At 37.6% G+C, this 144,179-nt stretch overlaps 2 protein-coding genes across 2 annotated transcripts; both read left to right on the forward strand.

Annotated features, from left to right (window-relative positions):
• Positions 1-936: 936 nt before the first annotated feature.
• Positions 937-65,803, forward strand: Shc (SHC-adaptor protein). The gene is made up of 11 exons (XM_083130931.1): positions 937-1,490; positions 18,794-19,935; positions 35,322-35,392; positions 40,315-40,375; positions 41,820-41,993; positions 42,576-42,748; positions 45,743-46,023; positions 50,383-50,541; positions 54,480-54,625; positions 56,336-56,446; positions 59,004-65,803. The coding sequence occupies exons 1-11, from the start codon at positions 1,394-1,396 to the stop codon at positions 59,139-59,141; spliced, it is 2,553 nt and encodes an 850-aa protein (XP_082987057.1). The 5' UTR covers positions 937-1,393; the 3' UTR covers positions 59,142-65,803.
• Positions 65,804-89,446: 23,643 nt separating this feature from the next.
• On the forward strand, positions 89,447-108,518 carry LOC145994726 (ARL14 effector protein). Its single transcript, XM_083130930.1, has 4 exons — positions 89,447-89,507; positions 104,094-104,212; positions 106,286-106,429; positions 107,024-108,518. Exons 2-4 carry the CDS (start codon positions 104,133-104,135, stop codon positions 107,100-107,102), a joined length of 303 nt encoding a protein of 100 aa, XP_082987056.1. The 5' UTR covers positions 89,447-89,507; positions 104,094-104,132; the 3' UTR covers positions 107,103-108,518.
• The last annotated feature ends 35,661 nt before the right edge of the window (positions 108,519-144,179 follow it).

Here is a 144,179-nt window from a genome sequence, read left to right on the forward strand (position 1 = left end):
TGCGCTAAACTACTCCGGGTAGCGAGAGAGAAAGGGAGAACATGAGGATACATGCTCGAAATGTTTATTGATCAATGAGTCCATTCGGATTGTTACTTGTAGATATACTTGTCATGGAATGATGGCCCATCGGAACGTTGGCGAAAAATGTCAGAAGCGTTAGTTCAACATTAAATACTCTTGAATGGGGGAATGAGATCCCTGTACGCCCCCTTAGTGCCGAAACCAAACCCGCAGGAAACCTTAGCAGCTTACGCTGATTTAATGAATAGTTTATTTCCTTCCACTCGGGGTTTAGTACCGTCGGTTAGCATGCAATGTTCTAATTTTGGTGTAAGAAACATTTCTCAAAGAAGGGATTAGTATTTGTTGTTACTGTAAAAATTGGGTTAACTCGTCGCGTGCACTTCTTGCCAGCACTGTCGGGTTGTAAATCCCGGTGAAAGTATATTCATTCATGGATATGACGGAAGTGAGTGGGATCTTTTATCTCTCGGCTGCATTTGGCTGTGTATTCACGGGGGTGTTATTCGGAAGAAGAAAAAAAATAAGCGTGTTCCTTTTCACCAATCCCTCCCCTTCCTGCCTCGCATCTGGCTGCGTTACCACCTGGCAACTTGCATTTCTGAATGCCCACGTACTTATCTGAACCAGGCCTGGACCGGAAGATTGATTTTGATGAATTGTGCGTCAGTTATCGCGTTTGTGATCTGCGCAGCTCCACGTTCATTCATCCGCTCCGCAACTATTTTTGGTCCGTGTGGCGGGCGGGTCGCGGGGCGAGAGCTGTGGCGGAAATGCGGAGGACGGAAACACAGCAGCTCCTGCACGGCGTGCTTGTTTTTCTCGGACAGGAAATCCTCATCGCGCGAGTCGGGAAACAAACGATAGATCGCGTTTCCTGCCCTCATAGGAGGAAGTAGGCAAGCGGCGGGGACGAGCGAGTTTTAGTTTGGTGACAGGATGTGTGCAGATTAGGAGGAGTGCCTCAGAGCGCCTGCTTGGCCCGGACAGCGCCCACAGCTGTGCTGTGTCTCTGGAAAAACGCAGCATCTCATCTGGTTAGGGGTCACATGGACCGTTGATCCAACATCTACGCGTCAATTTCAGTTTTGTGGTGCTCGTCGGTTACCTCGCGAGTGGTGTGCGACGATGCAAATGGGTCGTGGGTTCCTTTGAATGAATCGGTGAACGAAGGGATGCACGGATGACGGATCAATAATTCAGTTATTCCGTGCAAGTGGAGTGGTGTTTGTGTATTATTTTTTTCCTCTGTCGCGCGGACTGTGAGTTGCCTCGTGATGAAGTCCGTTTATAGATAGAAGGTTATACTAAAAAAAAAAAAAAGCTATAATCTTTACCGATCGAAGTGTGTTTACTCATTCGTGCTGCCATGACGTCTGAATTGGGGAAGATGCTCAAGTGCTTGAAGACGAGAACTTACCGTTCTCTACAGGAAGATAACTATTCGCCAGTGAGCGTTGGTCTCAGTAAGTACATATTCCCTCCTATTCTCAATTTTCTTTCTGTCAGGATGATGTGCATGTGAGCAGTAGTGTGCCCAAGGAGGTGGGGTCATGCCCCCCCCCCTTTTGGCCCTGTATTTATAAATAAACGACAGGAAAATATGGCAAAATGAGAGCTGACTACTGACTGACCCATCCTTTGGAAAATCCTTGGCACGCCACTGCACATGAGAGGTATTAAAATCTTATTTTTCCACAAACACAAATGGAGACTGGATATTTGATTTTAGGCAAGGGCTTCCAAAGCGATGAATAATTGCAGATCGTAAATTAACATCACACCTAAAAGAGCGGAAGCGAAAATCCAAAGGCTGTAGAGCAGTGGCTCGATCTATGCTCGAGTTTTAGTCCATTTTCGCTTAAATACAGCATGTTGTTTCTGAATTAATTGTAGCGATTTCCTCTCCTTACAGGCGTGTGTGTGCGAGTTGTAGTGGGTTCGATCTAACATTGTAACTATTGACATTTCTCTTAATTTGTATACAAGGTACACTATTGACCTCTCCTGACATTCCGCATAAAACTTTCGTCTCTATTGTGAGAAAATGGGCGGAAACGTCTTTGCGCTTTAAAATGATCGCTATTTCATGAAAGTTGATGCTGTCCCGTTGCCCGGGACATTGAGTTTAGCTCGTTCAGAACCCCTGTAAACGACGGTAGCTGTCGAAAGCTAAGAACACCTCTCCAGAATTCATTTAGACGATAACCAGAAAATAAATATTTTTTTATCATTTGTCACCACGTGTGTTTAAATGACCAGTTTTAAACATGATTGCTTAAAGCTTTAATCGTGGATGCAAAATCTGAAGTTCTGTCTAAAAAGTATGCAATTCGCGAACGTGATGTCTCAGTGGTATTGATTTCCGATTACATACAAAGGGAAAAGATTTAGGATGTGTTAAAATTCTGATTTTTTAAAAAAATAATTCATGCGTCAGCCCATTTTTCTCAGGAGCCAGTTTTTTTTCTCTTCAAATACGGGCTAAGAAAGTTACAAATCCAACCAGGATAAACTACCAAATGTGATTTTAAAACATTTAATTTATTAATTAATACAAGGTTGGATTATAAGTAATCAATTCTTGCACCGGAATGGCCTCCCTAAAGAAGGCTCAACTGGTAACAGCATGAATAACTATGCAATACATTCCCCCATATCGCTACAGATTTCAAAATTCGGCTAACAGTGCAAGAAATTATAATGGCATGTTTATTATACTGATTTAATGATAACACGAGATAAAGAAACTCGCAATCACTAAAAAAATACTGTACTCGTCATTAAAAAAACGTAATAGGTATTTCCGTAAGCGAACTCGAAATATTAAAAAAAAAAAAAATCGAACAATTTAAAACTTCAGGCGCAATGTATTATTCTACCACTTACATCAACCATCAGCATCACATTAACCCACTAATTTGCGTAATTTATATATTACCTTTTGGAGTACTAATCAGCAAAAATTGAGAAGAGTAGTGCCCGTCCGTTCGTATCAATTGTCGATATCTCAGGAACTGTTAAATTCTTTTTAAAATGTGATTTTTAGAACCTAGTAAGCCAATCGAAATGGACGCCCTCAGAATTTTTTTCCCAGCGAGGGCAAGAAAGGCATTTTCCAAGGGGCGCATGCAAGGAATGTTTGCACCCAACACAGCGCTTATCCCGCTGAAAACATTGATTCAAGTTGAAATTATCGCATTTCTACGACGGATCATGCCAGTCTTGTTGGTAATTAGCTATAACTGTAACTGAAATTAAATTACACATATAAAACATAGGCTGACTCCTTTTGCCCTCACCTTCCGGACGACCATGGCTAGCAATGTTAAATTTGATAAATTAAAAGTTCTGCGAAATACCAATTTCATGCGCTTCACAGATGCTTGATTGTCCCTTTGATTGTTGTAGTCGAACCAGTCGATACTTAAACAATTAGGGATGGGATACACGACAGTGAAATCTATAAAGTATTAATTTATTACGATATAGCTTCTTGTCATTAATTAGTTCGTTAAACTATAACCAATATAATTTTGTACCAGGTTCTTATTAGTTGGACCTTATCACAGTTACACACAAATGAGAGCTCGAACTAATTTTGAAACTTATCAAGTTGCAAATGTGAAATTTATTGAGTAAATAAAATTAATTTTGAACTTTATATAGAGTGGGATGCACAACTATTGCCCGGCAAATTATCCATTACTACCTTCATTAACTTTTCTCATGCAGCTTATGATTATCATTCATCTTATGTGTTTTTAAGGATTTATTTCTTACGTATGCTGGTGCAGAAGTCGTCAGCGGCTTGTTTTAAGTTTTATTTTAATTCTGGAAGCTCTCATTGCGTAAAACAAAGATAACAAAACATGATTTTTTTTGGTAATACTTATGCACCCCACCAGACACGTTTTCGGTTCATCCGTCCAATTTTCTGTTCGAACCAACAATCGATATCTGAGACAATACTGAACATAGAAAGATAAAATGCAGTGGACTGAAACGGATTTATCCAAACTTTTCCAGGGATGGGGTGCAGAGGGAGTTTTAGAGCCAAAATGGGTCTTTGTGGGGGTGAAAATGTTAAGAAGTGTTGTGGCGTGTGGATAAATCTCCGAGATGAAAGACCTACGTGGTGCCATTATTACTGCGACGTAAATAGCAGCGATCGGCACACCCGTCTATTTCTGGGAGCCAAACTATAAAAAATTCAACGGTCTATATATATTTAAACTTCGATATCTCGTAAACAACTGAAGCTAGAAATGTACAATTCTTGAAGACCTTCAGATTACCAAATTCATCGATACAAATATATCGATTACTCGGAAAATATTGCAGATACAAAGATAACTTTTAGTATATCGACTGACTATCATATAAGATAGAAGTCTGACAGTTTCGGACCGTAACAAGTTAGATCGTGACCCAACTTCATCAATCCTATGGAATGTGTGAGTCTCGTCTCATTATAAACCTTACAAAGAAAGAACCTCGATAAATGTCATTTTGCAGGTTGAGTTGTTAGAGACCGGGAGGGGGAGATGGTGCTATTTATTTTAATAATAATACCGAAAGGAGCAAATTTTCTACACCTTGGGCCAAGGATACTACCTAAGGACAGTTTCCACACAAATAACTGTTTGAACCATGGGCGTAACTTTTAATTTAACTTTCGCGGGGGGGGGGGAATCGAACCTTGGGGATTGCCAATTAACTGGTACATTTCCGAAATCACAAAATTACTCCTTATTACTTTGCTCCTTAGGTCCCGGGAAGTTAACAAGAGTACCCTCAACTTTTAAGTTTTAGTACATCTGGATATTTGGAGGGTTCAAGTGCACCTTCTTGCCGCCTTTGTCCGGAATATTCACTTTTCTACCGCTGGTTTTATGGAATTTTCAGATTTTTGCGAGATGTTGCATTTTCAAGCATGCAAATGTGTCAATTTCTCGTTCTACAACCAATTTAAGATGTTTTTATGCAGTGCATGTTCAAATGTAATTGCTTTTTAAATTTTTTTACGTAAGAATCTGCCACGTATATTTCAATTTTGCTTTCATTTTCTCTGTCATAAAATAAAATACTGGACAAATAAGAACCCTTGAGTAATGAATGATTTCTTCGATTACTGTGTCATTAATGTTACACATTAATTTTCTGGAATTTTGAATGCTCTTTTAGATTATGAAACAAAGGTTCCTGAAAAGCCAGCCGCCTTCATCCCCGTACAGGGGGATCTGCGAGGTGTGTATTGCCTCCACTGAACACAAGCTTACAAAATATCACCTTCTTCCCCAAACATCAGGTTTCTTCTCTAACTGATGTCGAGTCTGTCAGTCACAGAATCGCTTAGGATTAATGGATATATATAGGAGAATCCACTTCAACGCAGAAGAGTTGCTAGAAAATTTAGATTGTACCTGTAGTACTTTTAACAGACAGTGTATTTTTATCTAAATATACAGTGCAAGAAAATAAGCAAAATGTAATTTAAGATATTCTGTGTATAGGAATATCCTTTACTGCAACTTTTGACATCGAGGCTGACAACTTATCTTTGTAACTGCTTTGTCGAGTCCTCATTTCGAGCCATCAAAAATGACGTTTCCTACCCTGAATGTATGCAATCCCATGGTTGCCACTGGCATTTACGTTCACACACATTAAATTCTACAAGCAATAATATGCTGTGGAAACAATATTATGCCAATGAAGGAGCTTTCAATGACCTTAACCTTTTCGTTCGGATAATGCATTTATCACCATTAAGAATTCGTAACACTCCACAGGATGCTTCGATTTCTTCTTCGATTTCCTATCCGTATCGTATTACAAACGTCGCTTTCCCTTGCAACCGTTGATCTTTGTCACGTGCAAATGCGGGGTTGCATATATATAGTATAGAAATCCCCCCCCCCCGAGAATTCGTAACATTGAAATAAGCAATACAGAAGTCAAAATTTGTTTGACAAAGTTTGTATTAAGTCGACTTTATGGCCGGATATGCTGATCAGGACTGGACCTACAGTTTAAAGTGGAATCTGTACCACCAAGCAATGTGCCTTCACGTGGGATCGAACCTGGTACCCGTTGATTACAAGGCAACAGCGTTACTACTACACCATTAGGGAAAATATTCCCAGTAAAGCCAAAAATACGCACAACAGTACTTTCGAATTTCTATGGGATGTCAGTATCTTCCATTGAAGATCGACCAGGGTGGGGTATTAAATGAAGTCAGAATCCCTTGAACCGAAGGATATATTGGGAAAATACTGAAAATATCGTGAGCTTCACTGCGGTTATCCTGCTTCATTTACTACTGGGTGAGTGTTAAAAGAGGTCCGGTGGAAAATGTGCTCCTTGCATGTAGGCAACCCGGGTTCACCTAATAGAAGAGCTGGGTAGAGAACAGTCAAGGATATCGGTGCAAAGCAGTTTAGACAATATGACATAGAGGGGGATTAAAAAGAAAGTGTCCAGTAGTGACCTTGAGGCAGGCGGCGTGCAGGTCAGTTGAGTGCAGTTGAGCGGCGAGGAAAGTTGTGAGTGTGGTTCGGTGGGTCAGCATGGTGTTAAAGGTGCAACAGCGTATCTTTGTTGTCGAGACGTATGCACGCCTCGGTTCTTGGAAACAGTGTGCAGATTTGTTTACGACGGAGTTCGCGGTGAATGTAGTTCCAGCGAAGACCCCAACCAAATCAGTAATGCCAAAACTGATTGCAAAATGGCGGGAAACCGGATCCGTGCTGAATAGGCCAAAAGTGCGTCCAAAGACTGTCCGCACTGAAGCAAAGGTGGGCGACGCAGCGCAGCTAATGATACGCAGTCCACGAAAATCATCTCGGCGTTTTGCACAACAGTTGCAGGTGTCCCACACGTGTTCATGGATGTTCCACTGCACGGCCAGAAACTCGGTGTCTGGTATGCCGTGTCGTCACGCCGCATCATCCGCGTGTTCTTCCATGAGACTGTGAACTCGGCTCGTTACATCAGTAACATATTCAACGTGTTTGTTGGAACAACTGACTGAGGATGAGCGAAGGAACGCTTACTTTCAGCAGGATGGAGCCACGGCGCATACTGCATGTGCAACGATCACGCGCATTGAGTCAGTGTTCCCGCCTGATCGCCATCAGCCGTGGCACGAACCAACCTTGGCCACCTCGTTCTCCAGATTTATCACCCTGTGATTTCTTATGGGGAGCTCTGAAGGGACAGGTGTATAGCATGAACCCTCACACAATCGAAGAACTTCATCCCGCAGGATGTGCTCGCCCGTGCTTTTCAGAACATGTGGTATCTTCTGCACACGTGCCTCGAGGTCAACGGAGGACATTTCCATCACCTCCTCTAAGTAGGTTGTTGTCACTGTACTGTATTTACAGAAGATATGTTTAATTAAATTACGTTTATGTCAAGTTGTCTAAACTGCTTGACACCGATATCCTGGACTGTTCTCTATCCCGCTCTTCTCTTCAGTATACCAGGGTTGCCTACATGCAAGGAACACGTTTTCCACGGGGCCTCTTTTAACAGACAGCCGGTATTATACGCATGCCAGATTTACATCTTTGTGAAACTAAAGCATAATTGGCAGCTCGGTTCAGCTCTGGTAAATCTAAGCAATCAGTACACAAACACAACTTTTTAGACAGATTTTAACTATATAGAATCTGAAAAACAGCCTAACTTTTGACTGATTGTTGTGAGAAGCGGAAAAAAAGGTAAAGAACAATTAAAACTTGTTTACGCTGATTATCTTGTCTGCACAACAATGACATATCATTTTTTGCTCAATAATGTTCGATCGACTATAAATTGCCGGTGTGATAATTGTTCTGTACTAGTTTGTAAGAAAATACGACATCTGATTTTAATTTCTTTTTCCGTAATTTTCTTATCCTGCCTTCGACAATATAAACTATCCGTTGCACTAAATATTAAGAGTGTGCGGGATCCCGAAAAGGCGGGACCGGGATCGGGGAAAAAAATTCCTGTCCCGATCCCGACTTCGGGAAATGAATTCCCGACTTTTCGGGATCCCGAACAGTCGGGAAATACCGAATGGTCATTTTTAAGAGTCGTTAATTCTCGACGTTTTCTGCATTGTAAATGTCTGGAACTTATCGAAAATTGTTAGTTTTTGTACCAGAAATGCGAAAACAATCACTTAAAGTGAAAATGACGTGTAGAATTCGAGATTTCCAGAGCTTCGGAAAATTTTGAACTAGTCGGGAAATTGCGAATTTTTCCCGTCCCGAATGTAGGGATTTCAAAAATTTCCCATCGGGATCCTGTCCCAACCCAAAAAATTCTGTCCTGCACACCCCTCAGGCCTGTAGCCAGGAATTCTTTGTAGGCGGCGAAGTCAATCCTAGAGGGGGCAAATTTTTAATATATTGTGTCGCATTGGCAGATATAGCAGGGTACACAGAGGCACTTGCCCCCTCCTCCAAAAGAGATAAGTAACATAAACTGCAACAACAACAAGAAAAAACTTCGAGCAACATCAAATAGCAATATTTCGTTAATAACCTTTCCAGATTGCCAAAGAATATAAAGTTTAACATAAATAGGCTAATAGGGACTGTATCTACTTGATATTTACGGGTCGATAATGTTAATAGACGATTAATATGTACCAACAGCTTTGGGCCTCTCTGCAGAACTGATTAAGGGAGTCCTTTACAATTCATGCTTCATAATGATTCCCTCTTAGTTTCCAGTATGCAAGATTTTTACGCACAAATGAATCTAACGAGAATCCAACACCATTGTGTTGTGTTATGGAAGAGAAATCGAATTAATTAAATAATAATGGTTACATATTATCTACACTTTGATGACTTGTGTAAAAATTTGTAATACATTTTTTTGTACTTGCTAAGATGACTTATGTAAAAATCTGTAATACATTTTTTTGTACTTGCTAAAACATGGGTCCCTTAGTCCCCCACAGACTCCATTTCCTTCAGAGGGGAGAGGCTTGCATCACTACAGACAATGTTTGCCTACTGGTTACTTTAACCATTTTGCAAAATATTGTGTGAATTGTATTATATTATAGTTGAAATACATGTTTCGATGCCTGACAAACAAATAGGAATCTCTTGATTGATCAATTACTACTTGGATTGTAGTGTCATCATTAGTATTTCATATTAAGTTTCATAGAAATAAATTGTTTTAATAGGTCGCAAATAATTTTACAGGGCGCCATGGCATTCTCTTTAACATTTTTTTTTTCATGTAGATTGTTTGACTCCCAGGGTCTAAACCCGCCGCTCCATAGGTATGGCTCTGAACTTGGACTATAAGAATAGCAGAGATTGCAAGCGAAGCAAGCAAGAAATTTATACGAAATGTATTTTTATTTGTATAAAATTTGAAATGTGTGTGTGTGGGGGGGGGGCAATTGCCCCTCTGTGCCCCATGCAAGTGCCATTGGCCATCTGGAAGATAAATGCAAGGAATGCATAGAAACTAATTCCATCAGGAGTACGCAATTGTCCTAGTCTTTTTTTTTTAACTGCAGTGTTTTCCCCCCTTGAATGGACTTCCGCTGAAGGTTGGGGGGGGGGGGGCGACAATACCCTCTTCCCCCTGTGGTTGGGGCGTTTATGAGTGTCTCTTCATCAATTTCACGTCATCACTCATTGTTGCGATTAGCTAGAAGTGACAGAAAAGCAATGCTAAGTAATAAAAATCGAATTTCCACTCCCTGTTTCTGCCACATGAATCATTATTATCAAAAGGTGGACTTGGAAACAAAAATTTAAGCAGTTCGAAGTTCATAACAACAGATCCAAGAGAAACATCCAAACAAATTAGGCACCTTTAATACAAGACTACTCAAAATGTCACATTGGTTCTAGATACTGAAAATTGCAAAATCATTTCTCGAAGTCTGAATCTGGATGGGAATTTTTCCTCCCAATCCTGATAAGACATTATACGGAATCCTAATAAATCACAAAATCAATAAGTGTCTTTGTTATGTTGCTAGAGTAACACATGATATAGTTGTAAAGATTAGTGTGAATTCTAGGTAGGAATGTGTACTGTATTTTTCACAGGGTGACAAAGCAGGTTCTCAGGGGAGGGAGGGTAATTGCCCCCCCTGCCCCCCCTAGCTATGGGGCCTGACACCCCTACAGAGAGCAAATTATAAAATAACCGATTATACGCAAGACAATTACGAAATCATACAGAAAAATGTCTTATTACAAGCAATATGTTGTAAAAACGCGAAATTTGTAAAACATATCGAAATCTTATCAAGTTAGTCTATTTCGGCTGATTTTCATCAGATACATAAAGATCCCTCCCACCCCTTCGATCCAATGGCAAATAAAAAAAATATGTTATAACTAGACCTCGGATTTATAGGTTCTGAAAAGTGTGCTTTTAGGTTTCTAAAATAGGTTCTAAAAATCTATTATGCATTGGACACAACCACGGTGCCAGAAATAAGTGATAGAAGGGGAAGAGAAATTTCCAGTGAGGCAGACACATTTGTCACATTAAAAATGTATTGACATTTTTTATCTTGTTAATAGGAGATATAAGGGGTGCACCCTTCTGGTACCGATGTCCAATACCATAGTACGGCATTGTGTGAATATTCTGAAGGAACATTGAAACGAATGAAGGCTTTTATCCAAACTGAATTTTTTTGTCGTATGCCATGGAACTACATTTGATCCGCCAAATATTTATACTCCATTAATGCATGCAATTTTTGTTGGATAAATCTGACTAATGAAAGGATTCTCTCTGGCTATTGACCAGGTGAGTTTGGAATCTTTTCCACAACTCACCTGGTCGATAGCATGAGAGAATCATTTCATCAATCGTCACCAGGTAATCTTCAAGACTTACTTAAATCTGACTAATATCGAATTGCAACAAAATGTCTCACTACGGCATAAAAATGCATGCATGGCACTCTTATCCGTTTTTTTTTTTGTCTGATGTAGTACGACATTTCGTCAGACAAACTTTCAGGTTCTCAATCCTAAAAACATATCATTTTCGTCAGTAATCAATTTTCCTCTGCCAGTTCTACTGAATTTTCACTTTTTGTCTACTCTTATTGAATTTAACAGGCTGAAGCTTTATCCGAGGACTGTCCAGAATGTACATTCCAATTAGCCCTAAATTGAAACTCAAAATTCGGTAATAATTGACATTTTATTGTCTTAATTACAGTGACCCATATGTTACATTTCAACATATTCACCACCGTTCTTCAGGTGGTAAATTTTGTTGCCCATTTCATGTGTCTGCCTCCAAAAATCGGAACGGTCTGTACAGCAGTGTTACTGTCAAAACTGTCCTGCCAGAAACTGCTTCAGCTGAAGGAAGAGATGGAAGTCGTAGTGTGTGACATCCACTGAAAGTGATGCAAAAGAGCCCACTTGTGGTCAGGTGTGTTGGCTCGTGCATGATGGATCTGCCTTCCATGAATTGTCTGACCATACTGTCACTTATGGTATCCAGTCCTTACACCTCTGACAAGTTCTGGTGGATCGCTGCCGGCATCCGCTTCTGAGCATGCAAAAATCTGTTTACAGTACGCAGTGTGTAGATGAGAACTGCCATCTTTCTCATAGAGTTGAGCCAAGCTAATCTGCCGGTCCCCATGGCAGAGTGGTGAACACATCACACTACAACACCAGAGGTCCCGGGTTCGAATCCCAGCCTGGGCATGGATGTTTGTGAGTGTCCATTCATCAATTTCATCATGTCATCACTCATCCCCATCTTTGCAAATTAGCCAAAAGTGGCACAAAAAGCAAATTAAAATAAAGCAAATCAATCAATCAATCGACCAATCTAACTCCTGGCGCAGGACCCGTCTTTATGGCAGTGACCCGCTGTTGCCACTTTTGCCTATGAAGAAACTTGCAGCCAAACAGCCAATTAGGCCTACCACGGCCTCCCCTCTTTGATCAACAATCGGCAACATTAGAATCACTCCTCCTTGCAGCAGCCAGTAGGGAAACAGGATTTTGCCAAAATAACCGTTGTGGGCTTGGAAAACAGACAGGAGATTACTTGGCCCTGGTACACTGTTCTTAAATCTACTCCCTTCACAACACTGTGACTGTACCACAGATGCATATCTTTGCACTCATCAACCTTATTCTTTATCTCTTCAACAGATGCAGTGTATTCATCATTTTCTTTATTCATTTCACTTTCAATTTCTTCACATATATCATTTGCCTTCATCTGTCCCTACATTAAATTGAGGTTGCCAATGCATTCTTTTCTCTCCATTTCGTTGTTTACAGTTTCCATAGGAACATCTAGTCTTTCTTCTTCCAATGACTCTAGATTTAATCGCCTATCTTTGATATAAATATGACCATCATATTTTTCCAAAAATAGTATTCTTAATATTATATCACTTCTTAGACCTTTTACTACGAGGAATCTGACAGGAAAATTTAACCCTTGAATGTTCATCATTACGCCAACGGTTCCTTGTATTTTATATTCTTCTTTCCCTGCTGCCATGACCAATCTTATTTTATCCCTTTCTGATGCATCTAGACGAGCATGTGGAGATTTTCCTTTTATCCTTTTCCAACAATCATAACTCATTACTTCTACCACACTACCACAATCTATTAGGCACTTTACTTCTAATTCTATAATTTTTGCCTTTACATAAAAAGTTCTCCCTGGCTTCAGATCATTGAAATTGGGCTCTTCTATTAAATATAACTCTAAGACTTTCCCTTTCATTGTACATTTCTATTTACAATTTCTCCCTGCCTTTCATTTCCCTCTGTTTTTGCTCTCACACCTGGGATATGCTGCAAGAGCCTTACATGTTTGACCCTCTATTCTCTTCTGCATTCCTTGGATCTTCATCTGCTCTAATTCCCTCTTGGAATCTTCGTGCGTCATTACAATAATTTCTGGCTAATTCTATGGCTTCGTCTCTTTCTACATCCGGAAGTGCATTTCTTCTTTCCATTTCTTCATTGGGCACACTTACTCGGTTTCTCTTTCGTTCTGTTCATATATGTTCCTTCATCGCTGATTTCCTCCTCTTCCGTATCTTCGGAAATTATTTCGGCTTGTAAAGTTTCTCCAATTTCCTCGACGTCTATCATCGTTTCTTTCTCTTTCTTCCACAGAGTCTATGTTTCTTTCATATCTTCCATTGTTTCTTCCTACGTCTCTTCTTTCTGCACTTGGTTTCTGGTTTCTAACTTCTATTCTTCTTACATCAAATTCCTATCTTCTGAACTTTGGTTTTGAGCACCCTTCTTCTTCTGAATGTTGGCTCTTTCCATAGAAACTTCCTTCCTTATCGTTCCAGGAATTCTGAGTTTTTGTTAGCACATCTTCGGTTCTTAGATATTCAATCAAATCATCCACTGCTTTTATCTTAACTGCTACTATAGCTCTCTGTATTCTTAACGGCAATGTTTGGACAACTTGTTTGACCAGCTCTTCTTCACTGCATCCTTCCTTCAGATTTTTGAAATTTCTAAGGGTCTCCCACGTATATTCTTCTAGGCTGTCGACTTTGGACCAATCTACATATCTTCTCTTCAATGCTTCTAGCTGCCTTTCTTTTATATCTTCACTGCAATAGTAATTTAAGAATTTTCGGCTGAATTCTTTAAAATTTCTGAATTTGTGCTGATTCAGTTGATGCCATCCTACTGCCGACTGTTCATGACTGTTCATCCTACTGCCGACTCTCTATGAGGTTCAAAATCATTCCTTCGGGGATCCTCATAAGTCTGACATTTGTTGTTAGTTCCCTTAAAAACTTTCTGGGACATTTATCAGATATGATCCCATTGAATTTTGGAAGATGCTGCAATTCTAGTGGCCTCGGTATCCTGGTCCTATAGTTCTCGTCTCTCGGGAATTCATTTTCCAATATGTCTGTGAGCCTTTCATTATTACTTCCCTCTTCGCTACTCTTTCTTTTCCTTTTCTTGTGACGTCTACTATTCTATATCTCTTATGCTTCTCTTCTTCCTCCGTCGTCGATTCATCGCTTGAACTCTCTTCTCTCAGCTCTTTCTTAACATTCGTTTCTTCACTTTCTCGAAACCTAGGTTTTATGTTTCCTTCTTTGACGAGTAGCTTTCCTAACTTCCTTTCCACTTCTTCTACTTTCTTTTCTGTCTTCTCTATCCTTGACAGTGCTCCATTTAATTTTCTGTCTAATTCCTTTCCCTTCTTATCTGCTTCATTAATTTTATTTCAATTTTCCGCAATGTCCTTCTCCATACTGCTAGTTTTTTCATACTGCTTCTATCTCCGATTTATTTTCAACAATTTTTCTTTCCATACTGTAGGTTCTGTGTATATTTTCTTCTCTAAGTTTTGAAACTTCTACCTTGATTCTCCTATTTATATCCATGCTTTTGTTCTCAATTAGCAGTGTTGTTTCTTCTATTTTTTTCCAATGATCTTCTATTTTCTTCACATGACTCAGTTATTTTTTCGTACATTTCCTTGCTTTCATTTCTTACTGCTTCTAATTTTCTACTATTTTCATCGAGCCTTTCTTTCACTTCCTTGTTGTTTTCTTCTAACTTCTTTTTGAGCTCTCTGTTATTTTCTTCTAACTTCTCTTTCAACTCTGCTTTTTTTTTTTATTTTTTTTATACCCTTTTGGCGTTGGCTTCCAGTTGTATTGACATTTTTGGAAACAATTCTAATATATTTATTTCTTCTGTCTTCTTTTGTTTTCTTTCAGCTTTTCTTTCTTCCATTTCTTACATATGTAACCTTCTTCCCTTTCGCTTCCTTACATGTGGTACAAACAATAATTTCTTTCTTGTTTCCTTCCTCTCCACAACAACTGAAAGTTTCCCTTTTCTCTCCGTTGTCCTTCATTGTAGCTTCTGCATTCTCATTTCCATCTTTATCCTTTTTCTCCATTTTCAATTATTCTTTTTCTCTTCGCTGTCTGGTTCCTAATTCTCTAGCCCCAAAAGTTGGTCGCCATTTATTTATGCTACCTCCATTTGGTACAAAAGTGCATGAATCTTAATCTTAAACCTCAGCTAGAATATCTACAGAGTAGGGTTCTTTGTAGACAACGAAACCAGACAGGATGCCTTCCAATGGAGATGTTTAAACGAATATATTATATAAACAAGGATACATGGAAATAGAATATTTACATGATGAGCTACTTTTCTCTATAATTCTCATCTACAGTCAAGTTTTATCTCAATTTGTTTTTTATTATTTATTTTCTTCAATTTGTATATTCTTCTATCTGGACTTCCTTCGTAATGGACGGTCTGGATCTGGACTTCCTTCTTAATGGATGGTCTGGACTTCCTACGTGAGCTTCCTTCTTAATGGACAGGTCTGGACTTCCTTCTGGATTTCCTACGTGAGCTTCCTTCGCAATGGACGGTCTGGATCTGGACTTCCTTATCTTCTTTGTGAACTTCCCTCTGGATTTCCATTTATTTATGTTTTTGACGATTTAATGAATTCCTTTATCCAGATTTTTCCCTTAAACTTTGGGAAATATACTAATCTCCTCCCTTGCGGCTGCGATTGGAATTTGCCAACACTAACTGGGTACAACAGAGTGTATACTTGGTGCCAAACAATTGAGATGCAGATCAAAGTAGGTGCTACAGTTGAAACACACAACCCAAAGTGCTGTGGGTTGTCGACTGGAACGCACCGCCACTGATGTAAACAACATGCAAATTTGTATCAGTGCTTTGACTTCTTTACATATGATCACTGGTTTAATTTATCGCTTATATACATTAATTTATATATTTTATATTTATTCTTTATCTTCTTATAGTAGATTCTATTGTTCTTCATCTTTCCAATTTGCTTTGTTCTTATTTATAAGGTTATTCACATATATTATGCTAATTCTTAGTCTTGCACGCCTGGTGCTGCCATCTCTATTCCTCTTTGGCAAACTATTTACGTTACGTTACTTGGTCCTATTGGGTACGTAACACACGGCAACTGCAAGTGCATAAATGCTGCTTCTCTGTTTCCCATTCACTCCTTCCTACCCAGCATCTAGCTGATTACACGGTGCAACACTGAGGTGTCTAGTTCGTTGATTTGGAGTCAAGTAGTGTATTTGGTGTTTGCACAACATTCTGGGTCGGTGTATGTGTGGTCACGTAGTGAGTGCTAACTAATGAAATGAATGTTTAAAGCAGCAGACAGGCATTTGTTGAATCTTCTGAACTTGAACACCACTTTCCGTCTACTTGGTTGAACGTCATTTCCTTGCACCACTCTGGCACTGGAGTACATCTGCACTACAACGAGTGTCAAAAAGTGAAGCGAACTAGACGGGGCTATTGCCTTGATTTTCCTACAGGTCTGTTTTCTCTTGCCATCAGTTTTCACAATTAGAACCACATAAATTTTTCCGTTCTCTCCCACACATACTACATGGTCTGCTCAATGACGTCTTCTTGATTTTATTATTTCAATTATATCATCACCCATTGTATCATCTCTTCTAGGTTTAAATATTTTCCGTAAGAATTTTGTTTCAAAATCACTCAATTTATTATCCTTTTTTAGTGTAAGCGATCATGTTTCACATCCACACAAAACTATAGGCATAATTACTGTTTTCTTTGAGTTAAATTGTTGTTTTAAGTCAACTTTATGCACATATAGGCTAATCGTGACTGGACCTACAGTTTAAAGTGGAATCTGAACCACTGTGAAATGTGCCTCCACCAGGTATCGAAGCTGGGACTCCTTGATTACACTGTGACGACGTTACCACTAAGCCATCTGGGAGGCCCTAATTACTGTTTTGTATATTTTAACCTTTAGATTCTTTGATATTAATGAAGAGGATACATTTTCATCATTACCTGAATTAAGTCTGTTTTTAATTTCCTCTGTAATATCATTTTCATTTGTTAATATTATTCCTTAGTATTTTAATGTAGGAGTTGATTTAAATGAATTGTTACCTATAATTAGGTTTTATTATTACCTAACACTTGATTTTGTCCTGTAGGCATGTGTTTAGTTTTGTCTTTGTTAACTTCCAAATCTATCTCGTCTTTCCTGCTTTTAAAAAGTAGTTTAGTAATATTCTTAACTGTATTTACATCATTCAATTTACGAGTTACATCATTTAATTTTAGTCTGTTAGTTCCTTCTAGCTCCCTATCCATTAAAGGGAATAAAACATCTCCCTGTTTTAACCCTCATGAATTTTAAATTTATCAGACATGGATTTTAATTTCTCTTACATTAAGGCTTACTCTTACTATACTAACAAGTTTGTTTTGGTATTGTAGAATCAACTTATATATAATTTCTACCATTTAACAGATTATGAAATTTTCAAGTGAATAAATAGTTGGTGGACATTGTGCCAGGAGCCTATGATTGTAAATATTCAAATTGCTTTTATTTAAAATGGGTGTTTTTTTGGTTGTACTTTGAAGTTTTTTATTTTTTTTGGCCTCTATTACACAGTCTTGCTTAAAGTGGCCTTTTATCTTGCTTACTCCCAGTTTCTATCGCTACTTCAGCTTTCTCCACAGTACTCTGTAGAAGATAATCACGTGACTGTTGAACTGAAGACTTTTATTTACTACATTTCAGAATCAGGGCTGGGCATGTGCTGGCAGGCACCCACCTGATTTCCACCCGAACAAATTCTGGAAATACATATTTGGGGCATTCCACAAAAAGTGGTCCTACTCCATTTAAATAACAAATGAATTAATGTGGAAATTATTATTGTTTTTAATTGCATTAAGAGTTAGATGTTTGTCAATGCATATAATTTGCATATTTCACCAATGAAAGTTACTAGCATCTGAAGCCAATATACTTCACAGAAAAATGAAGTAAAAATTTGCTACATTTTTAAAGCATCTCACAGGTAACACACTTTTCTTAATACTTTTCATGCATTCAGCCTGTGAAATCATAATCAAGTTTCTTTTTTCATTTGTTACCAGACCATAAAGTACATCATAATTCCATAAAATCAGTTAATTATGAATATTTTAATTCAATCTCATGTCTAGAACATTAAATTTTGCATGTAAAATGTTGCACACGTAATGCTGGAATGCCCCATTTAGGAAAATTCAAGTTATGGTTTATAGTTCACACTTCCCATGGCTAGAAATAGAAAGTTTCCTATCTACCATAGAAAAAATTACCTGCTTATCTCTTTCCACTTTAGGCAAATAACTTTATAGTCACCCTTCATATACTGAACAACATATATAAGAACCTTTTGTTCAGCTCAAGAGAATTATAGTTATGTTTAACTACCTGATGAAAAAGATAATACAATATATGACTAGAAAACTTCTTACGTCACGTGCCGGCAACATATTTGTTAAAACACTAAAATAACACACAAACACCATGATGAAACACTTAGGAGTTCTTCCAAGCTTTCGACTCCTTCACGGAGTCATCTTCAGGGCTGGTCGAGAAAAAAACGGAGTGGACACGGTTGTCGTAACGCGTCCACTCCGTTTTTTTCTCGACCAGCCCTGAAGATGACTCCGTGAAGGAGTCGAAAGCTTGGAAGAACTCCTAAGTGTTTCATCATGGTGTTTGTGTGTTATTTTAGTGTTTTAACAAATAATACAATATGTTTGCCATAAAATGCTAGCAGGTAGCCAGAAATGACTTTATTAGGTGCTTATATTCTTCAACTTACAGTTTTTATTGTTCTGCAGTTTCTTGATGCATACACTACATGATTTTTCTTTTTCTTCCTTAGAATCTGGGAAAGAAGACAACAAAGCAAATGACAAGAGTCACTCCGAACCTCCGTCTGTTTTGGGAAGCCCACAGAAGACAAGTGGTGGGGGGTTTCAGAGTTTGAAAGCAGCATTTGGATTGAAACTAAAAACTGCAGCTCGTTGCTTGGAAAAGAAACAAGAAACTATTGTAGTCAATTGTAGTTGCCAAGATGACGAGAATCGTTACACTCGATTCCCTGGTTCCTTTAGGAGCTCAAGCAATGGCCATTCAAATAAATCTGATGCGGCTCAAGTTCATTTGACCACCAATCCAAGAACTTTTGGACTTCCACACAAAGGTGTGGTGTATCCTTCCAGTGCAAAATTAAATCCAAAGAATAGTGCTAGTATCAGCCATAAAACCTCCAGTACATTATCCATACCTAAGTGTTTAAAGAGGCATAAGGAGACTAAACATTTGAGGGAAAAGTCAAAATCTGATAACAATCTTCAAAGGTTATCAGTTAATCCTTCTAAATCTGACCCGTTACTTCATAAGCTATTTAAAAACGAGTCGGAGCATCATATTTTTAATCCTGTCGTAAACAGTGTCCTTCTAGACTCAGAGCATACCAGATATGACTCACAACCCCGGAAACCATGTCTAGCAAGAAGATCACGTTCTCTGGAACGAACTGTGAATTTTAAAGTTTATCCTGTAAGTTTAGATGGTTCTCGCTCTTTGGAAAGAAATCACAAATTCCAAATTTGCCATGAAGATACAAGCAAGAAACGTGTAAGAAGATCACCAAGTGTACCCTTGACATCAGTATTAACAGTACAAGATTCATCTTTGAACCATCACGATTCATCAGACTCTCATTTGTTTCAAGAGTTCCATGCTTTTCCACACTGTGAATCCTGTCCATTGTCAGGAAGACATAGGGATTCTCATAGAATAGTTTCTCATAGTGGAGCTGTATTTGTGTGTCAAACTGTGAACACTGCTTCGCATTCCATGAGTCACCCTCAGGATCACAGCATGCCACGTTCAAGGGATGCAGGAAGTTCCAATCCTTCTGATAAGGGACGAAATGGAAGCTTTATTAACAAACCAGCCAGAGGGTGGCTGCACCCCGATCAACTCATAGCGAAAGAAGGCATTAGTTATGCTGTTAGGGTAAGTAGAATCTATAATTGCTTACAAATGGTGTGAAGCGCTTAATATCATGTTATTGTGTTGCTAGGTATGATAAGCATATTTCCTGCATAGCTAAATTAAGTTAAACTTCAGAAGCTAGAATCTAATTTAAGAATGTGTATTTAACTTTTTTCATCAAATAAGAAAATTCAGTTGTGATATAGATCATATATTATTACTCTTGTGACCATCAAAGACAATTTCCCACTGATGACATTAAGTTTACCACTTTAATACCAAAGGACTTAAAAAGTAAATAACCTGTATATATCCTTATTCAGCAAAGTTTTTGCTATAACAGGGAATTCCTTGAATTCTGGGAATTATGTGTGAATTATTGGCTCCAGGAATTCTGCGTGCATTCTGCGTGAATTTTTCTCCGTAGACGTGAAAAATTGTAACTTTATTAATCCAAATCGCATTGAATTTATACATATTTATAAATGCCCATGAGGCCAGTCTTGCACAGTTTAGCATTTATTTGTATCGAGGACGGAGCAGAAAGCTGCGTGGAAAATAAAACAGGATTCAATCCGTTACTTTTTTAGTGTCCTTTGCAGAACAATACATTAGATAGACGGAAGATTATTGCAAGATAATCTTGAAGTTGATTAGTTACATTTGAGTTTGAAATATGAACATTTTTTCGTAGATTAGTATGTTCCGTAAGAATTATGACTTGTGTTTGTAGAGGTATTTCCAGCCTGAATATGTGAAATGGCAAATGTAATGTTACTTAAACACTCTGTACGTTAATTTATATATATATATATATATAATAATATATATATATATATTCTTTCATTCATTGTTTTCTGCCTAATTGGCAGGTTTTTCACTGCAATCTCCAGCTTTCCCTATTCTCTGCCTTACGCTTCGTAATAGCATACGACCCAGTTAATTTAATATCATCCATAAGCTGAGATCTCTTTCTTCCACGCACTTTTCCTCCTTCAACCATTCCCTCCAAGGCGTCCCTTAGCAGGCAGTTCTTTCTTAGACAGTGTCCTAACCAGTTTCTTTTCCTCTTCTTGATGGTCTCCAGTATAGATCTTTTTTCACCAATTCTTTTCAGTACGGCTTCGTTTCTTACCTTGTCCGTCCATTTTACATGCTCAATTTTTTGCCATGCCCACATTTCAAAAGCTTCGAGTCATTTATCTTCATTTCTTCTCAACGTCCAGGTTTCTGCACCATGTAGTGCTACACTCCACACAAAACATTTCTCTAATCTCTTCCTTAGACCTATGGCCATGGGTCCACAAAAAACATTTTTTCTTCTATTGAAAGCTTCTTTTGCTATTGCGATTCTCATTTTCACTTCTTGTTTGCAGCTCATGTCACTGCTTATAGTGCATCCGAGGTACTTGAAGCTATCCACTTGCTGGATTCTTTCACTGTTTGCTCTCTAAAAATTAATATTCCTTGGTTTCCATCCTATAACCATTGCCTTTGTCTTCTTTACATTAATCTTCATCCCATACTGCTCACAGCTGCTGTTTAACTCGTCTAACGTACTCTTTATGGTTATTTCATCCTCGGCGAATAATGCCATGTCATCAGCAAATCTTATGCAGTTTATTCTTCTTCCTCCCAATTTAACACCTCCTGTGCCCTGGAAACATTTTTTCACTATATCTTCTAAATAGATATTAAACAAAGTAGGCGATAGGCAGCATCCTTGTCGTACTCCTCTTCCAATTTCACAGCCTCCTGTCATCTGTCATATATAATATACACACACACACACACAGGAATAGGATGAGAAAAAGTGCCAGAAAGGTGGATAAACCCTTTCTTTTTGTGTGGTAAGTGTTTACTGTCTCCTACTTTATTTGTGTGTGTGTATGTACATATATATATATATATATATATATATATATATATATATATATATATACAGAGCATTCCCTGACATTCGCTAGAGACTCGGCGGAATTTTCTCTCTCTCTCTCTCTCTCTCCCCCCCCCCCCCTGTGCTTAACACCACGCCATGAAGGCGTATAACGGGCGGTAACGCCCCACACTTGCGTGATCCGGTCGTGAGTGGGGGTGATGTGATCAGCACCATGCCTCTGACCGCCTTTACCCCCCAGGGTTTCCCCCAGGTACCCATGTTATTCGATGCTGGGTGGGTGCTGGAGCCGCTTTCACACAGATCCTATAATGTTCTTAATATATATTAATATATTTGTGTGTGGGGGGGCTGAGAGGTGGGAATACCTAAGGCTGGAATAGAGAAAACATCTGCTTGTTGCCTTGAATTTTTGGAAAGTTTGCCTTGAAAACCGGGAATTATAATTGAATTTTATCGTGGTGGCCACCCTGTATAAGTTAAAAACCTTCATATTAAAAACTTTAGTATATAATATTAATCTTTCATTAAAAAGATACATACTTGTGACCAGAAAAAACTCTCTTAACTAGAAGATCAAATTATAATTTACAATACTGTGATTTTTATGGTGATATATTATTGATATTTTTCTAGAAGCAACACCAATTAATCTCATCGTAGGCATAACTCGGAATTTTTCTTGGGGGGAAGGGGGGTCCAAGTTGATCGATGAAAAGCATGCATTGTGTGTATATGTCTGGATATAACATACATACATACATATACAGGGTGTTTCGTAAGTTCGTTTACAACGCTTGGGAGGTGATTGTACAAGTGAAAATAAGGTGGAAAGTTCATGTAACGAAATTCCGGAAACTGCTTTGTTGCCGAGTTATTGACGTTTGAAAACATGGGAAAATGATTTTCCGAAGTGAATAATGGCAAAACGAGTGGAGAGAAGTCGTCGGTGTTGGGTGGTCCACTAAAAAATTGGGTACACTCTTGTCAAAAAATCACGCGGCAGTGTTGTGCAATGTCGGCACAAGGGATTCCCCCAAAGGACACGAACGAAGATGTTGACGGGAGTGGGGTGGGTGTGTGTTCTGCGTGAGCTGGTATCGACGAAAATTGGCATGTGTTGAATGGCACCAAAAAACAAGAACATTTCCTGAGCGAAGGGCACCATAACATAAAAACGAAAAAAATGAACTGTCATAGGTTGCATACCCTGATGGGCACTCAGTATGCTTAATGGAAATGTGAAGGGAATCTCATCACAGACGGTTTTCAAAGTGTCCACCATGTACTTCCAAGCAGAGGCGACAACAGCGAATCAAGGATTGTCTAGTGTGACCCAACAACCCCGGCGTTTCTGCTATCGATACTGCAGCTACATTGATACGGTCATTGAGGTCCTCGGCTGACACGACAGGTGTTTCGTAAACGAGGCGTTTCATCTCTCCCCTAGAGGACGAAATCCAGGGGCGTAATATCAGGCGATTGAGGTGGCCATGGCACAGGCCCTCCCCTGCCAATGCACTGGTTGTGGAATACGGTATTGAGGAAATGCCGCACATTCCGATCGAAATGTGGGGGTGCACCGTCATGTTGAAACCACATTCTTTGTCTCAGTGCCAAGGGCACGTCCTCTAGTAGTTCAGGCAAAACCTCACTGAGAAATGCTTGATAAGTGGGTCCACATAGGCGAACAGGGAGAATGTACGGTCCAATCAAGTGGTCGTGCAGTATCACGCACCACACATTCACTGCAAATCTGTGCTGATGATGTGCCACTAGCAGTGCATGTGGATTTTCATGTTCCCACACATGACTGTTTTTACTATTGAACACACCAGTTTTCGTGAAGATAGCCTCATCAGTCCATAGTACCGTATTCTGAAAATTGGGGATAGTTTCAATTTGATTAAGAAACCATTAGCAAAAGTCCTCACGTGGGCCAAAGTCCCGAGGTAAAAGTTCTTGCACTTTCTTCAATTTGTATGGGTGCATCCCCACTTCTGCCAGGACTCGCCGCACATTCACATGGGAGGTGTTTCTTTCGTGGGCTAGTGTGTGCGTACTGGTGCCTGGATGATCCATCACCACAGTTAGCACATCTTCCACAAACCTTCGTGGTCGTCCTACTTCTCGACGAGGTGGCAACACTGATCCTGTTTCCCGAAGTCGAGTGTCTACAGTTTGAAATAAGGTGTGCAATAGTAACACCCTATTTGGAAAACGTGCCCCATACAGACGCCTTGCAACACGGCTATTACTACCTCCAGCCTCCCCATAAATCAGATGCATGTCCGCCAGCTCTTGGTTTGATTGATTGATTGATTTAGTTTTATTTTACTTCGCGTTTTGTGCCTCTTGGCTAATTTGCGAAGATGGGGATGAGTGATGAAATGGATGAATGGACATTCACAAACAACCAAGCCCGACCAGGATTCGAACCCGGGACACTTGGCATCGCAGCCAGTTCTTGGGACGTTTATGCAGCCATCCCTTACACCGGGCTACAAGTGTTTATGGACGTTAACACTAGTACACTTCACAGAACACGATGGGCTGTGGCTAAGAATTAACATGTAACACTGCTAGGTCAAATGTTTGCCCAACACTACTGTCCAAGAACCTCACGTCTTTCCATTCAACCGTGAATGTTTAACAACCTGCTGCTGGCACAGCACCTGAAGCACGAATGGCACAGACACGTGCACTCCTTCATGAGGAAACCTACACTGTTGGCGCCCCTGTTGGAAATGTGGTACTTAATGTCAGATCACACAGACACCAATCTGCCCTTCAGGGTATGCAACCTATGACAGTTCATTTTGTTTTTACGTCATGGTGCCCTTCGCACAGGAAATTTTCTTTGTTTTTTGGTGCCATTCAACACATGCCAATTTTCGTCGATACCAGCTCACGCAGAATGCACACCCACCCCACTCCCGTCAACATCTTCGTTCGCGTCCTTTGGGGAATCCCTTGCGCCGACATTGCACACATTACACAACATTGCTGCATGATTTTTTTGACAAGAGCATACCCAATTTCTTAGTGGACCGCCCAACACCCGACGGCTTCTCTCGACTCGTTTTGCCATTATTCACTTTGGAAAATCATTTTCCCACGTTTTCAAACGTCAATAACTCGGCAACAAAGCAGTTTCCGGAATTTCGTTACATGAACTTTCCACCTTATTTTCACTCGTACAATCACCTCCCAAGCATTGTAAACGAACTTACGAAACACCCTGTATACAGGGTGATTGGTAATTTGACCTATTCCTGGAAAGGAGTAATACTAGAGCATATTTGCAACAGATTTGACCCTATGCACCGGGGGTCGGAAATCAATGGGTTTCGAGTTATTGCAGTTTGTAGATTTTCGTGAAATATTCCGACTTGCGACCAAAAAACTACTACACCCTGGGCACTTAATTGACACGTTGCTAACAGCTGACGAATGAGTGACTACTGGGAAATAAAATCATGCCCAAAATTCCCATACCCACAGAAAGAAACAGTCATTGGAGCACGCGTCATGAAGAAATTTGGAAATTATCATTTAAATTGAAGAGGATTACTCAAAAAAATGGAAATACACTTAGCGTAAAAATTACGGAAAATTTTCTCGTTTCACAAGCTCTACAAAAGATACAAATGTTGTCAACTGGCACACGGGTTGGGGAAAAAATCTGAATAAAAATGCTAAGTTGCTGACCAAGGCAGTTTATTAAGATAAAAAACACTTAACAGGTAATGTTTCAACCCTGTATCAGGGTCTTCCTCAGACGAAGAACTAAACTAAAATAATGAAATATACTACACACAAAAATATTACATACACATAGCAGGGTCACTAGCCACACAACAACAAATCAAGTTGACAGTCGTTATCTAGGAAGATTTCTCCAAAGGAATTAAACATATCACCTCCCTGACAGTTGTTGACTAATGGGTGCACTACACTGACAGGTGATTGACAGGTGAGGTTAGCAAGAGTCTAGAACCACCTGCTTACCACTCACCCACCATGACGCTGCTGTTGGATGAGCCCCTCGCCACAAAAAGGGGTATGATCTGCCAACATGATGGCTGCCCAGCCCACTCTTTCCGGAGTGTGTGACAGTGGCTGGACGACAATTATCCCATGCGATGGATTGGTCGAGGCAGCCCGACCCTATGGCCGGCGAGGAGTCCAGATTTGACGCCATGCGACGTTTACATTTGGGATCACATGAAAGAGTTAGTCTACAGTACACCAGTGTATTCCCAAGAAGAGTTGAGAGAGAGAATTGTAAGTACACCGCAGACTGCATGCTTGCATACATAACCGGGGAGTCAATTTGAACAAGATTTGTAGTTTTTGTAACAGTTAATTCTAACAACCTGGAATCATGAGAATGGTAAATAACATTATTACTTCACTAATTTTCGTTCGTTTATTTCTCACAACCGACAACTTCTTTTCACTTTACAAAGAGGTTTACAACGTGCCTTCTTTGCTTTTCATTCAGAATTTCCCCCCAATCCATGTGCCAGTTGACAACATTTGTATCTTTTTGGAGAGCTTATGAAACGAAGTTTTTTTTCGTAATTTTTACGCTAGCTGTGTTTCCATTTTTTTGGGTAATCTTCTTCGATTTAAACGATAATTTCCAAATTTCTTCATGACGTGTGCTCCAATGACTGCTTCTTTCTGTGGGTATGGGAATTTTGGGCATGATTTTTTTTCCCCAGTAGTCACTCATTCGTCAGCTATTAGCAACATGTCAATTAAGTGCCCAGGGTGTAGTAGATTTTTCACAATTAGTAGTTTTTTGGTCACAAGTCTGAATATGTAACGAAAATCTACAAACTGCAATAACTCGAAACCCATTGATTTCCGACCCCCGGTGCATAGGGTCAAATGTGTTGCAAATGTGCTCTAGTATTACCCCTTTCCAGGAATAGGTCAAATTACCAATCACCCTGTATACATGTTGGTTGTAAATTTAAAAGTGGCAACACTGTCAGGAAGAGGTGATAACGCTGTGCATGTGAACATTCTCAGTTGGGGCTCATGTCTATGCGTGGAGTACCAAAAGTGGTCAGTGCAGCGAGTACTGTTGTGTATGTGCGAGATTGGATTTTGTTCACTGCCCTAAAACATGTTTGCCAAGAAAAGACTGTGATTGTTGATCGAAACCCAGGAGGCCCGTGCCAAAAATGTATGAGAATGTCATCAAGACATGCATGAAGCCTGTAGCAACCATACCCGTTCATATCTGGTGGTTGCAGAATGGTTAAGTGCATTTCTTGATGAGGTTGGGATGTATCAGTGAGAACAACCTCAACATGAGGAAAACTGCATCATACTGAGCTATCAATGTTGTCACTGGTTCGCCATATTGCAACTGAGCTCGAATTTACCACGTCTTCGATCATTGACTGATAAACAAAAACGTCATCGAGTACATCTACCAATAGAAAAGCAAAACATCGTTGATGTCTTTGAAAATGTCTGACCAATAAGATGCAAGAAAAAGAGTGTGGAAGCAAAAGTGCTATTTTCTTAACTTACACTTCTCCTTAATATTTGCATGCAAATAACAACTCTGGTTCCTTAAGCCCTCCATAAAATATTATATGAATTTTGTCTCTGGTACTTCTCATTCCTCTACAGTAACATCCGTTGTTTCTCAGCTGTAGCAAAGAAAACTTATTGATACAACATCGTCCTTTGATTTCCAAATATGCATTTGGCATTATTTATTCTCTGTTAATTTACTAATTTGCAGTGCGTTACTGTTTCCGCATATCGAGTACAAATATTGCAGAATACAATGTTGACAATAGATCAATAAGAATAATTATTTTGAAGTAGTAATAATAAATATAGATTTGATGTGAGTCTTAAAATGATATACTGCGAGCAAAGCGAGCAAGAAAATTTTTAGAATTATTTCTTTGCAAACTGAAAATACATATTATTAATTAAACAGAGCGCCAACCAATACTTTTATTCTTATTCCACAGTGCCTCGGGATGTTCATCCTTTACAATTTTAATTTGCTCCTTTGGTGTCCCAACTCGAGCTCTCTGTGTATATAATAATTCTAAATGTTCTATGTTGCAAGTGTATTTCTTGTATTCACAAAAATATAGCTGCTTTCATACCGATCATTTGAGATATGTATTTTAGGATTTGAAATCAAGTAAAATGAACACTCTTCGTTGCACATCTTTGCACCTTTTCGTGATAGCACATTTATCCCCTTTTACCCTTTGATGCTTCAGCACCCTTCCTTTTGTTTCATGTTTTGATTGAACAGAGAAATACATTTATATAACTGAAAAGTGATAACTATGAGGTTTAAGGAAGTATTACTTATAATGAGCTCTTGTTTATACTTTTAGTATACAATGACCTGAAGCTTGAAATATTTTTGGAAAGGAGCTGCACCTTAAAATCAGTTCCCTACTTAATATTACAAAAAAGGCAAAAAAGTACGTTCTATGTTAAATTAAAGTAAATGAAAGAAACCCAAAGTGAAAATGGTTTGCCAAATTTCCTAGCTATTGTCTGAATGTTGTACCAGGTTATTGAAATTTTCGAGGAAGGTTCTATTTTCAGAGGGGATTTCCCCCTCTCCCTGGCCACCTCCTGAATTCAACACTACCCCGAATTCCCTAGAGCCTCGTGCCCGTTCAGTACTTGAAGTATAATTCTCTCCACAGCACAAAGTGTATTTTCCTTGTCTGGTCAAGAAAGTCAGGAATAAGTAAAGAAATTAACTAGTAGGTCAAGAAGTCTTTACACATTTTGATAACCTATTCTTGTTTTTCTTAAACTTTATTTATTTAACCCCGACTTAGGTAAAGTTAGAAATTATCAATTAAGAAAATAAGAATTTATTTAATGAAAAACCCCTACCTAAAGGCCAGTTAAGATGAAAAATGAAGCTGTATTTAACAAGAGAATTAGACTTGCTTTATCAATTAATTCATCTTGAACTGCATTTTGCATTTGGAGGCTCTGACGTCTGGACTCACAACCAGTATAATCTTATGTTGGGCTTGGCCTCCCCGATGGCGCAGTGGTAGCGTCGTCGCCTTGTAATCAAGGGATCTCGGGTTCGATACCCGGTGGAGGCACAAGTGGTTCGGATCCCACTTTAAACTGTAGGTCCAGTCCTAATTAGCCTTACTGTGCATAAAATGGACTTAAAACACCAAATCAATCAATTATGTTGGGTTTGTGTTGGTAGGCACTATATATTTGCGATTGTTCCTTCATCTATCTTGTCTTACAACAATTCATCCCCATCTTCGTGATTATCCAAAGGGGAAGAAAAGTAAAGTAAAAATAAACTAAATCAAGATGTCATTGTGATAGCAAAAATTCTGAACCACAAGTAAAATTTATTGATTTCTTCTCGCTGGTTTTGCTACATTATTTTGGGAATTTTTGGGGCATGCAAACAATTACCTTGGAAGTGTCAAAGCAATTTCAAATATTTTTTCATAGAATTAAACACTTAAAAGAAAATGATGTCGTAGACTACGTCATTTTTCTCATTGGATGCAAGGTTAGGTTCAAGAATTTCTAATTAGGAATGGTTCTAAATAACACCATCGAAGCCTGACTGTCGACCAATCAGAGCACATGCTATTGAAATCTCTTTTCACAAAGCGAACTCTAGGTCACAAATGCAGATGCAATGGCGGCAGCGTGAGATGTAAACATTGTATTACTTCACATTATTAAAAGATGATAACTATTCAACTGACAGGAATAACGTTTCATATTAAATGGTTTTAGGTACAGAAGAATGGTGCTGCTTAAATATATACTTTATTAGGTTTACTGTACACATATGGAAGTATATTTTAGTTTTTTCAATTGTAAACACTGTGCACTCACCATAGATGGTGTAACTTGATGTACCTTTCTTGCTGTATGATGTATTATACATTAGAATCATAAAAGCTAACCGAAATCTCTGTGCCAAAATGTGCCATGAAATGCTTTCGTGTAAAGTACCAGGTGGTTATAATTAGTGACGGTGTTCAGAGTGGTATAGCATGGGCTGTAATGAGAGTAGCAGTCTGAAACTTCGTAGATATGCTAATGAAGCAATGCGCTCGCGATTTATGAAAAAAAAGTTCCAATTCTCGCCACCAGGGTAAAAAATGGTGCTGTAAGCAGTGAAAACGTGGAATTTTCCGTAACTCTGACATCAAAGTCGGTGACATTGCCTAACCATTGTATGAGCTCCCTGGTTGTTGTTGGTGACGCTTGTTGCTTTTTTTTCCGTTAGTGATATGAATGTTCGCCGAACATAAAAAGTTTGAATTTTTCCGTGTAAAAAGCATTGGAAGTGGATAACATGGAAATATGACTAGTGAAGTTGTTTTACCAGAATGGGAACAATAGCAATTTCTGCACTGCGGAAATATCGCTAACAGAAAGGGCTGAGAAGAGGGCCCATGTCAATTAATGGGCTGAAGAAGATGATGAAGAAATTCGAGGAAACAGGTGAATTGGGTGTTGCACCAGGGAGAGGAAGGCAGCCCATCCCCGTGGAAGTTGTGGACGAAGTTTCTGTAGCTGTAGCTGACCGTGCAGCACATGCCTCAACTTCTGCAACCAGTGCTAGAGCTGTGGCACGTGAATTGTCACTCCCCTGGTCAACAGTTCGCAAGGTTTTGCGGTGCATTTTACACTGGTATCCCTACAAGATTCAAACTGCGCACCAATTGAAACCCCAAGATATTCCACAACGCCGTGAGTTTGCCCATCGGTTTTTGGCACGCGTGGAAGTGGATGACATGTGGCCGGGGAATATTCTGTGGACTGACGAGGCGCATTTTACTCTGAACGGTGCAGTGAATACTCAGAACTATCACATATGGGGTTCCACTCGTCCACATGTTGTGCAGGAACAACTATTGGACTCAGTTTACGTGACTGCTTGGCTTGGTGTGGGTTCACTAGCTCCTTCATTCTTGGTCCGTTTTTCTTTGAGGAGATGACACCTCGAGGGCCTGTTAGGTGTACAGTGACATCTGCACGTTATAGGGACCTCCTTGTGCAACATGTGATTCCAGCTTTGCAAAAACGGAACTGAACACACCACCACTTTCATGCAAGATGGAGCAACACCACATGTCGCTCGCCATGTGAAAGATATGCTGCGAAAAACTTTCACTAATAACCGCATCATCTCTAGGCAGTTTCCAGATGCATGGCCTTCCAGATCCCCTGACCTTAATCCATGTGACTTCTGTCTGTGGGGATATTTAAAGGATCGTGTCTATCAGGGACATGTCCGGTTTCTGCCTGATCTGAAGGCAAGTATACAATGACATGTCGCTCAGATTTCACCAGAAATGCTGCGAGCAACTGTCGACCATGCCGTGTTACGAATGCAGCATGTTGCTGAATTGGGAGACCATATTGAACAGTTCTTGAAACCATAGTTCTTAATAAACATGCCAGAACCATTGTTCTCATGTGTTTGATCTTTCCTGCCTTTTTCCTGTAACTATACCACGTTTTGACTGCTTACAGTGCCGTTTTTTACCCTGGTGGCGAGAATTGGAACTTTTTTTTTTTTGGCATAATTCGCAAGTGCATTGCTTCATTAGCATATCTGCAAAGTTTCAGACTGCTACTCTCATTACAGCCCATGCTGTACCACTCTGAACACCGTCACTTTAATTATAATCACCTGGTACTATCTGTTATAAGGTTTTTGGAAGCATTTACATAGGATTTTTGCTAGCAAAAATGTTAAAGGAAATGCTTCTGTCTTTGTTACGGCTATTCGCTGGTCTATTTATTTATTTTCATACCTACACACTGCCACAATTTGGTCAGATGTGAACTTGTCCAATTTTTCTTTGATCGTGTACATGTGCAATTTCAGACTATTCAAGATTTGCAATAGGAACGCTGTTCGAAGACTTTCAATTGCATTCAATTCAATGACTTGTTCCTGATTCATTTGATCGTATATAAGGTGCTTTACTCTCCAAAACTTCCTGATGTCACTATTGATTTAAACTTGCTGTTTCCTACACTTTATTTTCTATTATCTCTTATTCTTTCACGCACAAAATATGGTAATCTCCCCAATTCTTTATATCTTTCAACATTTATCATAAGACTCCTTTCTTCTCCATCTCAGGTCTTCTCTTAATCATTTCAGTCTTTATTTTGCACACTCTTATTTATTGGTGAAAATCCCATGCCCGTGATCCCATGTAATTTGCATCCAAATGTGCAATTCTTTCTTCTGCTTTAGTACAGTCTTACACTATAATACAAGAAATCGTATTTTGACAGTTGTTTTTATTCCTGTGGTAACATTCTTATTCACATTCCATTTTCCATTCCAAAGCTAATACCGGAAAAGTTTTAGGGAACAGAAAGTTCTGGGAAAGTGGACTGAAACATTGCCAAAGAAATAAAGAAAGAATCACTGAATTATTGTGTATAATGCAAACAGTGGCTATGTGAACTTCTAAGAACATTCATGTACTCAGGCAGGAGCCTATATTCCAGGCTAGCTAGGCTATCTGTGAAGCCTGAAGCCTAGAAAGTAAAATACTGAAGAATAAGCGATTAGAAATTGTGAATAAATCTGATTTCAATAAGAAGATAATAGCGATTCTGAAATTGGTAACCTGAATTCTTAGGGGTTGGCAACCTGAATTCTTAGGGGTTGGCAACCTGAATTTTTATAAGTTTGCAACCTGACTACCGTTGGGATGGCAACATGGCTTCCTTGAAGACGTCAAGAATGAATCTAGTTTTTCCCTTCCTCCATAGCCTAGGATCAGGTGTCATAGTGAGCTAGTCCAGGTCTTAGGCTCAACATCCGCCACTGTACTCAGTTTTTTTTTTTTTACTCTTTTTACCCACTATTACCACCTTACCATATCAAATCAACTCAAATCTAAATCTATACCTCATCAGCTACTTCATTCATCTTTTCTAATCTTGAGAATGCTCTCACATTTCATGTTTCTGTTTTAAAGTAATTTATCCATGTTGTTGACTGGCCCTGTTTTGTTGTATCTGTCCATGCAAAGTTAATGATCTGTTCCTTTACCTGTCTTTTTTTCTTTCTGAACCATTAAGGACAGGTGTTCTGCCAGAATTTTCTCCCCTAGCTGATTAGTATTCTGATTAAAAATCTGGAATTTGCTTTTCACCATTGCATGATTTTGTCATTTGCCCATACATTCACCCATTTTAGCGCATTAACAAAATGTGGAGTTTGAGAGCCACATAAAGCCTCTTTGTTCTCCATCATATTACCCTGTTTCTTTAAATTGTGAAATTGAAAGGTAATTTAGAGGTGTTGTTCTATATTTAGAAACTGAACAAATAATTATTTTCTGGCTGGGGCATGGAACCATGTGACAATAATATTCCTCTAATTTCCCAAAAACTTCTGTTTTTTCTTTCTTCATTTATATGCACAATGAAGGTATGACATACTCGAAAACCAGTTTTAAAAAATCAGGTTGGATATAAAGTGTGAGCTTTTCAATGTGTACTCGAAATTCATTGATACTGACTGTAGTGTCAGTGCATGACATGGACAAATGAATACATAAGTCAAGTGCTTCTGTGTTTTGGTGCAAAACAATGCTATGCAAATAAATTATCATGGCCAATGTTGGAGGTCATGGTTTCTATGGGAGGTTGGTGTACGAATAGGTAGTGTATGGGAATGCAGCCCTAAGTCGTGCCTACAGAGTTGGAAAGGATAGTGCTGCGAAGGGTGTCAGTCCTGGATGCCCACGAAAGTGCAGCTTCTTGACTGTCTTCCTCAAAGTGCACATTGTGCACTTCTCACCTGTCTGTGCCACAAAATTCAGCAGTGAAGGAAAGGGAAGTGGGTGAAGAATGTGTCTTTTGGATTACAATGCAAGGCCACACACATCAGCACAGACAATGGTGACACTTCATCAACTGGAGTTCACAGTTCTGCGACATCCTCCATATTCATCAGATTTATCCCCCTCTAAATACGCCCTCCTTGACAATATGAAGGAACTGTTGGCAGGCCAGGTGCTGGTACCATGCTGGAGGCTATCCACGAGGGTGTAGCACCCACCACCTCTAAAGATTGGTTCTGGACCTCCCAGATAGCATAGTAGTAACGTCATCACCTTGTAATCAAGGGGTCCCATACTTGATGGAGGCACATGACACAGTGGTTCAGATCCCACTTTAAAATGTAGGTCCAGTCCCGATTAGCCTTTATGTGCATAAAGTGGACTTAAAGACAACAAAATCAATGAAACAAAGATTGGTTCCACCAAACCCTCCTGGACTTCCACCACGATAGTACTGATGCTTTCAGCTACAGGGAGAGTATGTCAACCCCACCTTAAAGTTTCAAGTACAATTATCTCTCTTAAATAAAATTATGCCCAAATCCAATTTTAAATATATTTTACAGTACATATCCAAAAACAACACAATGTAATCCATCTCCCCCCAAAAATATATCAGAAGAACTATTTATCATAAAGAGTTGAAGTTTTATTTTCATTTTTGGGGGGACAAGGAGGAGGAGGTCTAGGTTTCTCAAAAAGTGAAAGTTTGACATCTCGCTTACCAGCAACTGCAATTAGAAGTAAGGGGTCTTCTATGCTAAAGAATGTTGTCTGCAACAAGCCCCTGTGGTCTTCAAAATAAACTAGAGCGAAAAAATGTTCTATAATTCATTGGTGTTTTTTAAGGCACCCAAAATTTATAGACTTAGCATCTGCCAGTCTATACTCCTCTAGCATAGTTGTGTATTAGAGTGCTGCAATGAGCGTTTTTTGCTCGACTGGCAAATAGTTTGCACGGACGACGCTAGATAGTGTTAGGAACTGACAGCTCTTTGATCACCATGACGTCACGAGCAAATTTCGCTCGAACAGGCAAAACGATCAGTATACGCTCGAAACCCAGTAGTTCACGTGTAACCGTAATTTTTCTGTAGTATTGGCCCTTCAAACATGGATCTTGAAGTGAAAGATGCAGTGAAAATGAAACTGAAGTGAACATAGTCATCATTTTCATGTTTAAATGTAATTTAGTCCGTCTTTACAACACATAGCAATATGAAAATGAATAGATGATTATGGGCTGAAACTACCAGGATGGATTTTTACGCATATATTTGTACGATTATTGTCCCATTAAAAGTATATTTGATATTCTATATATTCGAGCGAATTACGCTCTAGCGTGGGAGATTCGATCGAGTATTTTTGAGCAAAAGTGGTCCAATGCAGTACTCTATTGTGTATATTATTTTTTTATCAATCTTGAAAGCACGAATCCATATTTGTGTGCATAACTACAACAGTGTTTGATTAATGTGCATTTGCTTAGAGTATTTTTCTGCTAAATGGAATTATAACAGTATAGAGAGAATTAACATTCCATTTTTTAAGTGTGTGTATTTTGCTTGTGTGTGTGTGCTTCAAACTGACTTTTTTTGACGGTTTTTCTTTTTTTCTAGTATATTGGTTGTCTAGAGGTTAATACATCAATGAAGAGCCTTGACTTTGACACTCGATCACAAATTGCCAAGTAAGTGTGAAAGTAGAAGCTCCTAACTTATATTCCCTTCATAAGTCATGGAATACTTCAGAAACACGTAAGCCCCAAGTCCTCTTTGAAAATTGGGCAAAAATTAATCATAGAAAATATGTAATCATTGCAAATATTTTACGGTGAATGAAGTTACTCTTTTCATTAGATATTAGTAGGGGCATGCATATTTCGTTTTTGACGAAAAAACGAAATTTGAAAAAACACATTGTAGTGTTAATTTTTCATGTTTTTGAAAGGTGTGAGGTGCATTTTGTGACCATATTTTGTCACGAAATAATGCGAAATGAACTGCAAAAAGCGAAATTAACTCTTAAACACGAAATTCAGGGTTTATTCACCGCCGTGACACCTTCCGAGGTCTGAATTATCCTGAGAGTTATGCAATTCCCGGAAAATTGATTAATTCTGCTGTTAATATTGGAGAAGCAAAAATGGACTCCTTTACACAGAAATAAACTTAATACTCTGATGATTACATAAATGTGCTATTAGAAGTGAAATGTTAATTCTGTGGAATAAGTGTAGTTTTTAAATCAAATTTAGGATTATTTTCACAATTTTAAAACCAATATGTCTTTTTATATACCACTTTTCATCCATTTTTTCACCGCTATAACACCGATATTTTATTTTATTTACCGCTTTTGAACCCGAAATTGACTCAGTTTTTGTACCGAAATTTTGCCTTTTTATTTACCAAAAATGTGTGCCTCTAGATATTAGTGAATGCTTCTTTCAGTATTATTCATTAAAAGTAGACCAGTTTTTATCTTATTTATTTCCACTGTCAAGATTTTTGGTTCTAAGTAATGTGATTATATAGTTGAATTTGGAAATTTTTAGCATCATATGCTGGCACAGTCATGTTCAGTTCTCCTTATATAAAAAGTGCACGGACAGTTCAAAATTACTCCCAAGCTTTTGTTTTGACACTGCTGAAGTGTAGCTATCAGGGTCATATGTACAGGTGAGTGAGGAGAGGATGGAGTTCCACCAGATGTCTAACTTTGAATTAATCCACTGGACTATCCAAAACACTGTATATATGAAGATCAAAGAGTTGCGATCATGTACTTTCTATATGAATTGAACATTGATATTGTCAAGTTCATCCAGTCTGGATGTAGCTGTTACATCAAATTACACTGTTCTAGAAATTTTCACTTTTTTTTCTGTTACAGAAAGGAAAGTAACTGTTTCTTACTGAAATTGATCTCCTGAACACAAATATGGACTTCATTTTCTAAGATTTGCTCTTAATTTGAAGTTACAGCATAATTCATGTTACCCATAAGCAATGCATTGGCTCTTATTTTCAAGATAAGCATAATTCATGTTACATAACAATTAATCATAAGCAATGTGGGCATAACGTGATTATATATTAAGAGTGCCTGCAAAAGGAGGCCGGGGGGCACTTGCACCCCCCTCCCCAGAGATATCTGGGAAGAATTAATACAATTCAAATTTGAAATTTATAGCATGAAAACATAGATGAGAGGTGCCGTAAAAGACCGATTAAGGGTCTATGCAAATTAACTTAGTGCTGGTGATGCTTTATGATAATTCTCTTAACTAGGGGAAAGCATAACTCTATGTTTCCTCCACTTCAAACACTGCCGCCATCCTCCCCACAAAAAAACTGTGGGCAGCCTATAAATAAATGGTTACTGAATCCTTGACAAGAATGTTTTTCTGTTGTGCAGAGAAAGTACCCTTTCTTTACTGAAATAGAACCCTTGAACAGTAAAATCCACTAACAGCAAAGCACTAAGAAAAAAAAAAGTAATACTATGAATGTTGAATTCCCATCCAGTCTTCTCTTAAGATATCAGAAGATTCTCCACGAGTTGTTCATAAGTTCTCTGTTCTCTTGTTCCCCAGAAAACTATGACACACTTGCCGAAATGCATTCCATGCAGTTCACTCACCATCACCGAAGAATTTCTTTCATGTTTTCATAAGTTTCCTCAATGTCAACTACATGGACAACAGGAATTGAAGGTAGAACATTACCATTGTGCAGCAAAACTGCTTTAAGAGAGAACCTGAAGGAATAAATAAAAAGTCTCTAGTTCTTGGTCTTATGTGATGTATTCATCGATGCAAGAAGCCTTTGTAATGACACAAAGACAGGTCCCCTTTTGTTTCGAAAAATGGAAGAAATTCTTTGTCCCTAGGGAGTAGTGCCTTCACATCATCTGCCAGGTGATTCCATTATTGCAGCCATAAGTCCAACAATTCAGCTTTATTTTTGGGAAGTTATAAGTCCCTGATTAGGTAATTTAATTCAGCTTGTGTTATCTTGTGGTTTTCAGGATTCTTGTTGGGAAACCTGATGGTAAGAGACCTGTAGGAAGGCCAAGACGAAGATGGAGGGATAACGTTGAGATGGATCTAAAGGAAATCAATATGGATGGAAAAGATTGGATTGATCTTGCCCAGGATAGGGACAGATGGAAGGCTGCAGCCATATACCTTCGGGTTGAAGAAAGCGAGAGAGTTAGTTATCTTGTGGTGTTCGCTAGCAGCCAAAGGTGGTGAAATACTTCCCTGAATACATGGCATGTCAGAATGTTGTTGGGATGCTACATTGCCAAACAGCCACCAGTGTTGCCACATCGCTGTATATACTGCATGTACAAAATCTAACAATACTCTGGAGAGACTGCACAACTGAATGCAAACTGGCCAATGTTGAGGGAATCTGAAACAGCAAAGGATGGCGTGATATACTGGAATGCGATGTGCAAGACAGCCATCAGCATTGTCATATATACTCGAGTTGAGCTGGGTCACTTGATTGTGCCCCCTTTCCCCCACCTCCCTTCTGTTACGCCAAAACAAGAACCAATAGAACTTTTTTAATGTCATTTCAGTGTTCAGCATCCTCAGATTAGCAAAGAATGGGTACTTTCATTTCTGTAACAAAATGTGTGTAGAACAGCGTTATTTGTTCTAAAGGTAAATTGTATGAAGTTAATATTTCTCAACTTCATGCTTGGAAAAATTATACAGTCTAATCAGATGAACAAGCAACTTCTGGATTATAGTCAGACTACGTATACTACACTTTACTTTTTGATACAGATACATGGCACTCATTAGATACATCCATCTTCTTGATAGTATCCCCCTGAGCTGAGTGCATTTGGGTAGAGTTGGATATACTAAAAAAGTAATGTTATAGTTACTGGTAATTTGCTTTCAAAAGTAACACATTACCATTACTTTTTTATACAGTAAGGACAGTCAACTGTTTACACAAGTATTGCTTCTGTTCTCTATAATGCATGTTTTCCCAGTGTAACAAGTTTAAATGAACCCAACAAAGCATGTTTCTACCTGGCAAATAAATCCTCCGATCCTTAATTTATCAAGGTAACTCAAAGTAAAGTAACACACGAAGTAACAAAGTATTGTTATAATCACTCTTGTAATTAAGGGCATGCATATTTTGTTTTTGACAAAAAAAACAAAATGTCAAAAAACACATTGTAGTGTTAATTTTTCATGTTTTTGAAAGTTGTCTGATACATTTTACTACCATGTCTTGTCACGAAATAATGCGAAATGAACTGCAAAATGCGAAATAAACTCTTAAACGTGAAATTTATGGTTTATTTACCAATGCAACACCTCCCGAGGTCTGAATTATCCTGTGAGTTATGCAATTCACAGAGAATTGATTAATTCTGCTGTTAATATTAGAGAAGCAAAAATGGACTCCTTTACACAGAAATAAACTTAATACTCTGATAACTACATAAATGTGCTATTAGAAGTGAAATGTTAATTTTGTGTAGTAAGTAGTTTTTAAATCAAATTCAGGATTATATTCACAATTTTATAACCAAAATGTCATTTTATATCCGATTTTGATAAGATTTTTCACCGCTATAACACCGAAATTTTATTTTATTTACTACTTTTGAATCCGAAATTGACTCAGTTTTTGTACCGAAATTTTGCTTTTTTATTTAGCAAAATTATGTGCCTCTAAATATCGCTAATGCATTACAAACACAAGTAGTAAGGAAGCAACATGTTAATTATTAAAGCAAGAGATGGAAAGGTAACATGCTATTTGCAGACTACGTTTTGTCCAAACTCTGCACTTGAACCACTAATGAGGCAGCATTTCCAGGTCTTCCAGCACCAATGGGTATTGGTGGATTGAGCATATATCACTTGGTGCGAAACACAGAAGGCCTTATTACTGAAGGGAGATGATGTCATGCTGTTTAATTTTGTTGTTGCAATTATTAATAGTTGCCAAATCAATATGAGGTGTAAAACTATGTTTCTGATTGACTTCATACGCAGTAATACTTTATCAGAACATGAAAAATCTGGCTTTTTTCTCTTGTTTTTGAACCAGTGTTTTTTATAAGTCAGTTGTTGAAAAATGTAAATTTTGTTGTGTAACCTAACCTAACCTATGCATCATATGTAAAATAAAAGTTAATGCAAATTTTCTAAAATCAACTCAAAATGAGTTCTGTGCAACCATGAGTAACAAATTGATGCATGATTTTGCAAATCAAATTACATCAAAATTGTGCAATTTTCATAAGATAATGAAATTGTTATTTCAAAAGAAATAAAAACCTGAATTTTTCATGTACTAAACAGGTACTACTATTCTACCAAAATTAAGCCATCAGAAACACAAAAATTTTGAAATAACTCATAATTTCTTTATTTAATATTAAATTATTCTTAATAACTTAATCTCACTCACTTGCAGATTTGTAAGAACAAAATATATATTTAGCAGTGATATCAATGATTATTGTAGATTTGATGGCTATGTTTGATATTTAAAATAGTCTACATCTGCAAGTTAAATTACTTCAAATAGACAAATATGAATTCTAAATATATATATTTTGCAGGGAGTGCATCAACAGGGTTTGTGAGGCTGCTGGTTTAAAAACTGCAGACAAGAAAAGAAAGGTAGGTTTCTATTAAATAGTTCTTGATGCTTTTATAGCAAATGATGAAGAGATTCTCTTATTACATCAGCCAGTCTAGTTCTGAATAGGGTTCTGAGCTTTTGAGAGCTCACATCACTCTCATATTCAGAGATGAAGTGACTTCCTATCACCCTAATGTTCTACCTGGAACTGAAATGACTGATATCCAAGTGAATCTTGTCATCGTACGTTTCTGTTGCTTTAAAAATATTAAGTGATAACTGATCACTGACCAATGGTGATATGTTGGTATTTTAGTAAAATTAACAGACTTTATATTTTATAAATAATTACGAAAATTCTGTTTTTATTATTATTTGAATGTGATTTTTATTTTAACATATGTAAATAGTTAATTCATAAAATATTTTGAAAAATTAAAACGAATTTATATTTTACAAAACTTACATCACTTTTCTAGCTCATTAGATTAATCATGGCAATGATGACGAATGACGAGGTGCAAAGAGAAAGGAAACATCCGTGCCCATGTGATATTTAAAACGATAGCTAAGCTTTGGTTGTGAGATCATGAATTGAATTGATTTATTGTATGTTTTAATTGGACTTTTTATTTCTCAGTCCAGTCTTACAAGATAAGACTTTCTTTATTTTACTTCACCTTTTGTGCCACTTTTGGCTAATTTGCTAAGATGAGGATGAGTGATGTAATGATGAAATTGATGAATGGACACACAAACATCCATGCCCAGGCCAGGATTTTGAACCCGGGACCCCTGGCATCGTAGCAAGATGTGCTAACCATTCTGCCATGGGGACCGGCAAGATACGATGTCTTCTGCTGATAATGTATTGGGTGTTTCTATAATTTTGATGTGTGTGTGTGTTTAGCACCTAGTACAGTGGAACCTTGATAATTCACTCAACATCTCGAATTCCTTGATAAGTCATTTTTTTTTTGTAATTCCCTTGAATTGTCCATAACACTCAATACTAATTTTACCTCAAGAACTCGAATGAAAGCTTGATAAGACAAATTTTTGTACAGTTTATGGGATTCCGTTTGGGCTCAATACTCAAGGGTAGAGTATGAAAAACCTGAGTCGAAGTAAAAATTTAATCACCTCTATAACTCGAAGTTTTAGTGGCATGGACCTCAAAAAGTCGAAGCGTAGGGTGCGTACGTACAATGTCAGGTGATCAACATACATTATAGGCATACGTAGTGCCGACGTTCAGAAGGGTCAGTAAACTTTAGACCTCTATAACTCGAAGTTGGCGATTTTGGTCCTCAATAACTTGAACCTTGGTAAGTCGAAATCCTTGATACCTCGAATTGTTTCTTTTCCCCCCAAGTTCGAGTTATCAAGGTTCCACTGTATTTAGAATGCTTATGTAAATTATTGTGTGTTTGTAGACCATGAATATATAACTTTCATCTCATAATATTTTTTTATGTACAGGTTGACAGAAAAATCCAACGAATTATAGGAGAATATCCAGTAATGGATCATGCAGGAGCTAATGTTAACCTAACAATAACAAGCACGTGTTTGAAATTAACAGTGTTGGAATCAGGAGAAGTTATAGCTGATCATGAAATGCCAAATATTTCCTTTGCATCAGGAGGTGATCCAGTAAGTTCAATTGGTTAATCATACATAGGTCATGAGTTCTGTATTTCAAATTTTGATTTGATTGAATTAATTTGCAGCCAGAAAATTAAGGGTTTAGTTTATGAAGTATTTTATTTCATTTAGTGTTATGCTGAATTGAAAACTTACATGGTTCAATAAATATCAACTTGAATAATGCACACAGTAATTATAGATTCCTAAAATGTTTAGAAAGCTCAAGTGTAATTAAATGGTTCAGAAACTTGTAATAAATTATACACCAGTCATGGTGGCAAATGAGGCAGAGAGAGCATTTTGCATGCTTTAGTTGCCAGGTCCAGTCGCAATTAGCCTATCTGTGCATAGGCAACTTAAAACGAAACTCAAACACGCAAACATTACATGTAAGTCAACGACTTAATTATACTGATTTTTTTTAAAAAATCTTTCATGGACTGTATAATTACCATGTATTTAAAACAGTTTTAGTATGAAGCCATGATAATTTGTACCATTTTTATTCTTTCTTTTTTATTACTATTGTGTGTTTTTATATTATTAGTTTCTTTTGTGTTAATGTATGTTTTTTGCTTTCTTTTGAAGGATACATTGGATTTCATAGCATATGTAGCAAAAGACACCATGTATGGACGTGCCTGTTTTGTTTTGGAATGTGGTGGAGGTTTAGCTCAGGATGTGATAACGACTGTAGGACAAGCATTTGAACTGAGATTTAAGGAGTACCTGAAAAGAACCCCAAAAATTGTGTATGGAAAGTAAGTTTGGCATAAATTATGTACAACAGTATTCATTCCTGAATTATGCAGTATATAAATAATGTTCTTTGCTATGCATTTATTATGTTTGTATTTCCAGTCAACTTTAAAGGTGGAATTTCATTACTTCATAAGTGGCTTCTGGTGATTGCAGCCAACAAAAGACACTACTGTTGTGTTGTGTTTCTTACTTAGACTCAATTGCAAAACTAGCCACTTAATTGAAATGGAAAGTAATAAACAGAAAAGAACATCAAATGACCTCACCAATACCAGTACTCTTTTAATGCATATTTGAATCACTGTTTATATATTGAGGCTACAGAAAGGATAATGCTAGGATTTGAAATCCTCTCACACTCATTTTTTCTCATGGGACATCTCAAAGATTTAAGCTGATCCTTGGAATTTTAATCAGCAATTTGTTACTGCATGCATTCTGCCAATATGTAATGGAGGTTTGAGTAGAATAAATAGTGATGGATTGATTTGAAATTAATCAGTACCAAAAACTGATATTCTACCAATCCAATATAAAATTGTAAATGTTTTTTGAAGAATGTATATGGTTCATAACTTCCTTAATTAATTATGTAATGAGGTGGCTACAGTGGGATTTTTCTCTAAAAAAAACAACAAGAAACCAACTGCACATTTACTTTCAACCATGGCATTTCAATTAATAAAAACAGTAAGAAAATGGCAGATTTTTGCAGTAAATTACAAGCTATTTGTATATCAGATCGCTAAAAATATCAGTAATCTTACTGACATACTTATATCAGCCAATGCCAATAAGAGTACTGATTAATCCCTCCCATACCTAGTAGAAATACTTTTCTGGACTCTATCCTCTATTTTCTGTTGCATGGATTTGTAATTGTCCCATTCCTTAAAACATGTGTGCACCAAAGCATAGTTTATTAGTAGAGCAGTACATAAAGTGGCATTTCGGTGTTAAAATGGTGAATGAAACCCTAAATTTGATTTAAGAACTATGCTTATTGCACAAAATAAACATTTTCCTTCAGTTATCAGAGTACTAGGTTTTTTCTGTGTAGAAGAGTCCATTTTTGCATATCAAATATTTATAGCGAAATTAATCAATTTTCTGTGAATTGCATAACTTGCAGAATAATTCAGATGTCAGTCGTGTTGGTAAATAGACTTTGAATTTCATTTTTAAGGGTTTATTTCAGGTTTTACAGTTCATTTCGCATCATTTCGTGACAAAACATGATAGGAAAATGCACCTCACACCTTTCACCTACCTGAAAAATTAACCTCTATATTAGGAGTGCAGCACAAGGGTCCAAAGGTCTCTTAGGAAGCAATCATATTTCCAGTCAGTGAAGTCTCCCAAGCAGAAACGCATGTGAAATTGTGTCAAATTGTTGAGTAAAAAGAAGTTTAGTCACTACAAAGAAGTATAGTTTTAATTAGTGCTGCATGTATTTATTTTGATCTGTCACACTATTATACTTATAATGTGGCATTTGTTTAAACATATATCTTCTTTGTGAAAAATGTATTGTTGATTACAAACTAAATTGATGTGATGATGGATGAGGTAAACACAGTTTAAGTATTACGCATGTGAAGTTTCATGTTTCGGCATTGCACGATTAATAATACAGAGGGGTCAAAAAAATGTATTCACTGTTTGTAATGCAATGATTTCAAAACAAACAGACTTACACGTACTAATCTCATGTGGACGTGTAGTGTAACTGTTTAGTTTGTCGCGGGTAAGTGGCACTGGCAATTTGCCAGCCGGTCTAGCGTGAGATGCATTCTGAAGGTTGCACAGTGAAAAGTATACATTCCAAGACTGCTACATGCGATCAACGAGGATGATCCGGATCGTAGGGTTGAATACTGAGAATGGTTTGAGCACATGGTTCGCGAGGATAGAGAATTTGCAGGGACAGTTGTGTGGTTTGACGAGGTGCAATTCAAACTTAACGGTACTGTGAACTGCCACAATTGTGTCTACTGGTCTCCCATCGATCCCACGTTTATGTGGTGAAGGCAGGGAATCTACCGTGGCTTAACATGTGGTGTGGTTTGTCATCGCGTGGTTTGATTGGTCCCTTCTTCTTCGAGGGTACCGTAACCGGTGAGGTGTATCTTGAAATGCTTCAGTCAAGAATTTTGCCTGCCATCCGAACCATGTTTGGCAATGAAATGTTTTACCTGCAGCAAGATGGAGCCCTGCCTCACTACCATCGCGATGTCAGGTCATATCTGGATGACACTCTCCCCGGATGGTGGATAGGTTGACGCGGTGCTATTGAGTACCCATCTCGATTCCCTGATTTGATACCACTGGACTTCTACCTGTGGGGGACCATCAAGGATGACATGTATCAACAAAACCAACTACACTCAACGAGCTACGTGAAAAAATAATAGCATCATGTGCTGCCATTACGCCAGATACACTGACAGCCGTAGTATGATCTGCAGTTCGGTGCCATCGAAGTTGTTTAGAAGTTGCTGGTGGTCATTTTGAACATCTAACATAACTCTCTCTCAGTGTCAAAAATTGTACCCACAAGTCAATTTTGTCAGAAGATATGAACTATCAAACAGTGAGTACATTTTTTTGAACCCCCCTGTATAATAATTAGTGCTACGTGGAAACATGAAACTTCACATACGTAATACTTAAACTGTGTTTACCTCATCCATCATCACATCAATTTAGTTTGTAATCAACAATTTGGTCTTGTGAGCCATGTGCATTCTGTTGTGTTTTTATTTTCATCTATTACTTCTAATCATCATTCATCCTCATGACCATAATTAACCTAAATGATGTAAAGGGACTAAAGAACGAAAATGCAAAAAATGAATGAATAAATCTTTTTGAACTTTGAATTAATGAGCTGATCCGATAGATTCAACTCATGTTGAAAATTGTTGAGATAATCTTGTTCCATATCCATGAAGTACTTCACAAATTATATGTATATTTTTTTGTTCTTGCAGAATGGTGTCTGAAACATGCAATGGTGAAGGGGTTACTTGGGGAGATGATCCAGAATATTACAACGACCTTCCAGGCAAGGTTCCTCCAGATGTTGGTCCACCGCCAGTTCCCCCACTACCTAATAATCACTTTCCTGCTGCTGGAGCAGCCGGGAGTGTGGCAGGTTTTAACCAAACAGAGGACAACAATGATGCTGAATGTGCACCTGCCCGCAATGAAAATCTGAGTCTTAATATACCACCTTGCGGAGCAAGTTCAGTGGAGGAGCCAAGCGCTAAAGGTAAGACCTTCTAGAAGACCAGCACTTTTCTCACCTGCAAAGCATTTTTGTATGGGATGTTTTCAAGTATCAGGGTGGCTACCAGTGGCGTAAATAACACTCCGCAACCCCTGTGGGAGTGCAGTAAGAATGAAATTAAGAAAGACCGATAGTTCACAAAAGTTTTCCTTTCGGAGTTAAAATATATTTTCAACCAAACATATTATATTTGTATGCCCTTACACCAGCAGACAGAAAATGTTAATCACTGGAAAAGTAGAATGTGGATTACCAGGTTAGAAGAAAACCTTCATTAGCTGAATAGTTCAAGTCATTGGTTAGTGATTACGTCGCCGAAGGGGTAGAAGACAGGCAAGAAAATACACTGGCAACACTGACTTTCAACCTTGCAACAAGATTTGCAAATAATTTCACATGTAGGCTGAGACAATATCCGATATTACCACTTCCATTTCAAACCTTGCATTTCTACCATTTTCTGTATCGTTGGTTCACTTTCTGTTGGTGTACTGGATGTGTTCCTCCCTTCGTTTTAGAACACATAATATAGTTGGTATTCTGTCATTTTTCACAAAATTTGTGTGTTCCGTGCACTGTTTCACTGCAAAAAATGACCTCACAGATGCGATGTTTGGTTGCCAGCATGCAAGCTACTGTAGTGCTGAAACAACGCACAAACGACAAAAATGTTACCGAGAAAATGTTGTGGTCCTTGGGTGCCATTAAAATGACACCCTTTATAGTATATATATAATTTTTAAGTTTGTCTGTAGTGTTTAGCTTTCGTACCAGTTTTTACATTGATTCAAATTACATGTATGTATTTTCGTATTTGTATATACCTAATACAAATGTAGGCATGTAGAAAGGAGAGCTTTTTCTAAACGAGCAGGGGTGCACAACTGAAAGTTGCGGGGGGGATGCAAACCGTGTTAGTTACGCTACTGGTGGCTACATACCGTGGATTATTGTATCTGGGAATTATGTGTGGCTTCTTCGTGAATTTTTCTCCGAAGATGAGATAAATTGCAACTTTCATTTATCAAAATTTAATTTATACATATTTATGAATGGCCACAGGCATGTTTCTCACAGTTTAACTTTTCATTTTTTCGAGGAAGGAAAAGAAAACTGCATGAGAAATAAAACAGAATTCTCTCAATGTGTTTACTTTCTTAGTATCCTTTGCAGAACAATCTATCTGACAGATGGAAGATTATTGCAAGATAGTATGTATTTATGTTGATTAGGTACCGTTTAATTGAATTGAATTAGCCAAATGTGCCAGTTACTGGGTCACAACAGTAAAGGGAGAGAGCCATTGTCCGAGAAGGCACAAACGTCAGCAGGGATGTGTGGCTCCAGCTCAGTCACACCTGGAATTCACTTCCCTGGAAAAGCACATCATCTGCCAATGAAACCTAGGATCCACACCGAACCAACCACAGGACAAAACATAAACTCATTCACACATATCTAACGTTGCACTTGGTCTCCAATCAGCATTCAACTCTTTGGTTTGGAACCCACTTTAAACTGTAGGTTAAGTCCCAATTATCCTTTCTGTGCATAAAGTGGAGTTAAAAACAAGTTCAACAAGCACCAATCAATTTCCTGATGATGGGAGTAATGCATGTGCTCAAGTTGGAAGTAAACGTCGACTAGATGTAGTTGGTAACCCAACAACTATAAGCATAACTTGGCAGGGACAAGGATTGCCCTCCAAAATGTTTAGATTTATTAAAAATTTTAAGTTAATGATACTTGTGTTAACCACCTAGGACGTGAGAAGTAAAGTAATTTTTATGATTTTGCAAATGCAAAAGTTAATTAGCAAAATAATCCTGGGTGCTATTTTTATGAGATAGAAAACTTGATGATTCTGCCCCCTTTCCTCCCTCTCAATTTACGCTCATGCCAACAACACTTGTTTAAATTGGCATCATGCATAATAAAAAGAGAGTGACACACGATAACACTCCACCTAAAGAAAAATAAAGTCCAGCCTTATTAAAAGCTAACACTCCAAGTAACTTCAGTATTCTCTGTATGCAGCACTGCAAACTTGATGAAGTAGTTGATACACAGGGATAGCTAACCAACCCCTTACCTTCCCATAGTTTCCACAAGTTATATCTCTGTGAGTTTATAATATGCATGCCAGGTGTACTACAGCCTTCTGAATTTGTGTCCAACATAGGTGCATGCGATTCTTTGTGAGTGTCCCTTTGTCAACTTCATCTAATAATGTATTCCCATAATCAAGATAAACTTAGAGACATAAAAATAACATAAAAAGAAAAATACAAATACAGGTAATGTGTAACGTTCTGCTTGCTACAATATATTTTGGAAGCTAAATAAAAAGAGACCGGGATGTTGAATTATTAATTTTGCAGAACATACAAAGTTTTAAGGTGGAGGTTATCGTCACGTTGTTTCGGAACACGTCAAGGTCCTTCATGAACCTCACTGCGTGGGCCGTAATTGTAGGTTGTAACGTATTACAACCATCCACTCAACTATAAAATGGGGGGGGGGGGGAAATTGCCACAATCACAATAATGCCAAAATGCAGTTTAAAAATTTAATGCAGTTTTCCATGATGCTGAACGCAATGTTATGATCTACTAAATAAAGATCTACTTCCCAACACCAAATATCAAATTCCACTTAACACTACCTTTCATGAATTTATTAATATGTAGTTCAGTAATAAGTCACCAATTTGAAGTGTTAACAATAGTATTTTTTTTTAATTCAAAAATTCTTAATTTACCATAAACAACGACGCTATTTCCAAATTGCAAAATACCAATGGTTATGTGCCCAAATCTTAACGTGTGTGTCGCATTTATATTAGCGCACGTTCATTAACATTCTTCCTAAAATAGTCCGTTCTCAAGACAAAGCAATACTCAACAATAATAATAATAACAAATTTAAGATAGAATACAATTATGTCGTACGCTTTTGCAACAATTACTAAATCTTGATACTTCAGTTTAAAACCATATTAGTAATATTATGCATGTTTCGTCCAGCGAAAACCAATACAAAGAATTGTGATTGTTTTGCAACCTTGATCCAAGTATTCTTAGCAATTACGTATACATATCGATTTTCTCCTTTGTAGGTAAATAACAAGAATTAATTTTTTAGATGCTCTTGTAGGTAAAGAGGGATAACATAAGATTAGAACGGAACTGTTTGACTTAGTTCGATTTACGCCTTTAAATTACGTTCTAACGGTTTTTCTTACGTTTATCTTCTTCTTAACGTTCGCAACTGATCAAAATTGGGGACCGCCACAATTTGTAGAATTTAAAATTCCAGACTTTACTTTGTTGTGTCTTTGGACATGCTACGCGTGTCTAATTGCTCATTTATCAGGTGATAGTAATTTTATATTGGAACTTTCCTTATATTTGCATTGTTGCAGTGACTAGACAGCCTAACATCTATAGTCCAATATTCTCTTCTCATTTTTTTTTATCACTGTTCACAAAAGAAAATTGGTAACTTGTCAAAACACACGTCTATCCAATTCACTTGTTAAATAAGTTCACTTCTTATACCTGTTTCATTGATTTTCTTGATGCAGCCTTCCTATTCTCTAGTCCATATATCTGCAGGAAAACATTTCGCAGGTTGTAGGGATGAAAATGCATCTTCTTCCAACATGAAGCAGAAAAGGGGCTGGGGGGATAACGGGACAGCAACTGCCACAAAATTACAAATGGAGTTACATCTTCTGTGCCGTGATCCAAATGACTACTGCAGTTCACCGCTTTCCTCCAAAGGTTGTTCTTGATGTTTCTTCCCATAAGTCGTGTCTAAGAATCACCATGTGAGAAAATGACGGTTTCACAATGCTCCAATCTTCCGCATACTCGTCGTGTTCTTTTTGACTCCTCGTGGACAAACTCGTGCCTCTTGCATGGTGAAGTCCACTGCTGGTTACCACTCATTCCTTGTTCCGCTTACATAATAATCTCAAGTGCATCTGCTACTTGCACTGAAGTGTGTGTGCTACCTTGCGCTGTACGGGTCTGCCGTAATCCGTGAAATGCTGTATTTAGGTTGCCGATGGGGTTTGGTGCTCCCATCTCTAGAGAATTAGGGAAACTACGTAGTCGAGATTACACGAATGTTGGATGTGCATCGCATCACGAGTAAAGCGAAGCAATTGTGAACAATTTTGCGACTAGTTTATTTGAAAAAGAGTTTGCAAAAAATTGTCACAAATGTGATGTAAAAAATAATAATTTTTGTGAAGTTATTGTTTTCAAGGAAAGAATTTCCTTTTGCGTAGGTCACAGGTAATTTTATTGTAAATACTTTCATTATTTTTTCCAGATGGTGGAAACAATTTGATTGATCTCAGCTGTGATGCTCCGGTGCCTGCGAATCGATGGGATCATGAGTATGTCAACGACTGTGTCATTGGAAAATTGGTAGTTAGGGTGAATGGTCCAAGGGAACAAGTGAATCCACTAAGGGATGTTTTTGATATGCGTAAGTAGTGCAAATAGTGTAATTGAACCCTAGCTTTCCTTTACCAGTTTATTTTATTCACATTATGCTTTCTGTGTCTCTTAAAGTAGAATAGCTGACATTATATCAGACAGAATGTGAACCGTTGAACCTGTTCAATGTTATTTAGCTACCTTTAAGCTCAAGATAAAAATATCACACAACTGAGTAACAGAAATGATTAACAAAAGGATTACTGTAATATGGTTGTGCCAGCCAACACACATTCCTTTCTCCTTGTGGAATGAGAATGGCATTTGTACCATCCATATACCGCTTGCTAGGAGTTAATTATGGAGACACATCCTTGAGTAGTGATACAAACTCGTTTCCAATCTGGAGGTATGGAATTATATGATATTAAGTCAAAAGAAGCTCCAAATATGCATTTTATGTGAAAAATGAAACAAAATACAAAATTTGCATTATGATCAAACTGGCCAAATTTACAACATAAATGCTCTTCCATTTACTTACATTCTTTTCAAAATTTACAAGAAAATAATTGCAGTGGAAACCCAGGGTTTACATTCCAAGACTGTACATTTTTCTGTATTATACATTTAATCCTGATGGTGCCAACAGAGCAAAGTGTTAGAAAATTTTAGTCAATTTTACATTTTCCTACACTATATTTTTTCAACTTTGTCCCCTGAAAAATGTAAAATATAAGTTCCAATGTATTTGTGAAATATTTCAATAAAAACATGCACTTGTATTGAAATTCCTAGTCTAATGGCATGTGATGTGTGTATACAGGGAGGCGGCCCCTTCATGCAACAGGTCCCGGCAAATTGCATTGCAGGAAGTCCGTAACAGAAACAGTTTGTTTTGTAATGTTTCCACTTTTCACAATTACAGTTAAAATTACAATTGAAATAAGCACGTACCTTGTTGCAAGGATGCTGGAAAAGGTGTCCTCCCAAATACAAATATTTCTGGCACCTTATTTCTGACATCTAATCTTAGATTAGATATCGCTACTTTATCCTCAGTTGACAGAAAGGGAAGACAGCATCTCGGTGCATAAAGCAAACTGAAAGCGTAAAATGATATTTAAAAGTAATAATAATGTTGATCACTAACCTCCTGTGTTATAAGAGATGTTGAAAATGACCTCCTTCAACAGCAATACAACACGTTTCTTAGGTTCAAGAGATCCTGTCTCTCGTAATTGCCTGACCACTTTTCTGCAAGAATTTGTTTTCACGTAATTATCGTACATAAAAACTCTTTGTTCAAGACTATATTTGTTTAACGGCATAACTAATGAATGAATAACAATTAACACAATAAAGCACTAGCACTGAATAGCACACAAACTCAATAACACAGTATAAACAACACGGGTACTGATAAAAGCAAACAGAAGTGAACATGAGCGTGCACTCACTACATCTGGTAGCCGACAGTGTTGCTAACCATTTTTCGGCAATGTCCCTACAGACGTAGTCAAAATGTCCCTACAACTGACCAAATGTCCCTACGCCAAGTAAAGCAACTAAAAAAAACAATACCTCATGAGCATGCAAAACAGACGATAAAATATATACATTTACTTACCAAATCTTTCTGTTCGGTGCTTCCACAATTAATAAAGGAGCGAATTTACAATACAGGACCCTTCCCCGATTTTTGTAATATTTCGCATACTCACTAATTGAGGCCTCCTAATCATGAATTTGAAGTTAAAATTTGGGGGTCACGTGTAGAAATTGCAAAATAAGTTAAATTGAGTGGTCCACGATCGGCACGATTGCTCATTATTTACTGGAAGATTTTGTGTTTCCAATATATAAAAAACGAAATATACATTCCTGATATTACTACGACCCCAAATTTTAACTATGTTTGCCTATCCTAATCTAACCTAACCTTACCTTACCTGAATGGTTTGTGGGGCTATCCGTCAATGGTTTGTGGGGCTTCCCGTGCATGGTTTTGCGCTAATTGTGATTATGAACCGATAAAAAAATCTTATTTTCGTAGCACTTTAACAGCAAACGTTCATCATCGAAGATGCCATTTTTTGTATCCTGCAATTTTTACGATTGATGGATGCACTGTTGCCAAACTCACCTGTAATCAAATCAGTCCACATTCCACATGTTCTTCTACATCGTGATTGTCACTGTCACATGTAAGCACCTTCTTTGGGCAATATACCGAAATCCATAAGTTTATTAATTAGCCCACGGCCATCCTCCTGCACACTCCACCTAACAATCTTTACAACATTAACAACTTTTTTACTGTTCTCTTCTGCCATTCTTACACAATCCATGCTCTCCAAGTATGAAATCAACAGTGTGGCAACGCTGTAGACAGCGTAACTAATTGGGACCGTCAATTGTTCATATCAACAAATATGGCTACCATACTTGTATATGGAGAATCATTGCGAGAATTGAAAAGCTTATTTTACAACTTGTACACGTTAATGAACAATTTTTTCACCTCACCCCAACATGTTAACTTGAGATAAATCATCACGACTAATTATTTCGTGAGTATAAGACGTAGCATAGAAATTACAAAAGGGTCTGGTATTGTAAACTCTTGCCTTAATGAATAATATGGGTGTGCGGGATGGGAATTTTTTTAAATCCCGACATTTGGGATGGGAAAAATTTGCAATTTCCAGACCAAGTCAGGAAATTTCCGGGACAGGAAATGTTCGTAATTTCCCGAAGCTCTGGAAATCTCAAATTCTACACGTCATTTTCACTTTAAGTGATTGTTTTTGCATTTCTAGAATGAAAACTTACAATTTCCAATAAGTTCCAGAAACTTACAATGCAGAAAACTTCGAGAATTAATGACTTTTTAAAGTGACCATTCGGTATTTCCCGAAAAGTCGGGAAGTCATTTCCTGAACTCGGGATCGGGATGGGAATTTTTTTTCTCGATCCCGTTCCTGACTTTTCGGGATCCCACACACCACTAATGAATAACGTTGAGTCATTTACTGTTGATTATGTTATTTGAAGTCATACATGCTGCTGCTGTGAAGAGATAGATGTTGGTTGGTGATGCTGTATTTCCTGCAGTCTTGGAACAATTCTGGTCCCATTTTATTTCTCTTTTTTGTTTTTGTATCACTTAACATTGAAAATATTATTTCGGTTTCCACGTTAGAATGTGGCAATATTAGCACTATTTTCGCGAGAGTGAAAATGTTTTCAAAAAAGAATTTGCCTTGAAAGTTCTTGGTAACCGATAACATGTTCCAAAATTCTGATTTAGATTTGTTAGTTAGTTCTTTTTTCTCCTCCTTGCTAAAGTATCCAGATAAACTAATCCATTCATTCCAAACCGAGCACAAAGAAAGTGCAACTGACTGGCGAGTAAGCTTTGCACCTTTGCACAATAAAATGTTTTTTTTTTTCCAAGATTGAAAAAAGTTTTCCCTCATTTGGCAAAATTTGTCGCTACGTGGACGAAATATAGTGAAAAATCCCTACGGGTAGGGACATGTCCCTACGGTTGGCATCACTGCCTACAGGTGTCGCATTCGTGCAGTATGAAGCATTCTCTCACGGCTGACAACTCCCCCGATAAGCTGTCGGTGCTCTGCAACAACTGAGGATAAAGTAGCAATGTCTAATCTAAGATTAGATGTCAGAAATAAGGTGCCAGAAATATTTGTATTTGGGAGGACACCTTTTCCAGCATCCTTGCAACAAGGTACGTGCTTATTTCAATTGTAATTGTAACTGTAATTGTGAAAAGTGGAAACATTACAAAACAAGCTGTTTCTGTTACGGACTTCCTGTAACGCAATTTGCCGGGACTTGTTGCATGAAGGGGCCGCCGAGCGGCAGACGCTCTCGTGGTAAATGACTGAAATAACCTCCGTGTATTACTTGTATGTGTCATTTTTGGATTGCAAATGTTGAATGTGGTACATTTTCTTGTAGAGCCATTTAGTGCAACTCTTCCCTCACCTTCATCTTTGCCACCGGGAAAACCATTGCCACAAGCAACGCAGAAGGCCCAGCTACAGAATGAAGTCTGGTTCCATGGCCCCATCAGCAGGAAAGAAGCAGAAACATTGCTGAAGAAGGTACGTGGTCATTGAATTCATCATTGTTTGGCATGAGCTGCGGTGGTCTAATCGGTAGGGCATCTGATAGCCACACTGTAAACCCAGGTTCGTTTCCCAGGGTGGGTGATCTAAGATTGTAATTTTCCTGGCCTTGTTCCTGCATAAAGCATCTCTGGGGGCTCACCCAGCCTTAAATCAATGGGTACCTGAGGGAAACTTGGGGGGCAGGTAAAGGCAGCTGGAGCATGGTGCTGATCACATCACCTCCAAAATAGCCGAGATTGAGAATGTGTAGGGGTTCCTACCCCCACATCCCCTACATGTGCCTTCATGGCATGGTGCTACTTTACCTTTACTCATGGCACTGGACTCACTTCCACATTTAGCTGTAGACATGGGCAGATCTAAATGTTTTTTCTTGGGGGGTTTCATGAGTTGCCCTAGAGAAGGAGTGACAGAGCACTGCATTGCCTTTTATCTTTTTAACCTCAACTTACCTTCCCCATGTTTTAATCCTTGACTACTCTTGTCCATCTCCTGAGGAAGCCACATGATGTGGTGAAAGCTAGGGAGCAAAGTAAGTACATGCCAAAAACTGGACTTCATTAATCAGTAAAATGATGGCATGTGGTGTAAGTTATGCCTTATCAGTAATCACAAATGAGGGTCGGTCATAAAATCTTTATTATTGTAGTGAAAAACAAGACGAAAGCCAATGTTTGTGTTTTTCAGGCAAGCGCACATCCCTCTAGTGTCAGCCCAACTAGCCAGCACCACAGTCCTGCGGAACGCTGCTGGAGAGTCGCTTCCAAGATGGCACCCCCAGTGGAGACAGTGGAAGTTCGCACAGTGATTTGTTTTCTGTTTTTGAAGGGGAATAATGAGTGATCATGATAATTTTTTTCAATGGCTGGTAACCATTGACAAGTGTTGCGTATCACTATGACCTTGAGAAAAAGCAACAAAGCAAACAGTGGAAGCACACAACATCGCCACCTTCAAAAAATGGGAAGGTGCAGAAGTCATTGGGAAAGGTGATGCGGAGCATTTCCTGGGACTGCCAGGGTGTCCGATTACACTCGGAAATGTCAAACGATCACAGGAAGGTACTACCAGGACCTCCTGACCAAGTTATGGGAGGCCATCAAATCGAAGTGCCGAGGAAAACTCTTGAAAGGTGTTCTTCTGCTCCATGACAATGCACCAGCTCATTCTGCACAGAAGACTGACACACACAGCTGCGTTGGGTTTCGAAATTCTGCCCCACCTACCCTATTCACTGGACTTAGGACCCAGTGACTTCTTTCTCTTCTCTCGCATGAAGAGCCCGCTGCATGGAAGGCAATTCCAGGACAAGGACGAGGTGATTGCTTAAGTGGAGCAGTTCTTCGGCAGCCAATGTGGGGACTTCTACAACAAGGACCTCCACCGCTGGGAGAAGTGCATTGCTCTGTGTGGTGCATAAGTAGAGAAGGACTAACCCCACCCCCGGCGTTTATGACACCAGCTCAATTTCATCACCGACAGACCCTCATATTTAAACTATATACTACTTAACACATTTCTCCAATGTGTTTTTCATGCTAACGAGTAAATAAGCATCCTTATGCAGTGTGCTCTTTGAGTATTACTTTATTTTACTAATTATGGTGAAAACTTTCATGTTTATTTATTTTTTAATTTATTGTTTCACAATGTAATCTAAAACAATGCAATATTAATTTTCAGGATGGTGACTTTTTGGTGAGAGAATCCCAAGGTTCTCCTGGGCAGTATGTGTTGACGGGAATGCAAAGTAATGTGAAGAAACATCTCCTACTAGTAGATCCTGAAGGCGTGGTGAGTAAACCAAAGTACAATAGAGTGTAGTATTAATGACTTCAACAATATTCTATTGATTATTAACTTGTATGTTTTAGGAAACAGCCAGGAATTCATGCTTTGTACACAACTACTTACACTTAACAATCAAAGTTCTGTATTGCTTTATAAAAACTGATCTCACCTATCAGTCCAATGACTTTACATTCCTGGATCTGGGAATATTAAATATGGATGTTGTATTTGCAATGTTTATGTATTTATCACATATTTCATGATACAACTGGTATTCGTAAGTAAAAAGGAGCTTGCAACTGGAGCCGTTGCTTCCATGTAGTCATTCAAATTCATGCTGTAAACAAAGTCAATCCTTTCAGTATATATGTGCAGGGAATGTAAACACCATGGGTAACTCACCAATTCAACAGCTTCTTTTTGTTACTGTGTACTGAACCAACCAGATTACACAATATTACTGATACAAATATAGGACTTCTTTCTTTCAGTGCAGAAACAAGTGAAATGAGTCATAATTTGTCAGTTCAGCTTGAGAAAATGAAACTGTTACAATTGTTGTAATAAAAACAGCTAGTTCAGCATAGTCTCGCATATTACCATCAAGATTTTTGCCAGGTGGACAAATTCTCACATTATGGTCCTCAAAACATAACTAAAACACTAATTTCGGTAAAGCATAACTTACATCACATGCCATCATTCACTAAATACTTAATAAATACCATTTGTGGCATGTTCTTGCTTTGTTTTCTAGCTTTCACCATATCATGTGGCTTCCTCAGGAGATAAGACAAGAATCGTGCCAAAATTGTTTTTTTATTACTTAGTAAAATGCTAATGTCTAAATTCAAGCAATAGTGCCATTCCTCATCATACTAGGGACGTTCAATATATAAGTTTCCCTGTGTTATAAAATATTGTATAAAGCAATGCCATTAAAAAGAAGCACATGGTTGACAAGCGCCATCCTTCGTCTACAAGGAACAACAATCGATTCGTTATCAGACGTGAAGGCGCATACGCTCAAGGGCAAAAAGTAAATGCTTGTTCGGAAAACGCGGGCTCGCGTCATAAGGAGTTCAGAAGCATGGATGGTGCACGCGTGTTGTGACAGGGGATGAGACATTTGTCCATCATTACACTCTCGAATTCAAGAGAACATCCATGAAGTGGAAGCACAGTCTCCTGTGAAGAAGTAGTTCAAGACAGATCGATCAGCTGGGAAGGTGCTTGTGACCGTTTTCTGGGATGCTAAGGGTGTTCTGCTTATGGACTTTTTGGAACGTGGAAGAACAATTAATGCTGACCGTTATTGTCAAACATTGGATAAACTGAAAAACGCAATTCGACATAAGCGACCAGGTCTCCTGTCAGCTGGTGTCATTCTTCTTGACGATAACGCTCGCCCCACTCAGCAGTGCAAACACAACACAAATTGAAGAATTGTGGTGGGAATGGCTGCCCCACCCTCCATACAGCCCCGATTTAGCACCGAGTGATTTCCATCTTTTTCCGGTGTTAAAGTCTGAATTGCAAGGTTACCGTTTCGAAACAGATGAAGAAGTGAGCGGAATGTGAGAATAGTGCTCAATAGCCAGAGCCCTGATTTTCTTGCACAGGGTATGGACAAATTGATGCAACGGTGTGACAAATGCCTGAATCTGTATGGGGATTATGTGGAGAAGTGAGGAAGGATCCTCCTACACATGCATGTATAGTTTTCTAATGTATCTTAAAAATATTTTTTTTACAGCATAGGGAAACTTATATATTGAACGACCCACATATAACCTTAAATGAGGAGTTAGGAAAAAAAAAAGCAGGTAAATCAAAGCTCGTCAAACACTATAAAATTAAATTAAATTGCAAGACGTTACTGGACATCCGAATGAAAAGGTACAAAAACATATGATATGACGAATGGAAGTTTCAATGTGTGAAAGAAAGCATGTTGTAAAGTCCAGCACAGCAGGAAATGACACCACTACCTTACTTATGACTGAAAATTGACTGCCTGTTTTTTTTTTTTTTTACCCCCTGACCCTTCAAATTATTTTACATACCTTCATGTAGAATAGGTCCCACACCATGGGCATGTGGTCACAAGCTTTGTGCTCCGGCTGCAGGATGCAGGTAGGTTCGAGACTTCCGGGAAAGTGTAACAACTTTTGCTGAGATTTCAGCCTGTGTATGGGACCGGTGGCCACCTACCGTCGTGATGAAATTGGGGAGCTACGAATGAGTAGCGTAACCCAGGCACAGAAAACCTACAACGATGACTGGGGGTTTGTCATACTGACCACACGCCACCCCGTAAGTGCTTGGATGATCTCCCACCTTTGGTGGTAGTGAGGTCTGCATTCGGTAGGTAGGCACTGGCCCTCTCATGCTGTTATGTCATGGGTTATTATTATATTAATGTACTTACAATAGAATGAGCACTACACTATTATAATAGAGAGGATCCAGTTTGTTCGTATTATCTGAATATTTGTGCTATACTCAACAGTTGAAAATGTCGTTATTTACAAATGTTAATTTTTCTCTCATTTTGCAGGTACGAACAAAGGATAGAATGTTTGAGAGTGTAAGTCATTTGATAAATTACCACTGTGAAAATGGTCTGCCAATCATCTCTGCTGAAAGTGCACTAATTTTGAGGTTCCCGGTTTCCAAACCTAAGCAAAACTCTTGATATGTGAACTTGTCCATTGAAAATGATATCTTCCACGTTGGCTCTGCCTTGGCATAATAAATAAAAAAACTATAACTGTATTTTTAAGAGAAAATTTAACGAAAGAAGATCAGTTTCTTCTGTAATATTGTGTAAATATATGAAAGTGGCCATTTGCAAATGAATACAATGAAGAGAAATTGTACGAAGGACAGTATTGTATCGTTTCTGGTGAATGTTGTACATTCTCTCTCTCTTTTGTAAAGAATGTTATATTGATGAATCAAGATAAGAAAATGTTTTTATGGATCTGCCATGAAACAAGTAATGAATCTGCCAGCCATGATGTAAATAATTCTAGTTTTTACATTAACACAATTCTGGTGCTGAAGGTTCTAGTGTGTAATAGCATTGTGTGTTTGCATGCATAGTTATAATAGGTGCAGTACAGTATGTGTATCTTGTAGCAGGTAGGATTTTGTATAAAACTGATGTTCAGCAGTGAAAGTGAAATTTTCAATATTTCTTCTTTCTGTATATGGATGTATACATGTATGTTTGTATTTTCTGTTTTCTTTTTTTACTGCCTGCCTTGTAGGCATTAAGTAATATTTAAGGCTTCCTTTAAATTTAATGAACCCCTACAATTTCATGCCTTGTGCTTCCAAAAAGAATCACAATGATCTATGAAGTTTAGCAAGTAACTATGGTGCTTGGAAGTTTTCCTCTTCATTTCTTTTTTAACTCCCCCCCCCCCCAAATAGAATGAAATAATATAACTGAGTGATATAGTGTTTGATTTCTTACAACAGAAGTGCATAATTCTAATTGTATGATAAGTCTTGGGTTTTAAAGTTATAAATCTCAATAAATGTGAAATGAATTATTGTTTAGTATACATATTGTAATTATACATGTAGAAAGGCAAAGTATAAATACTTCACTATTTTTTCCTAGCAATTGAGACAGATCAGAAAAATGGACTATTTTGTCATGGAACAAGATAAATGCTAAGGGTATATATATAGAGCTGTGTAATTGTTGCTCAAATTAATATATTGTAATAAAAGTATGCCATAAACGTAAGACTGGTGATGGAACAACTTAATTGTCATACATTTGTCAAGTTCATTTTCTTCTTTTATTATGTGTGACCAGGGTGGTATTTGTAGGGGGTATGGGGGGATTTGCCCCCTCTGGGTACTTGTGTTCCCCCTCTGCTTGATAAATTTTATCCGGAGGGAAATGTTATATGGCATAAAGTCATTATCTCATGTTGTCCCTAGACAGTCAGTAGAATTTCCCCCCCACTGGAAATTTCTTAAATACCACCCTGTATGTGATGCAGCCAAAGCACGTGAGCAGTACACAGATCCTGATTCTTGGCAGATGAGTAGATTGGTTATATGACAAAGTTTCATTCCAATCTTCAGACATCTATCTATTATCATCGAAATTTTGGACATTTGAGTTTTGTTACATACCATCTTCTTCAGACTATGTGCACTTTAGATCATGTTTTGTGAAATTTGCTGTATTTCAGTAAGTGTTGGTCCTATTGCATGAAACTTAGGATTTACTACTAAGATCAATCCAAATCATAATAGGTTTTCTTGCACCATAACACTACCATACTTAATTCAATTTTTACATACTACTATAAATTCCCCAGTATGCATGCCCTTTCACTGGACCAGTAAGAAAAAAATATGTGATAAAAAGTCTGGAATATATTGACAATCGACTAGAAAATTCGGTGGAAGTAAATATGTATATAATTTATCTACAGTATATTATTCACGCTTCATTTGTCTTTTTAGCTGGCTACATTAATATTGAAGTTCTGTTTTTTAATTTTAGTTTTTTTCTGACCTTCAAACCAAAAACTAGCTTTGTGCCTTGTTTTGTTACTTCGTTAGTCTTTCATTACAACATTATGATGATCAGTAATATAATAAAATGATTCACAAACATACTCTAGTTTTTACCTTTGATGACCGCAAATACCAGTTTCACATTTCCCACCAGTTATGCTTAGAACGTTGAGATACTTTTGACCACCAATAGCAAGAACATTATTCGTAAAAGTTGCAGCAGAAGCTCAACTTTACATTACTAGATGTTACATTTTCCTCCATTTTATGATTTACTTTCTTAGTTTCAATAAAGTAATACATAATTTTCGTACATTTAAATTTCTTGGATTATGCATATCCTGGAAAAAGAATGTAATTAAGGTTTCACTGGATAACTGTTTCCTGATAACATTATTATCTTTAAAAATTGATATCAGTCGTGTAGTAGAATATAAGGCAGGAGAAACTTTTTTTAAATAGTTCAAATTATCTGTAGAATTATAATATGTGTTCCTAAATGCACAGGTAGTCAAATTGCTAATTAAACAAAAACAGTATATTTAAAACTGATATTCAAAAGTTAAATTATTATGTTCATGTCTTTAATGAGAAACATACATGAAGTCATGGTTCATGTGTAAAACAAACAAGTGGAAGTTTAAGTCTTTTCCTTTCACATGTGGCTTCCAATACCTAATGATAGAAACACATTGTCACCTTTTATTATACTTTCAAATAGTCTTTTTGTTCTTGCATTAACATGTTACAACTTAAGTACGAAAACATGTCACATTGCACTTGGTATAACACTTCACATTGACCTAAATATTTTTTTATTCTTCTGAAATGCCCATGACCCCACATTTCAATGTTCATATTATGGTTGCACCAATGCCAAGACCACAAATGTGCAAATTTTGAATTTTTCATAGTTCAGTCTCTGACTACTTTTGGTTGATAGATTCCTATGCTAATTTATTTGATCTAATTAACAGCAATAATTAGGTACATATGTATTTTACTGATGACAACATTTATTCAAATGTAAAAACCTGCTTTTTCTGGGACCTTGAATATTAAAATGCTTTTATATCTTGAGGTTTTCGTGTTGGTGTGACAATATGTTGTTGGAATCATTGCACATAAATTATATGCAAATGTTTAATATAGTATGTAATGACTTTTATTAATACAAAATATAGAAGATAATTCATAAACCATTTTTTGCCCCTTTCTCCATCGAACACATCAGCCCAGCTACATACCTGATTGGATCATATTTGTAAATTCACATAATTTTATGAATTATGTTGCACCCTGTAATTACGGTTCCTGCTTTTCTTTGGAGTAAGCAAATACATAATATAAACAAACAGTTTCATGTTATTCACCCTTAAATTTCTGTTGTCATAAGTAAGTCCTTGATATTTTAACAAAGTAACAATCTGTTCGTGCAAAATGCATGTTGTATTGAGGCTAAAGTAAGAATCTGAAGACTATTAGTATTACTTTTCGTCTGGATAAGCACCTTATTCTTTAAATTTTCATAATAGAAATGTGAATCTATGCTGCGCATGTGTAGTATGAGAGTTCATGAAAGTTTCATGTTCCTATTGTCTGAACACATCATAGCATTATAAATTAAAAATGGTTTCATTGGTTTTACACTATTGTAATGTAAGCTCTTCTAAAAGTGCCTGAATTTGTTGTATGTGTAACTGTATTCTTTAAATGTAATGTAGTTTAACAAAAATTGAAATAGGAATATATCACAAGGTATCGTGGAAGCTCATGTAGACTTGTTTGTAACACATTGAAAAGTTAAACATTTTTTCTAAGGTGTTCAAATGCCCTAGTGTAAAACACATTTCATCTGTTTTTTTTTTATTTATTGAAAAACATGACCCTAACCTTGTTTCTATTTACTTGCATGTAAACACATATTTATAAACATCACTAACATAAAAGTGGCTAGAGCATGGTGCTGATCACAATGGCCTAGATTGTGAATGTTTCTGTTGGAGGTTGACGGATGGGCACCACAGTCAATTTAGTTTGAGCAGCAATTGTTATTAACAAATATATTTTAAGTGGAAATTTTGATTAATTTGAATTTTTTTGTGTCTGAAATGGAACATATCAATGAAAATAAGCACTTACCAAATTAATTCAAGGTTATTAGCCAGAGAAAACTAAAATATTGCATTAAATCCAGTCATTGTCAAATAATTTAATCCAAATTTTATATTTGTAAACAAGTCTAGACATAATTGAACTAATACTCTATGATTATGCCATAATTTATTAATATTAAATTTCAACAGTACATATTAATGAATATATCAAGTTAAAAAATGAGATGTTTACGAGTAATATTGTTGGGATTGGAGCATCGACTTTTAAAAAATGAATTTACTAGGCTGAGTGCTCACAAAGGTTTAGAACCAGTGCAATACACTACTGTTGACGCAGAAAATTAATTGAAGTATGGTTGTATACTTTCTTATCATCATTATGGATCCTTTACCATTGAGACACCTGGGCTGCATTTGGTCCCCTGAAAACTGTAAAATCCAGCTCATGAGCATCTGCTTATTTTTATGAATATCACCCATTGACTGCTAATCTCTATATCTACTGAAAAGAGAAGATGTAAATGAAGTTGTTTAGGAACTTTAAAAAATGTAGCCTTTTTGCTTAGTTGCACTTACCTTCCAACCAGAAAGAGCCAACAACTTAAAAATATAACTAATTAACATAAAATAAACTTCAGGTGTCACTGTTCTTTTAGTGGTCATTGTTAGCCAAGGTTTGTGTGCTTATTCTGTACAACTACTCTATTCCTACCTTAATAAACCATTATCCTATTACACACTCCTCATTATCATAATAATGCTGTGTAAATACTGAAAAATCGTTATTGTACCTGAGAACTTTGAAATATTAGCATTTGTGTAACTAGATATACATGAACATTTCACCGATATATTTGTAGAATTTCTGCATACACCCAAAAGGATTGCTATCTAAATGTTTCATTTCTCTTTGAATGTTCTTAATTATCTATACACAAGCTATTGTTCTGATTTTGAACAGTTTCCCACATATGTAAGCAAATGATCTAGCCAGATCTACTTTAATTTTTTATCAAACTGGGATGATGTCTATAGTAGCATGTACAAACATTTTCTACATATCATGTAGTATGAATGTAAGGAGTTTATTTTTGTATATCTACTCATTACAGAATTATTCTAAATGTTTAAAACTTCCATGCAGGGTTTACAAGAAGGGTTTTATGTATATTATTGCCATTGCATGTTAATATAACTTTTTATACTGTTTGGCTTCACATTGAAATGCAGAATAAATAATTTTTGCACATATTTTTCAATAGGACCAGACTAAAATAAGACTAAATTAGTGCATAGTTTTGAATCTTCTTTGTATGCATGTGGTTGAGTGTTTGGTGTTGTTCAAAAGTATCTATCTATGATTTACATGTTCTAAAACAACCTTTTCTTTTCAAGTTCCTTTCTGTTGCAGACATTTAATAAATTGCTATATCTTTCAATATTACTTGCATAAAATTGTTGTTAAATTATACTTTAAACTGGGAATTGCATCATTTCTTTTAATGGAAAACCAATATTTTGATTGTACAACAGAGTTACTTGACATCTTGATGTGTTCAAGTGCATGACTACTGAAAGAATTGTTCATGAGGAGAGAATATGAAAGAAATCCAACAATAGGTAATGATATATGAAATCACCATATTTTCTTTCATAATTTAATGTTGGAAGAGATTAATGAGAATGTGGATGTGTGTGTGTGTGTGTGTGTGTGTGTGCTGCATTTTTTTTACACTGTATGTTTTTGGATGGAATTATATTTGAATAACCAATAATGTACTTGTCATGTGTTCTGTGTGGGTTAGTGCAGTTTCAGTTTAGTTCTTGTGCAAGTTTAAAATTGATTACTATTGTAGTTTTATGTGCAGATATTGAGTAGATATATCTTTTTAAGCATGATACATGACTTACTCATCATATGAAAATAATCTCTCTTGAGATGAATAGCAAGTAAACTGATTAAGGAATTAAAGAAGGAAGTAGAATTTAAAAATAATAAAAACTAAATATTGTTTTTGTCTCTTTACAGTATGAATTATATTTACGAAAACATCAGAATGTTAAGTGATTCACATGCACACATATTTATATATATTTTCCTTAGATACGTTGTCACACATTTAATTTTTTTCACTATGACTGGCATATTAGACTTACTTTGCATTAAGTAGCATTTTTATATTATTGTTCCAAGCAATGAATTGCGGAAGTAAATAGCACTCTATTCTTGCTCCCCTATTATCTATGTCAAATCTGTCAACAGTTGAGACTGATGTAATTGCTCCACAATCTCTGTTGTGCTTTAATTTAAGAGGAATTGTATGCAAGGTTCGGTATGTCTCTTCTTTTTGGAGATTGTTACATGGGAGGCAGTTTCAATTGATTGTTTATGTTTTATGTTGTTCTTAGCAAGTTGCTGACTGACTAGTCTGTATAATTGTGAATTCTTTCCAACTGGGTTTGCAAGTAACGAAGATGCTGTTTGAAAAGCATACATGCATTTATTTTTATATTTTCTTTTTCCGCCAAAATTTTGATTTAATTGTGTATATGTGTGCAAGAATATGTAATGTATGTATGCATAAATTCCTCAGCTACTTTAAAAGCTTATCAAATTCTGTATAATAATTTGTGGGTGTGAATATATATATATATATAGTTAAACTTACTTCACCTTACTAAGTCGTGAATATGTGTGTGTGTGTGTATATATATATATATATATATATATATATATATATATATATATATATATATATATATATACACACACACACACATATTCACGACTTAGTAAGGTGAAGTAAGTTTAACTATTATAGATTTACTGTATTTTATTTCTGCTGCTATTAACAACTCATAGTATTACTGGTGCTAAAGTTCCTTTCGGTAAATACTTTGTTATGTGCCATGTCCATAATTGTAACATGTGTGTTTATGTTTTGCAATACTACATGTTTCGTTCTTATATATATGTGTATAGCATGTGGCTTAATTTTGTAAATGCTATAAGTTATAATTTTACTTATTACATTTAACAAATGTATATCAAAAGGAAATCAGTGTTATAGAAAGTAAATATTTTGTCATATTTATGTAAACATTAATGTTTTCAGTGTTGCATACTTATATATCAACTTAAAGTTATCTTAAGTAATCATACACACTCACATTTCTTTGGTTAATTTAATCATCTTACATATCTTGGATTTCTGTTATTCACTGTTTGATTTGTAGAAAGAACAGTAAAAGAAGAAGTGTCCAAAATCACATTGACATGTTTGTAAATATGTAGTGAGAAATTTGGAATTTTAAAAGGTAAAAACTAATAACATGTGGAACTATGTGTGATGAATTATCTTTTGCATGAATTATGAAGTGATAAATATTGAACATGTGGGAAAATTCTGTCAACTCAGGGATAAAATTTCTACTACAGTGTTGTAATACAATGATACTTGTATAAATGTTACTAATATTTCAAATTACTTTTCTGCAAGTATTTTAATCCTTATTTTCTTTGTAATTAAATAATGTTAACAGTATATCATGTACTGTGTAATTTTCTCACCTCCTTAGAAATAAATGTATTGCTATTATATATGTTTATTTATGTGAATATAACCTTGGTATATTTCCCAAAATAATCATCATGTTATTACACTTATGCTATTTTGCATATTCATGTTTTTTTTGTTTCATAAAATAGTAGTATTCCAGATGACAAGCCATCTGGCTAGGATGATACTGCTTCAGGAAAAAAATCATAAAGAGTACTTGCTTTATTCATCATGGTTGGAAAGGGTGCCCACAGTATTTTTTCTCAAGGGGGCAGAGTAAGATTTCATATCTTGCCCCACAGTCATAGAACTTGTATTTTACCTATTATTATTATTATTATTGAACTAGGGCTAGTCAAAAAAGAATGAGAATGGATTTTATACTTATGAAATACATTAGGCAGGGTCCAGGTTGATGTGGTCTTTTTCGAAGTAGTCCCCATCGAGTTGTATACACTTGGTCCAACGTGTCTGTTAATCCTGAAAGACATGCTGAACCCCGTCTTTTGACATAGTCTTCAGAACCGCCTGTGCCTTCTTCAGAACGACCTTTGATGAGTCGAAATGCTTGCCCCGCAGCTCAGATTTCAGGTGAGGGAACAAAAAAGGGGGTCACAAGGAGCAAGATCCAGCTGTATGGAGGGTGCGGGACACATTCAACATTTTGTTGAAACCATACATTGGGCAACAACATTTGAAACGTGAGGGTGTGCATTATCCTGGGGTAGGCACCAACCAGATTGATGCAGCTCAGGGCATTTTGAACAGATGTGTTCAGCCAAGGTCTTCAAAACTGTCACGTAATACTGCCCAGTAACCGTGGTATGCGGGGCCACTTCATGTTGGTAGGCCATTCCACGGTAGTCGAAGAAGAAAATCACCATTACCTTATTCGCTGACTGAACATTGGGGCTTTCTTTGGCATCGGAGAACTGATTGACTTTCAGACTGCTCCAGGGACGGCGACAGGGGTGGGCACGGGTGGGCAAGCACCCACCCAAAAATTCCTGTGCCCACCCGATTGCCCACCCAATCAAATTCAATAAGCACATATACTTGGAGATAGCTATATGAATGATTCGATAAGTATGTGTATTCTGGTGTTCATAACATGTATATTTTACTTTTGAATATTATCTATGTTAGAAATGTTCTCATATTATCATCCCATAAAAAGCCAATTTTGCCATTAGAAAGTGAAAGTAATTACTAGAACTATTGAAACAAAAATTGTGATCAAATGAATACTTCCATGATTAAAAGCAGCTAGTAGGCATAGGAGGCTCAAAATTATGCAGGGTATGATCAAGAGTAGATCACAATTTAGGTTGAACTTGAGGACTGCAGCTCCAGGCCTCGACATACGTATAAAAATCCCGGCCTGGGTATGGTTAAAATAATCTCTAAATAAAAACATCATCTTAGCGTTACTTCCTCCGGCAACACAATACATTATTTTGACTTTTTAATTATTATTAGAATAATTTAATCAAGAAGACTTAGATGTTAAGAAAAGGAAGTTATGTCACGAAGTATCCAGAAGATGATTTTGTTTGTTTGCTTGTTTGTTTTTAAGCCCACTTTTATGCTCAGATAGACTAATCGGGACTAAGCCTACAGTTTAATGTGTAGTACGAACCAGTGTGCATCGTGCTTCCACCAGAGGAGGGGGGAGTCGAACATAGGACCTCTTCATTTTTAATGCAACAGTGTTATGCCATTGGGGAATAAATATACAGAAAGAACTCGCACCAAACGTATCATCTTATCGCCACAGAAGATGCGTCAATTTTAAGAGGGTGATCGCCTGAGACAAATATTTGAGACTTTCGGAAAACAACGTCATTGCTCACGGAATCAGCTGCCTTGATCCACTAATGAAACGCTGTGCAATTGAAACTACCATCTCAACTTTCTAAGCTGTATGAAATAATTATACTCCATTTTTGGAAGAGTAAGTCTTGGTTGATTTGTTTTATTTTAAGTCATTTTTCTGCTAATTTTGATAATGACGACGATACGGTTCAATGGTGATTATAGATGAAAGTAACGAAGGGGCGAAAACAAACACTGCTGACATCAAAATACAAACCCTCATAAATTATTACTTTGACATTGGTTCCAAGCGCCAGGGACTCGTTGCCCTGAAACAAAGTTTTCAGGACAGAGGTTGACATTCTAGTGTGTTCGAAATAGTCACACCATACAACCCAAGTCATCCATGAAAAATATATGAATTACTACTGGCACGGTGACCAACTTCGATGAATTCCTTGTGTCCTAAAAAAATTTGTTACCTCAAAAAATATGTTCATGTAACCATACGTGTGTTGCTTCTCCCGCATTAGTAACATGACAGTTCAGAAAACGAATAGCAACTTAGCTAATAATCTCTTCAATTCTGAACAGATTTTTCAATCTTACTTGTTTATTACTTATGAGTAACATTTTGTCAAAATAGCCTTTCATTAGCCTAGGAATACTTCCATGGACAATGAACAAAGAATTTGTTTTCCGTGTGTGTTTTAAAACATTCCTAATAAGACGTTAATTTTTATTCCAAACATTTAGTGGCGGTGATTAGGAGGAGCGGAAAGTGGGGGATGCAGTTCCCCCACCACATTTGGCCACTTTTTGTCCACACACTATCGCCTCTTTTTGCTAAGCCTTTTCTACCAAGAAAACGTATATTGTCCTTGGCCCTCAAATGTTGGCACCCAATCGCCACTACTACAAACATTCTGATAGATTTGTCTGTTGTCCTAACCTTGTAAGCTAAGAAAAGTTGCCCCCAAGAAGTAAGAAAACTCTTTCAGTCAAAAACTCATACGATGAAAAATGCTCAGGAACATGCATTTAAATTACGAGAAACTTCACGATTGTCTACCATCGCACTTTCTATAATTGTCGCCGAATACATAAAATCAAGTATGTGTCTTGTATTTGCAACACAAGCTTAAACCTAATTCACATTTATTTCACTGTATTAACATGCATGAAAGAATGTGATTAGAATGTATGGCTGTGTATGGATAAACACTTCCTTGAAATAATTGTGTCCATCAGAGACAAAACGAAAAGAAATGGAACAAGATGCGGGAATAGATTAGAAAAGATAAAGAGAAAAACAAGGAAAGGAAAGGGAAAAGAAGTAAGAGGAGAATCGGGAGTGTAAGAGAGAGGGGGATGCATATGTCTTACATACACATATATACGTACTATATATGGTCTTACATTTATACTGCCCACCCTAATTTATCAATAAGGAGCTTCTGCCCACCCAGTCGAAAATTTCTGGCACCGCCCCTGGACTGCTCGCCTGTTTGCTTTCGAGATCATAGTGGTGAAGCCAACTCTCGTCACCAGTTATGATGGAATTCAGGTAGGCCTCGCCATGCTCTGATACCAGATGCTGAAGCTCCCAACACACCTCCACTCTCACCTGCATCTGTTGAGGCGTTAGCAATCTCGGCATCCATCTTGCACGTACGCATGTGCAAGCAATCGTGCAGAATGGTGAATGCACTACCATGGGAAATGTGTAACACGTCCGCCAGTTCATCTATTGTTATTTGGCGATCTTCCCGAACAATGATGGCAGCTGTGTGTTAACCATGATCTCGTTCACTTCGGTGGTCGGAGAGCCTGGACTGCCCTGCTTTGTGGTCGAAACACAACCCTCCTTATACGGTTTGAACCACCAAAATGCGGTTGATTGTGAAACGACATCTTCTCTGTATGCCTGCTGCAACATTTTGTATGCTTCCATGGCAGATTTCTACATACTTACGCAAAATTTCAAAGCCGCGTACTGCTCCTCACGAACCGAATCCATTTTCCGTATGCGACTTCTGATCATTCGTGTTTTGTTTGCGCAATGTTGCCAGATGCATGCACATACGCTTGCAATTATATTTGCCAATTCCACGAGACACATTCTTCTTGAGCAAATTTGTTTCACTACTGCATGTTCACTGTGTGATATGAAAACAATCATTGTCACTCTTTCTTGACAAGCCCTCATATTATTATTTTACAAATCATAAGACTGAAATTGAAAAAAATTCCTGTTGACAAATTACTTATTAGACTTGTTAGGGGATGATATAAATACAATTAAGAATAATGCTAAAATATTTTTTTAAACTGCTAAAGTGGTAGGTTTGGAAGTTAACAAAGATAAAACTAAATATATGCTTACAGACCGAAACCAAGTGTTAGGTAATAATCAAAATCTAATTATTGATAACTTGTTTAAACCAGTTTCCAAATTCAAATACTTAGGAGTAATATTAACATGAAAATTATATTAAAGAAGAAATAAAAAGTAGGCTTAATTCAGGAAATGCATGTTACTTCTCTCTTCATAAACTTTTGTCTTCTCGTTTAATACGAGGGTCACTATTTATATTTTGAGCCTTGGCAACACTGATTGAAGTTAGGCGCGATTTGACGTTTGTACGGAATCGTCTGGCATTATTGACCATAAGGTACTTCAAATGTTTTGTCAATAGCTTGATTTGTGTTGTTTATGTTGCCGCGGTGGCTCAGTCGGTAACGCGTCTGACTACCATGCTAAAGGTCCCGGGTTCAATCCCCGGCCGGTTCAAATCCGGGAACTTTTCTAACGATGGAAGTGGCCCCGGCGCCCACCTAGCATCGAATAACATGGGTACCTGGGGGAAACCCTGGGGGGTAAAGGCGGTCAGGGGCATGATGCTGATCACATCACCCCCACTCACGACCGGATCAAGAAAGTGTTGGGCGTTACCCCCACACCCCCTATATGCCTTCATGGTGTGGTGCTAAGCACAGGGGAACACTTTACCTTTACCTTTTTATGTTGCCTTGGAGATTGCGCGACAACAATAAAATGGAATTAACTCGTGAACATTTTCGTGCGTTGATTTTTTACGATTTTCGACGTGGATTATCAAGACAATAGTGCATCGATCAACTTACTTCCACATTTGGCGATGAAGCCCCATCCTTTGCCACTGTGAAATGCTGGTATAACGAATTTAATCGTGGCCGCCATTTGCTCACCGACGAGATTCGCGAAGGTCGTCCAAAATCAGTTGTTGTTCAAGAAAACATTGATGCTGTGCAAAACCTAATACTGCAAGATCGTCATGTGACATACTGTGAGATTGAGGCAACCATAGGCATTAGTTCCACCAGCATATATAAAATATTACATGATCATTTAGCTGTGAGAAAGGTATGTTCTCGTTGGATCCCACACAATTTGACAAAAACTCAAAAAGACCCTCGCGTCAATTGGTGCAAACAAATGTTCAATAAATACAATCGTGGTGCTTCAAAATACGTATATAAGATTGTAACAGGTGACGAATCATGGATATATGCATATGAGCCGGAACGTAAACAGCAGTAGACTGTATGGGTGTTTCAAGATGAACCCAATCCAACAAAAGTTGTTCGTGCTCGAAGCACATGGAAACAAATGGTCGCCTGTTTTTTCGGGAAAACTGGTCATGTGGCAAATGTGCCTTTAGAGGAACGTAGAACGGTCAACTTTGAATGGTACAGAACAATTTGTTTGCCAGAGGTCTTCGGTCAAATACGGAAAACAAACAAACGCCGTCGGATCATTCTTCATCAAGACAATGCCAGCAGTCACACATCTCGTCTAACAACTTACTTTACGAACAGTCAAAAAATCGAATTGATGGGTCATCCACTGTACAGTCCTGATTTGGCACCCAATGACTTCTTCTTGTTCCCGAATGTCAAGAATAAATTGTGTGGACAACGATTTTCATCGGCGGAAGATGCCGTTGATGCGTCCAAAAGCCATATTATGGAGGTGTGTCAAGAAGATTGGAAAAACTGCTTTGACAAATGGTTCGAACGAATGCAAAAGTGTATTGACCATAAAGGAGAATACTTCGAAAAACAATAAAGCAGTTTTCAATGCCAAATTCCTGTTTTTTCATTGTTAGGCTCAAAATATAAATAGTAACCCTTGTATCTAAGAAACGAAAAGTTAAAATATACAAAACAGTAATTTTGCCTGTAGTATTATATGGGTGTGAAACTTGGTCCCTTACATTGAAAGAGGAACATAAATTGAGAGTATTTTAAAATAAGATCCTTAGGAACATATTTGGACCTAAAAGGGATGAGGAGAGAGGTGAGTGGAGAAGGTTACATATTTGAGAACTACATAATTTGCATTCATGCCCAGATATTATTAGAATAATTAAATCAAGAAGACTTAGATGGGCAGGCCATGTGGCACGAATAGGAGAGGAAAGAGGAGTTTACAGGATGTTTGTTGGGAGACCTGTAGTAAGGCCAAGACGAAGATGGGAGGGACAATGTAAGGAAATTGGTAGGGATGGAAAAGAGTATATAGATATTGCTCAAGATAGGGACAGATAGAAGGCCTGTGTTGCTGCAGCCATGAACCTTCAGGTTTAAGAAGGCTAGAGAGTTAGTTAGTTGACAAATTACAACTTGATTGATTTGCTTTATTTTACTTCGCTTTTTGTGCCACTTTGGCTAATTTGCAAAGATGGGGATGAATGATGAAATTGATGAATGGACACTCACAAACACCCATGCCCAGGCCAGGATTCGAACCCAGGACCCCTGACATCGTAGCGTGATGTGCTAACCACTCTGCCATGGGGGCCGGCAAATTACGACTTTAGTCCACTATATAAATATAAACTGGATTTGCCTTGCTTTCTTTCCATAAGTATCTGTCACTTCGGTGATGAAAAGTTCTTAATATTTTTATACTTTTTCATGATGCATAGATATCAAATAGAGACCACGTAATAAACCATCATGGCACCTAGATTCCTGTTTTTATATGTCGAAGCCTGCTGTGTAAAAACGTAATTCAAAACGGCGATGCGTGAATTATCGAGCTCAGATGCTGACATGAGGAAATCATTTCCAACTTTTCAGGATTCTGAACAGACGAGAAATTCTAAATGATCATAATGGGAAATTCTTAATGATTAGTATTTTTTGCACTAAAGGGGTAAAAAATCTCTTGAAATTAATAGTTTTTATTCTAGAAGTTTAAACACTATTAAGTGTGAGGGAAGGGAATAGTGTGTAGAATTTGAGATTTTCAACCGCTTCATAAATTTTGGAAGTTTCCCATCCTGAAACTGACCTGGAAATCGAATTTTTTTTCAGTCCTGAACGATGTTATTATAAACATTTTCCTTCCGAATCCCATCCTGACCATTTTTTTTATCCTTAACACCCCTAGTTATGGCAGTCAATATGATTCTAATGCCTGTGGTGAAAACATTCTTTCCTTATTTTGTTCGACATGGAAGTAATTGCTGTAACTTACAGTTGGCAAATCACAAAAAACTGTATTATTTATAATAAAATATCACTGCTCGAATTACATTGTCTTTTCTCAGATATCTCAGGGGGGCCAAGTGTATTCACAATCATATTAATTTGAAATGTACATCCCAAGATTTAATAAGTATTTGAATGACCGAAGAAATACATTTTCGTTCAATCTCATCACCGAAGTTCCCTGGTTTGTGTCCCAGCATGGGAATGGGCATGTCTCTTCATCTAATCATCTTCATTGCTGCAATTAGCCAAAAATAAATAAAAAGAAGGAAAGAATTTTCATTGCATGCAAATTTACACTTGGGGAAACTTTATAGACTTGTCAACATTCTTAAATTGTAAAACCAATTCCACATGTTGAAGATGTTTCATAGAGTTTTGATAATATAATCTGAACATCACCCCAATAACTTACCGTGAAGTTACTAAAATCCATGGAGAAATTATTCATGCTATCTTGAAATACAACAACAGTTGATTGAATCTCAAAAGGTAAATAATGAAATGAATGCCTTCCACAATAGGGAAATCTTCTATATTTATGTAAAGATATTTAAAATACCTATGAGATAAATTGATTAGTGAAAAATATTTTGATCATAGAAGATGCATCATTTCATTTATGGGCACCACTTTCACTTTGAGAGTATTAACATACTCGTTTATTTTTCAGAAGTCTCTTACTGGCCTCCACAAATGTCCTTGTTTTGGAGCTCTGCGTAATGGGTTCATTTATGAACATAATTCTTAATAGTTATTCTCCCCCTCTTCTTCCATTTGTCTGCTTTCCTAGAATGCTTGTCTTTTAGACATGTGAGTAGGAATAACACTGTTAAGCCTCCTTTCCATGGTTAATAACACACTAAAAATGCTGACAAAGGCAGAAATGTATTAAAAAAAAAACACTTCTGGCAAGATCTCAAACTTTGTTCTGAGTCTGAAGAAGATCTTGCTACAAGGTTAAAATGTCACGTGTATAGTGCGTTTTTTTAAAAATAAATTTCTGCCTTTATCAACATTTTTAGTGTTGAGCCGCCGTGCCATGGCACTACCCTCAGAAGAAATGCATACCTTGCCAATTATTGTTAAATTAATACATTGATAGTTTACTGACAAGGAGATTCGAATCTTGCAATCGGTGAAGCTGACTTGACGACCGCCCCAACCTCCTCACTGCATCGTCAGCTGTTTCGTTTGTACCCTCGTGAGGCAAAAGGTCTGTGCCGCCCAAGAGCTGGCCTAACCAAGTTGACACACGTGCAGAGGGTTGACGAAGTCTCAGCGAGGAACATTTCCACCATGAGCCAAGAACAAAGTTGGAGGGGGCGGGGTTAGCCCATAAGAAACCGTGCCCGTCTCCACCTGGCACGGCGAAGGAATTTTCGCAGTGTTGACACAGTTTCCACCTTCAGAGAAAAGTCGCTAAATATGACTGATTTGTAAGACCCGTTGGGGAAATAATTTCTGCCTACTTTTGGAGAAACGAACCTAAAATTTTTCCAAAGTTAAATGAACATTTTTGATAATAGATAGATGCACCAAGAGGGCCATCCAGACTTTGTAAAAAAATATAAAAGTAAAAAATCCTATGATGATGCGAGTTTCCTTTGGCATTTCTACAATTTCTTTTCATAACAAAGATATTTTCGACATCCAGTTAGAATATGTGTGCATGGAGGAGGAAAAGGTGATAGGATTTGTTTTTCCTTATTCTTGTAATTGTTATATTTTTAGGGAAGTGTCCTGTAGTGTATAAAAATAGATTAGTGAGTGAAGATGAATCGGATTAGTATGTTATTACTTAAACACACGTTGTTTTCCAGGTTACCAAAGAAGGATAAACATCTTTGCGACTGGCGCAACATCAAGGAGGGAGGGGGGGGAATTGCAGAGGTTTTATTTTTTCCGACTTCTTGATCGCGTTGGCACTACCCATTATAGTTGCCGCCGGCCGCCACTGCTAGTGCCTGCAACTTGATTGTCTATCTGAATTCTACATGGTTTAACATTTGTACGCGTATGTTGAGGCTTATCTGAAAACTAAATGTGGTATTTGTTTAAGAGATTTGTTGAACAGTCAGTTCTGCGAAGCAACCAAAATTTCATTACCAAAATGTTCATTAGTTGCTTTCCTTGAGGATTTCATCATTTAACAATCCCCATTAGCATTTTTTAATATAATTTGTGTTAACAAGTTTTAAATTTTGTTTTCTGAGGTTCAAAGTTGCTTTATATTTCCTTAAAAATTGTATTTCCAAAATTAGATCTGCATTCAGCTCCTTGAGAACCAACATTCCAACAGGAAGAAGCAGCAGTTTGAAGGACAATTCTCTTTAATCATGCAAACTATCTTAGATCTTTTGATGAAGTAAGACCAGAAAGTCTTATATCATCTACTCTATTCAGCTTCATGTTCCCGATTAATGTGGATACTTTACACCAAATGCAAAAATTTAACGTACATGCCTGACACTATCTATTGTACACTTGGCATGGAGCTACAGTATGTAACATTGTTATTCATACACATAGAATTTCCGAGGAAAACATGTCATATCTGCTAGTAAGTATAATCATTTTCATCTGTACCTGGAAATTAATGTTAATGAAGGTTTTACCAACAAATGTCAATAAAAATGTATGTTCAAAGTGTATAAACAGAGCATATAATTTGTGTGAAAAGAGAAAAACATGCTGTTTCATGCACCATTGTTATTCGTACAGGCAAGAATTTCAATCTTCCTCGCATACAGTGCCACCACTATTCAGGCGATTTCGTGCAGTTTGCAACTTCAGAACAAGTTTGAACATGCAGGCGTGCTCCCCGTCAAACGGAATGTTGGCATAAGTATTGTTGTAGGCCTATCGTCTATCTATCAACATGTTCGAAATGGGCAAGGTGAAGGAACTTAGTTCCGATCTGAAGGATGTTATAAATTTGGCCCTTAGAGGTTATTCGTTAAGAAAAATTGGACAAACAGTCAATAAATCACACTCCACAGTTCAATGCATAGTAAACAAATTTATAGAGAGGAAGGTTCAACACAGAATGTGCCGAGAAAACCAAAAGAGAGACGGTTGAATAAACTGATGCACGCTTTATTTTAAAAAGAGTGCGAAAAAAAACCCCGACTAAGTGTTCCTCAGTTAGTAGGAAATATTGCTGGCAAGATGATGTCCGATCAAACTTTCCGACGTGCCTTGTGGAAGCATGGATATCATGGCAGAATACCATGAAAGAGGCCGTATGTAAATACGGTGAATCGCAGGAATAGACATTCATTTGCAAAAGAGCACATCCACAAGGACCAGGAATCTTGGGATAGTGTCCTATGGTCAGGCGAGTCCAAAATTAATATATACGGGCCAGATGGGATAAATAGGGTCTGGAGAAAATCAAATAAAGACAATGATCACATTAACACAGTTCCAACAGTTAAACACGGTGGTGGGTCATTAATGATTTGGGGCTGTATGTCGTCCAAAGGTGTTGGTACCATCCAGTTTATTGATGGTATCATGGATGCATATGTCTATTTGGACCTATTGAAGAACAATGTAAAGCAGAGTGCCCAAAAAATGGACATGCCGCCTATCTACAGATTCCAAAAAGACAATGACAATAAGCAAGGGACGAGTTAACATGAATTGGCTAATATGGAATGTGCACAAACTACTACAAACACCAGCTCAAAGTCCAGATTTAAATCCCATTGAGCATTTATGGGCAATTTTGAAGAGGCGAGTCCATAAAGCAGGTGTCAAGTCCAAACAAGAGTTGAAAACTATTGTGCAAGCTGAGTGGAATAAAATAAGCTCTGAAACTTGTCGGAAACTCGTTAATTCTATGAAGAACAGGTGTCAAGCAGTAATTAAAGCCAAATGATACGCATCAAAGTATTAGAACTGTCAGTCAATTTGCTCTGAATATACTTTTTCTTTTATATTATTAAGTGTACGAATAGAAAAGTTGTACAAAAAATGGCATGTTTCTCTTTCAGTTTCATTTAATTTATTATTGTCATTGGTTATACAAAATTTGGGTAAGATTTTATGTTCCTAATGATATTAGTTATTGAATTGTAAAGAAACAATTTCAAAATATATTAAAGCATTTTCTTTGAAAGTCCGTGTGTACGAATAAGAATGTTACGTACTGTATGTATGGAGATCATTGAAATAGCTGGTGAATTTGTATACAAGATTTTCTCAACGATTTTTAATGCCTTGCCAGTCAGTGGCGTGCCCAGGATTTTCGAAAGGGAACCCAGTCAACAAGGTAATGTTACCACAACGTTGTGGCAACGTTAGCCCCTAACATTCCTAACGTTGTTACAACGTTGAATGTATGTTGATACAACGTTGTGTCAACGTTTAAGGGTAATTTTTTTCAACGTTGCTTCAACGTTGGTTGACAACGTTGTCACAACATATACTGAACATTATGTAGCAAAGTTAGGTATGTCAGGGGTTAACGTTGCCACAACTTTTTTGCAACATTACCTTGCTGCCTGTGTAATTTAAGAATATAACAATGCATATTTAAAATATGGTTATTTCGCATGGTAAGCTATTAGCAATCTTGCCAAGCCATTTTTGTATATAATATATATGCGTAACAGGAAAAACTCATGTTTGTAACGTCACAGTTTCTCTTTACATATTATAAAAACTTTTCCTGCTCCACCACAATAGGCAATTGTTAGTCTGGAGATTGTGATGAATTAACCAATCTTTAACTACACCTGGTAATCAGTTTCTTTTTGCAATTTTTTTTCCCCCCGTTCATCCGTTTAGAGGGTTATGTCCCTCTCTTCGGTACGTGCTAGAAACTTTTAAATATATAATAATAATAATAGATAGGCTAAGTGCACTTTTTCTATTTTTGGGATTATGAAATGAACACTAACCTAGTCTTGAAATGACCTTGGATTTTCATTGCTATATTATATAACACCCTACTTTCATTCTTATGTTAGTAAATAAATACCCTTTCTTGTAGTTTGATTATTAGTTTCAATATGAAGGGTATAAATGTGGTCGTAATTGTGGTGGATGATGAATGGTGTATAGTTCATAATCAGGATGTCTGGGCCCGATGGTCAGAGTATACAGAGTTAAAAGATGTTGTAATGGAGTATACAATCTGTACGGGTAACAGTCGTGTAATGCATCTTCATGGATTGTGTGAACCAACGGTGGGTGTTCTTTGTTCATCCTGTTATTTATATATTCTTTTCGCAATGCCTCTAGGTGAAGTGTTATATGTGGAAAACTTATTTGTGTGTATAAGAGTCGAGTTGGACTTGGTAGTTTGATTCTGTATGCCAGTCGACATGCATGTCTCTATGATTTGTAGTCGTTCATAGAACGAGTCCTCTGCTGAGAGCCATGCTGTGTGTCCATACGTAAGTACGGGCCGAAGAAAGGCCAGATAGGTATTTAGGAGGATGTTTGCTCGAAGTCCCCAATTCGTGCCGACAAGTCTCTTCATCAGCTGTAGTCTGTTTTTGGCTTTCTTTTTGATGTTCTGCAGGTGTGGTGTCCATGTTAGTTTTGTGTCAAATATGACACCAAGATATTTAACGCTGTTGGTAGGAATTATGCGTGTGCCACGGATCTTAAGATCTAACATACTTGGATTTCTTTGTATCCGTGAGCGACATCCGGTAGGAAGAAATATTATGGCTTGAGTTTTTGCGCTATTGATGGTGAGTCTCCAAGTGTCGCACCATCGTTGAAATACATTAATAGCTGGTTGCATAATGCGATTTATTGCTTGAATTGTAGAACCACAAGCCAGTAGAGCTGTATCATCAGCGTATTGGTATGTTGACACCTGAGAGAATGTTGGCATATCTGCGACATAAAGTAAGTAGAGCAATGGAGATAATACCGATCCTTGCGGTACTCCGGCGTTCAAGAGGATAGGGTGAGACAGATTGTTATTTATTGTTACATATGCCATTCGGTTGGTAAGAAAGTTGAAAATTAATCGAATGTAACAGAAAGGAAGGCGAAACTTATGCAGTTTATATATGAGGCCGGTGTGCCACACTTTACCGAATGCCTTTTCAAGATCGAATAGTATTAAACAAGAGGGTTTAGATGTATTGTACTGGTTGTAGATTCGATTTGAGAGTCTTGGTAGGTTATCCAAGACGCTAAAGTGTGGCCTAAATCCAGCTTGGTGTATCGGGAGAAAATTATTTGACAATAAGTGAGAGTGTAATCGGCGGACTAAAATTTTTTCAAGGATTTTGCTGAGTGTTGATGTTAGTTGTATAGGTCTATAGCATTTTGGGTCTGTACGATCTTTATCAGGTTTCGGAAACATGAGTACCTTCGACACTTTCCATTCGACAGGGTAATATCCAGTGCGAAGGATTAAGTTGTATATCAAGGCGAGAAATGACAACATTGCTAGTGGAGCTTTCTTTATCAAAACATATGTGATGGAATCAAACCCTGGGGCAGTGTTTCTTTTGTTGCGGACTGCGTTTGTTATATCGTCTGTGGTAATTAAAGTAGTAAGAGGGTGATTTGCGTTAATAGCGTGATGAGAACTGGGTTGCAGTTGTCTATTTTCAGGATGTACCTTCCTTGTTATTTGAGATTCTAGTCTGCTATTAGGAGCAAGCGGAAGCGGAGGAGTGAATGTGTCTTGGAGAATCTGTGCAAATTCATTTGCCTTTTCGTAATCATTTGTAAGAGCTTGTTGTTGCGAGAGAAGAGGATACGTAGTATTTGTATGTTTTCCTGTAAGCATATGAAATTGTTTCCAGAATTTGCTAGGATGGCTTTCAGCATCAAGGTGATTGCAAGTGTCGATCCACTGACATTTTTTGTGTGCCTTTATGTAGTTATGGACAGTTCTTATCCATTGACGGTGAACTCGCAGACATTCAGGATTCCTTGTTTGTACGTATTCCCGATAGGCACGACGTGATGCAGTTACTAGGTGAAGGTATTTAGGTGGTAGTTTAGGTTTAAAACTGTTCACAGTTATCTGTGGAATATGTGTACTTGCTGCTTGTTTGACTTCTGATGTGATGTTTTCTACAGCCTTATCTAATTCGTTAGAGTTCGTTGGAGGGGTGAGATTTTGAAAGATAGTGGAGAGATCTTCTCGATAACCTTCCCAATTTGCTCTGTTATAATCATAGATCCGCTTTGGAGGAACCTGTTTGTGTTGAGTATAGTGGTGCACTGGTAGAGTTATTTTAATTGGTGCATGATCACTTTCTATCGGTGCAAGGACTTCTATGTTAATTTTGTCAGCTAAAGAAGGTGATACGAAAACTACATCGGGGGTTGTGTTACTCTCTGGACGAGTTGCAGATGGTAAATCTTGAAATATACCTGTAGTATTATTATCGATGGTAGTGTGGAAAGCTGTTCGTTCTGCATTTGTTCGACTATGTATATTAATATCAGCTAGTATGCAGTAGTGACGGTATGTAGTAGCGATATAAAGAAAGAAGTCCGTAGGTAGAGGGCTAGTGGGTCGTATATATACAGTAGCCAATGTCACATTTATACTTTTGAGATAAAGTGTGGCAATAGAATATTCTTGGTATGGAAATTGAGGTGGTAATATATTTGATCTATAGGGAAATTTTGGTTTGATCCCTAGGGCTACTCCACCACATAATCGTTGCGCCATTGTAGGACCAGGTGTATGTAGCAAGGAATACCTGGGTATGTAGAGGGGTGTGGCTTTGGGGATATGGGTTTCATTCAGTGCAAAGAAATGAATGTCTTCTTCCAGGAGAAGTTCCTGGAATATAGCTTTATGTTTCGGTAGAGAACGGATGTTCATAAATAGGAAATTATATTGTATATAGCCTGCCATAATTATATAAATAACAGGTTTCTAAACTTCAGTTTCCAGTGGTACAATTTGAAAATGTACATGTGGACCAGAATATGTAGCGAACAGGTGGACACGAAAAAGAGTCTTAGCTGTCTGTACTATCTGTTGTAATATATGTTGGCGTAGAAATGGGTGGATATTTTGTAGGGTTAATGTTTGAAATCTAAGTAGATCTTCAACAGTCACTGGTTGTTTCAGAGAGTTCTGTGGTGGAGTTGTAGAGTCCATAGTTCTTAATGGTACAGTTAGGTCAGGGCGTGAGGCTTCAGGGTTTGGGCGTGCAGCACAACGGTAACTATATGAGGGATGAGCCTGTTTGCACGTGTTACATTTGGGTGGTGCATTCAGATTTATGCACTCTTTAGTCGTGTGTTGGCCAGAACAATAGCCACAGATAGGTGTTTTGGGGCAATTTGCCGTAGTGTGGACGTTGTATTTCTGGCAGCGTTCACATCGTAACGGAAGAGGTTCCTTGAATGCGATGGTTCAACCCTATGTCGTTGGCGATATATATAAGCCCCTTCATGAAGTAAGCGATCGATTGTGCTGGAACAATCTGTTATTACTCGCATCAGGTAAGTTGGTCCGTTGTTGTTTTGGATTCGAACGCATTTTATAACTTCATGCCCTTCCAAACGTAGTTCTTCTAATACTTCTTGGTCAGCGAGTTCTGGATCTACGCCTTTAATAACGACTGACATATGAGGTGGTTTGTTTGGGGGTGGTGATTGTTTGGCAGTTTTGGGTGTTAGTTGGGATAGAGCAGCCTGTGGTCCAAAAATTTCGAACGAAACTTTGTTTCTCAAAGTGGATAGAAATTGCGGATCTCTGGATTTGATAATGATGCCATTTCTGGTGAATATAATTTGTTCTACTTGTGCTCGGGGGAGGTATTTTTGTAACTGTTGAAGGAGCAACTTAGGAGTTCTGTACTTGGAGTCGTAATTTTGTAGTAGGAAGTTGTAGACAGTGGAATTTTCTTCAGTTCGGCCATCAATTTGTGTGGTATCTCTGGGATTTAACTTTGGATTGCGTGTTTGTTCTTGATATTTTTGTTTCTTTTGTAGTTGAAGAGGAGATCGAGAGCGATCCCTGGATGTTTTTGAATCGGCTGAAGTGCTTCTTGAGTTGCCTCGGTCTTGTTTTTGGATTATCCTGTCTGGAGAGTTTGCACCCCCAACTTGTTGGGGGAGCCCTTGATGCATGGTGAGCGAAGGGAGGCAACCTAGTAATCCTTTTCGAAGACAAAACAATTAGGAGACAGAGTTATTTCAGGTGTTGCAAAATAAGCAAAGTACAAGGTGCTGCAAACGTGGATTGTAGCACAGTTCGCTTCTAGTTAAGCAGAGTACAAAGTGCTGCAAACGTGGATTGTAGCACAGTTCGCTTCTAGTTAAGCAGAGTACAAAGTGCTGCAAACGTGGATTGTAGCACAGTTCGCTTCTAGTTGAGCAGAGTACAAAGTGCTGCAAACTTTGCACGTGATGGAGAGAGTCAGAGTCAAAGTCTCGGAACAGACACTTACCAAACAAGATTTTAGAACCAAACAGCCAATAAGAAACGAGGACAGAAACCAGAGCCAACGAAAGAGAGAAAGGATTGGTATCTCTAGCTACTGTGACCAGAGCTCCAACGGTGAATGTTTAGGGCTACAACCTAGTTGCGGCCACCTGAAAAGTGTCGTTCGAGCTAGATATCCCTTCGCAGCAAGGCGTTCAACAAAGTACCTCGGGAACACCAAACCACTGTGTAGACTGCAATTACCTCCAGTCGTCCGTTCCAAACGTAAACGTACTGAAATTACAGTCACAGCGAATGTTCCAAGGGGGTTTTCTCTCGACGCACTGACGTGTTTTTTGCAATTTTTTTTTTCCGTTCATCCGTTTAGAGGGTTATGTCCCTCTCTTCGGTACGTGCTAGAAACTTTTAAATATATAATAATAATAATAGATAGGCTAAGTGCACTTTTTCTATTTTTGGGATTATGAAATGAACACTAACCTAGTCTTGAAATGACCTTGGATTTTCATTGCTATATTATATAACACCCTACTTTCATTCTTATGTTAGTAAATAAATACCCTTTCTTGTAGTTTGATTATTAGTTTCAATATGAAGGGTATAAATGTGGTCGTAATTGTGGTGGATGATGAATGGTGTATAGTTCATAATCAGGATGTCTGGGCCCGATGGTCAGAGTATACAGAGTTAAAAGATGTTGTAATGGAGTATACAATCTGTACGGGTAACAGTCGTGTAATGCATCTTCATGGATTGTGTGAACCAACGGTGGGTGTTCTTTGTTCATCCTGTTATTTATATATTCTTTTCGCAATGCCTCTAGGTGAAGTGTTATATGTGGAAAACTTATTTGTGTGTATAAGAGTCGAGTTGGACTTGGTAGTTTGATTCTGTATGCCAGTCGACATGCATGTCTCTCTATGATTTGTAGTCGTTCATAGAACGAGTCCTCTGCTGAGAGCCATGCTGTGTGTCCATACGTAAGTACGGGCCGAAGAAAGGCCAGATAGGTATTTAGGAGGATGTTTGCTCGAAGTCCCCAATTCGTGCCGACAAGTCTCTTCATCAGCTGAAGTCTGTTTTTGGCTTTCTTTTTGATGTTCTGTAGGTGTGGTGTCCATGTTAGTTTTGTGTCAAATATGACACCAAGATATTTGACGCTGTTGGTAGGAATTATGCGTGTGCCACGGATCTTAAGATCTAACATACTTGGATTTCTTTGTATCCGTGAGCGACATCCGGTAGGAAGAAATATTATGGCTTGAGTTTTTGCGCTATTGATGGTGAGTCTCCAAGTGTCGCACCATCATTGAAATACATTAATAGCTGGTTGCATAATGCGATTTATTGCTTGAATTGTAGAACCACAAGCCAGTAGAGCTGTATCATCAGCGTATTGGTATGTTGACACCTGAGAGAATGTTGGCATATCTGCGACATAAAGTAAGTAGAGCAATGGAGATAATACCGATCCTTGCGGTACTCCGGCGTTCAAGAGGATAGGGTGAGACAGATTGTTATTTATTGTTACATATGCCATTCGGTTGGTAAGAAAGTTGAAAATTAATCGAATGTAACAGAAAGGAAGGCGAAACTTATGCAGTTTATATATGAGGCCGGTGTGCCACACTTTACCGAATGCCTTTTCAAGATCGAATAGTATTAAACAAGAGGGTTTAGATGTATTGTACTGGTTGTAGATTCGATTTGAGAGTCTTGGTAGGTTATCCAAGATGCTAAAGTGTGGCCTAAATCCGGCTTGGTGTATCGGGAGAAAATTATTTGACAATAAGTGAGAGTGTAATCGGCGGACTAAAATTTTTTCAAGGATTTTGCTGAGTGTTGATGTTAGTTGTATAGGTCTATAGCATTTTGGGTCTGTACGATCTTTATCAGGTTTCGGAAACATGAGTACCTTCGACACTTTCCATTCGACAGGGTAATATCCAGTGCGAAGGATTAAGTTGTATATCAAGGCGAGAAATGACAACATTGCTAGTGGAGCTTTCTTTATCAAGACATATGTGATGGAATCAAACCCTGGGGCAGTGTTTCTTTTGTTGCGGACTGCGTTTGTTATATCATCTGTGGTAATTAAAGTAGTAAGAGGGTGATTTGCGTTGATAGTATGATGAGAACTGGGTTGCAGTTGTCTATTTTCAGGATGTACCTTCCTTGTTATTTGAGATTCTAATCTGCTATTAGGAGCAAGCGGAAGCGGAGGAGTAAATGTGTCTTGGAGAATCTGTGCAAATTCATTTGCCTTTTCGTAATCATTTGTAAGAGCTTGTTGTTGTGAGAGAAGAGGATACGTAGTACTTGTATGTTTTCCTGTAAGCATATGAAATCATTTCCAGAATTTGCTAGGATGGCTTTCAGCATCAAGGTGATTGCAAGTGTCGATCCACTGACGTTTTTTGTGTGCATTTATGTAGTTATGGACAGTTCTTATCCATTGACGGTGAACTCGCAGACATTCAGGATTCCTTGTTTGTACGTATTCCCGATAGGCACGACGTGATGCAGTTACTAGATGAAGGTATTTAGGTGGTAGTTTAGGTTTAAAACTGTTCACAGTTATCTGTGGTATATGTGTACTTGCTGCTTGTTTGACTTCTGACGTGATGTTTTCTACAGTCTTATCTAATTCGTCAGAGTTCGTTGGAGGGGTGAGATTTTGAAAGACAGTGGAGAGATCTTCTCGATAACCTTCCCAATTTGCTCTGTTATAATCGTAGATCCGCTTTGGAGGAACCTGTTTGTGTTGAGTATAGTGGTGCACTGGTAGAGTTATTTTAATTGGTGCATGATCACTTCCTATCGGTGCAAGGACTTCTATGTTAATTTTGTCAGCTAAGGAAGGTGATACAAAAACTACATCGGGGGTTGTGTTACTCTCTGGACGAGTTGCAGATGGTAAATCTTGAAATATACCTGTAGTATTATTATCGATGGTAGTGTGGAAAGCTGTTCGTTCTGCATTTGTTCGACTATGTATATTAATATCAGCTAGTATGAAGTAGTGACGGTATGTAGAAGCGATATAAAGAAAGAAGTCCGTAGGTAGAGGGCTAGTGGGTCGTATAGCCTATATACAGTAGCCAATGTCACATTTATACTTTTGAGATAAAGTGTGGCAATAGAATATTCTTGGTATGGAAATTGAGGTGGTAATATATTTGTTCTATAGGGAAATTTTGGTTTGATCCCTAGGGCTACTCCACCACATAATCGTTGCGCCGTTGTAGGACCAGGTGTATGTAGCAAGGAATACCTGGGTATGTAGAGGGGTGTGGCTTTGGGGATACGGGTTTCATTCAGTGCAAAGAAATGAATGTTTTCTTCCAGGAGTAGTTCCTGGAATATAGCTTTATATTTCGGTAGAGAACGGATGTTCATAAATAGAAAATTATATTGTATATAGCCTGCCATAATTATATAAATAACAGTTAGGTTTCTAAACTTCAGTTTCCAGTGGTACAATTTGAAAATGTACATGTGGACCAGAATATGTAGCGAACAGATGGACACGAAAAAGAGTCTTAGCTGTCTGTACTATCTGTTGTAATATATGTTGGCGTAGAAATGGGTGGATATTTTGTAGGGTTAATGTTTGAAATCTAAGTAGATCTTCAACAGTCACTGGTTGTTTCAGAGAGTTCTGTGGTGGAGTTGTAGAGTCCATAGTTCTTAATGGTACAGTTAGGTCAGGGCGTGAGGCTTCAGGGTTTGGGCGTGCAGCACAACGGTAACTATATGAGGGATGAGCCTGTTTGCACGTGTTACATTTGGGTGGTGCATTCAGATTTGTGCACTCTTTAGTTGTGTGTTGGCCAGAACAATAGCCACAGATAGGTGTTTCGGGGCAATTTGCCGTAGTGTGGACATTGTATTTCTGGCAGCGTTCGCATCGTAACGGAAGAGGTGCCCTTGAATGTGATGGTTCAACCCTATGTCGTTGGCGATATATATAAGCCCCTTCATGAAGTAAGCGATCGATTGTGCTGGAACAATCTGTTATTACTCGCATTAGGTAAGTTGGTCCGTTGTTGTTTTGGATTCGAACGCATTTTATAACTTCATGCCCTTCCAACCGTAGTTCTTCTAATACTTCTTGGTCAGCGAGTTCTGGATCTACGCCTTTAATAACGACTGACATATGAGGTGGTTTGTTTGGGGGTGGTGATTGTTTGGCGGTTTTGGGTGTTAGTTGGGATAGAGCAGCCTGTGGTCCAAAAATTTCGAACGAAACTTTGTTTCTCAAAGTGGATAGAAATTGCGGATCTCTGGATTTGATAATGATGCCATTTCTGGTGAATATAATTTGTTCTACTTGTGCTCGGGGGAGGTATTTTTGTAACTGTTGAAGGAGCAACTTAGGAGTTCTGTACTTGGGGTCGTAATTTTGTAGTACGAAGTTGTAGACAGTGGAATTTTCTTCAGTTCGATCATCAATTGTGTGGTATCTCTGGGATTTAACTTTGGATTGCGTGTTTGTTCTTGATATTTTTGTTTCTTTGGTAGTTGAAGAGGAGATCGAGAGCGATCCCTGGGTGTTTTTGAATCGGCTGAAGTGCTTCTCGAGTTGCCTCGGTCTTGTTTTTGGATTATCCTGTCTCGAGAGTTTGCACCCCCAACTTGTTGGGGGAGCCCTTTATGCATGGTGAGCGAAGGGAGGCAACCTAGTAATCCTTTTCGAAGACGAGACAATTAGGAGACAGAGTTATTTCAGGTGTTGCAAAATAAGCAAAGTACAAGGTGCTGCAAACGTGGATTATAGCACAGTTCGCTTCTAGTTAAGCAGAGTACAAAGTGCTGCAAACGTGGATTGCAGCACAGTTCGCTTCCAGTTAAGCAGAATACAAAGTGCTGTAAACGTGGATTACAGCACAGTTCGCGATGCACAATCAGGGCTTCAGTAACCAGTTGTCACCGTTAGGTTTCCACCTTGATTCTCGGGGATTGGGGCTCCCCGGATGCCATTTTTTTTTTTTTTTTTTTTTTTTTTGCAAAACTTAGCTCCTGATTATATAGTCTGGAATAAAAATATTTATCATGGGAGTTTCACTTGTATTCAACACATTTCATTTTCTGATCTTCCTTACAACTTCAATATTCACACATCTTTCGAAGGATAATAAAACACATTTTTTTCACTAATTACAATCGAAAGTATCCTTATTTGTGTTACGGAAAGTTATGTTTGTTTTGCATTTGAGTTGCACTGCCATCTAGTGCACGCTGTAGGAAATATAAGGTTTGGTGGTCAGTGCACACACAAATTCAGATTGAACAAAACACTCCGATCTGATGCTTGTGGCGCTCATGGTGGTGATCATTCAAACTAATGCGTATTCAGTGGAATGTTTTTGTAACGTTGATGCAACGTTATCACAACGTTGTTCCCCTACATACAACATTCATCATAAATACAACAAGCATACAACGTTGTGGCAACGTTATCACAACGTTGTTCCCCTACATACAACATTCATCATAAATACAACATTCATACAACGTTGTGGCAACGTTAGTGTGTTGACTGGGAAGGGTTATGTACACTTTTTTCTGGTAATCAGCCCTCATTTCGCCATCTTTGAAGTTATGCTCTTTTTTTTAGGAATACTGGGCCAAAGGGGGGTTATAACCCCGACCAACCCCACCTTGGGCCATCAAAATTACATTTAACCATGCCGTGGTGGCATTTGAAATTTCCCTCAAGTTGTTTCATCGAATTTCCCTTTTTTCGGTCGCTCAAATTTCCCTGCAGGAAGACAAATTTCTCTTCATGTGGCAACACTGCTGCGAATCGGAAATGCAGAAATACTCATGGAGTCAAGTTGAGAATGCTCAGTGATTCACGTGAGCTAATATATTATAAATTATCCACATAATGAAGATCACATGTAGAATAAAAATACTGACCTTTAATAGTTTTTTTCTTCTTCAAAAAAATCACACGCTCTCTTAGCGACAGCGTTGCATGGACGACGTGGTAAGTACTTCCTATTTTGCTGGGATCGTCGTCTGTTAGCGCGTACTATTTTGATGATATTGCAAACGTCTGTTGTTCGAGTTTTGAGGTATGTTATATTTACAATCGCAAGAATGAACATTGCGGAAATTAAATTAAGTTCTGTTACACGAATTTTCAAAAACATTGCGGAAATTAAATTTAGTTCTGTTACACGAATTTTCAAATTAGTTTGTCATGTTAGTGTTGGGTAAAGTGATATTCTCAATGTTTGGAGGGTTGAGTTATAGTTTTTTTTGGGGGGAAAATTAACCTCAAAATTTGGCTTTTTTTTTCTCAACTGCGGGTAATCTTCAGGCTAATTACCCACTGTACCCCTCGAGAATTACGTCGAATTTTTTTTTAATCGACAGATTTCAATGTTTTACGTAATGTAAAAGTGGTTCCAGCCTTGGGAAAGCACATAAACTGAGATATTTGATCCCAAAGAATGGCCCACGTAAGTTAAAACCTGCAATTTCGGAGTACTTTCGCCGCCTTTTGTTGATAAAAACTGTTTCTATGCACATTAAAAGTGCGGAAGAACACGTCAAGAATAACTATCAGTACCAAACCTAACTACATAAAATAATAGCTGCTGTCGTGGAAAGTCTTTTTGGGTGCTATATTCACTTACGCGAAGCTTTCGGGCTGTTCTGCTACACGATGAAGTAGAACGCTAAGGTAACAGACTCACTTTACTTCACAATAACACGTTTCCGAGAGCAAAATCGACGGAAAAGTTCATAAACAACAAAATCTTCATAAACCATGCAGAGGGTCAAGGGTACCAATGGTGCTACAGCGTAGTGGCTCGAACCTCATTTTAAAACCATACTCTGTAATGGTTCAGAATGTTGAATGATTTTTGCAAGTTTTATACGAACATTGGGGGAGTCTTGTAGAATATTGTAAATGATTATGAAGTAATCGAGAGAGTAATTACTGTAGTTTAGAGTTTGACAAAGCACTATTCATCAGAGGAAAAAATATGGTACTACTTCACTATACCTGAGACACCTGGGAATAATTTCTTTCGCACTTTTTTACATTGCTAACGTACTATTCTGCATTCCGGAACAGTTATTTAGGTGAAATAATTGAATTTGTTAGGAAAGTAATGTATATTTCTTACATTTACGAGTACTTACTGTTCTTGTTTCTTTCCACACACAACATGGCGATAGCTTACCGTTGATCGTTCCTTGAGCCAGAAAAACCATTGACGTTAGCCCAAAAATTCACGATAGCCCCACAAACCATCACGGGGACGAGGTATGCCTACTAGGTTAGGTTAGGCCTGTTAGGTTTGGTTCCATTAGCACTCCTTTCGTTCAATTTAGCATATACGGACAATACGAGAGCGTATTGTGCTCTCATGCAGGAAGCAAATGGCGGCGGCAGCAGCAATAGCACGTCGGAAATAGATTTTCGTACAAAACCACATGCATTCGCATTAAAATGAATCAAAATTACATTCCCGAACATCAACAACGCTACAGAAAATGATTTCCGTAAGTACTTTCCCCTGTAAATTTGAAGAAATCTGTCTCAGGTATAGTAAAGTGTTACCAAAAATATGACATAAAGTAGCTTACACAATAACCTGCACTTGCTAGCATTTGGGGGCCCTTGACCAACTGTACCGCCTCCAGATTTTGATGATTTGCATAATGTAAAATTAGTTTCGACATGCAGAAATCACAAAAAAACCGAGATGTTTGATCCGAAACTATTGTCCGCGTAATGGAAAAAAACTACTACTACTAATTTTTACCGTAATTCCATTCATTGACGATCCATGAAGCGAAAGAATGTAAGAATTGACAATATAGAAAAAGGTCTCCAATTTTGTTAATTTTCGGTATACTAACTAATTTTGGCCTCCTAATCATGAATCTGTTGTAAAAAACCAGGGGCCACGTCTGGAAATTGTACATTTTGATGAAACATTGTTCGTTAGCCCCAGAAACCTTCCACTGGTAGCCCCACGAACCATTCATACGAGGTTAGGTTAGGTTCCATTAGCACTCATTTCACCCCTAAATTCATCGAAGAAATAGGGTTCGTACTAGAATTGAACATCATAAATCATTTTCTTGTAAAACAACGGCGTGGTTGGAAACAATGACAGGAGATTACATTTTCGTTCGTAAAACTACGCATATACACCTATATATATAAAAAATTCAATCGTTTTTTTTTCAAATTTCCAGACGTGACCCCCGGTTTTTTACAACAGATTCGTGATTAGGAGGCCAAAATTAGTTAGTATACCGAAAATTAACAAAATTGGAGACTTTCTCTATATTGTCAATTCGCTCCCGAAAGAACACAGATTAGTATTGGAAAGTCAAATTTGCTAACATGATTAAACCTAACCTCAAATTACTATCACCATAGAATGAAACTGTCCTAACCCAAAAATTGTCAAACAGCAACAAAAATACATGAGCAAGTACATACCTTAAAAACATGCAATTTTTGCCAAGTGGTTGCAGAGGTAAGACCCACGAAGCACATGCTACAAACACCATCTATGCGAACGCACAATCACACATGCAGAAGGTGTCTTTCAACCATGTAACATTTGCCAGAATATCGTCTGCAGCAATTTTCGCACCTACTGGCATCACACTTTCAATATCTGATACTTCGAAATACCTCTCTAGAATATAAAGCAAATGTAATGACTGTGGTGAATTGTTTTGTTGTGAATGAAATATTACATTTTACCATTCAAAGGAACTCTGAAATAAAGATTAGTGAATTGTCTCTTTGCATTGCCCTCTCCCTTTTTGTGTACATGTACTCCCCGAGGTAAAAGTAAAATAAACTGAAAATTTGAAGTGGAGTGTAAAGTCAAAGGTCATCCACACTTTCGTGTAGTACATCACGATAACTGCTTTTTGCAGGCCAATGAGGCTCTGGTGTGTGAACTCACAACTGATATTGTTCTATGTAAGGCTCATGTTGTGTTGTTCATATATGTGATTGTCCTTTCATCCATATCATCTACATCACGATTAGCCAAATGTGGCAAAAAAGTGAAGTAAAGTAAATCACTTAATCAGTTAAGATTTGCAGTAGCAATAATTTTTGAATAGCTCGTTTTATGTAGGCTATTAGTGGAAAATATTTTGGGAAACTTGTATTATTGTACAGAACTGTCACTGTCTACCCTAGAAGCAAACACATAACACATACAGGGTTCTCCATTCTCCCTTGGGCACCTTGACTGCGGCATGCTTGCCAGCTGCCCGAATGCCAACTCCGGTCAAATTGCGTTCGATATCTCTGCTATGGAAACAGCTAGCTTCGAGTTCTCAGAATTATAGTTACAATTACATTCAAAGTAAGCACGTTAATTGTCAGGGGGTATGTTGGAAATGTTGTTCTCGTGCATCCACTCAATTTTGGCATGGTTTTAGGAAATTTGTGGGCTGATCCCGGAGATTTGTTTTAAATTTTATGCAATAATAGGCTAACAATTTGCCATAAAATGCCAGTTAATGTAGGCATTTATGTTTAAAAATCGTCTCGTGAGATTTCTGAGTGGAATTGATTGATTGATTGATTGAGTTTATGTTTTAAGTCCACTTTATGCACAGTGAGGCTAATTAGGACTGGACCTACAGTTTAAAGTGGGATCTGAACCACTGTGCCTCCGCTGGGTATGGAACCTAGGACCCTTTGATCACAAGGTGACGATGTTGTCACTACACGATCGGGGAGGCACAAAAGTTGTAAAAGAAAGAATGCATTGGCATCCCGTGAAATTATTTATTTATTTTACCTAAAGTCTCAGATACAGTACTGAATGACCATTTTATACTGAAACAGTAACAGCAGGAAAACAACAACAACAAAATAGAGTACAAGATGGCACTGAAAACAAATCAAAATTATACATACATCGTTAACAATTTTCTAAAACTTTGTTCTGGCAAGAATATGTCCACATTTGGAGGTAGGTTATTGTATAGCAAGGAAGCCTGTAGAAGGAAGAGCCTTGTGGTGGAATTGTGGAAGAGCGTAACATAACGGGCTGGCCATCTGGTGACGTGTAGATGAAATTTGTTGAGCAGAAGTTCGGATTTAATTTTACCATTCATGATTTTGTGCAAAAATTTCATGTCTGCTATTTTGCAACGAGTGTGTGGTGGTTGGATATTCAAGACAGACATAATGTCTGATTTGTGAAGGTGCCTCAGAGAAGGTATTCTGTGGCGAGGAAAATGTTGAGGACAGAATTAATCCGGGAGAGATTTGTTTTTGAAGCCATGGTCCAGATAGGAGAGCAGTATTCAAGAATGGGGGAGATAAGGGATTTGTAAAATATGCTGATGGATGATTGGTTTTGGATTTCAGTGAATCGGTACAGAATACCGTGAAGCCACATTGCTCTTTTAGTAGTGTTCATAATGTGCTCATTAAAGTTTAGTGTTTCATCGATGATAACTCCCAAGGTCTTTTTGTGAGGAAACTTTTGTAATGGGATTGTTTTCAAGATAATAAGCAGAATCGAGTTTGTTCCTTCTTAGGGAAATGGTGAGGCAGGAGCATTTCTTAGGATTCAATTGAAGTTTCCACTGGCGACACCACACAAGTAGTTCTGTAAGAGCTTGATGTAAGATTAAAGCATCGTGTTCTGATGAGATTTCTGTGAAGAGTTTACAGTCATCGGCAAACAGAAGTATATTTATAGGGAGAGAGGACAGTCTGTCGGGGAGATCATCCATGTAAAGAGGAAACAAAAGTGGGCCTAAGATGCTCCCTTGGGGAACTCCAGACAAAACAGAAAGAAAGCTGGAAGAGGTGCCAGGAAGGATAACATGCTGCTCACGTGCACTCAGATAGTCTTGTAGTAAGGATAGAAATTTCCCATGGATGTTATATCTGGATTGTAATTTATGAAGAAGAAGATTATGATTTATTTTATCGAAGGCTTTTGAAATGTCCAAATATATAACGTCAAGCTGGGAATTATTTGAGATAGGCTGAGTAGCATGTGAAAGTAATACCGATAGATTGGTCAAGCAAGAGCTGCCTGGAAGGAAACCATGCTGAGCAGTATTTATAAGGGGAGATGTAAACTTTAGCAACCTGTCTTTAATTATTTTCTCACAGACAATGGAGAGAGGTGACAAAAGAGAGATCGGTCTATACGAATTTGTGGAATTTTTGTCTCCAGATTTGTAGATAGGTACAATATTGGCACGTTTAAACAAGTCCGGAAACACACCCGTAGAAAAACACTTGTTGAGTAAGAGGCACAGAGGGTGAGCCAAGGAGTCAGCAGTTTTACGAAGAAAAATTGTCGGGAATCCATCGGGGGCTAAGGACCGGTGCAACTACAAAGAGGAGATTAGAGATTTTACTTCTTCAGGTGAGGTTTTAATCCAATAGAGTGTGTGTGAACTGACAGACTTGACTATAGGAAGAGGTTCAGAAATTGTCTCTGAGGAGAAATTTTCATGAAAAAATACATTAAAAATATGTGCTCTCTCATCTCTACAGCTGTGGTAGAATTATGCACAATTTCCATCGGCACACTTGAGTTCTGCTTTCTTGAATTAACTAACGAAAAGAACTTCTTTGGATCAGTCATACACTCTGATGTTGAAGTTATTTACGTAATCAATATACTTATTTTTGAATAGGTTTTTTGAGTGCCTCTGAATATCAAAAAATGTTTTATAAGTGTGTTTATTGGGGGTACTGTTTCCACAAGCTCCAAGCCTATTTCTTGTTTTTCAAAATAAGAATTAGTTTGCTATCAAACCAAACCGGGTATTTCGCAGAGCGCACTTTCTTGGTGGGAACAAAGTCATTCATTGCAGCATGCAGAACTTCCACAAACATCTCCATGGTATCGTTGATCTCTTCCTATTCCAGCAGAAACCAAGGGTAGGCATCTAATGCTTGGCGAATTTCATTCCGGGGGCTTTTCGCCACAGGCGGCATGGTCCGTTCTGGGGTTGGAGGTTTTTGACCTTCTCAGCGGACGTGAGGTGCACAGCGACATCGAGAGAGGCATGGTCTGAAGGTAGCAAGTTCCTTTGTGGAGTTATCTCCATTTTGTACAGTGTTGCCAGCACATAGTCCAAATTACTTTCGCCTCGTGTTTTGTGCATGTTATGTGGTTTCAACCCAATGTCGTGTATGAAAGTGTCGATAAACCATCTGTCATTTGACCAATTTGCACTTCCGGTGGTTGGATTTTCCCAGTCAATTGAAAGATTGAAGTCACCACACAACAGGACATTTCCACACTTCATGGCTGCCAACACCGAATCCCTGCAAGCTTTAAGGATATGCAAGGGAGAGTTTTTGTGCGGGCAGTAGTAGGCACCAAGAAGAAGTTTCTTACCTTATAAATATTAAGTTTCACCTAAATTATTTCACAGGCTCGACTCAGATCACCACGTAGTTTACAGTTCCATTTCGTGTTTAAACAAATCATGACACCACCCCCACGTTGTTTTAGACTGTCATTTCTAAAAATATTAAAGTGCTTGGCGAACGGAAGTTCACTGTTACTCACAGTATCATTCAGCCAGGTCTCTGTAAAAACTAAACGTCATATTGTATTAATTCACTGAGGTTTATAGCACAATCAGAGAGCTTGTTCTTTATGCTTTGTATATTCTGATAATATACAGAGAAAGTTTCATTTTGATCTGAGGGACCGGGGTTCAGGTGGATGTCACCACACATGAGCGCGAGGCACAGCAGGTGAAAGTGCTTACCTCGCGGTTGCTCCCCTTGGGTCAGTGATTGCATCATAGCTGCGGAGAGTCCAGGTACACATCCAGCTGCAGGAAATAAAAAGCTCCTATTTCTCAGGTTCCAACCATCTAACTTAGTCAATACTCAACACTGACACACTAGAAAGCTGTTCTCCAGAAATACGACGTTGAATCACACAAATATAGCAAAACACCAGAAGAACAATGATACCATTTGCAGAGAGGAGAAACATGCTCCGAGTACAATCCGCCTTATTAAATCAATATTGATTACAGCCTGCAAAGAAATTGGATCCAAAAATTTTCTTGCTCGCGCCATTGTTCTCTGTAATTCATTGTAAATTACCAGAACCACTATGTGCCTGTGTGAGTGGTATTCATGTTTCACAGGTATAGTGTTCTTTTGTGACTATTTTAGTCACAAGTGCTTCTTTCGAAGATAACAGCTTTTTCAGTGTCTAATCCATGAAAATAATGAAAAATGTTTAGCACGTTTACTTTGAATGGAGCAAATTTACAATACCGGAAGTATCTCCAATTTATTTGAAATTTGGCATACTCACTAATTTTGGCCTCGTAATCACGAATCTGCAGTGAAAATTTGGCGGTCACATCTATAAATTGCAAAATAAGCCAAAATAAGTGGGTCCGTGAACGGAGTAAACAACCTTGATTTATGAAGGAAACAAATATTTTTTGCAATGATTAGCGTTTAAAAACTATGTTCATGATGACCCTGAATTTTAACTATGCTTGCGTAACCTGACCTTACCGTGAATGGTTTGTGGGCCAAACATTTTTTCCTTTTTTACGCAAGATGCCATTTTCTCACATGCAAATCAACGGCCCTCGCTTATTGCACAACACTTGAGCAACCTTCGCATGTCACTTGTTCATATCATCAAACATGTTTACCATGTTAGTGTATGGACAATCAGAGCGGTAATTTCTGCCCGATATTTAGCAATTTCTAGACGTGATCGCCAAATTTTAACTGCAGATTCGTGATTACGAGGCCTAAATTAGTGAGTATGACGAATTTCAAACAAATTGGAGATACTTCCGGTATTGTAAATTTATACCCTTTGATTTGATTTAATTAATTTTACTTCGCGTTTTGTGCCACTTTTGGCTAATTTGCGATGGACATGAGTGATATGATGAAATTGATGAATGAACACTCACAAACATCCATGCCCAGGCCAGAAATCGAACCTGAGACTCCTGGCATTGTGCAGAATGATTAGTACCTATTTTGTATTTTGTTCTTATTTGCCTGCTTATTTTGCAAGTTTTTAGTGCCTATGAATCCTCATCCTGTTCATAAGCCCTTATTTAACCTCCCTTAGATTTGTAATAGTGATGACCGTGGATGGTGTAAATTATATAGGACACTGAAAAGTCTCATATAAAAAAAATATGTAACATTTTGAAAACAGTTAGTAATTAAACTTGTGAGAATTCTTTCAGTCTTTAATGACTTTATTCTTAAAAAAATATAACAGGCAAATCATTGTGAGAGTTCAAGCCCCACACAGGATCGTTTAAATTGGCGCCACTGTCACTGTCCCCTATTTTTGTTTCACTAAACTACAATAATTTCTTTACGCTGTGTGTACTTCTGGCTTCCTGGTAATACTGGCATTGAAAGCGTAGGGACGGGAGGGCACGGCCCTTAATAATAGAGAAAAAAATATTTTAAAAGGTGGCAGATGGGACCCTCAGAGATGCCAATTTTTACTGTAATGACCTACTATGTTATGATAATTATTGCAAATTCATTCCTGCAACAAATACAGTTACAATCATTAGAGTGTCAATTACAATTATAATCAAAATAAGCACGTACCTTGTCACAAGAGATGCTGGAAATGGTGTCCTCCTGCATCCACACATTTCTGGCATCTTTTCAGGAAATTTTCATTTACACGGAACAGTTCAGCTTCTGAAATTGCTTCAGTTTCTCTCCTGATGTTCTCCTTCAGTTCTTCTAATGTGTGGGGGTTTGTTGCATAGATTTCCCCCATAGATAAAAATCGCATACAGTGAGATCAGGTGACTGTGGGGTCCACAATCCTTTGCTAATAACCCGGTCTTCAAATATTTCCTGAATGAAATCCAAGGACTCCTGAGCTGTGTGAAGCGGCAGAGTCTTGTTGGAAAAACCCTGACTGGCATTCAATATCAGTTAGTTGTTCGAAGAATGGTGTGAGTATGTCGTCCCTGTATATCTGTGCATTTATGGTATTTTCATAAAATATGGGCCCTATAACTCTGTATGCATTTACTGCGCACCAAACACCGATTTTCTGGTCATGCAAAGTAATTTCGTGTATAAGATCGGTTTTATCTGAGCTCCAATACCTGTTATTCTGTGACACAACATGGCCCCTTAAATGGAACCATGCTTCGTCAGAGAAGAATATTAAACGTGGATCAATTACCCCACCACCATTAACATTCCCCAAAATCCAGTTACAGAAATTTACCCGACTCTGGTTATTGCATGGTAGCAGTTCCCAGACAACAGTGACATTGTACGGTTTCAGTTTTAAATATTTGGTAGCTCACAATGCTGTTGTTTAGGAAATTCCTGTTTCCTGTGCAAGTCGTCGGAGCGTTTTTTGAGGAGTATGTTCTAATCTTTCTCCGACTTCATCCAATTTATCCTCGGTAAGTACATGCTGTTTTACCGTTTGCTTCTTATCGAGAATAGATCCTGTTTCCCTGAATTTGTTCACAAGGTTTCACACGGTATTTCTGTGTGGAACATGCACACCTGGGATTTCTGTTGAAAATCGTCTACGAACGTTCCCACAAGAATTTGTAATCACATACAAATCGTACATAAAAACTTTTTGTTGTAATGTGTACGTATGTGCCATTATTAAAACTATAGCAAAATGCAAATTAACACTTAACAAACACTTTACAAAACAATAGAAAATTGACACTGACTGAACTGAGATCGCGAAGTTACAGAAATTAAATGGGGTTAAGAAAGAAATCCACAAGTTATGCTCAAAGCCATGTGTTTCAGTTGGCACTCTGGTGCCACGAGCTGTTAGGAAACTTAAGTGCCCTTTTAGCGTGTCTTGTTACCAAAGCTATGTGAAATTTCCTAAAAACATGCCAAGAAAGGTGTGGATGCACGAGGATAACATTTCCAACATCCCCTGTGACAATTAACGTGCTTATTTTGAATGAGGATGGGAGTTGGCATCCGGGCGGCCGGCAAGCGTGCCGCCGTCAAGGCACCAAAGGGAGAACGGAGGACCCTGTACTTTACCAATTGGAAGTATTGAGTGGAAACACCTGCAATAAATATTTTATGTTGGTCTACCATCCTCCCAAGCAAAATGTAAATAACCTAAAAAGATCTAGAAAGATGGACTTAATTTTAACATGATTGTATTGAATCATGGGCAGCTTAATGCGGGGGGGGGGGGGGGGGGCATGGGCCACCTGGAGAATGGATGCACTGAGAATTTTTCTATCAACCACACTTTTCATCTACAAGCTTGAAATGCTTTGAACAAATGGAAATGCAAAACACAATCATTCCCGAGATGTATCTAGTTGTGATTAATTTCAGCTAGAAACCTCTAAATTTGCTGTAGTTATTGTAGTCTCAAAATTGGTGACTTACCCCCACCATTCCTAAAACACACACTATATTACAGTTTTTATTAAAAACATAAAACTAAAGTGATGCCGTAACACTGCTGAGACATGTTTCTTAATCTATGAAAATGTAACCTAGTCAAGTATGAGCATAATTTAAAGCTCTTTCAAGACATGTTATACCGGTCTGTCACCTACTATTTTTAAACATTGTGACCAATTTTTCTCAAATAGAATGCGAGAGCAATGCTTCAAGTTACCTTGCAACTCAAAAGCTTTGCATTTGTAGCAGTTTTCATAAATACAACGTTTGTGATTTTACAACCACTCCTCTCCCAAGCTATGAAATATAATTTTAAAAGTTTTACTGCAAAATTGCAGATGCGGACCAATGAAATCTCTAAAATGACTCTGTTTAATTCCTTATACTCTGAAAATGTATTCTACATTGCTTTTTTTTAAAAAAAAAAGATCATTGTAGAGACATGAGGAATATCAGTTTTTTATCCACTGTCTTGAAACAAATTGTCCAATTTTTTGGTAAAATTTTAGTATACCCGAAACGTATTTCTTCAATTTTACGGGAGAAATTACTTACCGAACTGACTTTCCGTACACTTTTGAAAGGTCGTGGAAGTGTTTTTTCCCATCGCTTAATTTATTTTGCGGATAAATCATGTATTTTTGAAGGTTAATGTGTCTCCAATGCATGAAAGCTGTTGCCTCTATGTCCTTCCACTCCGTGAATCAAATTTTGCGTGTGTTCGATGATGTAACCCCCGGTCAGTGTTTCCAACTACACCGTTGTTTTCCAAGAACATGACAATTTTAACTACGTTTGCCTAACCTAACCTTGCCGTGCATGGTTCGTGGAGCTATTTATGAATGGTTCGTGTGGCTATCCATGAATGGTTTGTGGGGCTATTCGTGCATGGTTTGTGGGGCTATCCGTGCATGGTTCGTGGGGCTATTTATGAATGGTTTGTGGGGCTACGTGCATGGTTTGTGGGGGTTTTGAACCTGGAAAAAAAATACAAAATCAGTAACACGAAAGTAGGCATTTTTCGATGAAGAAGGTTGCAACACTGCATAATCACTGATCATGGACAACGCTAGTCAAGATTTCTCTGCCATATTGCGTGTAACGCAAGCGAAAATGAACAAACAAGAATTGCTCGATATGTCAAAAATTGAGATTATTTGCGTGAAAAAAGATGAAATGGCTCCTTCCAAGAATTCTTAGGAATGCATAATACGTAAGTACCAATGTGAAAAAGAAGAAAATAAAGGAATTTCAGACGTTTCGGGGATACTAAACTTTCAATAATTTTTCTCTAGTTTTCTAGCTGCAGAAATAATTTTACCTAAATGATTCTAAATTTACACCACCTATCATAGTCACTAAATATATGACTTATCTCTCTCTGCCCATCCACCACCCTAACTGATGCTCCTCCTAAATCATGCACCATATTTTGATAATTTTATTGTCAAATTATAGTTTAAGTACATAATACTCCTGTAAGTTTCATGCACAAAGTTGACATTGTAGTAATTATGAAGATGCACGACTTGCATGGCTACAGAGCTCCTAACCAGACATAAATAACATTTTACTGCATAGGTGAGCAACCCATTAGTATGAGAAAAATAATTTAAGGTGTGTTCCGATTTAATTATGCCACAATTAATGACATTTCATTAAAATGTACTCAATTCTCCCTTGTAATGATTAAACATGCAAAAATTCATTGCATCAATTGATCATCACAGTTGAAAGTATGATGTGCCACTATGGTTTCCCCCACATAAGGAAGTGACTTATAACCAAAGTGCTATCAAATTTCTGCAAACGTTTTATCTAAAAGTTTGACATTTTCTTTTTTGTTTCTTGGATATATAATATTTTTATTTGTGTTAAAAGTCCATTTCTAGCATGATTTGAGGATAAAAGCCTGAAAAAAAACAATATGACTTGTACTACATTCATTATTTTTAGTATTATAAGCTCTGCTAAGCCTTTTCTTTACAAGTTTTCCAAAAATTGTTGACAATGGAGAACCTCGCAAGTATTTAAAGCAATAATTTACAACATTTTCTGAAGAAAAAAAACACACTTTGACGGGTTTTTTGGTGGGTTTTTTCGAGGTGGGTTTTTCTGAATAAACCCACATGGGGAAAACTGGGCTGGGCCAACCCTGGCTCCATTCACTTATTTCTTCGCACAATTATCTCTTGTTAGATTGCTCCTGCTGATTACCTAACATAGAAAGAGATGCTGCCTGAATTTTCTCCATTCTGTGATTGAAAAGTTCGTGCTACATCACTAATCACTCATGTTTTCTTCCTCTTTAGTGGGCCTGAAATATTGAATCTCAAGTGATCCCTGCACATCATTCAATTCACTGAAATATTCATCTGGATCTTCTTCCTTGTCAATCAACTCCTTTTGTGCACACAGTAACATCAATATTATCAAAATGGTCATCAGAAACCATCTCTTGAAATCCAGGATCCTCTAACATGTCTGCATTTCATCAAACGTTAGATCATTAATCTTCATGCACGACACATTGGCATGCAACGAAATATGGGAATTTCACAACTAAAGCAAAGGTGGGGTAACACTGTTTTCCACAAACACAATGCTATTTTCACTTCAATTATTCACAACGGTTGAGGTTGATAGCACGTTAGGGAGCTTTCAGAGCAACACTACAAGTTGCAAGCTATACATTACACGTAGAAGCGAACCTTGAGTAATAAAATGCGACATTTCAAACCGAGGCAACACCACAAGCTGCTCGTGTTGCTCAGACTGGACCGGCTGGTAGACTGAACAGGCCCATGTCGAATGTCGCTTCGTTCTGAAATCTTTCTTACAGTGAAATTTCAATGATGACTAAAGAATGTTGGAAAACAAGTCGTGATATCTGAGACCGAAAGAAACTCCTACCAACGTATTTTTATACCTGTTCCACCCACCATCCTCATTTGATGGTACTTCATTTCACTCTTATATAAAAATACAAAATAGAGTTGTTATATCAGATAGAAAACACAGTTAATGCAATTTTGCATTTTTCTTTGCAAATGCAGTTTTTTTCATACCTAATACGATTAAAATGTCACATAAAATTTAACAAATAATATGTTGTAAATTGCCATCATGCCATATTCAGTTCAGTTAACAACAGAATAATACTGCTGAAGATATGAAAAAATAAATATATTTTTTAAAAAATAATTCAATTAACATATCAGAGCCTAAAAGGTAGCAAAAATGAAGAAGGTAATGTGTCAATTCCATGAATAGAATAGCTCTTGAGTACTACTATCCGAAGCTATATAGACCCTGGTTTTTAAAGAGTTGTTACTCTTGTATTACTCCTCAAATTGTTCTGATTTGTGACAGACAGAGCCTCGCTTCCCCAGCAGGTTTAGGTTGGCTGGGTTTCTCATTGTGCCATTAACATAAAGTAGTGTTGTAGCTCTTCAAAGAAAAAAAAATATTAGAGGTGTCTTGTCACTTTTCATTTTGTGTGGAATAGCTTTGATTTTTAAGGAATAAAGCAAGCAACTTATGAACTCGTGTAATATGTTAACTTGCTTATCTTCCAACATTCTTTATCACAGAACATATGGAACAAGTTTACAATACCGGACCACTCTCCAATTTCTATGGAATTTCGCCTACTCACTACTTGTGAACTCCTAATCATGAATCTGCATGTAATAATTGGCGGTCAAGTACGAAAATCGAGAAAAATACGAAATAAACTATGTTTTCTTAAAGTAACATAACCCTACCATAAGAACAATAGCTCCACGGAAGACGCCATTTTCCCAACATGAAGAAATCAACAGGCAAGACAAGGTATAGTTCTCTTAGCTAAAATATTAAATTTTCTTTGTATTCATGCTAATGGAACCTAACCTAACCTCGTAGGCATTCCTTGTCTGACGTCAGCAAGATTGTTGTGCGTAAAGGAAGATGGTTCGGAATTGCTGTGTATGGACAATCACCGTGGTAAATTGCAACGTTATTTTACAAGTTCTACTCATAAATGTTCAATTTTAACAAGTGACCGCCAAATATGAACTACAGATACGTCATCACGACACCGAAATTAGTAAGTAGACGAAATTTTATAGAAATTGGAGAGTGGTCCAGTATTGTAAACTCATGCCGAACATACATTTGTCAATTTGATTTCATTAGTGCATTTAAATTAATTTATTTGTTTTAAAATTATTTTATACTCTTTTATGTATTATAGAACAACTGGAGCATTAAAATACTGACCAAAAGGTACAATATGAAATTCATGGAGAATTTTGATCCAGAAAGAAGTAATAGGGAGAGAAGAAAATTAACCCGAAAAATTTACAGTGGCCCGTAAGTACAAATGAATTTGTTTGAATTGTAAAAGTATAGTAAAATAATAATATCATACTTGCTATTCATAATTGCCAATGAAGAAAGTTCTCAAATATAATTCCCCATGTGCACTTGCATATTCACACAGAAGCATATACAGACCTTCCTCATCACCCAAACGAGAGAAAACACCAGTTATAAACTGACAATAACAGCACTTTTCTCAGCTTAACTTAGTGCTGCTTAGGCAATCTGGTGAAGCACCAACATCTGCATATCAGGGCACTCATAAGCATTGACAGACATATTGATAGAGGCATGCATATATTGTTTTTGACGAAAACACGAAATGTGAAATAACACACTGGAATGTTCACTTTTCAGAAGTGAAAAGGTAATGATATGACATAAGAAAGTCTCTTCTTCATGCTCATGTTGCTCCAACTGCCGTTTCTGCATTTCATACAAAGCATGTTGAACCCATGGTGATGCAGGTTATTTTACATTCCTAGGTGTTGTTTCACACTGTCGTATGTTATAATTACAGCCCAGATAATTATGCATTTTGCATATGCAAATGCATATATGAATTATAAATATATAAACTTCTTGCATATTTAATAAGAGTCAACAACCACTCACTAAAGTGTATTTTACGTATGTACATTGGGTATGTTGTCTTCATCTTGATAAAAGAATATCCTACACGAGCCAGAATAAAATGCTCTATAATCAAAAACACCAGCAGGGTGATGAGAGGTTGCCAGGGAAGTCTGGATCAAGAGGGCAGAGTGCAAAGGTGTTGCGAGTGACCGCATAAAAGGTTTGGGCGATCCCGTTGAGGACACCTTCGATGGACCAACACAGTACCGCATCGTGACTCAGCCAAGGAACCATCTTATTATGAACTGTCTAGGGTAGAGATTCTCAAAGTGTGCTCCGCGTAGCCCTGCTTCACAATGCTTTCCATGAAAATTCCCTTCTCATGCCTTCTTACTTGGAAAGTCGTCTCAGCGACTAGTTTCGAACAGTCTGAGTCCCTGTCCCAACTTAGCAGGCAGAAGAGCTCTAAGGAAGCATCAGCAAATCTGACCAGATTTTTGAAGAATTCACTTTGCGTCTGCAAGAAATAAGGGGTGTACTCTTGAAGTGCTTCTCAAATGCAATGCATCGGAATATATATATATATATATATATAAAAAAAAAAAAAAAAAAAAAAAAATGTGTGGGTAAGAGATCTGTTTGCAGTTAAAAAGAAGCCTCGCAGCCTGACTGCACTTGAATGTGAAAATCTTATTCATTTGCCATCTCACACTTCTAAAAAGACCATGTTTGATAAACCACCATTGGGTGAATTTTGTTTCAGTGCCAAGAAACAATTCCCATGTTTATCACATAAAGCAGTGAGAACACTCCCCACCTTTGTCAGTATGTATGTGAGAGACTGGTTTTTCAATGTACCTTTCCACAAAATCAAAGTATCCCAACAGACTGAACGCAGAGCCAGAGATGAGATTGCCAACTCTTCTCTATAGAGTCGGATGTGAAAGAACTTTGTAAGTAGAAGAAACAAGTGCACTCGTCAAATTGATGTTAGTAATGAAAACAATTTTTTCTTATGAATATTTACCATGCAGTTGCAAGAGCATTTTATTAAATACCAAATTATGAAATAATTTAGTTTTTTACTAGATGCCTAGAACATCAGAATCACTAAAAGTGTGCATATGGTGTTAGCTAAAACCAATACTTCCCAGAAACATAATTCCTAAATTCTCATTAACTGTGTAAATACAATTTTGCTCTGACGGGTTTAGAGAAAATATTGGAACTTGTTGGCCTTATCTTTGTGTGAAAAGGGCTCTGTGTTTTGAAATGTTTTGAGAACCAGTGGTCTAGAGTAACAATAATATCTGGACATTGGAATCATTGGTGTATTTCTTCTATCCTGATTGATAAAATATTAAAAAAAAATTCTAATATTCCTTTTTTCTGATGTAGGTACTTCTAAGTTAACTAACTTCTTTCAGTGCCTTAATCAAACCAGTTTCATAAGTGTGTTGTTATTACTTAGTATCATTTACTTTTCAGAAAGAAGCAAACCAGCATATATGATGAGAAGGGTATTCACATAGCAACAGGATTGGATCTGTGTGATTGCCTTGATGAACAGTGTGCTGGTTGTCATTTTCCATGCCCCAGGTGTCGGTCATGTAAATGTGGTCATGAATGTAGGTGAGTGTTTTAGTTAAATTAATTACTGCTGTATTAGTCAGAGAAAGAGCTTTAACAAATACTTCTATGTAGAATATTGGCATCATTGTACAAATATTGATGAACAACAACTCAAGCATTTCAGTTATCAAGATACATGCATGTGTGCAAAAAAATAGTTTGGTTGAGATGGGTTCAATTCCAAGTCTCTACTTCAAACAAAAAAGTGATTAATTTGTAACATGGCTACAGACAAAATAATACATAATTACAGTGTAGTAAGTTGTATTGATTTTTTTTGGAGGGGAAATTCGAAAATATATAGTGGCAGAAGTTGTATTTTGTTCAATAATGTTCATAGAAGAAATTTCAGAATTTTTATTAAATTTCTCACCAAACTTCATTAGGTTTGAAGTTTCATAGATAATAACAAAATGTGATAATTGCTATTGTCACAATTTCTAGATTCAAGTGAAGATGCTAGCAGTTTACATGCAGTTCAGATATTTGTGAAAACGTTGTAAATATGGAATCTATGACAGAGTATGAGTGTAATTTAATGTTTTTTGTTTGTTTGTGTGTGTGTTTAACAACAATTTATGACTGTTATTTCAGGCAGAACAGAAAATGGATGTATGACCAAGCGGAAGTAGAAGGAACGACAAAAGTGATAAAGAATCACTTTCGCACATAGAATCAAATGGCAGGATCTCTGAAGTGTAAGATAAAGAGAAGTAATAATTGAAGCATGAAGAGAGAAGGATATCTTCCTCATTCCATCATTTGAGATTTCAAAATGTTTTGTATGTGTACAAACTAATTTTTAAGGGATTCGGAAATGCTTTTTATACATTTCTGGATTTAACTTTTCGTATTACTTGTTTTAATGTTCGGTTTTGAAGTTTTCCTTCAATATTCGAAGTTTACATTTTAAATATATTTTCTATTTGGAGTTGAAAATGTGAGCCACGGTGGTCCAGTTTCAGTAGGTAATTTCATTGCCACGAGAGAGTCCCAGGTTTGACTCCTGGGATGGCTGATGGGAATTTTCCAGCATTGTCCCTGCATAGAGCAGCTGTGGTGTTCACCCAGCTTCTAATAAATGAGTACCTAGGAACAATCCTAGGTTCAGTTGAGGAATCTCACTCAAAAAAAGGCCCAAAATTAGTGTAGCAACCATTTACTCTTATTGTGGGCCACCTTTTATGAAATAACCCCTGTTCTTTCACCTTGTTTAACAGAATTGCTCCTGAAGGCCAAATAACCATTGTTTTTAATCAACTTGTGGAAACTTAATATTTTCATTTTTTAGGTATGATATGGAGCCAATTTAGCTTGGAATTTTTGGATTTACTTTGCTGTTTTGAAGGACTTTGAAAAAATATGCTAAAGACTATTATTACTGCTGAGGGAAGTACAAAATAGTAATGAGTTAATTATTGATTAAGAATGAAATATTTTCCTATGATCGTAAATTTCACTGTTTTGATAGGTTGGTGCTTCCTCCCATTGGAAATTTGGTATCGAGAAATTGAGTTGAGCATTTTTATACAATTAGTTCTTTAAACCAATACAGTTTGGTTTGACTTAATGTTCTCTGAACACTTGATTTGCAAAATCATTTGAACGTTCTTGTTCTTCTAGATATCGAAAAGTGTCCCAAGATGATATTGTAGGTACAGCGTAATTGATTTGCTTCTACATAGAAGTGCATAAGAATGACAATGCAATGATTTGAAATGCAGTGGAAAAGTGTTTGTAGAGGATGCCCAAAGTGTACAGATTGTATTAAAATCCTTCATACTTTTTATGATTCAAGGAGGAAACAAGATCGAATTGAAATATCTGTGTGCATAATATATGCAGGAAATAAATATCTATCCTAATACATGTTACAGATGATGGCATTTTGTGAACAATATTTTACCCCTCAGACCAAATATATTTGAGGTCAGATTGTTCCATATTGACCTGTATTGGTCTGGATTGTGTTATTGATTGTCAATTGTGACTTTCGCTCCTAGAAATTTAGAGTAATTGTATTACACTGTTAAATAATTGCAAGATCAATTACGAGGAATAAAATGTATCTGATATTTATAAACTTTAATGCAGTAATGGTTCATTATACAAATTAGAAACACTTAAAACAACTATATCAATTCTCACTGAAGTATCCTTAAAAATGAATACTAAGAGGTGCATTAAAAAGAAGGGCTGATATTTTATGGCAAACAAGAAAGTAAGTGTAGCAACATTGTATTAGTGGTTACAAACATTTACAGATCCTCTTCATTTTTCAACATTGTCACCATTATTTTCCAAGCACTTTCTGTACTGTGGAACAAGCTTGTTTATACCCTCTGCATATAAGTTCACCACCTTGGAGTTCAGCCAATTCAATATTGCCATTTTCAACACCTCAGTTTCTTCAAATCATTGAGACAAAAGCCACTCTTTTAGGTGCAGGAAGAGCTGAAAGACACTTGGTGCAAGATCCAGTCTGTATGGGGATGATCAAAAAGTTCCCATCCGAACTTCTGAATCGTCTGGACAGTGAGGGCAGCAGTGTGTGATCTGGCTTCGTCATGGAGAAGCACAATTCCTGAATGCAGCATTCCATGTCATCGGTTTTGTATGGCATGTCTGACTTTGTATAGTGTTTCACAGTACACTTGCGATGTGATTGTTTTCCCTGACAATTGCCATGATTTTTCATGCAGACAGAGTTTGCTTGAACTTTTTCGCCTTTGGTGAATTTGAATGACGCCACTGCATCAATTGTTGTTTGGACTCGACATTGACATAAGAAATTCACGTTTCATCTCCTGTAACAATGTAAAAAATTCATAACTTTCTCTGTTGTAGTGATCCAAAAATGCACATGTCGATGTCTGTTGGGTCGTTTTGTGAATCTCTGTCAACATTTTGGGGACCCATCTGGCACACAATTTCCGATATCCTAATGTGTGTAACAATGCGGAACAATATTGATGGTGAAACCTCTGGAAATTCGATGCTGGGAGACCTAATGGTAAAGCAACGATTTTCTTGCACTTTTGCATTCACACACTGCACCAGGTCGTTGGTCTGCATGCTCGGTCTTCCACTCATTTTCATCGTGAATATTTGTACAGCCTTCTTTGAATGCACAACACCATTGCCGTACCTTTCCTTCACACACTGTCATCATACACTCCACACAATTCTCGGTGAATTTCAGCAGCATTTTGACCTGTGGTGTGAAGAAATCAAATCACTGGACGGACTTCGCACCTGGCGGGATTGTGTATGTGCCCAGGCATTAACACACTCTAACAGACATGATAACAAACAGCTGACTAGCGAAACTATGGTTTCTAGATTGCCAATGGACCAAGTGTTGTTACTGCGCAGGCACGATCCAATCACTGTTGCCAGTCTGTTATGAAAAATCGGCCCTTTTTTTAATACACCTCGTACTTTGTAAGAGCGTTTATAATTAAAGAAACCATTATTATATATATATATGGGTTATTCCATGTCAAATCAGGCAGGAGTTGACCCTCATAGTCACCGATTTTGATGATATTTGGTACACAGCTTTGCTTTGCTCTAAAACCGACACCCATGAAAGGATTTTGCTGAAATATGATTGTTACGAATTATATGAGGGTTGTTCAAAATGTCATTTTTGAGCAAAATGCTCTTTTCAATTAAGTATATCTCGGGAACAAATGAAGATACAGAAGCGTTCTTGAGCTTGTTGTAAAGAGGAAAGATGGTTGCATATTATGAGATATTCAAATGTTGAAACATAGTAAAATTTGAACACACTGTTCAAATTTCAAGTTTGAACAGCACAAAACACCCCCCTAATTGATTTTCCTCATTTTTGGATATTTTTAACTATCATCCTTCCTCTTCATACTGACCAAGTTTTATCGAGGTGTTTTTTGATATAAGGGAGTAAAATGAGATTGAAATTTGTCCTGCATCAGCAATGAACTGAGCTGCAGCGTCCCTATGATGAGACTTTTTCATTTGTGTCGTGCTAATGGATATATATATACTTACTGTTCAGGGACAGTTGATATTCCACTTGATAATTGGATTCACTTTGTGCTGTTATTGCATATCATTCTAGTGAATGATGGGATCAAAACCTACGACTCCCACAATAAATCGATGGGTGATGTAGCTTATTCATCATCCATCCTCATAAATGATGAGAGCACTTGTCATTAAGATGACAAGTCTAAATGCTTGGCTGCGAAAGGTAAATCTGAAATAAAATCTCTAAGCAACTAGAAAAGACAAAGGTCACTCATTCGGTTTTATGAACCTTCAAACCTGAATCATGCATGTTGGTTGGATAAATACCTGTCTATCTGAAGAATGACAGTGATGAATTTAAAATGTCATAGAATACAATCTATCTAAACTCTCTTTGGACTTCGTTGCTTGTTGACCAGCGAGACACTGACCTCTCCTCTCAAGTCCTCTCTCTCTCAAATCCAAATCAAAAGTCAGTCCTCTCCCCGGCAAGCCATGGAGCTCTTCCTCCATGCCGAATCGTGAGTTTTCCACCTGTTTATTGCAAACAGCTGACAACCTATTTTCCTGATCAATCTTTTGTTTCCTCAACACATCAGGAAGTTTTGCTTAATGCTTAACTGTGCAATATTGAAATACCACAGAGGGTAGACAACTGGTGTAAACAAGTGAATGCAGTGGTCAATATGAAGCTTCCAGAGAAGGTTTAAATAAAATACAATCTTATGGATTAATACGATTGCTAATTTATACGTTACTGTTTCCATATTTTTAACTACATTCGTGGGGACGAGATGTGGGAGTGTTGTGAAAACTTCTGTGTTAGCCAAAAAAATGAAGGGGGGGGGGGAACGATGAATGTCGGGAATGTTTGAGAAACAATTCATTACCTATAATATTTTATGAGAATAACTGAGAGTTAGAAGCAATGGCGGCGATTAGGGGGACTTGGGGCAATTACCCCCAACTTTTTGCCACTTTTTTTGCCTTGCACTATGGATGGCCTCTTAATGCTAAGTCTTGTCTAATAAGAAAATTAACTGCCCTTTTCTGCCCATCCCCCAAGGTTCGGCACCCAATTGCTGCTACTAGTTAGCTGTCTTAAAAGTATTCCCGAATCAAACGATAGTATTATACAGGGTGTCACAAAACAACTTCAACAACAATGCTTGGGTGCTGGTAGATATCATAGAAACAAGTAACTTTTCCTTATAAACTTTACCTTGAAAGCTCCTAGTTTCTGCGCTATGAACACTTAAAATCTATCATGTAAGTATGCAACCGGCGCGGAACAGGATCACTTGGCTGTCTTACCTGAGCAAAATACAAAAGAATGGTGATACTTGCGATGCTGTGAGAAGTATTTACAGTATTTACAAACTGATCAAGACAAAAGATTTCCAATTTCAGGTAAGACAGTCAAGTGACGCTAGTGGCAACCCTGACACGTGCCCTTGGAAGTTATGTCAAAGTGGTTGTTTTCTGTGTTGGGTTGCATACATACAGGATAGATTTTAAGTGCTTATAGCGCAGAAACTCAGCGCTTTCGAGGTAAAGTTTATAAGGAAAAGTTACTTGTTTTTATATCTACCAGCACCCAAGCATTGTTGAAGTTGTTTTGCAACACCCTGTATATATTGTAATATTGTGTAATGTTTGTTGGAAGTTTTCATTTAAATTTTAGATGAACTGAACACTTAATACTATTTCTATATTTATTAAGTTACTGGACAAATGATAATTATACAAAATTGCATTGCTTGAGACCTCATTTCGAGATGTTGGAATGAGCTATAATTTAATTGACTGAAAATGTAAGAAGATAACCATCAACATAACTTTCAACATGCAGTTATTCTCACAAAATACTTTAAAAAATGTTTTTCATAAAAGAATTGTTTATTTTTTAAAAATAGATTTATTGATTTAGTGTGAAAGTTTACACTATTTGGAGCATTTCTGAGAAAACCAGACATTGATAGGTGTCACCGTTCCCGAGATATATCAAACCAAAAGTATCTAATACGGCAGACTTTTGAACATGGGAAGCATTAGCATGCACATAGTGATTGGCTCCTCGACTGAAAATACCTTAAATTGCATAACAATTATACTACCAAGCTCTTCTTTTTTTATCAAAAAGTGTAACAATTCGTAAATCATTAGGCACTTAGCCGCTGGACAGTAATCAAGGTGGTGAGTACGAAGTCCTCTATTTGGAGACACATTTTATGGCGATTCTTTGATTAAATACATTAAAACTTATATAAATTTAACGCTTATAAATTAGGCTATAACTTTTATTCCAAATAATTTTCTGTCCATTATTTATTGGAAAGTTACAATGAAGAAACTTCTAAAAGTACAGGAAGACTTGTCTTTTTTAAAGGTGATTTCTTACATAACATGAAAAACTTACATTATTGGTCAACGAAACATTACCTTTTCTTCAGTCCATCTAATGAGGATCAAAAGTTTAATAGAAAATAACTGCTTAGATATAGGACAGTTACTAAGAGTCTGTGAATGTGATGCTTGAGGGGAAGCACAGGGGAGAAGGGTGGGTACTTTTGAGATTTTGTACTTCTAGTAGTGGTCTAACAACTGACCAAAATCCATCTTTTACGGAATTTTTCCTGACATTCGTCGTTCTTTCCCCCTTCATTTTTTTGGCTAACACAGAAGTTTTCACAACACTCCCACATCTCGTTCCCACGAATTTGGCTAAAAATATGGAAACTTTAAACCAAATGTTTCAGTTGTCGTTGAAAAACTAACCTTGTCACAAATTTACGTCACACTTTTAATGCTACTTATGCAAGAAGGTCAACGTGGGAAAAGTGGGGCACGAAGAAAATTATCGTCATTGCCTTTTTCATGTTTTTCTTTGCTAATATAGGATTTTTGCCTTTACAATAATTAACTATATCACTCTTACGTTGCAAAGAAGGAGAGTAGGGAAAAACTGGAGAACGAGAATTTTTCGGCATTCTTGCGTAATATTATTTCATTTTTGTTTTGTTTTGACTAGTTTTGTCTCACCGCTGTTCTTGCATAAAAATAAGGTAACAAGACAAATTGTATTTTATAAAAAAGGTTCAATTCCTAACGTGACTAATGCTGCCGATATTTCAAGTCCATTTAGAGAGAATTATTAGTTGTTTTTACAGTGTCACATCGAATTACTAGGAGCAATGAAAAGTTCTCGTTTGCACCACGTTAATTTTGTATGTTAATTTTTCAGTTTTTATGTGGATTCTGGCTGCACTGAACACTCAAACATGTATAAATTTCGTAACATACCTGTACATAGTTGCAGTTCTGCAGTAAACTCGTACGTAACATGTACCAATCGTGTAAACTATTACTTATGGTTCTTATTATACATGTGCTTCTTCGAACGATTCAACAAAACACATTTTTAAATACATTAATAAATTAGCTGAAGTTATGAAAAGAGTCGTAAAAGTACATTAGTTGTGATAATTGATGATTTTGTTACATAATAGAAATTACTTTCCTGTATTTATATGTTTTTCATGGGTCAGCATAGGGCTGTATGTTGGTAGTAAAACAATAGAAAATCATGCAGCGGTGTGCAGTCAAAACGTAAATTCAAGGCAGGCACTGTAGCTTCGTGTTTCATATTCACTGTTCAGTTCATACACGTTGATGAAAGAGAATTAAAAAGTGAATTATCTACAGTCGGAATAAAAATTGTAGATAGTAGAGTTTCGACTCCAAATAAAAATTTACCAGTAGTTAGTCCTACATAGAAACGAGTTACATCAAAATTCAGCTTATTCAGTTCTGTGTTATTCCATGCTATCAATTTTTTTTTCAAGTATACCTTTTATTTGTAATCTTCGTGAGAACAAAATAATAATAATAATACATGGTGTTTTCTTATTTTTGAAAACTATCGCTCTCCGAAATTGTATAAATAAGAACAGGTGGTCCGATCGTAATAAAATTTTAGTATGGTGCAGACAGGAAGGTTTTAAACACAATTAACTTATTAATTATCAGATTTGTAAAATTCGTCAAAAATCAAAAACCGCTCTTATCAATTTTGCGAAAAAACGTTCTCTCAGTATGGAGCAGTCCTATAAATACAATTTTTGTCTGGTTTTTCAAATCCATTATCATTGTCAAGTTCACATTGTGAAACAGATTTTATACAAATTGTTATTTAATGGTCATAGATGTGTGACATTATATGCAGATAGTAATGAGATATGTTTTTAATAGTTTTTGGTTCAGTCAACTAAAGCAGTGTTCAGATACATTATATATTTGGAAAATGCAAATCATTTGTGAATATATATCCATAAGCATAAGATTAGATAAAAATTTTAAAAAGCTTTAGTTGAGCAAAATGGCTATTTACAGCTGCAAGCAGGCATTTGGTGAATCTGATGAACTTGAAGCTTACCAACCTTACCATTCGTTCACTGAAGCATCAATCTGGTTGAACTCAATTTCCTTGCATCAGGCTAATACTGGGATGCTCCTCCACTCGCTACCCAAGTTTCAAAGTGCAACAAACGAGTGTGGGCTATCTAGTCCAAACTTACCTGCACATTGTCATGCTTTTCAGAAAACCATCGAAAATAAGTTGTTCAATTTGTTAATATTTACATTTTTTTTCTGAAATCTACATGATGTCCTCTATCCACATGTATGAAATATGCTACATTTTATACACATTTTCTCAAATTTATGAAGGATTTTCTGTAACAATTTTTGAGAAAAAAAGTAATAAATAGAAATAACAAAATAACAATATACTTAGGTATAGTTGGAATAGAAGAAAACAGATATTTTTTAAAATGATAAACCCCTACGATAAGGCTGGTTATGATGAAAGCTGAAGCTGTATTTAACAAGATATTTAGACTAGTTTTAATTATTAATGCATGTAAAAATTAATGCTTCAGACATCATCCTGAATGGGGAATGGTCACATAACTTTAATATTTTTACAAAACTTTATGCATATAAAAATGTAATTCTTAAGAAACAAAGCAAAAACAAAATCTTAACCACAACCCAATACAATTTTAGATTTCCAGTTATTCAATTTTATCAAATCCCACTCCAGGTATATAACAACAGTATATACTATACTGCAAAAACTAGAAAAAAGTCTTGATCAAAAGCATGATTTCTTGACTGGTATACACCCTGAAATAATTTATGAAAAATAAACTAAAAACTTCTTCTTCGGATTCAAAGTTGTGACTATAGCTGTGAAATCGAAAAGTGAATGCTCATAATGAATTTCTACAATGTGCATATAAATTGTTCATTCCTATTTTCAAGAGTATAAGCAAAATGCAATGATGTAATTCAACATAAGTACAATTAGAATTCATCAACGAAGAAAGCGTAACATCTAGCAGTTGGAATTTTAAACGGGTAGTTACAATACACGTGAACGAGATATATGGTGAGATTATAACCCGGCATTCATGCACAATATGAGTGAGCAAGGGCAAACTATGTCTATCACATATCCAGATTATGTTAAGCTCTTAATTTTTGACAGAAGAAAGAAAAAATCTACTGTCAGTGTCATTTAATGAATATGTGAAATGGATGGATCAAAGTTTAAGGCAACAGTGTGTAACAATACACTGAGTGTGTTTTGTGTTCCATCTAAAAACAGAAGGTACAATTGTGGAATGCACAAACACTAGGGTCATTCCATGTCAAATCATCCAGAAATTTGTGAAAATGTCACCCACCATCCCCAATTTTGATGAAATTCGGTATACTTATAGAATTTTTAATGCTGATTACAAAAATGACTTTTTTTTAGATTGGTCAAGGGGTTCAGAAGTTACGCGCTTTTTAAAATCTCCATGTACGCCACGTGCGGCTCGACTTTGAATGACACGCATTAGGTTATAAATGGTAGTATCTTCCCTCAGATTTGCCGTAGAAACTTCAAGTTTCCTTTCTTCTGTTCAAAATAGTGTAGGTTTCAGATGATTGTATTAATAACCATGTATTTTATGTATAGTTTCATGTATTTTTTTAGCAGAATAAATTACTAACTTCAAGAGCGAATTTCGTGCAGTGCCCCCCTTCAATTTCCCCCCAATTTTATATGTAGGTAGCTCAGAGTGTGTATTAATGCCTGATGGAAAAGTTGGGATGGGCTGTTCAGAGACAAGGTGATAAAAAATCATTTGCATCAAATGACATTAAAAGATAATCTTATTAAAAATGCTTATGTATTTAGCACAAAGCCCTAAGTACAATATGTTTTAAGGTATAATATTCAAAATTTCTGTTCACTATATGTGAAGGTAAGCATAGGCGTAACCTGGCGGAGCAAATGGATGCATTTGCCCTCTCCAAAATTCATAAATTAATTGAAATTTACAAACGATTTCAAGTGCCTTAATTTTACATTGTCCTGCATTTTATATTCAATCTTGGTGGTCCCAACATAGCAAATTGCTAAGAAATTTTCCTTTGTTTTACATTTTCTCGCATTCTAAGTTTTTTTCAGCTTGGTTGCCTGAATAACATAAAATCGAGGTTCCACTGTATCTAAGTCAGTTTCAACTGTTTTCAATTTTTTAACAAATATAATCATCATTATTAGCATTCCCAAGTTTAGCAAACTATCTTCGAGAACATTATTTTTTGCATTTTATCTAAAAAAGGAAGTTTTTTTTTTTGGCTACTCTTCACGGGGATACGTAATATGAAGTTAGAATTAATAATACACATTTGTGCTGATTGAAGTTTTTTGCCATATACCACAGAAACTCTTGTGACGGGCTGGTTGGAACAGCTAAAACACTTGTATAGACTTCTACAGTATCAAGTAACAAATGCAGCAATGATGTACCAATTAGAAATAGTATTCAAGGCATAAATTTGTTATTAATCATGTAAGGTGAAATGACAAAACGCGCAATGTGTCAGTGATTGCAAAGTACTAAACAACAGAACCAGGAAAATTAAGTATGCACTATTTTGAACTTAGGCTACAGGTTCGGTAAGTTACTTTTTACAAGTAACCGAGTTACAGTTACTCATTTAAACACTAACTCACAGTTACTGGTACTTTGAAAGTAATTATGAGTTACTTTACAATTACTGTGAAAGTAACTTACAGTAAATGATCTTTGATTTGTGTAAAAATTACACAAAATCAATGATCATGAAGACTTGGGTGTTTTATTTATGTTTCTAGTACATAATATGCCTTCATATATTTACATTACTACTGCAAATAAATGATGAAACACAGAGTCAGCTTTGCTTGAACGATTTTAATTAAGAAATCATTAGTATGCTAACCACGGTATTTTGAGTATGGTGTCATTGATTCCACTTCCACCTATTTCTTTCTTCTCCATTCCAAGATCAACAAGGTCCACTCCTTTAACAATGACTTTCTCCTAGCTTGAGAACCACATTCCAAACGAACGCAGCAGACCACCAAAAATACTGAAGTTTTCACATATAATTAAAAATCAGTTGAAGTAAAGCGTGGATGTTCTAAAGTTAGCATGCAACAAAGCATAGCTTCCTTGCCAGGCCATCAATTCCAGTCGATAGTTACAGTTAGAATTCCTAAATAAAAAGTAACTGTTACTTGCAAGCAGTTACTTCGAAACACTAGTTGTTTAACAGTCAACGCAAAAATAATAAGAGCTGATGAAATAAGTTTTGTATAACTGCGTGGTGTGACTGTTGTGAAGAAGTTTCTCTCCGAATTCCAACTCTAAACAGTTATGTAGTAGCTTGTGTGTGTGACTAAAATTTGTTTGTAAGGTTGCTTCAAAAGTCCATGAGGAAAATAGGAAATGCAGCAATTAAATTCTTGCATCTACTTGGTCCATCAACTTCCTACTACTGGCCACAAAATATTCTGTGTCCAGTGGACATTAACAAATGGAAGGCCATATGTACTTAGTGATAAGTCAAATACTTTAGTGTATTCGAAATGGTCAAAATATTCTTCTAAAATGTGAAGGGCACAATTGATAGTACATGAAACTTTGGCAATGCATAGAGTACAATAGTGTAATGTACTATCTTCATGGGCGTAACTTGGGAACTATCTTTGGGTTGAAAGAATCGCAAAGTTTTCCATTCCATAAAGAAAGTGTCCAAGATTATTTGAAAAATCACAATTATTACTCTTTATTTGTTTGTTCCTCAAGTGCCAGAAGGTTCACAATATATATTTAACTGGTAAATTTTAATTAGTCTATAAATTTTGAAGGGGGCAAATGCTTCCCTTTGCCCCCGCCAGGTTATGCCTATGCTTACCTTCACACACAGCGAACAGAATTTTTGAATGTTATACCTTAAAACATATTGTACTTAAGGCTTTGTGCTAAATACATAATCATTTTTAATAAGATTAACTTTTAATGTCATTTGATGCAAATGATTTTTTTATCACCGTGTCTCTGAACCGCCCATACCAACTTTTCCATCAGGCATTAGTACACACTCTGAGCTACCTACATATAAAATTGGGGGGAAATTGAAGGGGGGGCATTGCACGAAATTCGCTCTTGAAGTTAGTAATTTATTCTGCTAAAAAATACATGAAACTATACATAAAATACATGGTTATTAATACAATCATCTGAAACCTTATTTAAATGAAAGCTTACACTAATTTGAACAGAAGAAGGAAACTTGAAGTTTCTACTGCAAACCTAAGGGAAGATACTACCATTTATAACCTAATGCGTGTCATTGAAAGTAAAGTCGCAAGTAGCGTACATGGAGATTTTAAAAAGTGCGTAACTTCTGAACCCCTTGACCAATCTTACAAAAAAATGTCATTTTTGTAATCAGCATTAAAAATTCTATAAGTATACCGAATTTCATCAAAATCGGGGATGATGGGTTACATGGCCTGGATGAATTGACATGGAATGACCCACTACCAAACTCAGCCCACTGCATAATTACAGCCCCTCTACCTTTGCTCATTTACACTGTACCATAGGCTATACAAACTAAAGAGTCCAATTCATGGTCACAATAAAATGTTCCGGAGAGTTATGATCAATTGCCTCCTATCAACATTTCTCTTGCATAAATTACACATTATTTTTCAAATCAAATTAACAGTATAACTTTTTTATTTTGTACACAATCATTTAGACTATCAGCAGCTTGATGGTACACGTTCATCAGGCTTTCTCCCAATTAATGAATATCAAGTGAATTTGATGCACTCACTTACCTCAGCAACTCTTAAATATACCAAGTTATACTGAGTAGTTGAAAGCATGCCATTCCTGTTGTGAATAATTTTTGGTGTAAGATACAATAGACTTTTATGTTAATTTATTAATTGACATTTTTTTTATTGATTGTCTATGCATATGTGTGCACATTTATGCACATGTCTTCCAAGAATTACATTTTATATAAAAGAACCAAAGGAATTAAGATATAGAATTTTTCTAGAAGCATAAACATCACTTTGCGACTGTTGATTGACTGATAGATTTGGTGTTTTAAGTCAACTTTATGCACAGTAAGGCTAATCAGGACTGGACCTACAGTTTAAAGTGGGATCCAAACCACTATGTGCCTCCACAGGGTATTGAACCTGGGACTGCTTGATTACAAGGCGACTACGCTACATCACTTTGAGAAACACTAAACTTTGTGTGTAATAAATAAAAAAGCAAAAAATAATTGACAGGTAAAAGCACTAATACATATCTTGAGAATAATCTCATTGACTGATCATATATAAAAGGTCACATTTCATTATTGTATTTGATCCTAAAAAAAATACAGTACTTAACCAAGTTTAATGACATTATGTCGTCCACATACACATATTTTCGGTGACAATAAAACCATGTAATGGAATCTATGGTTTTAAGGAAATACACAGTTTTGCAGGATAACGTTTTGGTGTTCTATGAATATATGATACTTAGTATCAATGCACACAGCACTTGGATGAATAGGAACTTCAGGTTATAGAAAATGCTAAAACAATGTTCACACTTAAAATTACAATAGAAGAGATACCCATAAAACATCTCATAAAACTAGGATTCCTACCACTATAACTCACATTTTCTCTCACACACACATACACCCACACACAGACACACAAAATTGTGTGAGAGAGGAATGTTCACATGAACAGACTATTTACAAGAAGCTCCCTTGCTAGCTCAGCATTACCGTGCACATTCGTCTATCTGTGGTTCATGGAATATTTCAATATCGTCACTATATAATACCAATATTTTGGAGAACTGCATATGCAATAATAATGTCTTGATAATAATGTCTTGAACTGCTTCCAAGTCTTCTGGACAAACTGGACCTGAGGTCCTCTCCACAACATTCCTCTCCTGAGCATGGGGATAGTTGTACTTCCTTTCAGGATCAGTTGGTGGTTCTTGGAATGGGATGTAGAGGTATGGGTGAGCTGCAGATCCCTTGCCATGAAGAAGTGCATCTTGTCTTTTGGGGGTAGCAAATTATCATAAATACTTCCTGCCCATCTAGCCACAAAGTCAAGAACACCTTTCGGGGACCTGCCACTACCTGAAAAAATAACAAAATATCCTTAAGACTGTGTGTACATGAGCAATGAGGTGTGAAATATGAGACTGTTCTCACAAGAACATGGAACGTTATATAGAAAATTCATGCCACATAAATTAATGTCTAACTACAAATTAACCAAATACACATAGCTACCTGATTATAAAAATCTCCATACCTCATGCATTTTGAAATGCAGAAAATATTAATTTCTGATGAAGTTATAATATGAAAATAACTGATTGTAAAAATGTGTCAGTACTAAGGTATTCAAGTCTAAACAATGCTTAAAAATATACAATTTTAATGTTAATAGGACCTATCCTTATTTGTATAAGTACACACAAGCAGGATGGTAAAATTGTTCTCATCAGATAACCTGTTGAGTATTTGCTTATATGCACATGTAGAATTTGATTTATGTAAATGCATGTGTGTATAATGAGAATTTCAAAATTACAAAATCAGTTTGGACCTGTATTAATTTGTCAAATAAAATTATCTGAAGGAATACAGCCTCTTCTCGGTACACTTTTGGAATGGAAAATAGAAGAGAAATATCCATGATTTCACATTTATGCTTATATTAAATCATATATTTTTGTGTCATAAATACCTTATTTTGTAGTAACAAAATAAAATAATTGACTACCTTCACCAGGTGGTGAACCAAGCTTTCAAACATTGAAAATGTGTGAAAGATATATCTGGTCTCACCACTTCGTGCCTGCAGTTGCACCCCAAATAGAAATACTAGGTAACCTTAACCATCTGTACTCCCTCAAGAAAGTAAATGCATTGCATGATTTATAAATATGATGCTGTATATGAATGTTTTCCATTGTTTTTAGGTCGCGCAAATGTGTTATTGTGAAATAAAGTATGTCTGTTACCTTGCTGTGAAACAGAACATCCCAAAGGCTTTGCACAAGTGAATATAGCACCCAACACAACATTCCACAACAGCAACTACAATTTTTCGTCGCTATGTTAGAAGTGTTTTAGGTTTGGAGTTGACAGTTTCTGACATTTTCTTTCGCTATTTTAGTGTGCACATAAATGGTTTTTTGCTAATAAGAGGTGGCGAAAGTAACTTTAGATGGAAGTTTTTTTGTTTTTACGCCGGCCATACTTTGGGATCAAATATATTCCTTATTTGTGTTTTCCGCAAGTTGGAACCAATTTAATATTACATAAAACATCAAAATCTGTCGATTAAAAAGGAAAAAAACATCAACATAAATCTCGAGGGGGTACAGTGGGTTTACAGCCCCGAAATCCTATTTTATTCCATTATTTTGCTACATAACTGAGTAACAACTCGATTCACTACTTTAGAATGAAATAATGTTCATGCAGAAGCAATATTATTATAATACAGGACTACACTTTTCTTTATAAATCAATAAACAGAAAGAAGACAGACAAGCAGTAGCAGTACAACCAATTTAGGCTACATGCTTTCTGTTTCGTCAAACTAACATAATTATGTAGAGAGTAGTTCAATTTACGTACCTGATGCGAAACCGAGGCATAAAAACAGGACAGAACCGCTGTTGCAATGAGAAAATCATCAACATCTCCGTCATAGTTCCTAACTGCAACGTCCATTTTTATTTTTTCAAGAGAAGTTTCTGTATCTCAAGAGACCTATTTCGTTATCGTGGCAAATACAGCATCTTAAGAGACCAAATATCACTCTTACGCTGCCAAGAAGTGTCTATGAAACAGCGAATCTTAAGATGGATCTTGAGAGGGGACTATGAAACGGGAAAACACGTCCGTAAGACTCTCTTGGCACAGACTCTTCTTATTGAAGATGGTGAAGCAAATTGTCTCTTGGCTAAATCTTGAGATACGTTTATGAAATAGTATGGCTTCTTAACAGAGGTCTCAAGATGCTTTTCTTTCTTGAGAAACGACTAAGAATACGGGCCCTAGTGACGAACTAAAGAACTAGGTGCTTGGAGATACTTCATTACAAGCTATGTAGTTTTATTTTAGAAGTACGTTAAGGACGGAAAAAATGTGCTACAATATATATCCATTTGCGCGATGCAAATGAAAAGTCTCATCATAAGGATGCCGCAGCTCAGTTCATTGCTGATGCAGGACAAATTTCAATCTCATTTTTCTCCCTTATATAAAAAAAAACACCTCGATAAAACTGTCAGTATGAAGAGGAAGGATGATAGTTAAAAATATTCAAAAATGAGGAAAATCGATTGGGGGCTGTTTTGAGCTGTTCAAACTTGAAATTTGAACATTTGAACAGTGTGTTCAAATTTTACTACGTTTCAACATTTGATCATCTCATAATATGCAACCATCTTTCCTCTTTACAACGAGCTCAAGAACGCTTCTGTATCTTCATTTGTTCCCGAGATATACTTAATTGAAAAGAGCATTTAGCTCAAAAATGACATTTTGAACAACCCTCATATAATTCGTAATAATCATATTTTAGCAAAATCATTTCATGGGTATCGGTTTTAGAGCAAAGTAAAGCTGTGTACCAAATATCATCAAAATCGGTGACTAAGAGGGTCAACTTCTGCCCGATTTGACATGGAATGACCCATATATATAAGGGATAGAATGAGAAAGAGTGCCAGAAGTACGGATAACCAAAAATCAAAAATAGTGTAGGAGACATTTATGTGTGTGTGTGTGTGTGTATGTATATATATATATATATATATTGTTGATTTGTGGATGGTCGAATATCTTGTGTTGTTTCAGAATCTTAATTGCCAGCCTCCACAGCGGAGTGGTTAGCACAGCATGCTAAGATGCCAGCGATCCTGGATTTGAACCCCGTTCTGGGTATGGGTGTTCTTTGTGAGTGTCCCTTCATCAATTTCATCATATCATCACTCATCCTCATCTTCACGATTAGCCAAAAGTGGAAGAAAAGTGAAATAAAATTAACCAATTGAATAAAAAATAAATGTCTTAACTAGAAATTAAGATATAATTATTTAATTACGTAGGTCTATACTTGCTCTGTACAGGGCCAGATTAAGACTAAATTGGGCCTGATGCTTCAAATCTTCGGTGAACAATAAACACAACGACGTTATAGTTACGTCACAGCGCAAAGAATAATAGTAACTGTACAATAAGTAACACTGTGTCTAGGCATCCGAAATTTGGGCTCAAAATTTCATTCTAAGATTTATTTTCAGGTTAATATAGCAAAAAAAAAAAACTGTTCAGCTTTTGAAAAATTCTCGTGTTTTCATCTGGGCCTATTTCAGGAATGGGCCTAATGCTGCAGCATCGATAGCACCCACCTTAATGTGGCCCTGGCTCTGTAGATACTCAATTCATTTTCATTTGGGTTTGTGTGTGAGTGTTTATACTGTAGAACTGTCAGATTGCTGATTTTAAACAATGGGCTATAATTTTTTATGTTATACATAATAAGCTGTAATGTCCTTGTACATTTATACTCAGGGTGGCGACAGACCTGGAAAACCTGGAAAACCGGGAAAAGTCAGGGAATTTGAGGTGTCAAAAAAAAGTCAGGGAAATGTCAGGGAATTTCGTCTTCATTGACTTTTTTTTTATTATTATTTATTTATTTAAAAATATCGTTATGGATCTCTGCAGGGGAACAGGAAATCTCGTTCGTAAGTTTCGGCCTCAACTTTTAGGCCCCTTTTATGCGCAACACAACCACGGCGCCAGAAACCAGTGATAGCAGGAGGAGAGAGAGAGAGAAATTTCTCTCGCCCTGGCTTCTCGGCGGGTATTTTAAATTCGAACACACTTTGGAGGAAAATTGTTATAATTCGGGCACTATTGGAGCAATCTACTTCGGATAAGTTTTTTTGCAGCTAAAACATCATAGCATGCAACCGTGTACAATTCAGAACGCCTGACCGAGGAAGGGGTATTCGGGGGCACAACCCCCGAATTTCAATGGAAAAAACATAAAAATCTGGAGTTTGCCCCTTCTTACCCCGCTATTTTGAGGAGAGGGCGTCAACTTTAGTATTCTTTTCAAAGAATGAACATTTCTCAAGAGAACTTTTCATGTTTTTGGGTGCCATACAAGTTGAATAATAAGCCAAAATGTGATTTTTTTTTACGAAAAATAGTAATTTGCATTTTTGGAGGAAAATTGTTATAACTCTGGCACTATGGGAGCAATCTACTTCGGATAAGTTTCGTTTTGCAGCTAAAACATCAGAGCATGCAACCGTGTACAATTCAGAATGCCGAACTGAGGAAGGGGGGTTTGGGGGCGCGACCACCGAATTTCAAGGAAAAAACAAAAATCTGGAGTTTACCCCCTCTTCTCCCGCTATTTTGGGGAGAAGGCGCAAACCTTAGTATTCTCTTCAAAGAATGTACGTTTCCAAAGAGATTGAAACATGTTTCATGTTCCTGGGTGCCATACAAGTTGAATAATGAGCCAAAATATGAAATTCTGTTCGGAAATGTGGCATGGATATGTTGCGGCGAGAGGGGAGGGGGGGAGGTTGGTCATCAATATGAATTTTCCAGGCTTGCTCCAGACCTGCTCCACCCAAACATAAGAGTATGAAGGTCCAAAAAGCACATTCATTTCGTAATCAGCACCATGATACCATATGGTATCATCGGGCGAGTAGGACCTTACTCTGATTATACCATATGGTACCATCGGGTGAGTAAAGGTTAAGTCTCTAAATAATAAGTGGAAAATGCATTGAATTATCATTTTTTCTTGTCCGTATGGGAGTAGTAAGGGGACTTGTCAACTGATGGAGGGGATGGGAGCGGGTGGCGCCGTCCGATGGTTGTCGGACGTCGTAGTAAGGCATTTTGTTGGGCAAACTGAAGGAACATGGAAACAAATAGGTTCCATTGATACATACGATTTTTGTCGAATATCGCCACCCGACAAAGTACCTCACTACAACATGCGACAGAAATTGCAGGACTGCAACATCCAACAAAAATCGCATGCATAAACAAAATAGATAACTAGCTGCTCGAATTTTGTTACTCTTCTGGCTCACTTCACCTTATTTAATGTAGCAGTGCTTACGAAGGTTTTCTGTCATCATCCTGACGTATTACTGGTTCTGCACAAGTTAACATACGTTTACAATGACATTGCACTATTCTTAGATATCAAGAAGAATTCAACCAAATGGGATATATATTGAATACTATCACGAAAAAGTGAAACATAAATCTGCATTGGTGAACATTATAAAAATTGGTAAGTGCATGCTCCCAGCCTCAAATTTACTGCAACACTAGTATTGCAATGAAATTAACGCCACTCTCTGTCCTGTCTGTTTAAACTCGTGAGAGATGGTCATTAATCTCTCACTGAGTAAGGTTAATGTCCAATATTACGAAATAAAATACTAATAATAAATACGTAAATACGAGTATTTTAATATCATATTTACTCAAATCTTTCAATCATAAAAGCAAAGCCCAGATCTGCTAAATTTTCACTTTCCATCTACTGATTTATACGAGGGGTGTCCAGAAAGTAATTTCCAATTAGTAGGGACATTAAATTTTTCGCAAACGCCAAAACCGTGAAAAATGGTAATTGCTGCGAAGTTATGTTTAGGAATGTGCAGTGATGTCTGGACACATTTTTCGTCGGTTCGAAATATCGAAATAATGCGAATTTGGCATAAAATGCGAATTGTTGGCGTTTTTAGCGATTTTTTTTAAAGAAATGTCCTAAAACAACGAAAAATTCCATGAAATCCAACATTCTTGTCTTTTCTAGGCCATGTTTGTGTACATAGAACATGCAAGTTTTCCAACATTTTACTCAAGAGTAAACTATAGAGTTATACGTACATGGAATCATTCCGACAGCCACATTAAATCATGTATTTCCCACGATTTTTTCAACTTCTATCAAAACCATTTGCATCACAGAGCAAAATGGCAGGGTTTTAACACGAGATCGGGTGCGTATCTACCGTCACACGGGAGCCACATATTCGTATTTGTCGCACGAGATATATTTTGAATTACCAAGCTAAGTGCGCACCATCGGCATTTGTCATTAGGGCATCTGACTACTATGCGAGAGACCCGGGGTCGATCTCCTGTAGGGGAGAACCGGGATGTTTAACACCTATTCAAACTGCTCCGGCGCCCACCCAGCATCATATGAAGCTGGTACCTTGAGGAAACGTTGAGGGATAAAGGTAGCCAGGAGCGTGGTGCTGATCACATCACCACTACCTTCAGCCGTGATCAAGAAAGTGTGGGGCCCTAACTCCACACCCCTATACACCTTCATGGAAAAGTGCAGGGGAGCACTTTACTTTTACTTCCTCAAAAATCTGTTCCAACATATCAAACTGTCATTAAAATACGTAGACCCTGTGACCTACAATTTAAAATAATAGTTTAAAAGCACATTGGAGTATTACGTTTCGGTATATTTGGCAAATAAATGTTCTAAAACAAAAACGCGAATTTTGGGAAACGTAACACTAACAAGTCAAAAAAAGATAATGCCAATTTTTGGTGCCATAATATATCGGTATCTGTCAAGATATCAAACTCTCACGAAGAGGCATAAGCCATGTGACTTACAATTTGAAACAGTAGTTTAAAAACACCATTAAGGTGTAATTTCAGATATTTGCCAGAAAATGCGCTAAAATGAAAATGTGAATTTTGGGAAAAATAACACTGTATAGTAAAAAATAAAAAAAATAAACCAATTTTAAAAAAATAACAAAATATCAAGCTCCCTACCGATTAAGCATAAATAAAACAAGAATATCAGTTGTAATTTGTTGCATTAGTAACAGTGAGTCCTAACCTAATTTTTGGCATAATCACCACCATTGTTCTGGCATTTGTCATAGCATGGCACTAAATTTTGTATGCCTATGGTATATGTGTCTCACAGCAAAGACTGGAACTATCTCTACCGCAGTGTAGCTGTCAAATCCTTGCCCTGCCAGAAACCTCTTCAGTTAAACAAAGAGATGAAAGTCGGTACATTCAAGGCCAGGGCTGTACAGGATGTGGTTCAAGATCTCTCACCTGAAGTGATGCAAAAGGCCCGTGTGTACTCCGTTGTATGGGGTTGTGCACATTCGATTGGCCTTCCGTGAATTGTCTGCACCATCGTCTGACCATACTATCACTCACGACGTCCGGTCTGCACACCTCACACGATTGCTGGTGGCTCTGTGCCAAATTCTGAGCTTGCAATGTAGGCTACATCGCAGTGGGTGGGAGACTGTATGGGAGCTGCAATCTTTAACCTAGAACTGTCCTAAAACGGCTGCATTGCAACTGTACCAGATTACAGTTACATGCCACTTCTTCCTGCCTGCATGTGTGTGTGTCGCTCTCCAACCACTAATGCTGTGTATAGGCACCATTGGAGCTTTTTTCAGGATTCACCTCGTATATGAACTTTCAGAACCTTTTATTATTAGAGTGTTCCTGTTTTAATGTGTGGTTAGCTAAATCAGGTACCTATACAATGCAATTCTATAAATTCCTTGCATTAAATTTCTAATACCTACATACCCTTTTCATCAGCAATAATGGTATAACTGCATGTTGTCTGTTTCACAGTACTTCACTTGGATATACTGTACTGAAGCAGAAATCCCATTGATAATGTAAGGAAATATGACACTTTATTTTGTTCGATTCAATTGTTTCACTTATATGCAAGAGTTAAGTTGTTTGCTTTACAGAGAAGAGAGAAGTAGCTTTATGCATTGAAAAATGAGTCCGCACTCATGGTTCTTGCAAGCAAAGGATTCCAAACCTCAGTGGAAATATCAACATATAATACCGAGAATGCATAAGGAGACTGATAAATTACAAATTGCATTTCTTAATCATTCAATCTTCACTCTTATCTCACTTAGTCGTAACTTTAAAAATAATCAAGTATTTTATTTTAAACTTACAGCGTATGACAAAATTCCGTAATCCTTTCCTAGCTTGTACATTGTAATAATTTTCCAAATTCACTATTTTGCAGTTTGAATTCAAATCATAGAGAATAGAGAAATTAAGTCAATTTCATAGAAGATAATATTGGTACTTAACAAAACCATACGTGGATCTGTGCGAGTTTATTATTTCTATTTGCAAAAACATCGATTTAGTTTAGTTTGTAATTGTCAGGGAAAAATGTAAATTTTGTCCTGGAAAACCTGGAAAAGTCAGGGAATTTTATTTCTGCTTGTTTGTAGCCACCCTGTTTATACTACAGGGTGATTCTTATAGAACCAGCCCGACAAAATGAGCTGTAATTTGTGTGCCAAGGACTGCATAGTCGATTTCGCTGGCTTCTTCCTGAATTCCAATTGTGTGTTGGCAATCGATCCTGACACCCAGTACATGCACGCAAGAAACTCTCGCTGTTCAACAGTGTACTTTATGACTGTCGCCTGAGCACTGCAAACACATTCATACGTGCACCGCTACGTGTCCTTGAACTGTGCAGCATAAGTGCTGCCACCTGTTGGACCTGCACATTCGACTCGGCATGGCCCACAGATTGTTAGGTCGTAATTTTGATCAGTTATATGCATCACCTGCAACATTATTAACAAATTCATCAGGTTGGTTCTACAAGAATCACCCTGTAAATCTCAGATGTAAAATATATGCTTTGGTATTTTCTTACAATGGGGAATTTTCATGTAACTCTATTTGTTTAATTGTTCCATATCTATGCACCTTTATGCATAATGGATGCACAATTTGAAATAATTTTCTTTTTTCAAAGAAATTATAAAGATAGAAATGTATAACATTGCAATTCAATTTTTTTTCTATTCAATAAATGTATAAATGAGTGTTGGTTCCACCTTCTCATATTGTAAATTCTATTTCTTTTCTGTTTATTATATGATGCATTTTCACCTCTCTGGCTTAATTGATGTTGAGTGTAAATGATAAGACGAACAAATGTAATGAAACTTTCATACCTAACTCTAGATTCGTAAGTGGTACTCCTTGTAATGAGATACATTAATAACTGTACCTCAGGGAATGAGAGTTCAATTAGCTCTAAATTAGATTCCTATGGATAAATGGAGACCTTCGTTGCTGACAAAATATTGGTGTCCCTGGCTCAAGATAACTGCCGCTGTCTACTTATAGCAAAGAATGGTCACATTGACAAATCATCACTGATGTATCTGCTTTGAGGAGGAAAATTCCAAGTTTTTCCACAAACAGGCAGACAACTGAAATTGCTGTTTCACTGCAAACCTGGGAAAGCATAAAACTGCATGTGGTTGTCAGATCGGCTTCCTTGTTTAATGTATGCAAATGTTATTCTCTTTGTTCATTATTATGAGCAGAGTGAGAGGAAGTTTTTACTAAATATTTTGCAAATTGACTATAATATTGATAATGTAGATTTGTATTTATATGTTTTGAGTGGTTTTGTAAGGTTACCAAATTCTGAATTATCTGTAGCTCAACCAGAGGTGGAACCACAAGTTTTGGTCTGGGAGGGGCAAGTTCCAGGAGGATAAATGTGCCAATAATAATAATAATAGAAATAATAATATTATTATTATTGGCAATTTTCCTGGTACTTTTTCAACAAGTTCAATTTCATATTAGCTAATAATGCAAAACAAGCGTACAAACTGTATTTTCGAAAGGCAAAAATTACGAATATGATTCCTTTTGCACATATGACATGTGTAACCATATGTTTTACACATATGCAACATGGAGTAACGTAAAATCAGAAAATACATAAGCAATATGGTAACTTTAAATTGTGTACATGCATTATTTAAATGCATTACATAATCAATTCATCCACCTCGTAAGACACCAACAGCAAAAAATGATATAAATTGTCTCTTGCAGGTGTGTGCTCCTTTTCCTTAAAACAACTGATCATACATTTAATTCATAGTTGGTCTTACTTCTCTCTCTAGTAATTTACAATGCATTACAGAAAAGAACCACATTGCGAGGAAGAACATTTTTAGATCCATTTTTTGCAAAAACAAAACAAGATTGATTTAATAGGGTGCAAAAAAAATTCACAGGCCGCTATGGCCTTCTCTCTTGTACAATTTTTTTTCATTTAGATCATTTGGTGCCCAGGTCAGATTCCTACTCTTCCTACCTACGGCTCTGAACTTGATGTGACTGTAAGAAAAGCAGGCAGGCATTGTGAGTGAGGCGAGCAGGAAAATTTTACGAAATGAATTTTTATTTGCATAAAATTTTTAATCAAGGAGGGGCAGTTGCCCCTCTGTGCCCCTAAAGGTGCTCTTAACCTCTGGAAGAAAAATGCATTAAATACGGGAGGATATAAAAAAGTAATTGAGTAATTTTTTTACAGCCAAATGAAAATGTATTCACAAAAACTGAAATATACATTTTGAAGTTTGAACCTTACTCTACTTTTCCACATAACATCCATTCACATTTATACATTTGTCCCACCGTGACATATTTTTTTTCGATATTTTTATTTGTAATGAATTTGAATTCGAGGGGGGCAATTGCCCCTCTATGCTCCTTGCAAGTGCCCTTGGCCGTCTGGAAGTAAAATGCAAGGAGCATGTAAAAACTAATTCCATCATGAGTATCCAATTGCCCTGCTATTCTTAGATTCTCCTAGTCTTGTTCTTTTACTGCAATGTTTGCTGCCACTAGAAGGTGGTTGCGACTTCCGTCCAAGGTGGGGGGGGGGGGGGACAATGCCCTCTGCCCATTGTGGTTGAGGCACTTTTTATGAATGTCTCTTCATCAATTTCACATCATCACTCATTGTTGCGATTAGCTAGAAGTGGCAGAAAAGGAACACTGAGTAACAAAAATCAAATAATCAAACCTCTCTCTACCACATGAATCACTATTTTCAAAAGGTAGACTTGGGAAACAAAACTTTAAGCAGTTCCAAGTTCATAGCAACACATTCAAGAAAAACATCCGAACACATTAGGCACCTTTATGGTGCAGAAACCTGGACGTTGAGAAGAAATGAAGAGAAACGACTCGAAGCTTTTGAAATGTGGACATGGCGAAAAATGGAGCGTGTAAAATGGACAGACAAGGTAAGAAACGAAGCCGTACTGAAAAGAGTTGGTGAAAAAAGATCTATACTGGAGACCATCAAGAAGAGGAAAAGAAACTGGTTAGGACACTGTCTCATGGGCGTCCGGAAGGGGGGGGCAAGGGGGGGCCGTGGCCCCCCCCTGGAAAATGAAAGTCAAGCAAAATTTACGTATTTCACACATATAATTTCATCTTAGCCACAATAATATGTGTTAATTATTGCATGAACACCATAAATTCAAATTTAAGCAATAGTTTTTTAGGGAACAACAATATTTTTGGAGAAAATGTGCCTTGTTTGCCCCCCCTGGAAAAAATACCTTCCTTGCCCCTCCCTGGAAAAAATCCTGCGGACGTCCATGCACTGTCTAAGAAGAAACTGCCTGCTAAGAGATGCCTTGGAGGGAATGGTTGAAGGAAGAAAAGTCCGTGGAAGAAAGAGATATCAGCTTATGGATGATATTAAATTAACTGGGTCGTATGCTATTACGAAGCGTAAGGCAGAGAACAGGGAAAGCTGGAGATTGCAGTGAAAAACCTGCCAATTAGGCAGAAAACAATGAATGAATGAATGAATACAAAACTACTCAAAATGTCACAACTGTTCTGGATACTGAAAATTGAGAAATCATTTTCCGACGTTCGAATCTGGAAGGGAATTTTTTTCCCCCAATCCTAATACGATATTATACGGAATCCCATACACCTTAATAAATCAAAAAATCAATGAGTGTCTTTGTTATGTTGCTAGAGTAACACACGATATATTTGTAAAGATTACTGAGAATTCCAGGTAGTAATGTGTTCTGTATTTTTCTCAGGGTGGGCAAAGCAGGCTCTCAGGGGAGGCAGTTGCCCCCCCCCCCCCCTCGAGCTACTGGCCTGCCTTTTCCACCAATAGTGTCTGTCCAAGAACTGACCGTATCCTGTCAACTCCACGTGGAGTAAATGAGATGTTGCTAATTCAGTTTCTTTAGAGATTACTAAACGCAAGGTTCTTTATCTTTGTTAGGTTGTGTTATTGTGTTGTGCTATTTTTTTTATACAAGGGTCGTTCAAGGTTGACCGGGACTTTTATTTCTGCAGAGGAAATAGGTAGCAGAAGAAACACCAAACTATGTCAGTTTTTCAAAGTATTCTCCGTGCGCGCCGAGGCACCGTTGCCATCGTTCTGGCAGCTCCCGAATTCCTTTGGCGTAGAAAGAACTTGGTTGTTGTCGTAGCCACTGGAGGACATCGCTCCGCAGTGCTTCGTCTGTCGTGAATTTCTTCCCTCCCAGATGGTCTTTAAGGGGTGCAAACAAATGATAATCACTGGGGGCTAAATCCGGACTGTAGGGGGGAGGGGGCAGAACTTCCCATCGCATGTCGGCCAGAGATGTTGTTGTCACATTGGCCGTGTGAGGGCGGGCATTTTCATGGAGAAGAATGACATTTCCAGACAACATCCCAGGTCTTTTCTTGCGAATGGACTTTCGTACAGCACCACTCAACAATGTGGAGTAATACTGGGCATTAATCGTGCTCCGTTTGTCCAGAAAATCCACATGGATAACGCCCTTCATGTCCCAGAAGACACTTGCCATGATCTTTCCAGCGGACGGCTGCGTTTTGCTTTTCTTGGGGGGCGGGGAACCTTTATGCCGCCACTCCATGCTGCGTCTTTTGGTCTCTGGGGTTGTTTCATCACACGTGATGATGGATTGCAACAATTCATCACCTTCTGCTCGAAACCGATTCAGAAGCTGTTCACAGACCGTCCTGCGTGTCCACTTCTGATCGAATGTCAGCTGGCGGGGGACCCACCTTGCACAGATTTTGCGGAAGCGTAAGTGGTCGTGAATGATTGTCTCAACACTCCCGACACTGATATTCACCTCGGCAGTAATATCCCGCACTGTTACTCGCCGGTTCTCAAGAATCATTTGCTCAACACGTGCGATATTCACTGGTGTGACTGCAGTCGGGCGAATGTGTCCATGCGCTTCATTTGTCACCAGCTCCCGTCCTTCGCGAAACTACTCACACCATTCGTACAATCTTGTCCGCGACATCGTTTGTTCACCATACTGTGCTTGCAATCGTCTGAAAATCTCAGCTGGTTTCACTTTCTCCTTCACGAGAAATTTGATTGCACACCGCTGCTCCACAGCCACAGACACACTGCTCGCTGCAACTGCTGCGCATGCGCGAAATACGTCATGCCGGGCGCTAGTTACTCGCGAAGGAATACATTACGTCACCCGCACGTTTCATCATGATCCGGCTAATCATCGATTTTTTACGTACAAATCCCGGTCAACCTTGAACGACCCTTATACAATATGGAAGACTAAGGCCGTGTCCGAAAGGTACGAAGTACGTACTTGGAGCATGGTTTTGGCGGAAGTGACGTCACCTAGTACAGGTCGAAAGCGCCAAGAACAGGAGTACGCAAGTGCATAACTCGCAGTGCAGATGGAAGCTGACTCGGTCACGTGATTTCCACACTCGTTGTTCGTTTGTTTAAAATCGCGGAGATAGAAAGCCAGCAAGACAGGTTAAATATACGTTATGGGTCAGCAAGTTGTTGGTTAAAGTGCTTCTAATGTGTGGAAATGTATGTGTACGAACATTTGAAAATGCAAAGTGATTTCTATGGTGAAAAACAAGTGTTTAAAACGTGGGAAAACAACGAGTACTCAGTTTTATCTACTAATCGTATTTGGCGCTGCAGTCGAAGTGCAATTCGAAAGACTTTCACCATGCTTTCACTTCCAGTCCACAACTTGAAGACCGCACTCCAAGACCATACTCGGAGAATGCTTGCTTCAAGTACGGTCTTGCACCTTTGGGTCACGGCCTAAGTAAAACGTCGCAGTGAATGAATGGATGTCTAAACGCTGCAGGCAATAGTGACAACAGCACTTTGCCGAAAAACAGGTAGTGGCTCGAAACAAGATACGTGTCCGGTCGGCTTTCACAGGGGTTGCAAACTGGTGTTGCTTCAAATACTAGCACTTTATATTGGTTACTGTAGATGTAAAAACGGTCCTTCCGTTTTTGCTGTTGTAAACGAGAACACTTGTTCCTCTTAAGACATATTTCTGATATATTTTCTAAACTTAGTTAAGACCATCCAGGGGGGTAGGGGGGCGGGAAGGGCATTTCACCTGCAGCTGCAGTGGACATGAAATGCTGGGGATACATTACTTTGTGCAATGGTGATCCATGTTGAGGCTGAATTTGAAATCATTCAGCTTCCTGTGACATGCTGTCAAACTTCTCAATATAGAAGAAATGGAGACAAGGGAAAAGTGTCAGCCTAAGATTATATATTTCACACATACGAGGCGCATTAAAAAAAAAAGAAGGGCCGATGTTTTATAAAAACTGACTAGCAACAGTGATCGGATCGCGCCTGTGCGGTAACATCACTTAGTCCATTGGCTATCCAGCAAACCATACTTTCGCTAGTCAGCTGTTCATTATCGTGTGTGTTGGAGCATGGTAAAATGGCTGCGCGCATACACAATCCCACCAGCTAGTATTACCAGTTAATTTTACCGTCACACGTCCTGAAAATTCTACATAACCGTACATGCCATAAGAAATAATAATTAGAGGTCCGGTCTGTGATTCGATTTGTTCACGCCAAAGGACTAAATGCTGCTCAAATTCATCGAGAATTGTGTGAAGTGTTTGGCAACAGCATAATGAGTGAAGGAAAGATGTGGCAATGGTGTCGTGCATTCAAAGAAGGCCGTACAAATATCCACGATGAAGAGAGGAGTGGAAGACCGAGCATTCAGACTGACGTTTTGGTGCAGCTTGTGAATAAAAAAATGTGCAAGAAAATCGTCACTTCACCATTAGCTCTCTAACCAGAAGTTTCGCCGTTCAAGTTGTAACAGACACATTAGCATATTGGAAATTTGCAACGATCCTGCTAGATTGTTGAATAGCATTGTGCAATCTTATCTTATCTTCTGTTATCGCTTCTGCATAGGATTTCACTGCTATGCTTGGTAGAGAACGAAGTGCTACCATATCTCACTAGGGAGCGTTTTTGTTGTAATAGTTCTTTGTTAACCTGTATAGATGGCATTTAATGTTAAGCAGCGCTCTCGTAGTTCACGAGTATACACTAGAGGCACCGGCGCTGCGCTCAGAATTGTATATAAGCAGAGACGCGGTTAGAGATCGGTTTGTTCATTGAACTCTCCAGCCAAATTATTGCCTATTTTTGTGGGAGCAGGAATAGGTTTATTATCCATTTTGCCTTGACTCATCTCACTCAACAGGTCGCTAGGTGCCGAGGCTTGCCGCGAGTTGATAGCTTCCTGGAGATGGGGCCTTTCTCAAGAAAACGTTTATTATCCGGCCACTTAGTTCTGTGTTGACTCTTCGAAGACTCTTGGTCGAGCGAGCTCTGCTCCCGCAAATAGTCCAGCATTGCTAGCACACGGGTGCTTAAGATTACAAGAGGACTTTTTACAGTGTGGCCTATTCTGGTAGATTCAGAGACGTCGTTAGGGGGGGGGGGCACGCGGGGGCGCCCCGGCAAACGTCCACGTGGCCCTGGGAAACTGCTCTGTATTTGCTGGAAATTTTACTTTGATGACAAATATTGCAAAATAATTTTTCAGTAAATTTTGCATGCAGTTTGAAACACTTCTTCAATTTTCAGTAGCACGAACCCAAGCGAGGCATTTCTTTCTTATTTCCCTCTTTCTTGCTTGTTGAACACAAACAGATGTATTAGCAGATAGCAGAGGATGCAGTTAATGGTTTTGTGGTCCGCCCCGGTCAGGGTAGTCTGAGACCTATTGAAAATGCACTTTTCCTCCCTATCCAGGATCCCCCCAAAACCCGCACTTTCTCTTCATCTGGACCTGCACTGGCACCATGGCCGCCGAAAGGACGACACAAACATGAAGATTTAGCTACGGGTGGCTAAAATTTTCTGGGTTAATTTCTTTATGGTTCGGAAAAGATATCCCCATGCGTTTCAAATTCCAAGAACAGAATTCTATTGCTTGTCCCTTTTTTGGCGCGGGAATGAATGACATACCGGTTCTTCTCACATGCACTCACCCCTGCCCTGCAAAGGAGGGGAAAGGCCAGTTTCTGCAAATTCGGAGAAACATCGAAGCGGTCGGTTCATCTGTTGATTTGGTGGACAATTGATATCTGTCAGATAGTTTGAAGTATGGGTTTGTGGTCTGATCGATGGTTAACTTCCGTAAACGCGAGAAGATAGAATCACGAAGTGTTTGTGATCTCGTTTTCCTACATATCGAGTGAAATGTCGAATGATAAGCTGCCAGATTCTCTTCCTCTGGAAACAATGGATCAGGATCGACTGATAGACCAAATGTCCAACATATTAACGTTCTAAAAGAGTGTGAGTACCACACAGGATTCTGGGTTCGGCTTCCAGGGTGGTTGGTCTCATGTATAATAAAGAATAAACCACGTTTCAATTAAGGAAGAAAACTAGGTATGTAGTAGCAATTTTATTTACAGCCGTCTGCATGCTCTATAAGTATTATGTTACAAGTATATCTTTCTCACTTTCTGTGATTTTTCTTCATTTAGCCTCCACCTGCAAATGCGGGGCAAGGTTTGCTAGACATACAAATATAATTAATCCCTAGTCATACATCGAATAATAGTTATATAATATAATCATGAGTTATGGAGCAGCAAATAACTTATCAACCATTTTCTGTTTCTATTTCTTGTGCTGTGGTTAACAATTTACACTACGATGCCAGGGGTCCTGGGTTCGAATCCCGTACTGGGCGTGTGTGTTCTCTATGATGGTCCTCTCATCAATTTCACATCACTCATTGCCATCTTCATCTTCACGATTAGCCAAAAAGTGTCAGAAAAGCGAAGTAAAATAAACCAAATCAATCATTTATATATTTTTATTTTACGCCGCTTTTCTACCTCTTGGGTTAAATGCGACGATGAGGATGAATGATGAGCCGAAGGAATGGCGATGAGACAGACACGATACAACCATACTTGTCCAAGGTCCGAACCTTGGACCACTTGTCTCGTAGCGTGTTATACTCAGTGGAATTCTTAGTAAGAAAAACTGTAAAAGTATGGCGAAAGGAAGCAAAATTGTACGATGCATAAATAGCCATGTTTAGGTCTTCTAAAACCTTACAATTATCGAGTTCGTGTTTAAGTCCACTTTATGCACAGTAAGGCTAATCGGGGATCCGAACCACTATGTGCCTCCACCGGGTATCGAACCCGAGACCCCTTAATTACAAGGCGGCGACGCTACCACTGCGTCATCGAGGAGGCCCAGAAAAACTTACAATTAGTCAGTAAAATTAATATTGAGGTACAAGGCCTGCGAAGAGTTCTTTCATTCGGTTGCGCGTGGTCATCACATCGAGTCCCATAGTTTCGAGAGCAGAATTTGCTTCCATATCACTTTCAAGTATTTCCCAAATTGTCCTCACGATGTTGGAACAGCACAGAAATTTTGGAACTAATACAAGCAGGCACATACTCAGGGAAGGGGTTCGGGGGCTGCAGTCCTTTCCCGAAATCCTACAAATATCTGATTTTAATTATGTGTAGTAGTAATTAAATTTACTTCATTAACAGGATTAAACATCTTGTATATGGTTAGTTGCAATATACCAAGAAATTCATCTTCAGCGCATTTACTCCTCCCTCCAACCTTTTCGTCTTCCGAAATCAAATTCTGGCTACCGGCCTGACCGCCAGGGATCGAACCTTGAACCTTTCGATTGATTGATTAATTGAACTGGTGTTTCAAGTCCACTTTATGCACAGTAAGGCTAATCGGGACTGGACCTACAGTTTAAAGTGAGATACGAACTACTATGTGCCTCCATCGGGAATCGAACCCGCACCCCTTGTTGAACCTGCCGAACCAAAGACGAGAGCGTAATCATTTGAGCGTGTGGGAACTTTGTTTTATCCAGTGCCATCATATATTCAGTTTTCCACACACAAATAAGATTAATTTTAAGAAATTAGACGTGTGCATAAAATTTCTTATCGTCATCATTTCCCAAGTGAACAATCAGATGCCATAGAAGACTCGGGACCGCCCTATAGAATAGTGCTTAACGCGGTCGCCTTGAACTAAGAGATTCCGGTATGAACTGTATACATGAGATACCTAGCTTGAACTTATTACGCACACATTTCATAATTGTACATACTTGTAAACCTGGTTCCAGCACTTTATATCTAAAACCACGGAAAAGGTTTTACCTACTTCTCAATTTTCTTCGAGCAAATTTACAAATCTAAAGACTAAATAACATTGTTCTTGGTGTATCAGCCATTAAGTTAATGAGTTCATTCTGCATTTAGTTTCCCGAATAATGGCTGTGGATTTCGCGAGACTGTTGGGGGCTACAAAAGAAAATGATGTTCCTTTCCAATTTATTGATTGATTGAGTTAGTGTTTTAAGTCCACTTTATACACAGTAAGGCAAATCGGGACTGGTTCTACAGTTTAAAGTGGGATCTTTAAAGTGGGATCCGAACCACTATGAGCATCCACCGGGTATCGAACCCGGAACCGCCTGATTACAAGGCGACGATGCTACCATGCGCCTTTCCAAGACTATATATATATATACATACATACACACACACACGTATATAGTGTATGTATACAGTATAGGCCTATATGGTGTATAAATAGTTTGTTAATTTATAATACATGTAGTTTGATAGAAAATATAAAATATCTTACGTTTGGGCCTCCCCCCAAACTGATCAACCTAGCTACGTCCCTGGGTAGATTATACGATAGCAATATTTCTCGGCCTACCAGGTAGAACATACGCATTGTTCTAAGCTACGGTTAAGCTCGTGGATATAATTACTGTTGAGAGACGGCCTACTAGTAGATTATACGAAGGGTATCCGTATTCTTTGCCCTACTAGTAGATTATACATTTCACAACAGTCGATGCAGAAATGACGTTCTTTTGGCCTACTGTGGTAGATTATACGAGCGATAGCAATATTTCTCGGCCTACCAGGTAGATTATACGAAGGATGATGTTCATCAATAGTTAATTTTTCATTAAGGGAAAAATAAGCAATGTTTAATTAATGTCTTTAGCTTAGCTTTATTAAAGTAATTAATTAAAGTAAATAACGTTTAACGAAGCTGCTAACTAAATTTACAATTTATGGCTGCGAACACACAGGATAACATAATTTTTTCTAGGGCTTGTATCGCTAAAACAAGGTCTCAATCAGCAGTTATTAAGAAAAGCTGGTTGCCAAATTTTAAATTTTATTAGTGCTAAATGGCGATACTGCGAGCGCAGCGCTCGTGCTTAACAATAGGTAATAATTACACAATTCTAATAACCAGGTTGACGCGAGAGAAGAATTTTACGAGAAACTGATGTTATCGATATTTTATCATTACATAACCACAAGGGCCTCGCGGATATAGTTCGCACAGGGCCTCGCGTTCCCTAACGGCGGCCCTGAGTTTAACTTTCTTGTGTTCTTATTCTGCTGGGCTGATATCCTTCGAGCTATTAACGACGTTTAGCTACGGCTACAAGAAAAGTCTGTTACAATAGATGTTAGCCACTTACAGGGACTGCAAATCTTTCTGTCTGCCTATCGGGAAACAATTGAGACTAACGCTATTGAGAAATGCAAACAGATCTGCGATGAAATGAACATTGCAAGTAAAGAACAGCGTCCCAAAAAGAAAACCAAGTTTTTCGATGAAGTTGCAGAAGATGAAATTGTAGCCATAAATGAAGAACAAAAAATTAGGAAGAGCTTGTTTTGTGCATTGGATTCAAATTTGTCACAAATAGGCGATCGATTCAAGCGAATAAAAGGAGTTTTGGAGGATTTTTCCGTAATTATTCCCAGCAATATGGCAGTTATGTCAGAAGAAACGTTGAGTAAGGGAGTCTCTGATCTGGCTTTATTATACAGGGTTATTCAAAATGATAGATACACTTTCATTCATGTATATTTCCTTGAATATACATTGAATATGAATCATATACATACAAGAGAGAGGGGAAGGTCTAAAGTTTCTAATACTACCGCTAGAGCGCAGTTGCGTAACCAAATACTCGAGTGCGCATGCTCGTGCCACCAAGGACCCTTCAGTTCAGTTCCGAGTAAGATGGCCACCGTGCAGCACAAGGTTTTCTGCGTTCTTGAGTTCGGCAAAACTGAATCGGCAACAGCAGTGCAGCGAGCATTCAGTCTTCGATTCGGCATAGAACCACCAATTAGGAGGAGCATATACCGGTGTCAGCAAACTGGATGTCTCTGCAAAGGAAAAAGCACGGGCCGACCGCGTGTGTCAGAGGAGGATGTGAGACGAATTGAAGGCAGTCCTAGAAAGTCAACTAATGCAGCTAACAGAGAACTTTGAATACCTCAAGCAACTGTATGGCGAGTTTTGAGACGCCGTTTCTCAATGAAGCCCTTCCTCGCCGATGGATAGGTCGCATAGGAAATGAAGACCTGGCTCTTCTGTCGTGGCCCCCGAGATCTCCTGATCTCACACCATGTGACTTTTTCCTGTGAGGTTATGGCAAACAAGCCGTGTACGTACCACTTCTACCACAAACTCTGGGCAACCTGCAGAACCTTATCACAGCTGCAGTGAACTCGATTATACAAGAGATGCTTCTTCGTGTGTAGAATGAGTTCGGCTACCGCTTAGATGTTTGTCGAGCAGCAGGCGGCGGCCATATTGAACATCTGTAACCTCTATTGTAAGATTGTAAACTTTAGACTTTCCTCTCTCTCTTGTATGTATATTGTTAATATGTAATGTATATTCAAGGAAATATACATGAATGAAAGTGTATTCATCATTTTGAATAACCCTGTATATACCCCGAGGATATCAACGGAAGTGGGTTACTTCATGAACTGTTGTTCTTTAAACATCATGCGCAAGCATTTTTAAAAGACTTTCATTTGGAATGTTTGTCAGAATTGTCACCACTTGCTGCTCTCTCCTTCATTCATAAAATATAATGTATTGAGTTGTGCCCAAATTTTGTTACTGCCTTGAAACTATTTTTAACTCTACCTTCGTCTGTTGCATCTTATGAAAGGAGTTTTAGTAAGCTAAAGCTTATAAAGAATTACTTGCGTTCTTCCTTGAGTCAAGAAAAGCTGACTAACCTGTCTATTTTGTCTGTTGAGAAGTACAGAGTTCAATCACTTGTGTTCGATGATGTTATTAATGACTTTGCTGCTCGAAAGGCAAGAAGAGTGAAACTGTAGCCAGTATATTCGCACAGGAGAATTTTCAAATAATCATGTACTGATTGTACTTCTTAATAAGTTTTTGTTTTTATTGTTGTTGATTTCAGCTGATCATTATAACATTTTGCAGTGTAAATAGGTTTTACTTTATAAACATTACATTAATACTGAATGATTTTAGCTAGTTTGTACAATGACTTTGCAGGGTATTTGAAAGGGTTTCATGTAAAAAAAACACATTACATTACATTAATGATCTTTCTTAGATATTCTTCTGCTGCCTAAGAAATATATATGTTATTCATATGGTAAGATATGTTTTTTTGCATGGATTAGTTTAGTTTTGTTTCTAGGATTTTTTATCATTGCACACCGAGAGGTCAATAATGGTAATTGATTCAGAAGAATATGTGTATACATACAAATAACTCGATAGTTGTAATTGCTATAATTACATACAATTGCTACAATTATTAGCATAAATGAAACGACAATTTGAATTAACGACATTATTTAAGTAAGGCACAACAACAAATGCTTCTACCCCTCCTTGAAAAAACAATGGCAGAAGTTCGACAAGGCGAGTGTATGGAGCGCCGAAATTTATTTTGCCCCGGGCGCAGAAATCTCTAGCTACGGCTCTGGTGTAATATATTGAAACGTCGATCAAATTTTAATAAATAAGCGCATTTAAGAAATATTTATAATACTATTTGCTAATCTGTTACATTGATGCAGTGTGCAAAAGCTCCGATAAGGGAGGAAAAGCGCTCGTTTTTGTATGTTCAGGAGTTATTCCAAAAATATCATTCTCTTGCAGTTTTGCTCCTATGTTTCTTCCTTCCACTTGCGCTTTATACAAATTTGTAATATATAATTTCAACATGATAAACTCTCATTGAAAAATATTTCATTACTAACTTAACAGTAACTTTATGTCCTGAGTTGAATCATCAGAGATTCTTACGAATTTTCGCTCCTTCCCATTGGAATGACAGACTGCGAGCTGTGTCGTAGGCGTCCTCGGATTTCAATCTTGAGGACAATCTGGCTTTGCTTCCACAACCAATTTCAAGCTGTCAAGAAAAACAACGACTCCAAGACGATGGCGGAGTGTCCCTCAACTGCGACATTTTAGTTGGGACGGATGATTGGTAAAATTGAAGAAAGGGAAGGAAGAGGGAGGAAAAAGTGTTCGTGTGTGTGTGGTGGGTCTGTGCAATGTGTCGAGCTACTTTTGCGTTATATTCTTGCCAAATTTCCATGCAATAAATTTCATTTGTGAGCAATATTTTACTAAATAGGAATCTAGTAATTTTACATTTTTATTCGTCCTACCTCCTGAAAATAATTTTGATATTTAAGTCATTTTAGGTGTGGTATTTTTAACAGTTTAATGTATTCTGAATTGATCAATTCTACTGAAAAACGTTACAGCCGTATGTTGTAGCTTCCGAAAGAAACTGGACCTAGTTCTCCCTGCTTCGAACCATGGACAGACAGAGGTCCTATCGCGGCAACAGGTGACGACCCTTGAAAATGTAATCCCTGTTTGAATACTGTCCTCCCTACTAGACTGACAATGGGATGAGGTAACGGGGAACAATATTCGTGTACCAAGCCCACCATTGGTGCATGACGTTTCTCGAACTGTCTTTCTCGTCTTAGAATAGGGCACGGCCGTCTCAGTCATGGTCATTGGCTGTAAGGGCTGGACCCTCCAATGCAGGGCCCTAGGTAGGTGGAGGACCTGAGGCCTATAACCAAAGTTTCAGAGATCTCTAAAAAAATTGGATATTTTTGCCCTTTAGTCTGAATACAGGTGTTCTATAGCCTATAATATGAACACAAA

Source organism: Lepisma saccharinum, chromosome 11 (assembly GCF_977018435.1).
Source record: "Lepisma saccharinum chromosome 11, izLepSacc3.1, whole genome shotgun sequence".
Classification (NCBI taxonomy): Eukaryota; Metazoa; Arthropoda; class Insecta; order Zygentoma; family Lepismatidae; genus Lepisma; species Lepisma saccharinum.

What these genes read in the sequence shown, in the direction of transcription:
- Shc (XM_083130931.1), top strand. Translation starts at nt 1,394, where the DNA reads ATGACGTCTGAATTGGGGAAGATGCTCAAGTGCTTGAAGACGAGAACT. An exon ending in ACTCGATCACAAATTGCCAA is followed by an intron (nt 35,393 to 40,314) that starts GTAAGTGTGAAA and finishes TATATTTTGCAG; the next exon opens with GGAGTGCATCAACAGGGTTT. An exon ending in CTGCAGACAAGAAAAGAAAG is followed by an intron (nt 40,376 to 41,819) that starts GTAGGTTTCTAT and finishes TTTTATGTACAG; the next exon opens with GTTGACAGAAAAATCCAACG.
- LOC145994726 (XM_083130930.1), top strand. Translation starts at nt 104,133, where the DNA reads ATGAAATTCATGGAGAATTTTGATCCAGAAAGAAGTAATAGGGAGAGA. An exon ending in CGAAAAATTTACAGTGGCCC is followed by an intron (nt 104,213 to 106,285) that starts GTAAGTACAAAT and finishes TTTACTTTTCAG; the next exon opens with AAAGAAGCAAACCAGCATAT. An exon ending in AAATGTGGTCATGAATGTAG is followed by an intron (nt 106,430 to 107,023) that starts GTGAGTGTTTTA and finishes CTGTTATTTCAG; the next exon opens with GCAGAACAGAAAATGGATGT.